At 44.2% G+C, this 143,865-nt stretch overlaps 2 protein-coding genes, 3 non-coding genes and 1 pseudogene across 8 annotated transcripts; 2 read left to right on the top strand and 4 right to left on the bottom strand.

Moving 5' to 3' along the window:
- Positions 1-22,234: 22,234 nt before the first annotated feature.
- On the bottom strand, positions 22,235-22,448 carry LOC149868913 (small nucleolar RNA U3). The gene has a single exon (XR_016441520.1). It is a non-coding gene; the product is annotated as a small nucleolar RNA U3 (small nucleolar RNA).
- A 3,028-nt stretch (positions 22,449-25,476) lies between these two features.
- On the top strand, positions 25,477-25,658 carry LOC149868912 (small nucleolar RNA U3; annotated as a pseudogene).
- A 10,653-nt stretch (positions 25,659-36,311) lies between these two features.
- LOC149868911 (small nucleolar RNA U3) lies at positions 36,312-36,524 on the bottom strand. Its single transcript, XR_016441519.1, has one exon. It is a non-coding gene; the product is annotated as a small nucleolar RNA U3 (small nucleolar RNA).
- Positions 36,525-38,007: 1,483 nt separating this feature from the next.
- Positions 38,008-38,220, bottom strand: LOC149868910 (small nucleolar RNA U3). Its single transcript, XR_016441521.1, has one exon. It is a non-coding gene; the product is annotated as a small nucleolar RNA U3 (small nucleolar RNA).
- Positions 38,221-68,078: 29,858 nt separating this feature from the next.
- Positions 68,079-103,934, top strand: PRP4K (pre-mRNA processing factor kinase PRP4K). 3 transcript variants are annotated; one of them, XR_016441356.1, is made up of 17 exons: positions 68,079-68,208; positions 69,725-69,823; positions 76,386-77,582; positions 82,113-82,283; positions 82,655-82,810; positions 83,611-83,692; positions 85,823-86,033; positions 90,808-90,881; positions 92,921-93,011; positions 93,654-93,801; positions 94,721-94,858; positions 96,234-96,387; positions 100,205-100,319; positions 101,179-101,330; positions 101,816-101,902; positions 102,622-103,370; positions 103,889-103,934. XR_016441356.1 is itself a non-coding variant. In XM_090039353.1 (16 exons), the coding sequence occupies exons 1-16, from the start codon at positions 68,171-68,173 to the stop codon at positions 102,823-102,825; spliced, it is 3,117 nt and encodes a 1,038-aa protein (XP_089895479.1). In that variant the 5' UTR covers positions 68,079-68,170; the 3' UTR covers positions 102,826-103,934. The 3 variants fall into 3 exon arrangements, 2 of the variants coding, with proteins under 2 accessions (XP_089895479.1, XP_089895480.1); XM_090039353.1 differs by having other exon boundaries at positions 102,622-103,934; XM_090039354.1 differs by lacking the exon at positions 69,725-69,823 and having other exon boundaries at positions 68,108-68,208; positions 102,622-103,934.
- On the bottom strand, positions 103,018-140,829 carry FAM217A (family with sequence similarity 217 member A). 2 transcript variants are annotated; one of them, XM_090039357.1, is made up of 6 exons: positions 140,676-140,829; positions 131,897-131,981; positions 131,768-131,793; positions 128,559-128,630; positions 128,386-128,465; positions 103,018-105,380 (listed from the first exon to the last, which is right to left on the bottom strand). In XM_090039357.1, the coding sequence occupies exons 1-6, from the start codon at positions 140,823-140,825 to the stop codon at positions 105,275-105,277; spliced, it is 519 nt and encodes a 172-aa protein (XP_089895483.1). In that variant the 5' UTR covers positions 140,826-140,829; the 3' UTR covers positions 103,018-105,274. The 2 variants fall into 2 exon arrangements, with proteins under 2 accessions (XP_089895483.1, XP_089895482.1); XM_090039356.1 differs by lacking the exon at positions 103,018-105,380 and adding an exon at positions 115,114-119,053.
- Positions 140,830-143,865: the final 3,036 nt, after the last annotated feature.

Genomic DNA, 143,865 nt, shown 5'->3' with positions numbered 1-143,865 from the left:
CCTCTGGGCAATCTGGTGGTTGCGCCAGAGGAGAAAGAAGACCTCTTTAACCAATTCTTCACCTCTGTTTTCTTGGGCAGGGACCGGGACTTCCCCACCGTGATGCAAGACAGACCTGAGGAGAATGCCTCCAGACCTCAGGTTGGGGAGGACCAGGTTAGAGAGCTTCTGGAGGGGCTGGACATGTTCAAATCAGCAGGTCCAGATGCTCTCCACCCCAGGGTGTTAAGGGAGCTAGCAGGGGTTCTTGCAGGGCCTTTGGCATGGCTTTACGAGCACTCGTGGTGCTCGGGCCAGGTGCCAGATGATTGGAAGATAGCCAACGTGGTCCCCACCTTTAAAAAAGGGAGGAGGGAGGACCCAGGCAACTATAGGCCTGTCAGTCTTACCTCAATCCTAGGGAAACTCTTTGAGAAGATCATCATGGAGCACATCTGTGATGGGCCGGCCTCAGAGATGATGCTCAAGGGCAACCAGCATGGTTTCATTAGGGGCACATCATGTCAGACCAACCTCATTGCCTTTTATGATCAGGTCACAAAAGCCTTGGATGCAGGTGTTGCCGTGGATGTAGTCTTTCTGGACTTCAGCAAGGTCTTTGACACAGTCTCCCACCCCATCCTCATTAAAAATCGGGTGACTGTGGCATTGATGCCTACACAGTCAGATGGATTGCAGATTCTGAAGGGTCACACTCAGAGGGTGGTGGTGGATGGGTCATATTCGACCTGGGGAGAAGTGGGCAGCGGAGTCCCCGAGGGCTCGGTCCTTGGGCCCGCGGTGTTCAATTTCTTTATCAGTGATTTGGATGACGGGGTGAAAAGCAACCTGTTTAAATTCTCTGATGATACCAAAATTTGGGGTGAGGTGAGCATGCTAGTAGGGAGGGAAAGACTGCAGCAAGACTTGGATAGGTTACAGGGGTGGGCTAGTAAAAACAGGATGTGCTTTAATACTGACAAGTACAAGGTGCTGCACTTGCGCAGTAGTAACCAGCAGCATGCTTGTAAGATGGGAAACTCCCTTCTTGAGAGCACGGAAGCAGAAAGGGATCTTGGAGTCATTACTGACTCCAAGATGAACATGGGTCGACAATGCAAGGTCACGGTTGGCAGGGCTAACCGCACCTTGTCATGCATCCACAGATGCATCTCTAGCAGGGCCAAGGAGGCGATCCTCCCCCTCTATGCAACACTGGTCAGGCCACAGCTGGAGTACTGTGTCCAGCTCTGTGCGTCCCACTTCAGGAAGGATGTGGACAACATGGAGAGGGTCCAGAGGAGGGCCACCCGCATGATCCAGGAACAACAGGGCAGACCCTACAATGAGAGACTGCGGGACCTGAACCTGTTCAGCCTTCACAAGTGAAGGCTGAGGGGGGACCTGGTGACCATCTATAAACTCACTAGGGGGGACCAGAAGGGTTTGGGAGAGACCTTGTTTCCCATAGTACCCCCTGGCATAACAAGGAATAACAGCCACAAGTTGTTGGAGAGTAGGTTTAGATTAGACATCCGTAAGAACTACTTCACAGTTAGGGTGGCTAGGATCTGGAAACATCTTCCAAGGGAAGTGGTGCTGGCTCCTACCCTGGGGGTCTTTAAGAGGAGGCTTGATGCCTACCTAGCTGGGATCACTTGAGCCCAGTTTTTTCTCCTGCCCAGGCAGCAGGTCGGACTTGAAGATCTACAAGGTCCCTTGCAACCCTACTTCTGTGATTCTATGAGTGTTGGCTTAGGGCTTTTTGGAGCTAATCAGCAGGTAGCTGGTAATGTCCCTCCACTCCTTCCTTGGAAAAAGTTGTCTAAAAAGAGCTTGAAGGCTATTGTTTTGTTTGATGGGCTGATAAATGCTAACAATTCTGTGTGTACCTCCCTTCTGTGCAACTCAATGGTCTGTTATCAACAGTGAGTGGGTGGAACTCCTCCCTAATCAGAGCATCCTGCAGTGGCCTGGTCACATCCCCTTCCCTATCCTCAGCATCCCCTTCCCTACCCTCAGCTCAGCATTGTTGAAGGGAAGGGAGGGCTGCTCTAGCGCGCCCCCCTCCCCAACTTCTAGCCTGAGCCACTACAGGAATGTGCCTACATTTCCTCAGTCCAGTGTTACAAACTGGTTCAGCCTAGCCAGGTTAGACTAACCTACAAAGATTAAATCAATTCAGGCTCAGGATTTTTGAACATCTGTCCCTAGCCTTAAACTTCAGTTTTATGTTATGAAGCTATATGTATGTGGTCACATTATAGGACTACTTGTCTTAAACCACATAGCCAAAAGGTCTGGGTCCTACTGGTATAACTGGCTTTCTCTGTGACCTGAAACCAGTCTCTTAGGATGCTTGTACATGTGATTATGTCGTGATGTACATGTAATGAAAATGCCACTTTGTGTGGCTTGATTGTGTCACACTTTACATGTGCATCAGTTCTGGGGGGTTTAGATGAGTTTGCATTGTTGCAAACTAAACAACATCCTGATGTAGTTTAGTTTGCAATGATGCATTACAGCTATTAGTCAGATTGTCCACTGGCTGTGGGAGAGGTGAGCAGGCTCTGTAAAAAAAAAAAAAAAAAAAAAAAGGATTGGGCCCCTTGCTGCTGCTGAAGGTGTCTGCTAAAGGCAGAAGTGGTAAGGGAGCTAATCCTTTTTTTTTTTGGCGGAGCCTGTCTGCAGCCAGGGGTGAGCTGCTGGCAGGCTGAGCAGCCCCTGAGCTGCAGGAGAGGGGCCCAGTCCTTCTTTGCACACAGTGATGCCCCCTGGGGCCACTTGGGTAGGCTGCTAGCAGGCCAGGTACTGCCCCAGTATGGAGGCACCTGGCACTATCCAACTCTTCCCCATGGGGTGCTGTTACCGTGGAGGGAAGGACCAGGGCCTCCTGCAGCTCAGGTGCTGCTCAGCCCGCTGGCAGCTTGCCCCGCCAACCATGAGAAGGCTCCACCAAAAAAAAAAAAAGGATCGGGCAACCTCACCATAATGTGACCGAAAATTAAAACCCCTCATTTGAAACATTGGGTTTCAATTAAAAACCCACCTTTTCAATTTAGAGGGCATAGAATACTAAACCCCTATCACATGTACAAGTGCCCTTACATCCACAGACTGGAGAAAATAATCCTAATCTACCCCTGAAAAGTTCTTTGAGATATATTGGGGGGAAAGCATTCCTCTTTGTGCTGTCAGCTTTCTCTGTTTCATTTTATTACTGGGAGGAAAGATTATGGAAACATTAGGTTTCAGCATAAAAATTAGGGCTGTGCAAAACAGCACCATTTTGTTTCGACTTCCGTTTCACCATTTCGAATGGACAGAGTTTCATACTGTTGTTTCGAAGCACTGTTCCATTTTGTTTTGTTGAAACTGTTTCACTGTTTTGATGCTGTTTCAACCCGTTTTGACATTTCACCCATATGTTAAATGGGGAATCATGAAAATGCCTATAACGTTGCCATTTCTTGCCCGATTCAGATGAAAATTGCAGGGATGGTAATTCCTTCTGAGGCACAAAGCCTGCTATGTTTCAAGGAGATAGGTGCAGGAGTTTCTGGGAAGCTACACCTCAAACTGTTCAAAGCAAAACTCATATCACTTGCTGGCAACGGCAGCCTGCCGATCCCATGTGCAGATCTGGGGGCCCACACCCCCCAGAAGGGCTGTGGAGCTGTGCTGGACTCTTCCTGGGGAGTGCAAGCCCCTGGATCTGGGTGCAGGGTGATAGCAGGCTGCTGCTCCCACCTGGGGCCAGTGCCAGGGTCTTCCTGGCACTTGGTGAAGGCTGCACTGGGCAGACTCAGGTGTTGGGAAGAGCTGGGGAAAGTTATCAGAGAACTGGGGGAAAATTGGGGAGCTGGAGAATCCAACCGGGAACAGGGGGAATGTTCAGAGACCTGAACATTGCCCCAGCTCCCAGTTCAATTCCCCAGCAACCTGCTGAAACCCTGTGGGTAGACTGGGGGGTCTGTGCCCCCTGGGAAGAGCGGGGGAAATGATCAGAGAGCTAGGGGAAATGATCAGAGAGCTGGGGAATTGAACAAGGAGCTAGATCTCAATATCAGAGCAGTCCTTCCTTTCCCCCCCTTCTTCTTCCGTCTCCTTAGTTTCTGTTTAGCTGCAAGCAAGCCCAGCTTCAAAACTTGAAATGTTTTGAGCACCCTCATTTCATTTTGAAGCTGTTTTGAAGCCTTTTGTTTCATTTCAATTTTGCTGTTTTGAGCTCAAAATGCATTGAAACAGCTTTGAAAAAAAACACCCGTCAAAATTTTGCACAGCCCTAATAAAAATACTTAATGTTAACTTGAACTGGGAAAATACACATGTGAAAGATGGCAAAACTTTAGGCCTGCCAAACTTGATACAGCCTTTTTAATACTATGCCAGAGTGTTCTGGTATTGGTTTGTTTTTTTAAAAAATACATATGCATTTATCCTGTCATCCCAAATTTTGTAGCACCAGCAAGACAATTGCGATTTAACACAAGGCTGTCCAACTTCTAAGCAGCTGGGAAATGCATGCTGCGTGTGCACTAGTGCAAGTCACAGGCCCTCCTGCTGCTCCACCCTAACCCCTGGGGCAGAAACAGGAAGCAACAGCTGAGGGAGGGGGAGCCTAGAGACCCCAGCTGCAACAGCAGCCAGAGCAATAGAGGGAACAGTAGCTGTCAGAAACCTGGGGAGGACCACGCATTAATCCCTTGTGGGCCACATGATGCCCATGGGCAGCCAGCTGGATAGCCCTTTTTTAACATAAAGATCGATCTATTTTTCTAAATAAGCACAAATTACATGTCCCAACAAACAGGGGAAAAGGCATAGGCTTTCAACTCAGTCCTTAGCACTTATTCCTTACAAGACCTTTCATATCAAACCTAACAGATGAGGCAAAAAAACAAATCACTGCTCTGAGCTCAATGAAAAACAAAGGCAGAAATGAGAGAGTTAAGGGAAGAGGTACCTCCTTTGCTGTGAATTCCCTTATGTCAGCTTAAATTGGATCGTTGCCACTGTCATGTGTTTTGTATTTAAGTTTACAGAATGAGCAAGTTAAACAAGTATTTCAAAAGAAAGAACAGCAAAATACTGGCCCTATGCTGCCCTCTTCTGGAAAGAACAAGGAAAACAGTCAAGAAAACAGCTTTTCTGTGGGCCCATCCACACTCATTAGGGGGCAGCAATAAACTGCGGAGCTTATTGCTCCCCAGTTTATTGCTCCCAGGGAGTTCCTGGGTGTGCAGTTTACATGTGCGCCCAGACTGCAGAATATTAAGTGGGGTTACAGAAGTTTCTGCTGGCACAGAGTCTGGGGGGTGGTCAGCCTGCCAGCCTGGGGCTACTGCAACCAGAATCAATGTGCTGCGCTGGGGGTGGCTGAGGCACGAGGGTTTGGGGTTCAGTTTGGTGTTAGCTGGCAGGCAGCTCCTGCACTGAAACACTCTTGTGCCCCAGCCAGCCAGCTCTGCATCTACATGTACACTATTGTGTATTTATTTACATGTGTATTTACAAGTCCTACCCTGCTGCTGAGTTTATTGGTTTTGTGCATCCTAATAGGGTGCACATGTAAAGTCTGCATGTAGACAATGAGACATTTACTGTGCAGTTAATTAGTTAACTGTGCAGTAAATGTCTTGTGTAATAGAAGTGTCCCTTTTGTGTTAAACTGATTTTTAGCTACTTCAGTCAGTATGACAAAGGCTAATTTTAGTGTTTCTATAATTCCTACTAAATAGGAACACATCATACAGTACCATATTTATTCAAATAGAAGGCTATTCTGATTATAAGACAATCCTCACATAATTAGATTCTATATATGGAACATTTATATATTTGTTATAATTTTTCAGGTATAGAATCTAATTATTGGAAGTTTGCCTTGAATCTGTCCCTTTCCCACTGGGACAGGGAAAATAAATCTGAGGCATCAGGAAGCACCTTTGCTCTCTGCTTCCCCTCCAACTTTTCTGCTGGCAGCCCCTTTCCCCTCTCCTTACTGTCAGACCCTGCTCTCCTTGAACACGTGGAAGTGAGGAGCGAATCTGAAAACAATGACCTTGAAATTAAACATGGCTGTAGCAATTTGCATATAGTACCCATACATTTTGTTCATCCAGAGTTGATGCATATTACCTTTTCTTGAAACTGCTCCAAGTTTTAGCACAGGTATTCCATAAACACACTTTTGATCAGCACTTTGGCACCTAGTTATACATAGCACAAACTATGCGGGGGGGCTGTTTTTTATTTATAAAAATATCTAAATTCCATTTAGCTTTTTCCTTTTCCCTCCCCTTCACCTTTTAAAAACACAGTTAAGTATGTATCCTATTCCTGGAAACACTAACTCGTCTTCAACTTACTCTCTCATTTCTTTTATGTATTCTGCCTTTTTCATCCTATCGGTACATGAACCTTTCCCCATTCACTTCATTTATACAATCCAGTTTCCCATGCAATGTTTTTCTTTTTGCATCTTTCTTTCCTTAGGTGCTATCCACAGACATCGGGACCCATTTCTCTTTCATCTGGACTTTGTTCACTTCTTCCTCTCGTCTCTCTTCCTGATCCTTCCATAGCTACATTTTCATCCCACATGGGCCAAGCTTTAAGCACTACGGGTGCCTATACACAACCAGGGAGGCTACTCCGACGTGCTGGAATTCCAGTGTGTCGGAGCAGACTCGATTAACTGAGTCTGCTGGAGCATAGCAATTACCACACTCCAGCAGCCTCCAGCGCCTCGTGTATCAGTGTCCCCATGCTTAAATAGGGCGGCACAGGTGTTTGATCTAAAGCTCATCGAAGTGCCCCCGCCACCATTTTTAAGTGCAGGGATGCTGATACACGAGACATGGTGGTGCTTGAATTAGAGTGGCTCTTCACAAGCCACTTGCCACTTCTCCTTCTGCAGGCACCTGCTGAAAAGAGGTGGCAAGGGTCCAATCCTTTGTTTTCAGTGGAGCCTGCCTGCCTCTCCTGCAACTGGGGAGCAAGCTGCTGGTGGACTGAGCGGCCCCTGAGCTGCAGGGGGCCCCAGTCCTTCCCTCCAAAGTAGCAGCACCCTCTGGGGCTGCCTGCATGGTTCTGCTTGCAGGCCAGGTGCTGCCCCAGCTTGGAGACAGCACCTGTATGTTTACTCTATGCCACTGGGTTCCAGGGCTGGGGTACTCATTCAGACCTCCATACCTTTGGGGTCCTGTCCTTGAGTCACTATTCAGCAGAGACTGGTGGGGTGGTATACTGCTTTATCTTTCTTAGGACCAGGATTCAGCAACTTACGCACTCATAGCTTGCAGGGAGAACAACCCACCACCAACAAAACCACACCCACAAGGCATGAGGGAGAAGAGACTGGGTCGTCCCATTGCTGGCCCCTTAAAGGTACATTTTATATGCCACAACCTGGCCCAATCCAACTTTTCTCTGACCCCAAGCTAGGGCAGCACCTGGCTCGCTAGCAGCTCACCTGGCTGGCCCTGGGGGGTACCGCCACTGTGAAGGCAAGGACTGGCGCCCCCCACAGGTCAGGGGCCACTCAGCCCACCAGCAGACTACCCCCTGGTAGCAGGAAAGACGGACAGGCTCCTCCAGAAAAAAAAAAAACTCAGGCCCCTCACCACTTCTGCCTTCAGCAGGTGCCTGCTGAAGGGAGAAGGGGCAAGGGGCCCAATCCTTTTTTCCTGCAGAGCCTGGCCACCTTTCCCATGGCGAGGGTGCAAGCTGACAGCTGCATCATTGCAATTTGCAAAGTTACAAACTAAACTACATCCAGATTTTAATTTTGCCAGGTTTAGGTTTCTTTCCTTGCAGTATTGCATGGCATCTCTTAGTTGTATAACCCAGGTGGTGGCCCAATAGCTGCCACCCCTGCTCAAGATCAGGGATGATGTGGTGAGAGTGGGGCAGGGCTTCCGGCCAGCACCAATTTACTTTCCAGCCAGCCCCTGCTCCCCACAGAAGGTCTAACACCTAACTGATTTAACTATTTACACTTTTTTTACAAAACAAGGATAATAGGAAAAGTTATTTACAAGTGAACTTCAATGGCAGAACCAGAATCACAAAACAAACCAGAATGCATTGGTCAACCCTTGACTCAAGAACCACAGGTAGGGTAACTGGCAGCTTTCAGCCACTGCTGAGATGCTACCACAAGGAAGCAAGGTGCTCACTACCAGCAGCTCCAAAAGGCTTCCCAATAAGCAACAGACTGCAACAAGTTAAGCTCTTCTGGTCTGCAGCAATCAAATTGTATCAAACCCCAACTCCCCCAAAGAGGCTGAAGGGTGACCCTCCGTGGCAACCAAGAAGGCAAGCAACAAGCAACAAAGTAGGCTCCTGCAGCAATCGGCATGACCCAAGCACAAAGCTCAGGGATTCCATCCGATGACAATCAGCTGCAGAATAAGGGACAGGACTGAGTCCCCTCTGGTCAGTGGCAGAGGGTCACTCCCAGGTGTCACTGCTCTAAACCCCTGCTCCAGATGACTGGCCGGGCGCCCCACACGCCTCACGGCTCACCAATCCCACTCCGAGCGCCGCCCTGCGCCTCGAGCTCCCAGGGACCCTCGTTTGGACGCTCTGCCACTCCTCAGGATCTCAGTGCCTTGCTGCTGTCCTGTCCCCCTGGGGGAGGTAAGGGGTTTCCTCAACTCACAGGCCCAGCTCCCTGCTCTGGATAAGGATGCTGCCTGTGTTCCTGGCCACTGCTTCTTCTCCACAATGGAGTGGGAGCCCGGCTGCCACCCCTAGCCTCTGGGATGCCCGGCACATCCAGCACACCGCGATGGGGCCTCGGGGCACCAGCTCTCTGCCCCAAGTCCTGGCCGTCACTCCCTCTCTGCTGCAGGGCTGGAGGCACAGCCGACTGCCCCTACCTTCTTTTCCCAGGGCTCTTCAGAGGGGTCTCTCCGCTCCCTCCACTGGGTCAGCTCACCCCAGCTCTTCTTAGGCTTCTTGCATCGTTCCCCAGAGTCACTGTCAGCAGCCTCCCATGCCAGTTTGGCTGCTGCTTTTATCCCCTCCGGCAGCCTCTCCCTGGCTTGCAAACCGGCCAACCAGGGCTCAGGGTGGCTGGCGCACAACCCCAGCCAGCCCCCTCCCATGCGAATGAGGGGATCGAAAACCCCTTCTTTCTGCTGGCTTCTCCTTTTCCACAGGGCAGGGCTCCCCTGCTCCACACGTGGGGTTGCTCAGAGTTCACCAGCACTGTTTCTAGCCCAGGGTAAATATCTCAGGCCAATCTGGTGAGCCCACATTGGCAGTCTGCTACAGTTGTATCATAGCCTCATGAATCCTGCTCCCAGGGACTGCACATACTTGATCTTCTCCTAGCATTTGCCCATTTATTTCATTTAGTCTGTTCACTATCACCTTGGCTAGGAGCTCGTAGCTGAAGTTTAACAAAGTTATTGATCTCCAGTTCTTTACCTGGGTTGTGACCCCTTTCTTAATAATCAGGACTACGATTCTTATTTCATGTTTTTCAAGAGTCTTCTGTCTCTCCTTCTCTCACTGTTGACTTCTATCAAGTCTGGTCCTAATTGGTCCCAGAAAGTTGCATAGAATTATTTTGGCAGTCTATCTTTTCCTGGTGTTTTCCCATTTTTATAACTATTCAGGGTGACCCAGACTTCCTGCGCCTTCCAGTCTTCTGGTTGTTGTTGGTCTTCTGTTAGCTTCTTTTGCAGTCCTTCCAGACAGTTAGTTCTGAATGGCCTCTAGCTCTGCCTTTCTCTCTGTACAGTTCCTGGTAGAAATCTTTCGCATTTGCAGTCTGGCTTCTTCTGATGTGCGTTCTTCTCCTTTCTCATCCTGGAGGCACCATATTTCTTTTTTCTCTTCTCTACAGACTTTGTTGAAGTACTCCATACATTCTTCCTTTTCTTCTACCTATTGTGCTTGCTTGTACCAGAAACGCTTTTTCCTTCTTCGCTCTTTAAACCATTGCTCCGATTCCCCTTTTGTTTTTTAGATCTCTTCTTTCACTCCAAATCCTTGCATGTTCTTTTGGTGTAGTTGTTGCAGCTTCTGTTGCAATTGCACCCTGTGTGCTTCTTTCCTTTTTGCTTGTTCTTCTCCTAGTCTTATAAAGTTGATGCATAAACTGCGGTTCGTTTCTCTGGAGGCTCGCAAAAAATCACAGACACACACTCAGCCGCCGGCATAAAAGGTTGTATTTGTTTGCAAACAAAGGTCAGAGCAGAGTCAGGTACTCAGATTACTCTGACCCGCATTGGTATTTGCAAGTGGAATTTATCTTCTCTCTCCTGAGCACGTGTGCAGACACTGGAACTCTTACAGCTCACTTCCGTTTCATACAAGCATACATGTAGTTACATCACTACATACATCGCATGTATAGTATAATTAGCTACTTAAGTATGCAGGGCGGAGAGGTAAATATGCATCAGCTAATTAAGCATGCCCAGAAACTACAACAGGTCACCAAGAGTTCAAATCCCCCCCCTTTCAAGGACACAGATAATTGAATTCCAGCTTCTGTAATCAGCATGAGAAAGACTAGGGAGAAGCTGGGGGGAGGTAAGAAACCTTGAGTAGCATTTCTTCCTATCAAGAGAGAATTGCAGGCTGTGCATTTCTAACAATATTCCCCGCTCAAGATGCTTTCTGCTCCCCATTCTTAACTAGTACTCTTAACATCTGCCTTACTACTCACTAGCCACTTTGGGGCCAGAGGAAAAGCCCTCCAAGGCCACCGGCCTCCGGCCTCTTGGAGTCCCCCACAGGCCCAGCAGTTGGTGAGATTGAAGGTACCTGCAATTTTTTCCATCATGTCAACATACAAATTTGCTTCTGGGGGAGCAATTGGGGGAAACGGGGATATAGGGTGGCCGCTAGGGCGATTCAGTCCTGCTTCTTTTACCACATAGATAACAACAAGGCATATTAAGATTCCCACCATATTCTTCCTCTCTTGAGATCAAATACAGCCTAAACTTTTTCTTTGTTACTTCTTTGTCTGATTTTCTGGACTCTGATTAAGCCGTCTCAGGTGCACTTGGAGATCACCAGTAGGTTCACAGCTCCACCTGCTGGTTTCTTGTTCCGAAGACGGCTCAGCTTCCAGAGTGAGCCCGTCCTGGGAGCTGGTGTCCTCTGACGCTCGTGGATGTCGTTTCACACGGGTATGGTGTATCCAACGGTCATGGCCAGCAATCTTTACAGCGGTGTGGGTTGTTAGAAGTACCTGGAAAGGGCCACTCCACCTCTCAGTCAAAGGTTCCTTTTTCCACCTCTGCACCAAGACCCAGTCTCCCGGGTGGAAGTCATGTACCGGAATGTCTAAAGGCAGACGCTGAAAGGAGGCTGCATACCTGTGAAGAGAAGACAAGACAGACTGCAAAGCAATAATGTACATGTAACTTTTGAATTAGGTAATAGTGAGCTTCACATTTTCTCGCAACCCAGGGGGTAAGACTTGAGGGGGCTTGCCAAACATAATTTCATATGGGGTTAATTTAATGCCTCGTTGGGGAGTGTTTCGAATGCAAGTAAGAGCTAACGGTAATGCTTGAGGCCACTTAAGATGTGCCTCAATACAGATCTTGGTAAGTGGAGTCTTTAAGGGTCTATTCATGCGTTCCACTTGTCCTGAACTCTGTGGTCTCCATGGTCTGTGTAGTTTCCAAGTGATCTTGAGGGCTTGTGCGACTTTTTGAACTACTTTTCCCACAAAGTGTTGTCCTTGATCCAACTCGATGGATTTGGGCAGAGAATACCAGGGAATGATCTCCTGCAACAGATACTTCACTACTGTAGCCGCAGTGGCAGTCCTGGTGGGCCATGCCTTGACCCAACCGGAGAGCTGGTCTACTATGACAAGTAAAAACTTATGATGTCCAGACTGTGGGAGCTCGGCAAAATCAATCTGCCATGCTTGTCCAGGGTACGCTGCCCAGGGTCTACCTCCCATTGGCACAGGGGGTTTCGTTCGAGGGTTTACTTTCTGGCACGTGATGCACCTGGTAGCAATACGCTGAGCTTCTACATATAGCCCTGGGGCTACTGCTTGGCAGATCACTAGATCACCCATAGCCAAGCCTCCCATGTGGGTACTTGCATGGAACTGATGCAGCACCTCCCAAAGCAATGGCCTAGGTATCATGACTTTCCCTCCTGATACTATCCACCACCCCTGGGAGTTCTTTTCTGCACAAGCCTTCTGTGCAAATTTATCCTCTTCAGGGGAATACTGCGGGACTAGATCCCGGACGTTTGGCCATACAGCATGGGACAAGGCCTGCCTGGATACTTCCTCCGCCTCTCCTCCAATAAATGCAGCTTCTTTTGCTGCTGCATCAGCCCTTGCGTTTCCAAGCTTATGCTTTTCCTCAGCAGCCTTCCCATGGGCCCGCACATGAATTACTGCTACCTCTTTAGGCTGGTGGAGTGCCTCTAGCAGCTTGATAATCTGAGGGCCGTTAGCAATTCTATTCCCAGAAGCCGTAATGAAACCCCTTTCTTTCCACAATAGTCCGTGCGCATGAACCGTAGAAAAAGCATAGCGAGAATCAGTGTATACATTAACCCACTGGCCTGTCCCCAGCTGTAACGCTCAGGTGAGCGCAGTGAGTTCCGCGGCCTGTGCCGACCATGAGCTCGGCAATGACTCCCTCCATACTACCTTATCCAAGGTTACCACCGCACATCCTGTTCGTCTTTTTCCATCGATGACAGAGCTGGAGCCGTCTACGAAGTATTCAGCATCTGGGTTTTCAATGGGGTCCTCAGCAAGATCAGGTCGCACCTGTGTGGTTTGATTCAGGACCTCAAGGCAGTCATGCATTGGTTTCCCTGGTTCCGGCAGCAAGGTTGCAGGGTTCAAGGCTGTAGTATGTTTGAAAGTAAGTCCTGGATTAGAGAGCAAAAATATTTCATACCGTGATTGTCTGGAGGGGTTGAGAAACTTTCCTCCCTCAGTCTCTAGAATCTGGGGAACTCCATGTGGGGTGTGTACTTCTATGTCCGCACCCATGACTATCTTCTGGGCTTCTTCGACAACCAGTGCTGTGGCTGCCACAGCCCGAAGACAGGCTGGCCACCCAAGCGCAACCGGATCTAGGACCTTTGAGTAATATCCCACGGGTCTCCAAGTTGGGCCTGATGGCTGCGTCAGCACCCCTGATGCGACCCCTCGATTCTCATGTACATACAGTCGATATGGCTTTTTATTATTTGGGATGGCCAGGGCAGGGGGCTGGGTTAATGCTGCCTTAAGCAAATCAAAGGCATGCTGCATTTCTTTAGTCCATTTCCATTCAGTGAAACTCTCCTTAGTCAGGGAGTCATACAGTGGTCTAGCCTTTCCACCATAATCTGGTATCCATAGTCGACAGAACCCAGTTAGCCCTAGGAATGCCCGCAGCTCCTTGGGTGACTTAGGTGAAGTTAGACCTTGGATTGCCTGTATGCAATCTGCACTCAGGGCTCTGACTCCTTTTGAGAGCTTATATCCCAAAAATGTAACTTGAGGCTGACATATTTGGGCTTTCTCTCTAGAGACTTTATATCCTTTTTCCCCTAGAGTGTTTAGCAGTGACCTGGTGGCTTCCTCGCAGAGTTGCAAATTTGGGCTTGCAATTAGCAGGTCATCCACATACTGGAGGAGAGTCACTGCGGGGTGTGATCCCTTCCACTCCTCCAAGTCCTTCTGAAGGGCAAGTCCGAAAATATGGGGGGCTGCTATGAATCCTTGTGGGAGAACTGTCCACATGAGCTGGGCTTTATGGAAAGTATCTGGGTCCTCCCATTCAAAAGCAAACAATTTTTGACTCTCTCGGTGAAGGGGAATGGAGGAGAAAGCATCTTTCAAATCTAGCACTGAAAATATTTCAGCTTCCCCCGGTACTTGTGTCAAAATCGTGTGTGGGTTCGGGACTACAGGGTGGTCTGAAAGGACCTTCTTATTTACTGCTCGCAGGTCTTGGACCAGTCTGTATGAGACCCCATCTGCCTTCGGCACTCTAAGAATGGGGGTATTATATGGTGAGGACCCTTCCACTAGCCATCTGTACTTCTTGTATTTCTCTATTAATGGCTTGAGTCTAACTCTGGCCGCTCGGCTGAGTGGGTACTGCTTTACCCGAACGGGAGCCTCCCCATCCTTGAGTATAATCCTTACCAGGGAGACCGACTTAGCTCGTGCAGGGGTTCCATCAGCCCATACCGAAGGGTCTACTCCAGTCATGTGATCTTCAGAACTTACTACAGGGCATCAGTCCTCCAGGAGAGCCATCTGATAGTTCGAGTTCTGCTTGACAGGTAACTGGACCACCATCTGGTCGTCTCTGAAAAATATCTCAGCTTGCAGTTTTGTCAGTAGGTCCCGCCCAAGTAGTGCAACCGGGCAGCTTGGAGAATATACAAAGAAGTGCTCAAGCAAATGGTCCCCCACTTTGGTGAGGAGTGGCTTACAAACGGGGAGTCGGGATTGCATTCCCTCAATCCCTTCCACAAGAACATGCTGCTCACTAGCTCCTGCACAGGGTTTTTTTTCTGGAATCATTGAAAACGTAGCCCCAGTATCCACCAAGGCTTCAAAGTTTTTGCCACCAACCCTCAATGGTTACCATGGGATCTTCTCGGGATCCAACCTGAAGGGTAGTGGTCTTAGATCCCCATCCCCTTCATTCTGTGTCCTCACCCTTTTTCTCTGCCCGCATGAGGTGACCTCTTGTTTCACCCTCTCTCTTCTCCTTTAACTTTGGACATTCCCTCTTCCAGTGTCCTTTCTCTTTGCAATAAGCACAAACATCTGCTCCCACTCTTTCTCCTTTCCCTTTCTGTATCCCAGCCTTTCCAGGGTTACTTCCAGTTATAGCAGCTGCCAGCGCTGCCATCTGTCGCTGAGCCTTTTTATCCTCCTTGCGCTCCTGCACTTGCTCACGATTCCCATACACCTTATATGCAATTTCCACCAGCTCTGAAATCAGTTTCCCAGCACCTCCCTCAGTTTTCTGTAGCTTCTTACGAATATCAGCAGCGGATTGACCAATAAACATAAGATTTACCATGCGTTGATTATCTGGGGCTTCTGGATCTAGGTCCGAAAACCTGAGGAACGCCTCATACAGCCTCCCGAGGAAAGCTGAGGGATCCTCTTCTTTTCCCTGTCTCACTTCATACAATTTAGACAGATTAGTAACCCGAGGCACTGCCTTCCCCATTGCTTCCACTATAATCCCCAGATACCGTGCACTCAGCTCTCTTCCTTCTGCAGTATGATTATCCCATCTCGGTTCCTCAACAGGGCAGGTATCACGCAAGGTACGACCAGGAGCTCCCTCTGCTTCTACCCTGGCTGCTGCAATGCGCTCTGCTGTCCCCAACACTAATCTCCTCTCCTCCGGGGTCAGGAGGGTTTGGAGCATCGTCTGGACATCAGCCCAAGTGGGTCGATGGGTTTACCCAATGGATCGAAACAAGTCCCTCATCTTTTCAGGGTCTTCACAAAAAGAGGGGCTCTGATTCTTCCAGTTAAATAAATCTGAAGTACTAAATGGGGTGTAGACAAAAGTTGCATTGCCCCCCTCTCCAATAACCTCTCGCATCGGGCAATTCAGCACCGGCCGTGATTCTACAGTCTTGCGCAAATAATAGCCCTTATTCTCTGATTCAGATGGGGCACTTGGCTGAAGCACACGCTCTGAATCATTAGGTATGCTTTGATACGCTGGTGGTGGTTTTCCTGAGGGAGGGAGCGGTGGTGCAGAGGGACTAGATCCTGAGGAGGTGTCTGATTCATCCTCACTACCTGACAGGGTGACTGGAGAGCAGGTCCGATACTCAGCCAATTCAGAATCCCCACCCCCCACCATTAGACTCAGGGAGTACAGGCGGTCCTCCTCGAGTCTTTCCTTTAACAACCATCACATGAGACTTTACTAAGCATTTCTTAATCCAAGGTGGCTGATTTTTAATCACCCCCAACCAACAATCTATATAAGGAAATTGGTCCCAATGCCTATCTTGCATAACTATTTCATGGATAGCTATCACTTCTTTTACTACAAAGGATCGTTTCGGGGTCCAGTGGACCCTGAATGTTGGCCACTCGAGTTGACAAAACTTAATTAAATCACCCTTTCTCATCTTCACCCCATAATCTGCCTGCTTTGCAAATTTACTAAAGTTCCGTAACATACATCCTAAAGGAATGACTGAGTTTTCTACACGGGAGCGACCCGCACCCATATTAATGCCCACAAGAGTGCGCTCAACGCACACCAAATACCAAAAGATCCTAGTTACAGACGGTTCGCAACCAGGCCAAAGATCCCCTAGTAAATCGAACACATCTTTGTTCCCGGACCCAGACACCAAATTGGGCAAGGGAATTCGTATACTCATTCAGGTATCCCAGAGATCTCGATCAGAATGTTGGAATGTGTGTCTGGCGTCCTCAGAAACCAAAAATTTTGCACAGGTAGCCTTTAACCTCCCGGATACCCTGACTCACGTCTCAAGCCCCCTGGGCGAGCCCAAAAGGCAGCTCGGTGCGCACTCCCAGTGGTGGCAGGGACTATCTTGTCACTGAGTTCCGGGGTGGTCCAGAAAAGGCCCCACGTTGGGTGCCAATTGATGCATAAACTGCAGTTCGTTTCTCTGGAGGCTCGCAAAAAATCACAGACACACTCAGCCGCCGGCATAAAAAGTTGTATTTGTTTGCAAACAAAGGTCAGAGCAGAGTCAGGTACTCAGATTACTCTGACCCCGCATTGGTATTTGCAAGTGGAATTTATCTTCTCTCTCCTGAGCACGTGTGCAGACACTGGAACTCTTACAGCTACTTCCGTTTCATACAAGCATACATGTAGTTACATCACTATATACATCGCATGTATAGTATAATTAGCTACTTAAGTATGCAGGGCGGAGAGGTAAATATGCATCAGCTAATTAAGCGTGCCCAGAAACTACAACAGGTCGCCAAGAGTTCAAATCCCCCCCCTTTCAAGGACACAGATAATTGAATTCCAGCTTCTGTAATCAGCATGAGAAAGACTAGGGAGAAGCTGGGGGGAGGTAAGAAACCTTGAGTAGCATTTCTTCCTATCAAGAGAGAAATGCAGGCTGTGCATTTCTAACAAAGTCATCCTTTGTGCACTCTTTTACCCACTCCCACTAGTCTGTTACTGTTTCAAAGCACCCTTTTATTGCTTTCCATCCTATGAACAGTTTCGCATACTTTTCTCAGGTCTTGTTTTTTTCCTGTAGCTGGGTGTTTAGCTTCCAGATTCCTTTACCTTTGTGCATGCATTTCTCTTCTTTTAGCCCTGCTGTAAGCATGAAGTGATTTGAGAATAAAACTGGTGTTATTTCTGTTTCTCTCTTTGTCCAGTGCTTCAATGGCAGGATAAGGTCAATCCATGAGAAGATGTCCCCTGCTGCATCTCCTTTTGTGAAGGTGAATTTTTCCCTTGGTCCTCCTTCTCCTGTATCCTGCAAATAGTTGTGTGTGATTATTGTTCTGTGTAGGACTTTTAATGACTTGTCCATGGTTCCTGCTTGCCCCTCACCCTTTCTGTCCTATGCTTGGTGTATGCAATTGAAATGACCTACTAATATACAAAGTATTCTGCCAGTCATGCTGATTTTCAGTTTTTCCAGGAATCTGCACCTCTCCTCTCAATCCACTAGTGCATAGATATTTTAATTAGCACTTCTACACTTGTTGCTCTGTTAATATTTGAGCCAGACAGGCTAGATGGCCCCCACTTCCACCATCTCTCAGATTCTATGTCATTTTTTTGCTGTTGATATTGCACATTCTTGTATACAGATAATATTTGCTTTTATCTGAGCTAGATACGCTTCAATCATATTCTATCTGTCCTTATTTAGTACAAACCATACATTTAGAGAAGCTACAATTCCCAGATTCACAGAAGTTATTAATATTTTGGATTTAGATTTTGATTGTTTTCATTTGTCTGATGTTATCTTCTTACTTTATAGGATTTCCTCTGGCTTATCCTCCTCCTGTGCTCCATCTTCATCCATTCTCACATTTGTTGTTTTCTCAAAGCCTTCCACATGTGACACTTCTAGGAACTTGTCCATCCACTCTTCCTGACTGGCAAAAATCTCTTCTGGGTGGTCAGGCCTTTGTAGTCAAGAGAAAACCAAGGAGGGGATGGGGCAGAGGTACTTGGCCAGGGCTTGGTTTCTTTCCCCTCTACTCTTTGGCTCCCTCATTCAGTTTTTCCTTATGTCCAGCCTAAAACAGTCTTCCAAGAGTTTGTGACCATTGGACCTAGTCTTCCCATGGGGTTCCACAGACATTTTCTCAGGTCCTGGTGCATATCTCTTATATATTTATAAGCTGCCACCAAGTCACCCCTAAGGATATGCTTTTCCAGGCTGAAGAGTGCCATGTCTCTCAGCCTGTCCTCATTAGCTTGCACTCTTGTCCTCTAATCATTTGTGTAGCTCTCCTCTGGACTCTCTTGAGCTTCTCCACATCCTTTCTGAATTGTGGAACCCAGAACTAGACACGGTATTCCAGCTGTGGTCTCACCAAGGCCAAGTAAAGTGGGAGGATGATTTCTTGGGTCTTGTTTGAGATGCATCGGAAGATGCAGGCCAGAGTTTTGTTTGTTTTGCTGGCTGTGGCATCGCATTGAAGGCTCATATTCATTTTGTGGTGAATCATGGCCCCCAAGTCTCTTTCAGAGGTGGTGCTACACCACACTGCAGAACCTATAAGTGTGGTGTGGGTTCTTTCTCCCAAGGTGGAGCACCTTGCATTTCTCAGCATCGAATGCCATCGGGTTTTGAGCCAGCCTCCCCAGAAACCTGTCAAGGTTGGCCTGGATTGCCAGCATAACCTTTAGGGTGACTGTACATCCTCATAGTTTGATGTCATTTACAAACTTAGCCAGTCTGCTTATAACACCCGAGTCCAGATCATTTATAAGCACATTGAAGAGTATAGGTCCAAGAACAGGGCCCTAGGGGACGCCATTGGTTACAGTGCACCAAGTTGATTCGGTTCCATCAACTACCACTCTCAAGTCCAGATGTCAAGAGTCCAGTGTTCAAATGGGGTTGTCTGCAGCAAGAGTAGAATTGTCTGTTCAAATTGTGAGTGGCTGGAGGAGCAGCCAGGGTTTGACTGCAGTGTGAGTAGGTTCGAACATTGTATCTGTGTACATTGCAAGTGTGAGCATTGGTTGTATACAGAGAGGGTCTGGGGGACCAAGATCTCTGCTGTGGATTGGTGTTAGCAGTGCTGCATGCAGCTACCACTGCTGCTGCCTTCTTGTGTGAGCCCATCAGTGCTCTCTAGCACCATCTGTTCAGGGTAGCTGAGGTTATTGTTGTTGCTGGTGTATTATTGTTGTATATAGTTGTTTCTGATTGATTATCATGGTTCACTGTTTGTTAACACAGTTTGTTGTTTTTAATACACCTTTACCCATGTGTTTGTGTCATTAAATAATTACTATTTCATTCACTCAAACAAGGTGGTAGGGGTGGATGAACTAGAGTGAGGTGGCCCTGCACCCCTGTGTGTGAGATGGGTGTTTGTTTTTGGTAGAGGCTAGCTGGTCAATTCGGTGATTTCTGAGCTAACCCATTCCCACACGCAACATTCTGATTCTTCCACCTGCTCCTCAGGCTCTGCAGCCACTCTTGCAGGTGCCTCTTGTTCCCTTTCCTCTGGCTCTTTGTTTTCCCCCTTCCTTTGCTGCCTTGCTCTATTTGCAAAGGACTGGAAGGAAGACTGGAACACATGGTTTTCTTCCTCACAGAGGTTGCAGTGCTTTTTCTCTTTAAAATGCTTTGCCATGTGGCCCTTCTTCCTACATACTGACCATATGGTACAGGGACAAACCACAGCTAAATGCCCCTCCTTTACCACATTTCCTGCCCAACTTTGACTGGCCATGGTAAAACACAAATGCCCTGTTTGACCCTAGGGCTACTGCTGATGGGAGATGTCTCGCTCTCTCAGGGTTTTCTGGGTACCCCCATAGCAGGGCACAAGCCCACCGAGCCCCAGTCCAGATCCCATCAGAGTCCCATACCTTTTCGCTCTCACCCGCCTTTTTGCAGGACCTGATGAGCCAGCTCATTATGTCTCTTTCTTTCATTGCCAGGTTAAACATCTTCACAATCACTACACACTCCCAGTTCCCCTCTGGCTCTTCAAAGTCAAAGAAATGAAGTCCTGGGTCTCTCTCTTCCTCTTTCTAAATATAGATAGAGGAAGAGAAAGATATAGGGGTATACATATATCCCTATATCCTTCCAGTTCTGTCTTGTGACCAATCCAGTTCACTTGATGTTCCATGACACACATCTATAATTAAACCATCATCATCCCCTTTACATGGCCACAACTGCACACCCATCACCATCTCCTTTACCCATCACAATCATGCAGAAGACCACCTCAGTGCCCTCTCCCACCTCCCTTCCCCCCACCTCCCAAATCCCCAGCTTGGTTCCCCAGTACTTTCACTTGTCATTGTCATCATTGTTATTGCTCTCTCTGGTCGTCCCACCTATGAACAGTCTGTACCAGTCTTTTCTTTTCCATGTGTCCTCTGTTGTCATCTCCCTATTGTCTTCTTTCATCTTGTAGTACACCCTCAGTTCACTCATTCCCATTCTCATGCAGGCTTCATCTGGGAGGCTCATGTATCTATACATGAGCAGGTTCCTGGTGTTCCACAGGGCACTCGTAAAGTAGATGAGCTGGTTGAAGTGAGTTGCTGGGGCTTCCTGTTACATGGCCAGATGGCTGAACAACACCACCTCCCTAGTGAGGGCCTTGACCCGTCACCATCAAGAGAAGTACAATAACTCTCCTCCACCCCTCCCTGGAGTCCTGCTGCCTGTGGAGGTGTGACAGGGGCAAGCTTTCATGCCTGGTGCAAGCACCATCCTGCCCTGTCTACGGGTCAGCCAACTGCCTCTCTCATCTGCCATACCTTGATGTAACAATATTGATGCAATAATTAGGCAGGAGGCTGCCCATTATAGCCCCCCAATATTGGGGTGTATCTGTGGCTCTGTTCCACTCCTACACTGCAGCCCAAGCCTCACAGATGGCATCTCAGGTAGCCAACTCAACCGTCCCCTTTGCCCATTAGCTATGGCCCTTCTCTGGGACCTTCAGCTTCCATTTAAGCCCTGGCCTCATCTCAGGACAGTCAGGACCCTGAGTTTCTTTGCTGTATATGGACATGCCTTGCAGTGGGCCCCTGGCCCTTTCGAACCCTATCTGGGTCCTGCACCCAGCATTGACTAGTCAGGTCCCTCAGTTAGGTCTAAACCACCTGCCTGCACTCAGGGATTGGGGTCCCCCATTCCTGGCTCAGGTGCTTCACAAAGCATGCCTGGCCCCACAGGGTCACTCACCCCAGCAGGCTCAGGTGCTTCAAGATTACCTGACCTTCCCTGGATTAGATGGATCATATGACCCACCTGAAGGTGAAAGCTGGGATTGAAGCACCCTAACCCACCTTTCACCAGGGTGATTTCCTGGGGGCTCCCATGCCATAGGAGGCCCACCAGACCACCCGCACCTGGCACGGTGCAGTTTTAGGTCATGCCCAGAATGAGAGCCTCCTGCTCCTACCTGCAAGATGCTCCCATGCAGCAGCTCAGCCAGGCAACATTTCTGTTTCTTAACTAGCCCCCAGCAGCAAACTGCTCTTGTTTATGTAGGCGGCCAGAGTTCTAAAATGGCTTCCGTAATCAAACACTGGCTGAGTGTTTGATCTAGCCCTTAAAGTGGCAGGCACCACTGGTGCCCTGCCACAGGAGGGAGCACCTCATTTAGTCACATTTTGACACAGGCCTCCATTGAGAGGTTTGTGTGCCTATACATGAGCAGGTTCTAGGTCTTCCATAGGATGCTTCTGAAACAGAAGATGAATTGGTCAAAGTGAGTCATTTGGGTTTGCTTCTGCTAGGATGAATGCCCAAACAGCACCATCATCATCTTGAGGAGTATAAATACTTTTCTCTATACCCCTTTGGCACTTGGACAAGAGATTATAGACTCTGTTTACCTTACTCAAATTTCCCTGGGGCAGTATAGTTATGGGAATGAAAAACAGAAAGTACCTCCCAAAAAGCTCTAGCTACTAAGTTAGTAAATGCACAAACTGTAAATAAGCTGAAAAGAAAAAAATACATAAAGCTCTTCCTATGAAGAAAACTGAAAACACAATCTGTTCTTAAACATTTGACAACAAGACTAACCACTCAGCATGTGTCCTTTCCCTCTAGCTCCCTAACAGGAATGGAACAATCATCAAGAGAAAAGTAGCAACTGTATACAGGCAGTACTACCAACTTGCTTCATGCTCAGAAGAGAACACTATGACTCCTCACTGTGGCTAGTGAAACCAATCACTTTCAGACATACTTCTCTAGTCACTAACTACAGAAATGATCCCTGAAAGCACAACCTTAATGCTATGCCTGGCCAAACCCAGCCCAGCCCAGCTGCACATGCACCCAAGACATGATGACCTAACACCACCTCACTAAGTACTGGCCCCCACCAGGGACCCCGACCCCCAGTGCTGCTGCAGCCCTGCCCAGCTGTTATTTCACCACATGCCCACAGCCACCACCACCAAATGCCACTGGCACAGCTTTTCCAAACAACCCTGCTCCCTAATTAGCATACAGCCACCCTGCTAGCTAACTGGCAACTTGACTACACTTCTGCAAGCCTTGCCTGAGCTGCTCAATGATTCCCTTTCACTACCTGGTCCTGATGTGGCCTGACAAGGTGGGAACTGTGTCTGGTGGAGTCGGGAGTCCAACAGGGCTACCCACTCTCCCTGATCCTGTTCATTTGTGCCATTGAGCTGCTGGTCCAGTGCCTGGAGCACAACCCGAGGATAAATGGAGTCCACATTCCCAGAAGCAGCAACTAAGAGGCCAAGGTCCTGGTCCACATGGATGATCTGAGCATCCTGTGCTGGAACAGAGGATCGGTCGCCAGAGCCCTGGCACACACACAAGTTTACGAAGCAGCAACGGGGGCCAAGCTGAACATCAGCAAGAGTACCTGTCTGGCTGTGGGCAAGGTCAGGGACCTGGAATCCCTGGGGGTTTCTGTCCCCTGCAAGGGGGTCAGGATCCTGGGGATAGATTTTGACCCAGAGATGAGCAGCAGAACAGCATGGGAGAAGATGGAGGCCAAAGCAAAACAGAAACTGGGACTGTGGCACTTGCATTCCCTCTCCACGGTGAAGGCTGTGTTGTTACCAGGGCTTCTGCACACCACACTGGTCTTCCTCCCTTCCAAGCGCATTGCCTGCAGGATCCAGAGGGCCGTGTGCATTTTCTTCTGGGGCTCCAGATGGGAAAAGGTCACCCGGAAGATGCTGTACAAGGACAAGAGGGCTGGGGCATGCCAGACATCCTCCTGTTCCTGTGGGCCAAGTATGTGAGCACGATTTGTAAGCTGGTGAAAGAGGCAGACACCAAAACGGCATGTCTTGTGAGGTACTTTGCAGAGCACATTCTGAGACACTGGGGGGTTTTCACCCCGACTAACCACAGGTCATGGATCACGGAACTGCCCTGGTTCTACGAGACCTTGAACCGATGCCATGACATGTATGTCCTGCAGAATGCGGCCCCGGCAACCATGAAAAGCCACAGGAAGATCTAGGAGACAGTGAGGAAAAGAGACACCATGTCATCCGTGGACCTGCTGCTGGGCAATGTTCACCTAGCCATGTGGGAGCACATCCACCACAAGGAACTACGCAAAGATCACAGGGACCTACAATGGCTTAAAGCTCACTGAGCTCTCCTAGTGAGGGCCCAGAGACATAGAGAGGGGCAGATGGGGAGACCCAGCTGCCCGTGGCCCAACTGCCACAAGGCCACCAAGACAATAGATCACCTCCTGTGGCTCTGCACCTGCGCCAAGGAGGTATGAAAGAGGGTACAGCAGCTTTGTGAAGTGGTGACAGGCATCATCCAGCTAACCAGGGAGGCTGCACTGTATGGGCACCTCACCAAAAACCAGCAGAGCCCCTTGCTCTGGTTCAACCAGTTTCCATCCTGTGTCAGGAGCACCTTGTGGAAGGCCAGAAACCTGCTCCTCTACAGACAAACAGACATAGAAATAGTGAGCTGTGTGAAGATGGTGCTGAGTGAACTCTGGACCTACCACCAGAAATCGGTAGCAGAGGATGGAGAATACGCAGCAAACACCACCTGGCACAGGGACACGTGGCACAGGACTATACAACCCCTGCCAAGGGAAGAAGAGAGCGACAGCAGCGGAGAAGAGGAGTGGGATGGAGAACAGTGACAACAGCAGCAGCAGCAGCAGGTCCTTCAGCAGAAGCTGGAGTCACAATGACCAGGTGAGCTGAGTACCTGACCCCAGAAGCGGGGCACAGGTAGATGTGAAGGGAAGGCTGGTCGGAGAGACCAGAAAGTACTGAGTGTATTTTGTGTGCTTTGCGGACATTGTAACGGTTATGGGTGGCCAGGTCTTTGTATGGGTACAGTTTTTTTTTTTCTGTAACAGGATCGGTTTAGATATATATATAGAGAGAGAAAAAAGTCTATTTATCTAAAAAAAAGTCTCTGGCTTTTGTAAAGTGACACTGAACCTTGCTGTGAGGAAACACAAGAACCTCTTGTTGTACAGGCAGACAGATACAGAGGTAGTAGGTTGTGTGAAAATGGTTCTGGGTGGCGTTTGCTGCATCTCCTCTGTCCTCTGCTACTGATTTCTGGTAGTAGGTCCAGAGTTCACCCAGCACTATCTTCACACAGCCCACTGCTTCTACATCTGTTTGTCTGTAAAGGAGAGGGTTCCTGGCCTTCCACAAGGCACTCCTGACTGGTCAAAACAGAGAGACAGGCTCCCCTGATGTTTGGTGAGGTGTCCATAAAGCACGGCCTCACCATTTAGCCAGCTGATGCCAGCACCTTTGTGCCCAGACTTAGGGTTTTTCTTACCTTGCTAAGCTCCTTCAGGTTTAGGAAGGCTCCCTTCCCAGGTAGGCAGGGAGCACAGAGTTGCGATTCCTCAAAATGGCCTTCTCCAGTCCTCCTGATCCTTATCTTCTGGCTGAGAGAGGGTTCATCTCAAGCCTATGTGGGCCCCTTCCCTTCCTGACTCTTTTTTCCTTTGGCCTAGGGTTTTTTTCCCTGGCACCCATGTCAGGGTTGGGTGGTGCCTGGGAGCCACTGAGTGGCCTGGGCAAGGCTCCGAGAAGTGCAGGTGAGGCTGGCAGGATGGCTGTATGCTAATTAGGGAGCAGGGTGTCTGGGAAAGCTGCACCAGTGGTATTTGGTGGTGGCAGATGCAGGCACATAGTGAAATGGCAGCCCAGCAGGGCTGTGGCAATGCTGGCAGGTGCCGGGGGGGGCAGCGCTTGGCAGGGTGGGGCCAGGTCACGGTGCCCTTGATGCACATGTGTTTGGGATGGGATGGGGCTGGCAGGGCTACCATTAAAACAGTTTTTTCAGGGATTATTTCTGTAATTGGTTGGTTTTGCTGGTCATAATGGGGAGTCATGCTGCTTTCTCCTGAATATGAAGCAAGTAGGGAGTACTGCTTGTGCGCAACAACTACCTATTCTTGATGGCTAATCAGCTTCCTTTTGGAGACTAGAAGGAGAAAGTGCAAGTTGAGTGGTTAGGTGTTTTTTATTGTTTAATTTTATTTTCATTTTTGCACATAGGAAAAGCTTTATTTTTGTTTTTGCTTAGCTTTCTTAAGTTTTGCTAGTTTTGTTTGTGGAGATAAATTAGCTGGGGCTTAAGGATATATATTTTTTTTTTGGTGTGATTGATTCTTTGCTGTTCATTTACTCACCTTTTGTGTTTAATGCATGGACATCAGTATTGAATGATATCCATGTGTTTTATAAGTTAACCTTTTTTTGTTTAATGGTAGAGTTGTTTGTGTGTTCTCTAGAAGCCTCCTTTAAGGGAGACTGAAAAAATCCAGGGGAATGAGTTGTTAAAGGGCCAAGATCAGGAGTCTTGAAAGTGATGGGAATCTAGTCAGTTTTGTAGCTGCTCTTTTCCCTTATTTTCATGGCCTCCAACAATAGCAGCTGTAAACAACACTCCTTAATAACACCACACTCACAGTGTTTTGTTATTAGAAAGTTTGATTAGCACCTGTTATTTTTGAAGTGTTAAGTAGCAATTTTTGACTCTCAGAAACCTTGAGAGGGTGGGGAGTATGTAGGTGTTGGTGCTGCTAATACCACAGCACTGATGGTCCTGTTTGTAATGAACATGGTTTGCATTTGCAGGCAGTCCTTGACTTACAACTTTTCAAGTTACAATGAACGTCACTTACAATGTTTATAAATTGACACCCTGTTTCAATGTTCCCACGTTGGCTTTGACTTTACAATGGTTGATACAGCTGCGTCCAGCTGGTAAATCTGTTGTGGTGGAAGGGGAGGGGAAAGGGAAGACATGTGGGGGAGCAGACAAGGCCCCTGAGGTGGGGCTGAGGCAAGTGCTGGGGCCAGGCGGGCATGGGACTGAGCTGCAGCATATTGGGGTGAGGTGGGGGAGGGCGGCAGCTCATCTGGCAGCTCATCTGGCTGTTTCCAACACTGCTCTCGCTGATCCTCCGGGAGGGCATGGGGGGATGTGTGCCCCTGGAATCTACATGGGGTGGGGCAGGCAGGGCCAGAGCTGCATCAGGCTGCGCTCCAAGTAGACAGCACGAACTACAGCAAATTTTTGGGTGGCTGCAGCACCACCCCCATAGACCCAACTTTAGTGCCTGTCCTGCCTGATCCAGGGGCACACGCCTCCCCCAGAGGCAGCACAGTGGCTCTGTCCTATGCCTGCCCAAACCTGGCTGGGCAAGTGGTGGGAGGGCATAGTCCCCACTCCCAGCACTGCCGCCACCAATCCAGAGTGCAACCTGGTGCAGCCCTGGCCCCACCCGCCATGCCTCACACAGATCTGGGGGCACCGCCCCCCCCCATGCCCTCCTGGACAAGTGGTGGGAGCAGCAGCGGGAACTGCTGCATGAGCTGCCAGATGAGCAGCACACAGCTCCCCCATCCCCTTCCACCACAACAGACTTACCAGCTGGACACAGCTGTATCAAGCATCATAAAGGAATCAATCCCCCATTTATAACACTGTTCCTATGGGAAAATTGGTTTCAACTTAATATGTTTCAACATAAGACATGATTTTCACAAACCAATTGTATCGTAAGTCTGAGGACTGCCTGTAGTTTGGATAATTGCACAGCTGTGCTCTTAAACATAACACAATGTCCAGTGTATATATCAACTGGAATAAAGTCATCCTGTTTCTCTTTGTGGAGGCAATATAAAGGTATGCCAGGGGCACACTTAGAGAGTGACCTCCATGGGTACAGCAGGTCATAGTGGGCGTCTTGCACAGGCAGGCTGCAGTGTACACACCTCTGACTGCTCCTCTGCATCTACACTCCTGGCCTCCATGTTCTTGCAGGCACCTGGGCTGCCTTCCCTTCTTCTGGCCTGCACTCTGAATGCTCCTCCCCTGTGACTGACTCCCTCCTTGCTTGCAGCAGAACTGGACCCATGTCTGTGGCAGTGCAAAACCCACCAACTATGCAAGGCATCCTCCCACAAGGTGCCTACAGTGTGCGAGACAGACCAGTGGCTGGGAACCACAGGCAGATGAAGGCACTTGCAGGCAGTTGCAGCACTTTGATTTTGTTTTGTATTTTCAGAGACATTCATTTCTAGATACACGAATAACTAAATAAATATATCTATACCTCTACAAATCTCTCATGACAAATACGGTTTACTCAACAGTCCAAAACATTCCTTTACAGTGACACCATTCTCATTCCATTTACTGCATCGTGCACCTACATGGCCACACATCTGCATGCCCATCACCATCACCTTTAACCATCACAATCATGTCAAGGACCATCTCATTGTCCCCTTCTTTCCCCCTCTCCATGCCCTCTGAAATTCCCCACCGATTTCCTCAGTCCTGTCATCAGTTGTTGTAATCCTCATCATCACTGTCCTCATTTCTGTCGATGTCCTCATTCATTATCACCATTCCCTTTGGTGGTGGTCCTGCCTCTGAAAAGTCTGTGCCAGTCCTTTCTCTTCCATATGTTCTCTGCCATCTCCTCCCCATCCTCTTAGCCATCTTTCTTTATTACCCCTGCATCTCACTGAGCTCCATATTGATGCAATTCTCAACTGAGTGACTTGTGTGTGTGTTTATGAACAGGTTCCTGGCCTTCCACAGGGCCATAGGTACTGATTTTGGCTTTTGCCAGTGGGTGCTTGAGGCTGTTAAAAAAAACAACAACAACAAAAAGTGCTTTACCGAAAAATGCAGCATTGTTACTTAAACCTGGCTTTGCAGCATCTGTAAAGATTGGACACTTTAGTGCGGCTTTTTATCTGCTTTTATCTAATTGGTGACTGAATCAGCTTTAGCTAAAAGTGCCAAGAAGCCCCTGTGAAGAGCACAATCTTTATAGACACTGCAGAACCAGGATGAAGTAACGCATTGCTGCTTTTGGTAAAGTGTGGTTTTGGGGTTTTTTTAGCATCTGCAAGCAACCTAAAACCAAAATGGTTATGGCTCATGGATGCTGAGCACCCAGAAGTTTTTTTGGACTGGGTGCTTGAGCCAGGGAGCACCCACAGAGTCAGCACCTATACACAGGGCACTTCTGAAGGAAAAGATAAACTGGTCAAAGTGGGCTGTAGGAGTTCGTGGCTGCTTGTCAAGTGACTGAATAGCACCACCATTTTGGTCAGGGTCATGACCCCTGTCACCATCAGGAGGAGCCCGATTACTCTCCTCCACACCTACCTGGTATATAGGCAGAACCAGAGGAGCTGGTCGATTGTTTGTGCCTTTCACTAACAGGTTTGCCTGGGGCAGTTTGGTAGGCATTTCTGCTCCTCTCTTTACTTCCATGCCAGTTTGGAGAGTGCCCAGTGAGCTACCTTGGTGTAGGTTATAACCATGTTGGTCTAAAGACATAGGCAGACAAGGTTCTTTGGGTAAATCTGATATCTTTTATTAGACCAACTCAAATAGTTGAAAAAATTCTTCTTTTACAAGCTTTTGGGCACAAAAGGTTTTGGAAGAGTGTTTGTGCCCAAAAGCTTGCTAAGAAGAATTTTTCTAACTATTTCAGTTGGTGTAATAAAAGATATCAGATTTACCCAAAGAGCTTCATCTGCCTGGCACTTCAAATCCTGTGCTTCTTCTGCAGGTTCGCAGTTGCATACCCAAGTACTAAATGATTGCTCAGTAACTGGCGTTACTGTGCAGTAGCATCCTCACAGGGCTCCCTGGTGAAGCTGAATGCACAGTAGCTCATGACTACTGTGCAGTAGCGTCACATCACAGTTTGTGTCACATGATGCTACTGCACAGCAGTAACAAGCTACTGTGCAGTAAGTGCCTAGTGTAGATGTGGGTCTTGTGGAAGATTCGCTCCCACATGGCCTGGTAGCTGTGGCCAGTAGTAAGCTCACAGGCTAGTCTGCCCTTTGCCCTTACCATCTCCTGCATCTTACAGCAGTCATAACCGTCATTGGGGTTTCACTCTGCGGTTCATATTTATTTCAGAAGTGTTTCAGGACTTTGTAGGACCATAATAGTTCCACAGTCCATGGGCTTGAGTAGGGTGGTGTGTAAACCCACTAGTGTCACAGCAGATGTCCTGCAAAGTATCTTAGAAAGCAGGCTGTTTTGGATTCTGCCCTGGTCACCAGTTTGCAGATCTGGCTCATATACTTGGGCCAGAGGAACAGCATGACATCTAGCCTTCCTCAGCCCCGATCCATTTTGTTTTGTACAACATGGTCCTTGTTACCTTGTTCCATCTGGAGCCTTTGCAGAAGATACGCATAACTCTTTGGATTCAGTGGATGACTTGCTTTGAGAAAGGGAAGACCAGTGTGGTGTACAGAAACACTAGTAGCAAGACGCACCCACAGAGTAGCTAGAAGGGCCATACAGTACACCTATTTGACAGGACTGACCATTAAGAAGGGTGTGGGCCACAGACAGGTTACTACTGAGAGACATAAAGCGGCATGTTGTAGCTGACAAGCAGGAAGTCGAAACAGGGTGCATCTACATATTCATGAATAAGCCATAGTTACTGGGCATTAAGTTTAATACTTGCATAACCAAATACTAAATTAATGCACAGTAACTGCTGCTACTCCACAGTAACACTGGCGCACAGGATTTTACAGACACTAACTGATCAGTAGCCTAATACTACTGCACTGTAGTGTATTAACACAGGTTATGCCCAGCATGCTACTGTGCAGTATTAGGCTACTGCTCAGTTGACATCTTGTGCAGATGCACCCACAGGCAGAAGAAGAAGCCACACTGCTATTGCCTTTCCCCTACAAAGGAAACCATCAGGAATGTTTCTGATTTCTCTTGTTGTAAAAGCGCCAACATATAATGAGAAACCAATATAACAGCCCCTCATCCTCTGGTGACAGCATAATGTGCAAGCAGCTACGTGAAGGGGCAATAAACAAACTGGCAGAACATTAGAGTGGGGGAAAAGGATCTGCTGGAAGAGTGTAGGGGAGATGTCATGATAATGGTTTCAGCCCAGGTGGTTTTATGTACCTGGCAGGGGGATCCCATTCTTCCCAACCTTGAATGACTTGGTGTAGTTGAGGGTGGAGACCTGTCCATTGCACTGTGGGCAGCCTGCACTGCAAGAATCTACAATAGCCTGCCAACAGAAGGATCTTAGTTACACAATTTGTGGGAATGGGGGATTGCTCCTATGCTTTCCCTCTAGCTTTCTCCTATGGCCTTTTGGCTAGGGGGCAAGCAAGACTGGGGGCATCTGCACTCTAAGGTCTCCAGGCTTGGGGCTGGCATGCAGGATGCCTGATATGGATTTGGGAGTATCTATGAAGCTCCAGGCTGAAGAGTCTTATAGGTAGGATACTTGCTGGTGGCAGCACCACACAGGGCGCAACTACACATGCAATTAGTGGTATTTGAGGGAAGAGAGCAACTACAAAACTGACTAAATCCCCATCACTTTCAAGGCTCCAGATGTTGGCCCTTTAACAGAACCTTCCAGTCAGCTCTTTCAGTTTCCCTTAAAGGACAGCTTCTAGAGCAGACGCATGCAGCATGAAGGACTATGCCATTAAACAAAAAGGGTTTAATTTACAAAGCAAACAAACATCATTCAATACAGCTACTCGGGCACTAAATGCAAAAGATGAGTAGCCTAAGGGCAAAGAATGGACCACACCAAAAACTAATCAGGAATCCAGGTTGTAGTCATAATCGTCTAGGGGCAAAAGGAAACAAAAGTCATGGAAGAAATTACATCTTTTGTTAAACCAAGCAGTTGGTCTAAGGAAATATATCACCCTGTAGCAAAACCCTCAGGCTTTTCTTTTTTTTTGTAACTTAAAAATGCATTCCCTCCCCTTCTTTAACCATTTCTGACCTTCTCTCTGCCCTCTCTATCCCTTGTAAGTGATTACAAGTAGTACTAGGTAAGCTAGATTCTTATACTCCCTTATAATGATGAGCCCTTTTTTATATTGTAAATAATGTTTTGTTATGTATGTATTGATTTTTACTGTTTTATATTGTATTACATTATGTCCCTATTATGTTTGTATTGATTTTTACTGTTATATATTGAATTTATATGACTTAGGCCTATGTCTGTAAAGTAATGTCAAGTAATGTCAAGTTTCCATTTTGTATGTCAAGCCTCCATCTTGTGTCTCCTGTGGGGGTATAACCTATGCTGTAACTGTGACTCAGGTCTAACCAGTCTCATGTAAATTGGTTCCTGAATGAATGGGACTGGATGAGGGTGCTTGAGGTACAATTGTAGCAAGCCTCTACTGAATGATCAACTCAACGGCCAGACCATCAACTCAACAACCCGACCATTGCCTTGCATTGACTAACCCAGGAACCACAGACCTCACCTAGGAACAGAGACAAAAGCTAGCATTTGAAAGATAAAGAACCTACAGGAACCCAACATTTGGAAGACAAAGACCCTACAGAAAGCAGCAACCCCACCAAGCAATGAGCACACCTGGATCTGCAAGTATGCATCTGAACAGGACTGTCCTTGCCTGGACATGTCCTTCCCATAGGAGACACGGGTAGCCCAACCCTATAAAAAGCGTGGTAGAGTGTGAGCTCTTTGGAATGCCCTCTCCATCTGGACCAGCACTGCACCATGCAACCTATCCACCCAGAGGCCCTGCTGGTGACCCCTTCTGGACAACACCTTGCTGGAAAAGGCCCTGACTGGCCATCGAGGATCAACTCACAACCCAGGATAGGTAGCTATCATCCACCTTCCTTCCCCAAGCAAAGGACCTGGACTGTCTTCCCACACACCTTGACTCCATTCCCTCCACCAAGCCTTTCCTCTCCTGGTACCATTGTGTGGGTGTGTGTATAAGAGTGTCTGTGTGCCTGTGGGGAAACCAATAATTTTGTGGGGCTGTATAGTGTGCTGCCTGATAAATAAAACTGTTATTTTGAAACCCTGAGTTCAGTTTTTGTCTTATTGACCTCCCAACCTTCCTCCTTGATTTCCCGGTTTTTCCCTCAGGTCTTTCTGCCTCATTTCCAGCCCTGATCTCCCAGCTTTCTGCCCCTCCTTTTAGCCCCATCTCCCAGTTTTCTGCCTCTCTGTTTCCCAGCTGTCTCCTCCTTGCCACTACTTATCTCCCTCCTGATCTCCCAGCTTTCTTTCCCTTCATTTCCCAGGTGTTTCCTCCTTGCCACTGGGCTTTTCCCCTCCATTCCACCCTGGCACCAGGTGACCCCGAGTAACCCCGGGGCCACTTGATTTTAAATAACTCAAAGCACCAAGCTACCCCAAATGTCCCCTAGTGTTTACACAGCCATGAAAGTGCGCGTTTGTGTGTTTGTGCATGTGTATGTGAACTCATAGTGGTGTTTGTGTAGTATGTGTGTGTGTATATAATTTTGTATCATGCCTTCCTGTCTAACAGTGCAATGTTGGGATCCCGAGTGTTGATCTGGCACGTGTCAAGTCAACAACCATATTGTTGGGGCCCTACCTGGATGATTAATGGCAGGTGCCTCACTCCTCCTTTGTTGAATTCATTGCTCTTGAGGGTTGCCCTCATTCTCCAGGCCCCTATCCATATTCTGTACTTATCTAAGATGCTCTCCACTGTCTCTACTCTTTGTACTCTCTGTTCTATCCATCTTATTCTGTCCTCCTTGTGTATCACCTCTAAATGCATCTTTACTATTATGACTCTCTCCCGAATTTGCTCCACAGCTAGGAACTAGGGTTTAGCTGTGCAAAGCAGGCCCTATTTGATGTGAATTTGGATTCAGCCTGAATCAGGGACAGTGATTCGATTCACTGATTCAGATCACTGTCCCTGATTTGATTCAGCCCAATCTGAAACTGAAGATTCAATGCTGATTTGGAGAATCAGCAATTTGGACATAGACACAGCTTTAAATGAGTTTTCTACATATCTCAAGGTACCAGCGTAAACACTGCGATGCTGGGGTGGAAGGAGCATCCCATAGGAGTTGGGGGTGGGGGATGGTGGTCCTTCACATGCTCAGCAATGAACCTGGAAGTGGACTGGAAGGGGGCCCCCTGCACCCCACTAGCTTGGTGATTGGCAGCGGGGGGACCCCAGCTTCCCCCCCAAACCCAAGAGGCACCAGTCGCTGAGGCAGGGGGACCCCACGTGCTTCCCGGTTGACCCAAAAGTAGACAAGAAGTGCTTCTGGTCCACTTCTGGGTCTGCTGCCGAGCATGCTGGGGAGTCCCCTCTGCCCCCTATACTCCCTTCACTGTCTGCAGTTCCTTTTTCATTACTTTGAGTTTGATTGGGAAGATTTTGCTCCATGTTTCTCCTTCTTCTGTCCATAGGGCTTGAGTTAAGAAGATCTTTTCTTTTGCTCTCTTCCTAAACCATCTGGTGATTCAGCTCTTGTTTTCGGCAATCTATTCTCTCGTTTTCCCCTTGTGCTGTTTGTTTTAGCAGCTTCTCTAGTTCCTTCTGTAGGGTTCTCAGTTCTCATTTGTTTCTTTAAACTGCCTTCTGTCCTGTTTGCTTCTTACTCATTCTGCACCAATCCCAGGGGATCTTAAAACCTCCAGTCCTTCTGATAATAGGACTAGGTCTATTCTTGAGGACGTCCTTCCTCCAGCATCAAATCTTGTTGCTGTTCTGGAGTTCACCCATACATCTACCAATCCTGCATTTCCTTTACTGTTTTCCAGCTTTTATATAGCATTGCGTATTCCTTACACACTTGTTCGTTTCTAACAATCTCATGTTTAGCTTCCACACTCTTTTTCCTTTCCACCACTTCTGGCTTGTTTTTAGTTTGACCTGTAGTGCTCAATGGTCACTCACTGCAAACTTTGTCATGTTCTTTTGCATCACCTCCAGTCCTTCTGATAATAGGACTAGGTCTATTCTTGAAGACCTTCTTCTTTTGGGATCAAATCTTGTTGCTGTTCTGGAGTTCGCCCATACATCTACCAATCCTGCATTATTAATCATTTCCCTCAGGATTTGTGCTGATGTATCCATTGCTTTGCTGGTGCTACTTCCCTCCCTGTCTCCTTCTTCTACCACAAATCTGAAGTCAGCAACAATTGTTTGTTTCCTCCCAATCCACCATGTATAATTCTAATTGCTGGAATAGTTCTGTCCATTGGGCACTTTCTGAGAGCACATAAACATTAAAGATTTCTATCTTTTCTTCTCCCGTTATTACCAGTCTCAGTAATTGCTCGCACACTATCTCCTAGAATTGTTTTATCCATATTCTTCAGTTCTTTATCAGGAATGCCGCTCCTGCTGCCGTATCGCTTTCTGTTCCTGACCACCATGATGGTCCCTCTGTCCATCTCTTCTTTAAGTGTTTGTAATCATTCTCCATTATTTTGCTGCTTTCCTGTCTGCTTCTAATCCTTGTAAAATGGATTCTATCTTTTCCCATTTTTCATTGTCCATATACTTCATGCATTTAAGGATGTTGTTATAACCTCCGCTGCAAACTTTCTCAGAGGTCTTCCATGCTACTGCTCATTGTCGTTATGTTGTGTATTTTTCCTTTCAGCCATTCCATTATCTTTGGCCTGGTTTTCACCTTCCTATTCAGAGATGGATCTTCTTCCTCTGTTTTCTTCTCTCTCTCATTCTCGTCTTCTTTGTCTCTCCACATTCGCTCTCTCTCTGCTGCTTTCTCATCTCCTTTTTCTCCCTTATATTGTCTTCCTCTGCACAGTCGATCATATTCCGCCTCTTTGATTATAACTGCTTCTTCCTTTTCCTTTTTGGTTTCCCACCATCCTCTTCCTGTCCCTTTCCTTCTTCCATTCTCTGTTTCCTCAGCCTCTCCATTTTCCCTTAGCTCCTGTCTTGCTCCACCACCTCCTCTTCCTCTATCACTTCTTGCCCAGCTGCTTCTGTTACGATGTCAGCGCATGGTCTCATCCCCATCTCCATCTCTTGCGGTGTTTCTTCCACTGCGTGGTTTTCCATTTTCATTCTGTCTTCACCCTCCAAGGTTCTTTTTCCTCCTCATTTGCTTCTTCTATGTTTCTTGCCTTGCTGGCATAGGTGGTCGGGCATTTTTTTTATACGTGCCCTTCCTTGTTACGTACTGTACATTTTATTTTCTCCAGACAGCCTGTGGCCTGTCCCATTACATCTGTAGCAGTGGGTTAATATACAACATGCTGCAATGCGCCCTGCTTCCTCACACTGGCTCCATATTTTTGGCTGTCCATAATACATTACTTACCCTCTGTGGGGTGCTAGCTGAATGACTAATTCAGCTCCCCTGTTTTCTCCCCATCTTCCCTCTTTCCACATCTGCATTTTTACCAGCTATTGTTTTCTTCTATCTTCTTCACAGGTTGCTTTGGTCCCTTAGCCCTCTCTCCTTCAATTCTCTGCTTCTCCCTTTGTAGTGATTTCTTTTCATCTCTCCATCTCAGGTCTTCTGAAACTCTGACATCCCACTCTTTCTTCTTTTACTTGTTCTCCACCATTTCCCAGTCTCCCCTGTGTTCTATCTACTTCTTCCATCAGCTCTCTGCTTCTTTATGTTTCCAACGTAGAAGCTTCTACCCCAGCCCCCAGAAGTTTTTCTGCAGGTTTGTCTATAGCACCACACCACCACTCCTGGTCTCTCTCCCCCTGGAAAAGGTACCACATGGGAAAGTAAAGCACTTATCACTAGCAAAAACAAAACTTGTCTTTGAACTGCTGACAGTAATGGCAAGTCTAACCACTCAGTTTGCACCTTCATCCTCTAGCTTCCCAAAGAAAGAAGAGCAGTCATCAAGAGCAAGCAGCAACTGTACACAAACAGCACTACCTACTAGCTTCATGCTCAGGAGAAAATACTACAACTTCTCCTTGTGGCTAGCAAGACCAATCATTTTTGGACACATCCCTCTAGTCACCAACTACAGAAATGATCCCTAAAAGCACAGTCTTAATTCTACATGTAGCTGGCCCTGGTCCAGCCTGGCCACATACACACCCAGGGCACCATGACCCAACACCACCCCACCAAGCACCAGCCCCTGCTACATGCCTGCACCCACAGGACTGCCACAGTCCTACCCAACTGCCATTTCACCATGTGCCCGCAGCTGCTGCCACCAAATGCCACTGGCGCAGCTTTCCCAGGCACCCTGCTCCCTAATTAACATGCAGCCATCCTGCCAACCAACCAGGATCTTGCCCATGCTTTTGGGAGCCTCGCCTGGGGCACTCAGTGGCTCCCTGCCTGCTGGTATCTGGCAGTGGCACAGCCCTCACCCAGCAGTGCCACACAGCCCAGTGCCTTGGAACTTAGAACGTCCCCAGACAGCAAAGCATCTTCCATGTCTTTGGCTCCTTCATGGAGGAAACCTGCTCAGCTAGGTCCCTCCTCCTGCTCAAATGGGTACAGGCTGCACAGAAGAAAAGGAAACAAAGGGAGTGTTCAGGATTTACCTGGATTTGATGGGAACTACATTTTATTTTTTTAATTTGCAAAAACAGATATTCTGGTGACCAGAAATAAATCTACAGAAATATCGGTGACAAAAAAACCTGCACCTTAAAAGGGCAGGGCAGTGCATGTGACCACTGGAAACCAGAGCCTGACTGGCCAGAGCCATGCTCTGGCTGCTGGCCAAAAGACATGCTGCCAGATTGCTGTGGCTGCAGCCCCCACAGGCCCTCGGTGCCTGGGCTAAGGCTGCTGGGGCCAGCTCAGGGGCTGCATATGCATGTGATGCCCCTGCCTCCAATCACTTTCCCCTGCTCACCCCAGCAGAACAGACCAAAATCCCGGAAGTTTGTTCAGACTTCAAAAAACCACCCAGATGGAGATGGGAGAACTCAAAATGAGGACATGTTTGGGAAAACCTGAACGTATGGTAACTCTATGCCTGCAGGTAGTTTCTAGCAGAGGGAAACATGGGGGAAAGTGAAGACATTTGTCTCTGGGGCCCACAAGTAGGATTTGGAACCACTCTGGGGCAATAGGCCTGGGAGATGCCAGCGCAATGACGGCGCAGCTTGGAGCAGGGCTGCAAGCACGGGGAGCCTGGTGGGATCTGGTCCTCACCTCTCTCCCTCCTTCCAAGATGGAGCAAGGCAGCTAGGACAGCTGGATGAAAAGCAGAATGGCTGAAGGAACTGCGCTGGCAGGCTAGTGAGCAAGGATGTGGACAGGAGCCAGGACTCTAGGTCTCCTTTACAGTATTACAATGAGCAAGCATCCTCTGACCTATCATCCCAGGACTTCAGATACTCCTAAACCCATTGACAAGCATCCTACACGCAGGCCCAAGCCCAGCAATCTGTGGGTTCAGCTGACCCTGAGGACAAGCATCCTCATTCCAAATTCTTTAGTTCAAATCTTCAATAAAGCTCCTTCTGTACAACAAGAAAAAATCTAGTATGAAACAGCCAGTAACAAAAACTAGCTACTCAGCCTGTACTGTCTTCTATCAGCTCCCTGTAAGGAGCTGAGCAGTCATCAAGTATAAGCAGCATCTGTGTGCAAACAGCCCTGCCTACTGATTTCACTCTCAGAAAGGAAAACTCTGATTCATCATTGGGGCTAGCAAGACCAATCCCTATTAGACACCCCTCTCTAGATACCAACTACTGAAAAGATCCCAGAAAGTACAGTCTCAGAAGCAGTCCTGCCAGCCCCAGCCCAGCCTAGCTGCACATGCACCCAGGGCACCATGACCCAGCACTGCCCTGCTCTGCCAAGCACTGGCCCCTGCCAGGCACCCGCACCCCACCAGCACTACCACAGCCCTGCCCAGCTGCCATTTCACCGCATGCCCACAGCCGCTGCCACCAAATGCTGCTGCCACAGCTTTCCTAGACACCCTGTTCCCTATTCAGCGTACAGCCATCCTGGCAGCCAACAAGCACCTTGCCCGCAATTCCAGGATCCTCCTCTGGGCCAGGCAATGGCTCCCTGGAACCATTCATCCATGACCCTGACTGACCCTGACCCGGCCTGGCAAGATAGGAACTGTGTCTCTGGCTCCTGCCGGCACCCAGCAGTGCCATGCTAGAATAGCACCTTTGAGCTAAGAGTGACGGGGGAAACACTTACATGCCCCCCTCCCCACCTGTTGACAGGCAGGACAGTTGCCATAGTCCCAGTCTCTCTTTGGTCTTGGCCACCATCTTGTCCCATGCTGTTTGTCCTGTCAGCTCTGAGTGAAAATCCACCCTGAGGATCTTTAGGGGGAGCCGGCAGCCCCATCTGATGCTCAACCATCACTACAGCTGAATGATGTAGTGCCTTGGTGACCTGTGCAACTTCGGAGGTCTGTGGAATGCCATGATGTCATAAGTCTGCGGTATGGTGTGATGTCATGAAATGGCAGCATTTTTACAGCAGTCTCAGGTGAAAGCATCTTGTCATTTTGGACTTGCATGACTGTGGCTTATACCTTATGGGCTGGTGAGTAAGGGAGTGGGCAGGAACCAAGACTCTAGTCCTCCCCTGTGGTGGGAGAGGAGCAGGAAGGAGACATGTAGCCTGGAGGAGACCAAGGTGGCACCTGTGGCTTCCCTCCCTTCACAGCCAGCAGGATCCCAGCCAGGGCAGAGAAGGGAGGGAAGGGGAGGGAAAAATCATGTGAACAATTAATTGACATGAGCTGGGGGGTGAAGAGAAAGGAGTGAAATAAAGGGTTTTTAAAAATACTACTAATAAAGGAGTCTTTGAGTCTTGCTTATGTCTCAGTGATTTGGGATTGGGTCAGAGAAAGAGGTTCTGGAGGTTGGCTTTAGAGGCAGCAGGGGTCATGCTGGATAGTATGGGGGAGCTGTCTTGGGCCCTGAGAACTGGAGGAAGGGAAGAAGAGCCAAGGCAGAAGGCTGAGAACCAATGCATTTGCTGCATAGCACAGAGCACACAGGAGGGTAGAACTGAGAACCAGCACACTCGCTGCATGGAACAGAGCACGGAGCAGGGCAGAGCTGAGAAATGGGGTTTGCAGGGCCAGGGGCACTGAGGCACAAGGAACTGGCTGGCTGGTAGAAGCTGGAGGGTGTCGGGGGGGGGAAGGAGGGATTAGTTCTGCAATTAACAGCTGACAAGGCTGTTCCTGTTGGGCATGAAGACCACTAGAGATTTGGAGGGTGGGAAAAAGTAGAGGGGCTGAGACCTGCATGTCTTGGGATGCAGGAGAAATGGAAGTAAGGGGCCTTTGCGGTTGCTTCCCAGGGAATCCATGCAACAGCCAGGATTGACCTGGACAGAAAGAATCAGTGATAAAGTTCCCGTGTATGGAAAGGGCAAAAAAGCACTTGATACAGCGTTAGTTCTGTAATAGCAAAAATAGTAATTTTAAGATCAGAAAAGCCAGGAAGGTGAAGAACAGTTAATATGTGTTTACTGAAATGGGAATGAGAGCGGTGTCACTGTCCGTGGGTGGTTTGGATGAGTGAACCATATTTGTCATGACACCAATTTGTAGAGGTATGGGTATAAAGATTTATTTATATAGAAATAAATAGTTTTGCGAAAAAGAACCCCAAAACCCAAGTGCTGCAGCTAACTGTGAGCGCCTCCACGTGCCTGCAGTTCCCAGCTGCCAGTCGCAGGGTCTACATGTTGCAGGCATCTCACAAGAGATGCCTGTGCAGCTGCTGGGCTTTGCTTGGCCACAAACACAGGTCTGGCGCTGCCCGGAGCAAGGAGGGAGCTGGTTACCAGAGAGGAGCTCTGACAGCAGGGCCAGAGGTGGGGAAGGCAGCTTGGGAGCATGCAAGAACCTGGAGGATGAGGGTGCAGATGCAGGGAGCAGCTGGAGGGGGTGCACTGCCATTTTCCTGTGCTAGGCCCCAAGGCATGTCCCTGGCAGAGCAGAGGCTGCAATTAGGCAGTGCCTCTGGAGCGACTGTACAATGGGCAGAGCTGCTAGAGCTCAGCAGCACCACTGTTGACACTGCCACAAGCTAGGCCTGCCCTGTGTGGCCACTACTGCCTCCTGTGCCGGGCGGAGCAGCCCCTCACCAGGGTGACAGTGTGGCCCTTCATTAAAACTGTGGTAAGTTACATCAGCTGTGAATATTCTCCTCAGTTTTGGGAAGTGGTTTTCCAGATTTCTGCATATTTCCAGGAATTCTACAAGAAACTAAAGGAAAGATAGTTGGTCTCCACAAATACAGCAGTAGGCCTTTGGTAAGTTCCATTTCAATGGAATCTCTCTTCAGAGGCTGATTTTTTTAAGTTAGAGATCAAAAAGCTTGCATTGTATTCACAGGGGACTTGTACATGCCACAGCATTTAATCCTCATTAATTTAAAGAGGATTAAAATTTTTAATCTTGTTTATTTTGGCATGTCGAGTTTGTGTTTGCATGTACAGGGCTTTTGAACAAATTAAGCCTGGTGTGCAATTTCTTGTAAATTCCAGCAGGGGGCGCCAAATACCAAACTACCCCAGTGCTGTCTTTCCTAATAAATTACAGCAGGAGGCACATGTTTACCAGTAAACCAGGAAGTAATACCCCAGTATTACTAATCCCCTCCCACCACAGTCCCCACCCCACCACTGGCAGCCTTCTGCTAAGTCATACCCCCCACCTCCACCAAGTCATGGTCAACCCAAAACCCTGCCACTTGCACCCCTCTAGGTTCTGTCCAGTCTCCAACAGGTGACCCTGGGGCAGGGATCCCGACAACAAGGCTATGTAGCAAAGGCTGGACAGGGTGGCCAGTTTCATGATGACCATGGCCACCCTCTTGTCTGTCGCGATGGCCTGACACATGTTAGTGTCCTGCCTCACAATCTGTGGCCCCAGTATTGAGATGATATTATTAAATGTCTTCCTGGTCATTCAGAATGTGCCCAGCCACTGCTGATTGTTCCAAGTGGTCAGCATGATTCGCTCCCACCAATCCAAGCTGCTCTCATGAGCCCAGACCCTGCCGTTGCTGCTCCTGAGGTTCATCCACAGAGCCCTGTCAGCTTACACTTCTGCACGTGCCTCTTGGCTATTCCACTCCACTGCATATCTAAGTGTCCTTTTTCACAAGGCACGTCTACATGCGGGCATTTCCTCATTGAAAGTGCTGAGAAGCAGGATGAATGTATACACTGACATCATTAGCTGCACCTGTATCTTTTGCATTAAGTCCAAGACCAACAGCAGGGTAATTAGCAACAATTCCTCCTCTTCCTCCTTCTCCTCCTCCTTACCCATGTCATCCAGATTTTTCATTTCAGAGTCTTCACTCAGTTCTTCACCATTCTCCACATCCCAGTCCTCACACATTTCCTCCTGAATTTCCATTTGGTGCTCTTTTGTCATCCTTGATGGATTCTCCCAAGCAAGGTTGATTGTATGTAAGCATCAGGGCCACTTTTCAGATTATTACAAGTGACCTCTTATCTGCATATCAATAAGTAACCCCAGGGCACTGGGTGTTGGTGCAGCAGAACTTTTCCCCATAACTGTGTTTGGTGGGGCGTGTTGGTGTTTACCATGGTGTTTAGTAGGATGAACAGTGGTGCCCTGGCTTCAGGATAATTGCTTATGTCATATCGATGAAGAGCCACACCCAAGAACAATCTGCCTAAAAAATGGAGCATAGTTGTTGGATGTGCCCCCTCATTCTTTGGTTACTGACCTCATCCAAAAAAGGCCTGACCTGCAATAACACTCCTGGCTAAAAAAACAACATCTTTGCAGAAAAAAACAGTTGTCCTGGCAGGTCAGTCATGGCGTGCAAAGTTAAAAGTGATGTTTTGGATGCACAGGATCTCATCCTTTTGAAACTTGTATTTGCTCTTACTGTATCCTAGTAAGCATAGTGAAAAAAAATATCCAATGAGATAAGGGAAGAGTTCTGATGAATCAAGTCGTTGGTGAAGACAACTGTCATCAAGCTAGGCTTCAAAAGAGTTTTAATTCTGCAATCAGACAGAGACAATTCTGCCATATTGTTCTTGTGTTAATGTAGGACCAGACGAAACCTTGAGAATCCTGAGTACAGAATGCTTATATTTACAGATATGTCCAAATGAGCCAGTATCAGGTGAATACTTTTGCAAGGACAGCAAAAAGAATCTGCTTCTCTAGTTACAGCAAGAACAAACTTGGCTCTACCAGCTTAAAAAGCAAAGCTACAACTGTCTTCTATGATATATCGACAATTGTGAAAGAACCTAAATATTCTAGGTTTAGAAGCATCAGCTGCTGATTTTTATTTAATATCTGAGGAAGCATGTCTATTACGTTAGGTGTATTTGCCATAAAAAAGGAAATTGTTTCTATGAAGGTGAAGCAAGGGAATGTGATCAGGTGGCAAAAGAAATTAACACTACCTACGTACTTCAGCAGTGTTTTTTTAGGAGTGCAGATTTGTCACAGGATTTCAGCATGAACTGTCAGAATGTCCCCACCATATCTGCGCTTTGTTTCTATTTTTTTTTATCTGTTTTCTTCTATTTGTAAATTGAAGATGAGATATAAATTCTGTATGATCAACATGAGGCATCTTGCTGGGTACCAAAAAAAAGACTTGCAAGGCAGTTCTCCCCACAAAATACCCTGCCCCCACAGAAACATGGGTGTGTGATGGACAGAACTACATCTCAATAGCTACCATAATAGTACCACTCAAAGGGAGAGTTAATTGGCCCTGATTCTGCGGGACTGCAAGGCTAGGGGAAGACAGGCACAGACATAAGTGGGTGTGATGAATTTTGGGAATATTATGGAACATTAACCAGCCATCTGAATGGGCATTGAGGCCCTGTTTGGCCCATGCTCAAGCCCATCACCATGTCTTTGTTGGTAAATGAGGAGCTTCATCACATTGCCTGTTCTGAGACACAGGAGGGGGTGGAGGTCATAACCATCCTCTTGAATGGTTGGCATGTCAGGGAAGGAAATGTGACTAAACAGAAACACTTTTTTTCATTTGTTTACCAGCCACCACCCCTGATGCCAGCCAGGCTTGTGCTTCCAAACCTTGGACCCCGGCTTGCACTGTAGCAGAACACTCAAGGAATATGTGCCGCAGGCAATGACAGTCCTGAAAGAGCATGATGGAGGCTTTGGTTGAAGTGGCACAAACCCAAGTGTCAGCTGCAAATGGCTGATGGGACAAAGTCCAGGAGCTGCTTCAGTGTAATGAGGACCGGGAGAAGTTGACAACACAATTGACTTCAGGAAGCAGTTGCCAGACAGTATGGGACAGTTTCTGGACATGGCCACACACTGCTGTGTCAATGTCCAGAAGACTTGATAAAGGATGACCTGCAGTGCATGAAGAAGTGCAGCATCAAAAAGCAGGTACCACCCCAGAAAGAGCAAAGTAGCTCTGCTCATCTTGTCCATGAGATAGCTAGGAGCACTACAGCTGAGCCTGTTCCCCCGAACCACAGTGGAGTCATCTGAGGGGTGCATTAATGCCAGCAGGGCCAGGCAGGCACCACTGTGGTTCAGGGAGCAAAGACCAGTTCTGGATGGGGTGGGATTTAAAGGCAAAGAAGCCCAAGTAACAGACTGCTTCAACACTACTTGTTTTGATGCTCCTTACAATAAAGCCTCATGTTACTCTGTCTCTCTGCATCTGGCTCCCTAATTGTGAAGGACAACAAAAATGCCTGCTCATGCGGAGAGGGGAAAGTGGTAGAAGGATGGAAAAAACAAACCCCAAGCATAGGCTCAGACCAAGTGCAATGGTGGTGTTGGGGAGGTGGGGGGGTGGGGAATAAACTGTTTACAAAGGAAAGGCCCTCTACTTCAGGAAGAACAGAGAGAGCTTGGCCTGAGAAGTTGTTAATTGACCTCTTTCAGATGTAAAACCTTCTCTCCCAGGTGCAGTATTGCCGCTTTTTTGGAGCTGGGTTTTAGATGGGATGCTCTTGGGGCGGAGGGGGCACTCTTTCTTGCAAAGCTACCCTAAGGTGCTGCCCCCTCAGAAGTCTTGCTTGCCAGGATCCCTGTATGCTGGGCATGGGGGTACCACAAGCATTCCATCTCCCACTCCCACATCAGTGAAGCACCTTGCAAAGCTTCCCAAAGATGCTGCCCCCTAAGAAGCCTTTTGGTGCCAAGGGTGACTGGTGCCATCTTAGTCGGGGGGGCACCTCCCCCCCCATGACCAATCAGCGACCAGGGAGGGTCCCCTGTGGACAATCTTGCTGACAAGGGGAGGAGTCCCTTGTGGCCAATCTTGCTGACCTGAGGTGGGGTGGTCCTCCCATGGCAAAACTTACCATCTGGTGAGCAGCCATGCTGCTCCCAGGAGTGGCTGCGGTGCTCCCAGAAGTGGCCGCAGCATACATCCAGCACTCCCATTCCCATATCGGCACTCTCAGAGGGAACACTGGTGCTCCCATCTGCCCCCTCTGCCCATTGCCTAAGCGGGGAGCATGGCCAGTCAGGGGGTGTACCAGCACTCTCAGGGAGTGCACACGCACCCCGTATGCATTGCCGCTGTTTGGTGCATTTTTTTCACAGTGTTTTAGTGCTCTTTTCGGACAGGGTTTTGGTGCTCTTTTCCAGCCTGGCACTTCAGCACATCTGGAGTTTTTTTCTCCAAAATGAGGGTGGAGGGGGGCGGGGGGCTTTTTCTGACCAGCTCAAAGCCTAGAAATTGTGGGAACAGTGGTCAGGGTATGTGTATGCTGTATCATGAGAGATGTCTGAGGTGGATGAGAGACGACAGCACACCAGAAGCAGAAGGACTCAGCCCAGTGGGAAGAGTTGCCCCGGGGGGGGCCACAGGAATGTGAATGCAGTGGTCAAGAAGTGTGCAGGCTGAAGTCAAGTGCTCTGTAGCAGTCAAGTGCAAGAAGAGAGCTGCTTTGCCACATGGAAGCTGCAAGAAGATATCGTGACATCCTCCACAGCTGGCACCTTTACATATTGGTAAGTGACACTTGACACTAGGCTGGGCCCTGGGGAGGAAGAGAGAGGAGGGAAGGCAGGAGTGGCAGATGCGAAAATAGAGACAAGTAACATGATAAAGGGAAGGAGGGGGGCATTGTTTACTTCAACTTTCAGGTAAATAGGGTGGATGGATTTGATTGTGGTAAAGGAAGGTGAAGGGTAATGCAAGCAACAGTGCATACTAAGGAGGTTCAGAGACTGGATGAAGGCCCGCAGTGGCAGCCTGCCCACAGTGGCAACCCACAGATCTGCACATGCCCATTCCCCTTCCTCATCTGGGAGCGCTCGCAGCAGCATGAGCCACTCTTCCCCCATCCCTGTGCCCCCTCCCTCCCCAGTGAGCTGCTGGACAGCTCCATCCCATTTCCACAGCCACTGTGAAGAGAAGCAGACTGATCATGTATGGAGCCTGAGAATGATGCCTGATGCCACTTCCTTGTACACATTTGCATTGCCTCACAAGACTGGCAATGTTCGCAATGTCTCTCTGCCAGGTGCCTATCGCTATTAGTATCCCTCGCTACCTGCCTGTCTACCTGCCTCCGTGGCTTAAATAACTATTATCATTAGATTAATAATTATTAGCATTAGATTAATAATAATGAAAAAAATGAGAATAATGATGATTATAATCATACTGCTGATAATGGTCTTAGACAGTGCATAAAAAAATTAACCCCCTCTCCTTCAAGACAGTTTCTAAACAGAGACAAAAGTGTCTGTAGTGTGTTAATTTAGAAGCAAATGAACATGCACATCAAATAATAATTTTAATTTGTAAATTTTATTTTTTAATATTAATATGCTATTATTTTGTCTCTGGTCAGGGTAAGAACTATCTGTAAAACATGCTGTGTGTATCCTACTTCCAGGGCTATGTGCTCTGCCTCCTGACCTACCTTCCTTGTGTACCTGCCTACACAGCACAAGATTTTGAAATGCTGAAAAATTAAAAATGTTCAGGTAGTTCAAGCATGTACTTACTCAAAAATTCTTTATTAACTCTTTCAAAAAATACTGGATGCAATGGTCCTTTTCTTTTCGGTTTTGTAGATAAGTCATGGGTGCATCAAAGATAGCCAAAAAAATTGGCTTCAGTGTATTTCCTCTAGTATATGACTGTTGTGTACTATCGAGATACAAAACAGCAAAAAGTCATGTCTCAGTGCTGAGCGCCTGCCTCTAGTTCACTACTTGGGCTTAGTGTACTCTCAAGATACAAAAGAGCACAAAGTCATGGTATGGTGCTGGGTGACAATCAGCTGACTGTTGGGCATTCTGTTCATTTTGTCCAGCAGGTACAGCAAGAGAATTAACATGAAGGTTTGGTGTTGGGGTAAAAGATTATTTTTGTATAGAACATAGAGAATTCTCAAGAGATGTCTGATGCATTATGTCGTTTCCTAATGGTAAACAATAATAATAATTATCTCTCTCTCCGCTGCGTCTTGGCCTTCCTTCCTTGGTGTCTGCCTTCTTCTGGTACCTGCCCCAAGCTCTGCAGTCCTGGGCCTACTTGGTGGGTGCCCTGTTGCCTAATGATTGTGCTATTTTGTACCTTGTGAGTACAATGAGCCCAATTAGGTCCATCTACAATAATAAGAATAATGGAGTAAGAATAATAATCTGCCTCTAATGATAATGTGCTGCCTCCAATAATAGTTAATAATCAGTGTCAGGGGGAGGGTGCCCTGCTGTCACGTAACAGTAATGCTTGTGCTCTTTTGTAGTTTGTGAAGCCCAACCTTTGTGGTCTGGTCAGCTGAGTCTGTGTTGCTCAAGTTAAAATATTATTGCTATTCCAACTATTCAATGTAATAATCAGAAATAATCAGAGTAAGCGTAGTCTTTAGAAAAAAAAACTATCAAAAATTCCTGTGAAGCATGCAGTGTGTGTGTCACAATTCCAGGTAGGCCTGCCTGGCTCCATGTGTGCTCTGCCTATCAAGGCTGTGTGGTTGGTGCCTCCCTCTGCTGGGTTACAATACTATATCTATTCCAGCCGAGTTGTACATAAGCTATGAAGTTATCCAAAAGTCAGTGTAGAACGAGCACAAGCTGGTCCCTTAAATATATAAAAAACAATATACCAACAGTCTGGTTCTAGTTGACCCATCTTTTCATACATTCTGATCAAGAGACTATTACTATAAATAAGCATTCCATCCTGACTTCTGTTCTCTATGTTTGTGCCAAATATTAAATACAGCTTCTTTGCTCCCTCTGTTTTCACCACCTTTTAGATGCAGGGGGGAAGAGGAAGCATATTTTTGGAATAAAACACACAAATACAAACACAAAAACCCAGAAAATAAACACACAAAACAAAAACACAAAAAACGCAAACACAAAAACTTAGAAGACACAAATATAAAAATGTAAGGAGAAATACTTGCAGTTTGAAGGTGCTGTTGAAAAAGCCGACTATTGCTTAATCAGAATGTATGAAACAAACACAAAACCACAAACAAAGACAGAAAAATACAACACAACACTTCATAAAAATACTGGTCACTTTCAGAAGTCAAAAGGTAGCTATCACAGACCCCAAACATTTAGCATTTGACTATACATTTTAAATTTTAAATTACAAAAATAAGTCTTTGTTGCTCAAATTAAAATATTATAACTATTCCATGCTAGTTGTGACTAAGCTATGTTAGTCATCTGCATGTCAAATACTGATTGTGCTATTTTGTGAGCGCTTCCTTCCTTAGGTGCCTTAACACAATGGGGTGGCCTGCCTGCTCGGTGTCAGTGCCTGGTGGGTAGGTGTCTGCCCTCTTTCACAGTAATCATTAGAAATAATCAATAAAATAATAAGTAGAAATAATCAGAGTAATTAGTAGAAATAATCTTTCAGAAACGTCTGTGAATCATGCAGTGCTCGCAACACTTCCAGGCCAACATCTGTGCTCTTACCTGTGTGCTGCCTCCCTCCATTGGATGTCTACCTTGCAGGGGGTGTGCCCCAAAATATGGGGTACTGTGGCCCAAATGGGGTTGGGGTCCCCTGTCTTCTAAATGTCCTGCAGTGGGGGAGGGTGGTGCCCTCAATCAACGTAGCTGCTAGTTGTTGAACTACGACTAGCTCTCTGCTTGGATTGCTACAAGTGTAACTGTATCACTTGTGTGTTTACTAATAAAAAAAAATTAAAAGGTAAATAAAACATTAAAGGTTAATTCTATAAAAGAGAATGCATGTCTACCTCCTGTATTTTGTATCCTCATATGAAACAGCAGAGAGGGTCAAACCCCAGGGAATGCCCAAGCTGAGCAGCAACAGTATGGCAGATTGGGGAGCAGCAACAGTATGGCAGATTGGGGTGGGGGTGGGAACAGAAGCAGATTAAGATTTCTTGGCACTCTGGGATCCCCATCTTACTGTGCCTCCCACTCACACTGTGCCCAGACAGATGCCCCCCTCTCACTGGGGACCCTGACCCTCATCTGTCACCAGATGGTAGCTCCATCTGTCCCTCCCCAACACCTGGCAACCCCTACACTGCCCAGCCTGCACGCAGGTATGGGAGCAGGGGAGCTGGGTGGCGGTGCAAGATGGCAGGATGAACAGGGGCAAAAAAAAAAAAAAAAATAGCAGCAGCACTCTGAAGGCATCTAGTAGACAAAGGCCTGAGTTACAACAATAGCACAGCTCCCCCGGTGGAAAAAAAGGGTAATTACACATCTTTGAGTGCCTTTGTGTTTGCAACAAATGCAATAAAATCCATAGAGGCGATGCTTTAATTCACGGGGAGCCAAACTAAACTACTTCCGAAGAGTTTGACTTTAATGCACCACTAAGACTTTTAAAACAACAGGAAATCCTGACTGTGTAAACAGACACACAGTTGCAGCACATGAAAGGGCAAATATCGTGGCATGTACATGTACCCATAGGCAACTGGAAGCTCCAGTATTAAAGGCAGAAAAAAATTCCAAGAAAGAAGCTCTGTTTACTATATTTACTCAATTGCAAGACAAAGGCTTTTCCCCTATTCAATATGGGGAAAACCAAGCCTTGTCTTAGAATTGAGTACCGGACCTCTCCAGCTGGCAGCTATAGGGAGCAGTGGTATGCGGAGCCTGGCTTTGCTAGTAACAGCATCAGCAGCATGCAGATTCCTACAGTTCTCTCCTAGAAAGAGTACTGCACAGAAATTTACTGACAAGGAAACCTAGGCATTACTTGATTATTCTCTTAGGATCAGCCTGAGTCTTTGTGCAAAAAAAAATATTTCTTTTTTATAATAGTGTAGGGGTGGATTCTTTTGCAGTCACAAATATGCTGCTTACATGAATGATTATGGCTGCAAATGCAGCAACACAGTTTTTGCACAGCAATAAAACCACTATGGAAATGTTCAGCGAAAGACGTAAGAACATAGTACGGTCATGTCTAGACTATACACTGGGTGCGTCTACACATGCATTTATTCCAGCCTAGATTTACTGTGCAGTAAGTGTTGTTACCAGATTTGCCCATCACTTTGGGGTGTACTCATTTATTAGGAATACGTGTCTAGGGCCTTTGTAATTCTATCAATGTGCTGCTTGTGTTACTTGTTTTTCTGTACGGAGCTGTACCTCTCCATTCCGTAAGTCCTCACCCCCAATTGAGCTATCTTGCAGGACACAGTTGCAGTGGGGCTGGGTTCCTCCGGCCACCAAATCAGTCAAACACACACACAGATTAACATGACACATCTGACCCAGCCAAGTTGATCAGCATGTACAGGCTGACACGCTTATATGCCAGGAATCAGTTCATTAAGGTAACAATAAAATGCAGTCAGACACAAGCACACAGGTAAACAGAATGCCTCTGAATCCAACTGGGTGTTCAGCTGACACCCTCATGGGCCAGCATTCAGTTCATTAAGGAACGTCTGAACCAAACTGGGACAACCAGCCTATACAAGCTGATCCTCTTACGCGTCTTAAACTCAACAGGTCCCAATCTTTTGCCCTAACTGCCGTAGTAGCGGTAGCCTCTTGATGAGCGGACCCCACAGCATTTTTGAGCTTCACAGGGATCTTTGGCTTAGGTAAAAGAAGTGTTGCTGCAGAGCAAGTGGGGAAGGGGAAGTAGAGAAGGAAAAATATACCTAGTTACCATCAGTTTGACTATAAAAGTTATTTATTGCTAAGTATATGAAATTTATAATGGTACTAGTAGTAATAGATATGCAAGAAAAAACAAACAAAAACCATTACAATATTACCCTGGTTTCATTGAGTATTTGGGGCAACCTAGCTTAAGCTTAACTAATAAAATTAGGTTCAGAAATCTAGGCCTAGAGAGGAAAAGAGAAAGAGAGAGAGAGAGAGCTGGGATCCCACCATTCCAATGCACTTGGATTGTTTGCTGATAGGTAAAGTTCTTAGCACAATTGTTAAAGGTTAAACAGATGATGGAAAGAGATTATCTGTTTCTTCCAGCTTCTCAAGAACAACAGCAGATGGTGTCAGAGAGATTTCTCCCTCTTGAAGCACACTGTTTGCTGCTTTTACAGCGTTTTATACCCTTAGTCCAGCCTCTTCAAAGCATTCTTTGAATTGTGTAAATAATTATCTTTTCTAGTGACAAGGGGTTATCAGGTTTGGAACATCTCAAGAAACTGATTAACAACCAGGAAAAACATAAGGGTTTAAGGAGCAATTAGGACCCAGCTTGAAATTCTTATGAATAGAAGATACACTGGATGGGATACCACATTGTTTCTTCTCAGATGGCCTAGCTAGGCTTGCAGCATCAGGGTTTTGTATTTTACCTGTTGTGGATAAGCCCCAGTTTAGCATGACTTCCAGATCTTACTTAAAGGGATTGATTACTTGGAGTGTTCATAAACTTTGTGGAGAGAACTTCCATCAGTCATCCCCAGAAAAGTATGACAGCATTTATGGTCAGGGCTCCAATGGGCTGGACATTGTGATGAACCCTTAACCATTGTTCAAATGTTGCCCATACCCGCTCTGACTCGGTCTATTGCCTCAGCATTCCCTAACCTGGCAATCAAGTTTTAGTCAATGAAGTTGAAATAGGCCTCCCATAGTGGGACCGGGGAATGTACAGCCCGAGAAGCCTATTAAACTTTTCTTCTGCTTAGTTCTGGTTAGACGAGGTATGTGTGTGGGGGGGAGGGGAATAGAAAAAATTCTTTGTAAGTCCAGCAAGCTGGGTGCCAGGCCTCCCTCAGGAAGACAGAGCTGACAGGTAACAGTGTAGGTGTCTACACATGTAAGGATTAGGGAGAAGATTTCCCAGATCCCTGCAGCCTTGCAACAGGCCCCTGCAACCATCAGGCACAGCTCTAAGCTCCAGCTGCAGCTGGTAGCAGCTGGCAACCTATTTTAAAAGCCAACCCCACGCTCTGTTCCCTGGGCAGCCACTTTCTTATCCAGGAGCAGCTTGCCCAGCACAGGGGCAGCATGTGTAAACTTTCTCTGTGGCCACCCTGCCTCACTGTGCTATGGCTGCTCCAGCCCCTTGCCCTGGCAGCAATGACCAGTACCCTGTGATCTTGCTGGCTGCCATGATCACCCTACTGGCCCATTGCACTGACCACTGCCTGGCTCCCCTATGCTCAGTGACTGCCTGCCTGACCATAGCATGTCATCCTATTACCCCCAGGCTGCCAGTGTTGTGTGCCCCAGGGCAAAAAATGTCTGCAGGCTTTTATAGCCTGCAGACAGGGGCTGCCATAGACGCATTCCAGCCCTGGGGCAGGAGAGGCTCCTAGGCTGCAGCCCCCTAGCAGCTGGGCAGACCTAGGAGCAAATTTGCTCCTGGATCACATCTACATGTGTATTACTGCGCAATAACTAGTCTCGCTTAACTTTGCTACCTGCATTTGCAGGTAGCAAATGTAAGCACAATTAAGCTTTTTACTGCCAAGCAAGAACGCACACATGTAGAAACATGCAATTACTGTGCATTAAAACTAGGCAAGTGCGCAGTAACACATCTCATGTAGATGCACCTACTAATCCTATGGGCCATTGCCTGCTTGAGGCCTAGCAGTGATGGCTTCAAACCATGACGTGGTTCTATGCCAATGATTCTCAACTAGGTGTTGTTGTGCGGGAGTGTTCCTAGCCGGCTTCCTGCCTTCAGTTGCTTTTGACATTCAGACTGTTTGGGTCTGTGTGTTTAAAGACGCCATTGCCTGTAAACAGCCCTTAGATGCAACACAAAATAACTCAAATTTGTATTTGGTGGCAAGAGACAATAAACCTGTCTGAGCTTTTAAGAGAGTATACTAGCTGGTCTGTGTAGCAATCATTCCACTCAGTGAAACTGCCCAGAAATAATGGTGGCAACTGGTTATATGCAGCAGCCATGCTCCTTTTGATTGCTATGAGAGGTGAGTCTTGCAGCCCCCATATTTAAAGACTAGATGCCCCACATCCTATGCTAATTCTTATTTCTCTGTGTTGAGATGTCTCTTTTTGCTTGTCCCTTTGCCAAATACAGACACCAGCAACTCACCCTTTGCTAAGTTCAGGCACTTACTACTTGCCTCTTACCTCTACTTTATTAACAAGTTCTTACTTTCTACTTCTCTAGTTATCCAGCTACCATTTTCTATTCTCTTTGAATCACCATTTTGTTCACTGCCTCCTTTATCAGGTAGTCAGTGAAGCCTGCTACTCCCAAGCTCCTCTATAGCACCTTAGCTTACCCATAGCTTACTAACCCTATGGCTTAGTATAACCAGATCTTCTCATCTAGGGTGCCAGGTTAACCTGGGTGCCTTGAGATCCTTTGAAGGGCATGGCAGGAGATAATCAGATAAGGGCAGGCTCAGACTCTCCCTGCCAGTCTGTTGCCCTGCCCCAAATACCTAGTTCTCCTTCAAGGAGGTAAGCACTGTAATAAACTAGTTTTTGAAATGGGGTGCTGCTTAATTCCCCAAAGTTATGGAGAGGTCCCTTGTGTTGAGAACCATTGCTCTATGCAGTAGTTATGCTGATTCCAGTTAGAAGGCTGCTGCTAAAGGAGCACAGTATATCCAAGGGTGCCATTGCAAGGCACACTAAGTCTATGATATAGACATGACCCAAGTCTCATTGCATCTACTGCAATTATTTCTAGGAAGCAACAGCTAGAATGCCTTTTATGTAACAGCAATTTGGATAACAAGTAAAAGGAAAACTCTTTAAAAACACCACACTTCTATACTAATCTTATGGGCCATTGCCTGCTTGTTTTTTCATGGTAGACCTATGGGGGTGGCTATTGGTCCTGTTTTATACCGGACCATCCTGTTTTTAAACCCTTTATCCCCTGTCCAATTCTAAATGAGGAATGGACTGCAAAAAGTCCTGTTTTCCAGTTAATTGGTGGAAATATATGTCAATCATTTATCCTTGTGATTCTATTGGCTGTGCTTACAGGTAGGATGGTCCACAGCCAGGAGGAGCAGTTTTGAGCCAGAGAAGGAGGGAGGGAGGAAGGAAAGTGGCCTCACCTCTTGCTGCTAATTGGCTAAGAAGGTAGTGGCTCCGCCCCTCATCTCTGATTGACAATGGGAGGCAATGATCCACCCTCCCTCCAACAAAGGGGATGTTCTATATTCTGGGGATGAGCCAGTGGCCACCCCAATTCGTAAGCACAGTAAAACTGTGCCTATTCTTTGCAGGCTAACTATAGGCCCTTTTCTCTGAACTATCCAGTAGTCAATCTCTAGTACTCCAGTACTTTACTATTTATTGTAAAAATGGAATCCTATACAACTACTTGCAAATAACATAAGCAGATTTTGGACCTTTGTTGTAGGATGAGCCATACCCGTTGCAGATGATGTATGCAAATTCACTGTAATTCTTTTGTGTTCTGGTTGCTTTTGTGTTTGAGCACAGAAGGTTATTCTCTGTCTTTTTTCTTTTCTCCTTCTCTTTCATCCTGTGTTTCTGATGGATGTGCTTTTGATGCCTGGTCATTTGACATTTGTATTTGAATGCTTGTCCATACAACAAACACACAAAGGCTGTAGAAACTCTTTCAGCCACATACTCTTTCAGCTCAGCTCTAGATGGACAGTAAATTAGCAGATTAGGTCAAAGAAGAAATTCAAAAAATGGGTATAAATTAGTCAAACTACATTAAATTCAGTGACTTAATACATCTTGTGTTTGGAAAAGATATCTATATGAAGAATGTAAAGTCATAAATGGAATAAGGAAATACAATTAACTTTGTGGATCAGGCGTGCTCAAAAAAGAAAGACTTGCTAGCATTTCATTGTTATATGCCATGTACGTGACAATGACAAACATGCATTAAAAAAGGAAACTCATAACCACCTAGATAAGATGCTCAAACGTTTAATGCTTAGTCATGGAACAGACTGTTTTAGCTTGTTTCCTTAAAACTATACGCACCCAGTAACTGGCATTATCTACCTTTGCAAATAACATAAAAATAATGGAAAAGCAAAGGCCACATATCAGATTACTCTACTCATTACAAACAAAGTGTAAGGTCAGGCTAGCCATTATTGGAAGATGCACTTTCATAATAAATATATACAGTAGTATCATTGAAGGTGCAAAACTATGATGGCAAAAACAAGCCCAGCAATCATTTGGAACAGTTAGTGCAGCTGGTACAGCTAGTAAGAGCCAGAAGTAAGAACTTACAAGGAGTATGCCTCGGGTATTCAGAAATAGCACAGTATACTGTAGAAACCAGAACCTTCCATTCCATTGTGCAATTTTGGGATCTTTTATGTTTACTGGCAAGTCAGTTTTCCAATTAAAACCAATTATTTTTTGCTGGTGTGCAATTACCAATAATATACGTATTTTGATGACCACTTTTGACTTCGTCACTGCTGCGTTAGAGGATTTTGTTAACTCTCAACTCTCTGAAAAAGTAAATTTGTTGATTTTTAAAAAAAAATACAGTAAGTCAGGAAGACATTACCGCCTTTAAAATAAACAAAATGTATACCCTGTTTCAGAACAATCCTGAAGTCTATTCTAGCTGAATAAGCAGGAAAAACAAGAGTAGTGGGGAAGAGGAGTATCCAGCAATTTATTCTGCATGATGTGCTTTTGAATTCCAGACTAAGATGTGATTGCAACTAGGAAAAACACCATTGTGCAAGGGACAGATGGTGATGTACATAGTAGAGGAATACTATGCAGGTGGTCAGTCAATAGACATGTTAGCTTCTCTCTTCAATGGGTTCCTAAAAGCCCCACATAATTCACTAACTATGGATTGGCCTGCTCTACTGAAGGTAGTGATTCTCAAACAGGGTGCCATGATACCTAGGGGTGCCATGGGGTGTTACTCAATATTAGCACTGTTAGGTGTACAAACATGATTCACAAGATAAATCCATAGATTTCAAATAGGAATCCACAGTGCTGAAGATATTCTGACCTGTTGTGGTCTTTCTAAGTTCTTTGCAACAGAAGACTTACTCTATTATTTTTCTATAGTCAAAAAAAAAACACCTGAGTGGAAAAAAAAATAGCGAAAACTATGAACTGATATATTCTGAGGGGTACCTTGAGTTTAAAAAAGGTTGAGAACCACTGACTTAAGGAAAAGAGACCTGTTATGACCCTTTAACGTGACAATGGCAGTCTTAGAACCTGTTGGATTCATGCCAGATTGTGATTTGCTTAAGGAATAAATACATTTTTATTAAAATGTTGTATATTTCAGTAAGGCTGACTACATTAAACAGTCTCTCTTTGCCTCTCTTTTTTCAATTTAATCTTTAATGATAATCAATCATGCATGCAGAGTAACACTACTAGCAACATTTATCTATTCTGTAACCCCATGAAGGTGAAAGATGTGTTAGTCTGAAGTCAAGTGTGTACACACACACAAAGTGAGCTTCACCTCACAAAAGCTTGAGATATATATCTCAATATATATAGTTAAAATGAAAAAGATTGTTTATTTCTAATTCCCTCCCATCATTGTAGAATTTGGGCACTTTTAAAGTATTTAAAAATAGAAATAACTATACAACAAGGCAATAATCTCTCCTCTTCTCTCATACCTTCCTTCCTAGCCTGGAAGAATCTAATTATGTTGTAGAGTAGATATATTGCTCCTTGGTATTTTGTATGAATGAGTGAAGGCATTTTATATTTGTGAAAAGAAATTACTGAGAGAAGAATGTGAGTGAGTTTTGAATTTAGTTCAGGTGACAAAAGTGTGGACATTTTTTTTCCCCTCTAGCTGCAGACCAGATCCATCTTCAAAAGTTCTGTCTCCTTTCATTTAAGCAAGTGCATGAAACCTACTGAAAAAAAAAAATCAGCAACCTCAAAACAGATAACATCAAGATTAAATTGACTGACAGACTAACTATTGCCAACAAGCCATCACATCCAAGATTTCCAACCTGGCCATCATCACAAGAATTTATGGCACATATACAGGAGAGACTAACATTAACTTACCTTATTCCCTCACAAATACCCATTCACAACTATAAATAAAATAATTGTTAACATTACCTGACTGCTGTTATGGATAACATAGTACGTCTGTCAAGTGACAGCAACACATGCAGCAGGTTTTCAGAGAAACTGTGGCAGAAGAGTAGGAAAGAAAAAGTTAAGTGTCAGAAAACACTATTTAATGAAGATAAATCTGGATCAGGGTAGGCAATTTTTTCAGCTGGTGGGACACTTAATGAGTTTCAGTGAGCTGTTGAAGACCACACATATAACGTATTTCAGAAAATATTATGTTAACAAATTATAGAAAAAAAGCAAATCATACTAAGACTCAGACATCTACTATAACATTTTAATTTTATTTTTAAAAAGTCTTGATTTATGTGGGTTTGAGTGTATATAGAAGCAATTGCATAATAGCTCAAAAGAAAATCTTGCCCTTGTATACTGTGTATGTGGGTATATGGGAGGTATGGTGGAGGGGTGTTGGAGGGGGCTTCTTCCTACCTAGCTGATCCCCCACCCCCACTGCCTGGCCCTTCTGCAAGGAGGTAAGCACTGTAATATACACATTAGTGTCACAGGGAGGAATCAAGGGACAAACCCCAAGGGGCCAGGGGGGAACCCTGGGGTCCAGAACGTGCTGGAGAAGGCAAGAGAAGAGAAAACAGAAAATCCCTTACTTGTAGCCGGAGCTGTGGCGAAGCTGGAAATGGCGGCAGGACCCGCACGGCTCATTAGCCGCGTTTTTTTAAAAGCTGCAGCCAGCTGAGGATAGGAGTGGCGGGAACCGGACAGGGGACATAAATGGAGCTGTGAGAGAGAGAGAGAGAGAGAGAGAGACCCGGAAGGCCGCCAGCAGGGAAGGCAACTCACTGAGGCTGGGTATAAGGGCGAGGTACAGGGGGAGGTGGAGCCTTGTGGAAGATCGCTGCCCAGGGGTCCCAGACGCTCGAGAACCCCAGTAGTCGGACCCCACCACTGGAGTAAGATACGAAGTCATGGCATGAGAGATTGGGGAGGAGACTACCCAGGGGAGGGACATTCACTCAGCAGGACCATAGGGACGGATCAATGGACAACCCTATTCATCCAAAGCCTGTGACCGGATGATCAAAGCCCAATGGGTGCAATTAGTTTTTAAATTTGATTGCCATTCAAGTCACAAAAAGTTACCTAGGGGTACCTCAGTATTTCTCACACACTGAAATTCTTGCAGTACTTCTTTATTATGTTCAAACTATGTTATAGTCATAGGAAAGTTGACAGAGAAGGGGTAGCATAAGAAAAAAAAAAACAGTTTCAGACTTACAATAAAACCACAGTGTGTGCATTTAAACAAATCATCACAATGCCAAGCTATATGGAGGTCTCTTGCTCGTTCAGTTTCATAAGAAGATTAATATTTTGTGCACTGAAAGAGATTAGTTAAGTGCCTGGAAAATCCATAAAGACACGAAAACTCTCACAGGTAAGGCACTGGTAGGTTCCTTTTTTCCTGCTTGCGTGTTCTTAAATGATTTTCCATTGAGTTCCACTCGGTCATGTGGCAACCAGGGTAAACTCATTTCAAGCCTTGGTCCCCATCATGACATTTTACATAAATTGTCTAGGCCTGTTTAGACTTCTGTTCAGGGTTACATACATTGTAGAACTGTTAGAAATATTATTAGGAATGCATAATGAATAGAGTGTTGTTAGAACTGCACAGTTTGCATCTCGTACCTGATAAGCAGCAACACTACCAAGGACCCTTTGTGCTAAAGTATCACTCCCTTTCTTTCTTGGCCAGTCTCACTCCCTTTCTTTCTTCAGCCTCTCTCACACTAAATCACACACTCCCCTGACATTCACATGCAGATTACAGAAGCAGTAATTCAATTGACTGTGTGTCCTTGAAAGAGGGGAAATTTCAACTTTTGGTGACCTAGAGAGTTTTCTGAGCGTGCGTAATTAGCTGATGCATATATGCCTATCCGCCCTGCATACTTAAGTAGTTAATTATAATGAACATGCGACGTATGAAGTGACGTATTTACATATATGTTTGTATGAACCGGAAATAAGTTGTAAGAGTTCCTGTTTCGGCACACGTGCCCAGGAGGGGGAGTATATTAGAGCCGACTGCTGGTTTCCTCGGGGGCAGAGTAATCTGAGACTCTCTGTCTCTGCTCTGACCCTATTTGCAAATATACCTTTTGTGTTGCTAATAGTGTGTGCCTGAGGAATTATTATTCGTGAGCCTCCAAAAGAAACGAACCGCAAATTTTTGCATCAGAACTGTTGCATTTTTTCAGAACTTAGCTTTAAGGTGTGAATACGTTTCAAAGGCTGACCTAACACTTTCTTTTCATGACTGGACTTTTTTCAATGATGAAAAGTTTCTTTTCAACTTTAAGAGTTTTCACTTTATACCCTAGGGTTGAAAATGCAATGCAAGTCAAGAGACGAGATGTTCAGGATGGGCTTAGTCATCATCTTTGCCCCTTATAAAAAAGACAGAATGGGCACATCTACGCGAGATGCTTTGCTGTGCAGTCGACTAATCTATTGCACAGTACAGCATCACTATCTACATGTGTGGAACATTTACTGCACAGTAAATTAGTCTACTGCATGGCTCGCTACTCCCTGTAGAAACAAGTAGTAGATTTCACAGTAGCACATGTGTAGACATCTGACCAGGAGCAAATTGTTCCGAGTCAGCCCAGACAACAGGGCACAGGGGAATTGTCCCCTGCCCCAGGCAGCTCTCTCCAAGCCCTGCACCCCAATTAGCAAATCTGAGTAGGGGTTGGGACACTGTCCCCTGCCCAGGGCAGGGGAATGTTTCCCAGCCACTTCCCCTGCCGAATGGGGCACAGGCTCAGAGGCAGCTGCCTTGGAGGTGGGACAGCTCCCCCCACCCCCTGAAGCCCAGGCTTGACCCTGGTGCCCCCTACCAGGAGCTTCCCCTAGCTGCAGTAGTGGGGCAGAGCAAGGGCAGAAGTAGCCCTACACTGAACTGCTCCTGCTGGGAGTAAATTTGCTCCTGACAGGTGCACATGTAGATGTGCTCCTGGGGAAAGCTTACTGTGCCTTATTTTACTGCATATAAGCACATTAATAGCACATGCAAATGCACCCAATCTGATTTAAGGTACGCCAATGCAAGTAACAATCCAAGAAAAGCATGGCACCTTTAAAAAGAATGAGTGTTGCCACTAGAAAAATTAAACACAAATATCTGACACAAACCCCTTGTTACCTCATTGCTTACTTCAATGACATTAAAATAAAAAAAAACAACAACATGTAATTTTAAAATTAAAAAACTCATGTTTTTTGTTTTAAAAAAATCAACCATCTGGTATTCTCTCCTGTGCTGAATTTTTCATTTTGTATTTATTTTGGAACTCATATGCCCTAACAATCATATAACCAAATACTTTTGGTAGAAAATTAGATCATTCAGATACAAATACTCCTGCATTGCATTCATTTGTAAATCTGTGCAAACAGGTTAGTATATTGTTAAAAATAGAAACCCAGAAAAAGATGATAACACTGAAAAAATTCTTCTGAAGTTTGTCAATAATTAAAATGATGGGAAGCAAAACTTATCCAAAATGCACCTGTATATAAGCAGACACATATAAATCTACTTCATCAGCTACATGATTGCATTAAATTAAAATAAATATTTTAAACTTAAATAATACAAGGTACAGCACAAAAGTTGGCCTTTTTTTATCAGGCCATTCCTAGCATATCTTTTGGTATAACTTTCCTTCTGCATCCAAAGACAGCCAGCACACAACTGCTCCTCATACTGTGATCTCCAATGCTTTGAATTTCCATTAGGCAGGGGTAAAAGAAGGAAATGACACCTGCTAGTGAGAGGAGATGCAGGCAGTGATTCAGCAACAACAATGAGGCAGTAGGTAGTGCCAAAGGAAGGTAATCAATGTTGGATGTGGTGCCCATGTCTGTCATTCTAAGAGGCAGCAACAGCTTGTGCTGCTTCTTCTTCGCTCCTGCTGTTGTTGACTTGGAGTACCTCTTAGCAAAGAGCATGTGCTCCTCACAAAGTACATCTATCTATTTCTTCTCTAGGTTTGTAAACCACACAGTAGGTTTATGATACTTCCCACTCTTCTTTCTCCCCACCCTTGCTTCTCCTCCACCTTCTGGCAGCAGCAGTGTCAAGGGGAGTGCTCCAAATACACAACCGGGAGTGCTGCTGGGTGGGCAGCAGGTACAATTCAGCTCCAGAGGCATGTCCTGCTGGCTTGGAAACCCAGGCCCAGAGGGCATGGAGAGGAGCTCAGTTGTCCTTCTGCAAAGATCCCAGCCCCCTGTCCAAACAGAATGTGTGCAAAGTGACAGCCACCCTGATATCCCTGCACACACACAGCTAGTCATGGGTGGGGATCCTGGTTTCCCATGATAAAAAATTTGCAAGTTCTTTGATAAAAGCACCAAAACACACACACACACAAAAAGCTCCAACACACACACACACACACACACACACAGCTCCATTAACAGCACTTTACAAGCCAGCATGCTCTATTAACTGGCATGCTGGCTTGTAAGGTAAAGTGAAACCCGAAGTGCCCACCGCAGCACTTCCAGTTTCTTTGAGCCCCCATGGTCCAAAGCAAAGCAGCCTGTGCTGCCAAGTCCCCATGGCCTGGGGCATCGCAGGCTGTGCAGGGCCTGCCTCCCTGTCCCACAGGGCCTACAGAGCCCACAGAAGGGTCGGTGATACCATGGGAGGGGCGGTGATGCCCCAGATGCGGCAGGAGAAGCAGTGGCCCGAACAGACAAGGACGCCTGTTCAGGCCACTCAGTTAACTGGCATTTTTTGTTATCTGGCATCCCACATTCCCAGGGGATGCCAAATAACAGAGGGGTGTGTGTGTGTGTGTGTGTGTGCGCGTGTGTCAATTGAACATGATGTTTTATTGATGTATTTACAATTTTAAAGCAATTTTGAAGCCTGCCTGTGCCTCAATCACTACTACAAAATGAATAACTATAAATTTTGGTATTTGATTTTGGGTGTTTTATCATGGAAAAATCAGTGCTTCCCTGTCCCCTTAGCTCACCAGGACACAGGTCCAGGCCCCTCACTACCCACCCATAGCCCCCTGGGCCCTGCTGGTGCCCCTTGCCTCCCACCTGAAGCCTCACAACCTGCTGGAGGAAGCCTCCAGCTGCCAGGGCTACAGGGCCAGGCCCCTGGGTCTGCAGCCTTCTGCCTGGTGCAGCAGCACTGAAGTCCTGGCTGGTGCCCGTGGGAGACTGCTGTGGCCCGAGCGGGGAGCACAGTATGGTGGTGTTAGAAATATTATTAAAAATGTATTATCAATAAGTCTTGTTAAAACAGCGCAGCTGTCAGCCCTCCCTGGTGAGAGAGCTGGGAGAGCTACTGAAAGCTCTTTGTATTAAGGTATCACTCTCCCTTTGTTTTGCAAAGTTACTATTTCTTTGTTACAGTAAAGCATATACTCCTCAGCTTTTCTCATGCAGATAAGAGTAAATTGCAATTCTAGCCTTGAAGCAAGGAAAATCTGAACTCTTGTAACCTCAGATACTTTCTAACCATGCGCAATAAGCTAATACATATAAGCCTATCCACCCCGCATACTTAAGTAGTTAATTATAATACACATGCGACGTATGATTTGACGTATTCACATACATGTTTGTATGAATCGGAAATGAGTTGTAAAAGTTCCTCCTTCTGCACACGTGGTCAGGAGAGAGGGGATAAAGCCAGCTGGGCAGTTTCCCTCGGGGGCAGCAGAGTGTTTGATCTTTTGTCTCTCTCTCTGACCCTATTTGCAAATATATACCTTTTGTGTTGCTAATAGAGTGTGTCTGTGGCTGAAGGTTTTTTTTCGCCTCCCGAGAAACGAACCGCGATTTTTACATCAGTGGCATGGCCAGAGAGGAGCCCCTGTGGGGGACAGGCTGTGGGTTGCCCATTGAGGGCTTGGGTCGGGGGGGTGGAGCCGGCTCAACGCAGCTGAGAGCACTCCTGGGGACACACGGGGGACATATGCACCCCAGATCTCTGCGCAGGGTTGGGGCGGGGTGGGTGTGGGCTGCTTGCTGCAGGCTTGGGCTCCCTGCCCTGCTGCCCTCCCCCTGCAGTCTCTGCAGCCTGGCAGGCGAGACCCAGAGCAGCAGGGCAAAGCAGGGAGGGGGTAGGGGGGCACAGGGAAACTCATTGCCACCACTGTGAGCCCCACGCTGCCCTGGTAATGTGCCCCTTGCCCACCCAGTGAGCAATAGGGGGCACAACCCTGCATCACTACCCCCAATGCTCTGAGGTGGGCAGTGAGCATGCAGCAGGCAGCTCACATCCGCCCCTACCCTGAGATCTGGGGAGCGCATACCCACCCTTCCCCCCAGGAATGTGTGCAGTCCCCCTGCCCCCAGATATACTGCCTGCTGCTCCATCCCACCGCTCCCCACTGGGGCCCTGTGGCCATGCATTGCAGCCCCAGGCCCCAAGCCCCACCCACTGCCTGGCCCTGCCCAACTCCCTCCCCACCTCCCATGGGGGCACCAATTCCTACCCTCTCCCAGACTTACCTGTGAGAGCTGGTCTCCAGGCCCCCTGCTTGACCACCCTCCTCCCACTCCCCCCAGCCTCTTGCAGGTGAGAGCTCTGCCAGTCCACTGAGTGCTCTTTGCAAAAGAGCAAAATCCTTGTGTTTCTCTGTTAAAATTAAAAATCCACATTTTTCTCAGGTAAGAGGGGAAATCCATGTTTTTTCACGGGAAACAGAAAACCTGGATCCTTGGTCATGACCAACTGGCTAGAAATCCAATGCGCCATCTCTGCCCTGGTTCAAATCCTGTTGATTGTGAGTACTCTGGCAAGGAGGTTGACAGTGGCCCAGAGGTGAAACCTCTTGTGTCTTGTGGGTTTAAACATGAGTCACATGTTAAGCTCAGTGGACTTGTCAGTGCTGCTCCCTGCTCTGCCAGTGAATCACTGCGTGACTGTGGCCATTTCAGCCTCCTTGGGCTTCAGGGTTTCCATCTTTATACTCAAACCAGTCATTATTATGGGTGAAAAAATATAAACTCCTTGGGAATTTCTGATGGGATTGGCCATTTCAGGATCCATATTCCAAATATGGGAAAACAGCCCTATTTTATGGGATCTTTGGGGGAGACATCTCTGAAATTCAGGATGGTTGGCTGCTTCAGAGCTTTTTCTTGTTCAGCCCCGAGTCATCTAATAATAATTAGGTAGAGATGCTTAGTACCAAGCACTGGCATGATTAACAGCACAAGATATAGATACATTTGAAAAAAGCAATTCATATCTACCATTCCACGTATGTCCTGTTACTCATCAGAGCCCTTCCTACTTTAAAAGCAAAAACAAACTCTTTCCTGTTTTCAGGCTGATCAACATTCTTGTCTTTTCCAGAAACCTTTTGTTATTTTCTTTTGAGGTGACACCTGTCAAATCCCTGTCAAATCTAGCTTGTGCTGATTAAGTAACACTTGACAAGTAACATCATCTTTCACTGCTCAGTGTCAACCAGAAGAAACAGGCAGCTGGAGAAAAAAAAGCATGGCCCTGAATTATGTTGGAGGGCAGGTTGGTGGACAACATGGTTCCCATGAGCCACAGTGGGATCAATGTTCTGGAGGTATTTGTGTTGCAGATGCTGCCAGGGCAGGGGGTGTGGAAGGACATTTACAGCCCACCTGAAGCTGGGGGACAGGGAACCGGTGCTTGACAAGAACCTAGGGTTGGAAAACCACAAACAAGGCACCAGACCTAACCAGGTAAGCACTAAGGGGAACACAAACCATCAAGGCAAAGGGGCACCAAGAGCACCATTGCAGAGGCTAAAATGTCTTTACAGAAATGCCAGGAGTATGGGGAACAAGCAGAAGAAGCTCACACTCTTACTTGCTAGCACACAGTATGACCTAGTCATTTTAAGTGAAACATGGTGGGATTCTACACACGACTGGGCGGTAGGCATTGAGGGGTACAGGTTGTATAGACGTGACAGAGTGGGAAAAAAAGGCAGGGGTGTAACTCTTTATGTTAGGGAGCAGTACACATCTTCTATCATCAAGGCAGAGGTAGAGGAGGGGAATACAGAGGCATTGTGGGTCAGGATCTGGGGGGGCAGGGGAAAAGGACTTGGTAATGGGGGTCTACTACAGACCTTCTCACCAGGATGACGAGCTAGACGAGGTATTCTCCAGGCAGCTCTCAGATGCCATACAGGTGAGAGAAGAAGTCATGGGAGATCTAAATTACCCAGACATCTGCTGGGAGGAGCAGACGGCCAAAGCAAGCCGCTCATGTAGATTCTTACACTGTGTGCAAGACCTCTACCTAACCCAGGTGGTGTCCAGTCTCACCAGGGGTAGCACCTTGCTTGACCTGGTCTTAGCAACAGGGGATGATCTCGTGGGGAATCTGCAAGTACACAGTAACCTGGGAGATAGTGACCATCACTTGGCAGAGTTCACTATCCAGCAGAGTGGGAAAAATATCCAGTAGGCTAAAATGTTAGACTTCAGAAGGGCCAACTTTAGTAAACTTAGAGGGCTAGTTAGTGAGGTGGCAGAACTCAAGAGCATCAAGCAAATGGGGGTCCGGGAGGGTTGGCAGTTTCTCAAGGGAGTAATCCTTGGGGCACAAAAGAAGTCTGTCCCCTTACGCAGGAAAGGCGGTAAGGGGATAAAAAATGCTCCCTTGGCTGAACTCCAGAAAAGACTGGGGGCAAAGAAAGAGATTTATAGGCAGTGGAAGCAGGAGGCAGCCTCCAAGAAGGAATACACCTCCCTGGTGCACTATTGCAGGGAGTCAGTTAGGCAGGCCAAGGCAGGACTGGAGCTTAGGCTGGCTTCAACAACTAAGGACAATAAAAAATCCTTCTACAGATACATAGTGAGCAAAAGGAAAGCACAGAGTAACATAGGGCCCCGGATCAGAACAGTTGGTGGTTGATGCAGAAAAAAAGGCAGAGCTCTTCAATGGGTTCTTTGCTTTAGTATTCCCCCCACCTTAAGCATAGACAGATGTCCAAAAGGCACCAGACTGCCAAAGGTTAGTGTTGACTTAGTTAAGGAGCTCTTGGCAGGGCTGGTGGGTACAAGTCAACCAGCCGGGATGACTACCATCCACAAGTGCTGAAGCAATTGGCCAGTGTCATAGCTGAGCTGCTGGCATGGCTGTTTGAGCTCTCATGGTGCTTCAGCCAGGTCCCTGAGGACTGGAAAAGGGCCAATGTGATGCCCGTTTTTAAGAAGGGGAGAAGGGATGAGCCACGTAACTTTAGATCTGTCAGTCTTACCTCTATCCCTGGGAAAATACTGGAAAAAATCATCAAAGAGCGCATTTGTGAAGGCCCAGCAGGGGAAATGATGCTGAAGGGAAACCAGCATGGATTCGTCACAGGTAGATCCTGCCTGACAAATCTTATAGCCTTTTATGACCATGTCACACACTGCCTTGACACAGGAGCTGAGGCTGATGTCATCTACTTGGATTTTAGGAAGGCCTTTGACACACTTTCGCATCCTATTTTCATAGGGAAGCTAATGGAGTGGATGCCTACACAGTCAGGTGGGTGGCCAAATGGCTTAGGGACCGCACCCAGAGAGTGGTGGTGGACGGGTCATTCTTGGACTGGAAGGAGGTGAGCAGTGGGGTCCCGCAGGGTTCGGTCCTTGGACCGGTGTTATTTAATATCTTCATCAGCGATTTGGACAAGGGTGTGGAGAGAACCCTCTCCAAGTCCGCAGATAACACCAAGTTATGGGGCAAAGTTAACACACCTGAGGGCGGGGAGCAGATACAGGCCGATTTGGACAGGTTGGATCAAGGGGTGGAATAAAATAGGATGCAGTTCAACAAAGATAAACGTAAGGTACTCCTCCTTGGGAGGAGGAATCCCCACCACACCTATAGTTGGGAGATGACCTCCTCAGCAGCTCAGCGGCTGAGAGAGATCTTGGAGTCATAGTTGACTCCAAGACGAACATGAGCCAGCAGTGTAACAAGGCCATCAACAAAGCCAATCGCACCTTGTCGTGTATTAGAAGATGCAAGACCAACAGATCAAGGGAGGTGATGTTCCATCTCTATGCCACATTGGTCAGGCTGTACTTGAAGTACTGTGTCCAGTTTTGGGTGCCGCTTCAAGAGGGACACGGAGAACCTGGAGAGGGTTCAGAGAAGGGCCACTTGCATGATTAGTGGCCTCCATGAAAGACCCTGCGAGGGTACGTTGAGAGGTCTAGATCTCTTCAACCTTCACAAGAGACATCTGAGGGGAGACCTTGTAACCATCTAAAAGTTTATCGAGGGAGGACAACAGATAACTGGAGATGTGGTGTTTACCAGAGCACCCCTGAGTAACTAGGAATAATGGGTGCAAAATAATGGAGAATAGATTTAGGGTAGACATTGGGACGACATTTTTTACAGTAAGGGTGGCCAGAATCTGGAATGGGCTTTAAAGAGAGGTGGTACTATCACCTAACTTGGAGGTCTTCAAGAGGAAGCTTGACAGTTAGCTGTCTGGGGTCATCTGACCTCAATCCTCTTTCCTGCCAGGGGCAGGGGGCTGGAAATGATGATCCTTTGTGGTCCCTTCCAACTCTACAATCTATGAATCTACAAAGCCAAAACAAGGAGTCACCCAAATTGTTCATCGGCAATTACAAAAAGAACAACCCAGGCGAAGAATAGGTCCTTCCACTAGTATATAACATATATGTGCATATATATATATATATATAGGTGTTGTTTTATCTATCTATATCTGTATAGATATATATTTGGGTCTGGCTACAGAGACCAAAAGGCAACGGTAGACATATATAGAGAGAGCTATATAGACAGATACCTACCTATCTATCTATATATAGAGAGAGATATATATATACACACATCTATATAGATATATCTATATCTGTATATATGTGTACTGTTGCCTTTTGATCTCTGTAGCCAGCCCCACGCCCCTGCTCCACCATTGCCCAACAACTTCTCCTCCGTGCGCCGTGTAGGGAGACAGCTTTTTCCATACACCCCCTAGATTAAGCCCCACCCCCTCACCCTCACCGCACGCCACCACCGGAAATGACATTTATCCCCTCCCCCCAGTGTGAGGTTCACTTCCGACCCGGCCGTTCCTCGCGCCGGCGCGGGGGGAGGGGAGGCGCAGTGCGCAGGCGCGGCGGACCTGTCTCACCAGTGGCAGGGAAGGCGTCGGGAAGTTCAAAATGGCGGCCGCGGTGGAGGCCGAGCTGCGGGCGCCCGAGTAAGAGCCGGGGCGGTCTATCGGTTCGCGGGGGGAGGTTGGGACGGGAGGAAGTGGGTGAGCGAGCGGCGGGCGCTTCGCCAGCGGCGGGCGGCGGGCGGGAGCCGTTGGTGGCGGTTGGGCGTGCGGCGGCCCCGCCTGGGCCCGGCCCGGCGCGTGAGGAGACCGCCGCGGGGCCCGGCCTGTCGGGGAGCTCCGTGCCTGCCCTGCTGTGCCCTGGGGGAGACGCCTGAGCGCCCGGACTGTCACGTCTCTCTCTGGGGGAGGGTCTGCCCAGTTGGAACCACTCAAGCTCCCCCCACACCTGCTTTTAATTTTTTTTTTTTTTTTTTAAACAAAGCTGCTACCTGACCAGGCAGCCAAGTTCCCTTGAAGCTAGAAGGGAAACTCTAGGTGATTCTAGCCCTGGATTCAGGAGGGAGGCAGCAGTTGAGACAAAGTTGGGGGGGTCAGTGTAGAAAGAAAGAAGGGTGGGCAGGAGCCAGCTGGTTAAATGCCCCTCAGTCTTGTCTTAATGCTCCCATCGTGGGGATGAAGTCCAATTCCTTATTTTCCAAAAGAAGAGCTCTTCGCACTATTTCTGGGCCTGGTGGGAATAGGGGCCGAACATAGTGGAGTGGCAGTCAGTGTATTAGGGCGTAGGTTTATAGTTTGAGGCATGTTAGCGTACAAGTTCCCAAAGGCAGGGCTGTCCCACTTCTGTGCGCAGGGTCCCTGAGCCCCATGCTGCGTGGCAGTGCAGCCCCTCTGTGCCCCAGGCCCCTTTCCACCTGGCCATCCTGCTCCAGATACCCGGGCCTCTGCAGCAGCATGTATAAAGGGGGCAACGGTGACCTGGCGCCAAGCCCTAGTATATTAACCCTTGCACGCCGGGTGTGGCTCATGGGCCAGTAGTTGGACAGCCAGCTGCCCTAAGGTATTCCTTATAGATGGATATATACCATACCAAATTAAAGCCTTTTAGAGTAGTTTTTTATTAAATGTTTTTGTTTTTATATTTTTAAATTGTACAAAGGCTTTAAATCAAAATTTGTATTGGTGCTTGTTGCTTGATTTTAAACTTTACAGGCCCCCCAGGACAATGCAAAGCTGAGCAGCAAGAGCTCTATTTTTAACTTTTTTTTTGTTGAATTCCATGGGGGGTTTCTGCTTGCTTTGGGGGGTGAGGTTGTCCCGGACTACATCATTCCATGTTAGGAAAGAAAGCTCCTGCCTTCATTAGTTAGCCATGGACTGTGTACACTGGAGAGATTGTCCTGAGAATTAGCATATTATATTTCTGTGAAGCAATCAGTATAGCATAACAAAGCAGGGGCATGGTCTGTAGCTACCTAACTAAATAAATTCCCATCCCGCCTTTGTGAGAGGCTGAGTACGGAAGTACTTAAAAACTTTTGGGGAAAAGGGATTCAGGCTGGGAGAATGCAGGAGCAATGCTCAGGGAGAGGGGAGGGTAAATCCCGAGGCAAAGATCAGGTTGAGGGTTTTTTTCCAGTTTCTTGCCTTTATGTCCTAGGACAACTCCTGCAACTGTTCTGATTCCTTCTATCTCATTGTGGGACCAAGAGTCCACTGCTCTGAGGGTACAACCTGCCCAACTTTCTACTGATCAAAGGTATGAAGTAGAGTTCTAGGCCTTTTTCTATGTCACATTGAGCTACATCAGTATATGGGGAGAGGAGACGGGCAAAAATCCTAAATTATATAGTATGAGTACAATTCAGTGCAGATGTTGACAAATGATATGTTCATGGGGAAGACTGGGGAAAGGGAATGCTTGAAAAATTCTGAGATGGTCTGGTAAGTTTTTATTCCCATGTGTTAGTGTCTTTACAATTTGTAATATTTTTATTGAACTTCCTTCAGAATAAGTGTAAATCCTAACGATGCTGGATAAGTTAGTTACTCTTTCTCTGCATGACATCTCTGCCGGCAGGCCTGTATTGGCTAGGATCTCGTTCTGTAGCTGGTATAGCTCTGCTGACAAAACCCCAATTTGAACCTGGCTGCTTCTAGCAAATATTTGTCATTTAGGAGAGCTGGTGTAGGTTTGCTGGTAGAAAAATCCACCTGGCAGAGCTGCATCTACCCTAATAAAGTGCTGCCACTGTAGTTTTAAAGCACCTGCAGTCCCCATAGTGGAGATACAGTGTTTTGGCTTGCCTGGATTACAAGCTGTCTGCTGGTGCAAGCTCTGTGCAACAGCTGCCATAGGAAGGCCACCAGAGCACATGTGGCTGGGTGAAGCCATACAGCTCCACTAGAGTGGCTGTTGTGGGAGGGTATTCCACATGCCCTATGAGGCAGCAGCAATTAAGTGCTGTGGTAGATGGCAAAAGTATGGTTGCCTCTGTACATGCTTTCTGTTGGCTTCCAGGAGGACTTCTGTCACTTGCTGGCAGAACTGATGCTACTTTACCAGAACAAAGTGGGGAATTCTGTTGCTACAGGGGGCTATGTGTGTAGGGTAGTGGCCACATTGGTGGGGGTTCTGCCCATGATATACTGGGGCTGCCTGCATCCATGCAGAAGCTAAGGGGGAAAGGGGTGGTATGCTGGCTGATGCCGCAGGAAGTCCTGCTGAGTGGGATCTCTGGCCATGGTGGTAGGATTTCCATTCTACAGTGGTGCTGCTGGCATTGCCTGTGCCAGATAACTATAGGGAGGCACTGGCTGCCTGCCACTGGAAGACTCCATCCCAGCCATGGTTTCTGCCTGTGATGCCACTGTGGCTGCCTATGCCCCAGCTCTCGCAAGGAGACAGGCTGCCAGAGCTAGAGGGTGACCCTCAGACATCTGCAAACCAGGGAATGCATCCCTCCAACTCATTTGAGTTTGACACCCCTCTTCTAAAGGAATTAGCAGAAAGTTAACTTTCTTCAGAAACAAACTGTAAAAGCAGAGTTAGACAACTACATTGTCACAAGGTTTGTTAGAAAGTTCCACACTTGTATGCATTTCTATGCAGGTATGGGGAGCTGACTTTCAACTGCAGGTATTTTTAATACAATGTTTCTAGCCATTATTGTTCCAAATATGAACTGTGCAAATGTAGAATCAGGCTGTACAAGTTTCAGAATTACAGTAAAACATGTCTAAGTTGAACTGGAAAAAGTTCTGGCTTAAACTGTTTTCCATATTATATGGGGAGCTTCCTAGCCCCTCTGTTCATGCTCTGTATCGTGTTCCAGCCTCTCTGCTCCATGATTTCTATTTCTTTCTCCCCCATTCCTTTTATACACATGCATGCAAGATGAGCAATTCATTACATTTGTGGAATCCCCTTGTGATATGCAGGGTGATTTTTACAACTGGACTCCAAATTTCCATTTCTGTTCTAGGTAATTTACACCTTATACAGACTAAATGTATGTAATTCATGTAAGGCATACTGGGACCATAGCAGTTTTCTGGCTTTTACAGATTCTGTCTTAGATTTCATATTTTTTGTTTTCTTTTTATATGGCTGATTCAATTCAAAGATGCTTCTGGTATCAAGAAAATTTATGAGAAATTTGTGAACAGCATTCAATGTGAGCAGCTATGTAAACAAATAAACAAGTAGTGCATAAAGAAAATGACAGTCACACCCCCAAAGTAGACGATTGGGAAACTAATTTTGCAGTATATTTTTACTGAATCCTAGCTAGTGTACTACTCATGCAAAGTGTAGGACAAGGTTATTAAATATGAGAACATGAAAACAAGTTGTTAAAAGTTAATCCATAAGTAGTTGTATGACTGATTACATGTCATTATCCTAGCAAAGGAAGAGTATCCTGAACAGCTTGAATTTCTATAGGGTTTTTTATTGTTTTAACTTTATTTTTTATGTTACAAGGTACAATTTAAAATATTAAGTAAAAGATTCTGCAGTTACAGGTAGAAGAATTTTATTACTTATTCCCCATAAAAATGTATTTGGGGCATTTCTCCCTCCATATTAACCAAACCATATAGTTCTCACTTATCTACGCTGCTCAAGAGATGCTACATTAGCAGTGTGTGATTTAGACTGTACATTTTATGGAAACTTCAACTTGGATGATATCAGGAATTGAAAAATAGATATATACCGAATCTTTTTGTCATCTGTTGTAGCTGATGCAGTGTAAAATTTGTTGTTAAAAAATAGTTTTGTGGGGGGGCTTTTGGGGGGTTTTGCACCTCCCTATTATTTTCTTGTCACAAGTAATGACAAGCATCTGGAACAAACCTATAAAAAATAAAGACCTCTGTTGACATACAAGTACCTTAGTAATTAGCAGTGAAGAGAGATGCATAAAAGAGATGAGGCTGCGTGACTACAATCAGAATGCTGACATGGTAGTAGCATGTTTGCAGTTGAACTCATTTGCCTGCTCAAAGATGATGCAGCTTTCAAAACAATAGAGTAGTAATAACTAAAATAAATAAACTTTATAGCTAAAGTGACTTGGAAGCTTTTCTGTCTCATGATTTATAATAACTTTTAAAACTTCTATTTGTAAGGGAGAAGGTAATGATATTTATACCAGGATTTCATTCTTGGACACTGATTTGATACTTGCATCCCCCTTCCACATATAGAAGTGTTCTGCCACTTTATGAGCCTCATCCACTGAAATAAATGGTTTTGGGATAGATCAAGACTGTCTAGCTTCTGAGAATGTAGGGAGTCATGCATCCCATGGGCTGCACTGGTTAAGCTATGGGTCATGCACTGCATGGATGCTCCCTCCTTATTGTTCTGTGCAGGTATCTCCATTTCCAACACTGCAGTGGTCACTCCCCTGCCGTTGCTTTGTCCCTGTGCCAGTGTGATACTTCCCCTACACTGCTGCAGTGCATGCCCTTGTGAGCAGCTCCGGACACTACTGCCTCTTGTGCATTTCCCACTCTCCCCACTGCATGCAGTTTGGACTCTTCCCTCAACTTGCTACACTATGCCGCCCTACATTGCCCAGCACCTTGGGGCAAAGGGAAGGAGTGGTAGCTGGAGGAAGGATGGAGAGCCCAGAGACACTGGCTGTTGGAGCAATGGGAAGCAGCAGCTGAGTGAGAATCTGGGGGCTGGAACTTAAGCATGTGGCCCTTAAAGGGCCAGTTGGACAGCAGTGGGATGAATTTATTTCTGTGCCTTGCCCAGCTCTTGTGTTGTAGAACTTCCAATTAATGTTACATTCTGTAGCTTTTTGAATACCGGCCGTTAAAGGGGATGACATCTTTGTTAAAGTCACTCTGCCGTTGCTTGGTAAAACTAGTCCAGCAGAACCTGGATCACTTGTATCTAGGTGTCTTGCAGCCCACTTAATTTGCAGTACAACTTAAGTATGAGCTGCTCAGCTGTGTGCTGCAGCTTGTGCTTCAAAGTCTGTCCCTTCTGTCACCTGGAGCTCATCAATCCTGTGCAGCTGTTAAGAAAAGACATGCCCTTTGTAATAATAAAAGCTGTTGAAAATAGCAGGAGGATGTCAGCGGTCCTGCACAGCTATTTGATGCATTTCTGTCCGCTCCCACTAACTTTGTAAACCCTCATCTTTGCAAGGGGAAAGAGGGAGTTTGGATCCTGTGAAATATCCAGGCTAATGGCAGTTAAGTAACTAGAGCAGCTTATCCTGCAAAAAGATACTGCTTTGGTTTGTACTTGGCCCCCACTTGTCTATTGTCTAGGCAAACTCCTCCTTTTTTTTCTAAGTTAACCCATTCTAAATCATAATGTAGACAGTGAAAGTTGTGAAAACCCTACCTCAGCCATTTTCAGTATGCTTAAAATGCATAGTTTTCTCTGTGCTATGGGTTTCATAGAGTTAGCTAGTATGCTTTAAAAACAAAATCCACATCTTTTACCCTAACATTGATAAAGATTTACTAATTGTCAGGTCTGGAAATGTCTCTCTTTAAATTTAGGTTCTATAGAATGATTTTCTGGGTTCCTTTACTGGCTAGATACTTGGTATATACCTAAAATGCACCATAATGGCACAGTAACAAAAGATCAGCATGCCGGTGACAGGATGGTAGCTTCAAATTTTAGCAGTTTCATAAATTACCTTGACAATTAGCATTAGGTATTTAATCTGTGGCCGTATTACCAGCATGTAATCAGAATGTAGCAAAAGTCATGTTGAAAATGGTATACTTCCTAATGACTCTTGCAGCTGTGATGTAACTACTGTGATCAATGAAGAGAATATTCCGCAGAATCATATTTTAGTAGTCTCGGGGCTTATTGCCATACAGATTTGCCAGTATAACTGTAATGTTAAAGGTAGAGTTCTTCCGTTAAATTTCTGTGTTACTGAACTGTTATAGAAGTATAGAATCTTGGAGGACTAGAAGAGACCTTGCAAGGTCATCTTGTCCAACCCCCTGCTCAAGATAGGAATATTGTCTAAACCAGGGATGTTCAACTCTCCACCTGTGGGTCAGATCTGGCCTGTGGCAAGCTGTCATCTGGTCTGCAGGGTTCCCTATGATTCTGGAAATTTGACAGTGGGAGAGCAATGCTGCTGCTCCCCTGCTGCCAAATTTCTAGACCCCTGGAAAATCCCAGGCCCTGCATGCTATATCAGGTGCTGAGGGGCAGTGCTGGGCCCCAGGGCCTGAGTCCTACCCAGTCTGGCCTGTGGACTGGCTCCATACTACAGGCATACCTCGTTTTATTGCGCTTCGCAGATATTGCGTTTTTTTCAAATTGAAGGTTTGTGGCAACCCTGCGTCTAGCAAGTCTATCGGTGCCATTTTTCCAACAGCATTTGCTCACTTCGCACTTTTTAGCAATAAAGTATTTTTTAATTAAGGTATGTACATTGTTTTTTTTAGACATAATGCCATTGCACACTTAATAGACTACAGTATAGTGCAAGCATAACTTTTATATGCACTGGGAAACCAAAAAATTCGTGTGACTCACTTTATTGCGATATTTGCTTTATTGCGGTGGTCTGGAACCGAACCCGCATTATCTCCAAGCTATGCCTGTACTCATCTGGCTCATGGGGCCAAAAGCTTGAACACCACTGTTCTGGACAGTTGTTTGTCTAAACTGCTCTTAATAACTTTCAAGGATGAAGATTTTACAACCTCTAGGTATCTTATTCCAGCACTTACCTTACAGTGAGAAAGTTCTTAATATCAGCCTCTCTGATACATAAACAAAAATTCCTTTGTTGCAGTGTTGTTGCATTATTTCTTGTCCTGTCTCCTGTGGCCACAGAGAATAGTCTCGCACCACTTTCTTTATAGTCGTCCTTCAGATATTTGAAAACTGTAAACAAATTACCTCCCCCTCTGTCTTCTCTTTTCCAGGCTAAGTAACCCCAGTTCTTCCAGACTTTATTCTCTTAAGTCATAATTCCTAGGCCTCTAATCATTTTTGTTGCTCTCTGCTGGACTCCTCCAATTTGTCCCCGTCTTTCTTGAAGATTAGTGCCAAAAGCTGAACATGGAGTACCAGGTGATGCCTCACCAGGACCGAATAAAATGAAAGAATTGCTTTCCTTAAGTTGCAAGTGACAGTCATGTTTATGCAGCCCAGTATGCTGTCGGCTTTTTTTTTTTTTAAAGCAAGCACACACTGGCTCATTTACTTTATGGTCCCCTGCAACCCTCTGGGTCTTTTTCTGTAGCACTACAGCCTACACAGTTGTCCCCAGTCTGTATTGGTGCGTGTGATTGTTCCATCCTAAGTGCAGGACTTGTATCCAAGTAACATATTTTGTCATTTAAAAATATGTTATTTAAAAGCTTTAGTACTGAACTGGGCAAAATACTAAATGAGGTTAATAAAGATAAGTATGATAGCACCTAAATACACTCTGTAGCATAGTTGTCTGGCATTAATAGATACTGTCAACATAAAACTTAAAAATTTGACATTGCAGATGTTCACATCATTTATTAAGGTACTTGCTAGATCTTCTGTCAGTACCCTTTCGGATGTTGTAGTAACCTGTTTGGATGCCTGTTTATCTGCTGTTACAACTTGGTTATGTGATGCACCCTGGCACAATTCCACAGACTAAAAATAACATCTCAGTTTCTTCTTGTTTGAGTACAAATTATAGGTTTCTTGGCTTTTTAAAGGATTTGTATTAGTTTGTTTACAATGAAATTATCGAGATGAAAAAAATACCAGAACCATAGTGAGTAGAGATATTTGGCATTTGCTGATGCATGTTTTCATAACTTTGCAGAATTGAAGATGCTGATACTTCTGAAAGAAGTGCAAATGAAGAAAATGGGGAAATATCAGAGGGAGAACAGCCTCAAAACAAGCATAGCCGGCACAAAAAAAAGAAACACAAACACCGAAGCAAGCACAAGAAACACAAACATTCTTCAGAAGAAGACAAGGACAAAAAACATAAACACAGGCATAAGCATAAGAAACATAAACGGAAAGAGGTTGTTGATGCCTCTGATAAAGAAGATGGACCAGCAAAAAGAACTAAAATTGATTTTTTAGCTCCACTAGAAGATTTGGAGAAACAAAGAGCATTATTAAAAGCTGAACTTGAGAACGAGTTAATGGAAGGAAAAGTCCAATCTGGGATGGGGTTAATATTACAAGGTTATGAGTCAGGCTCTGAAGAAGAGGGTGAAATCAATGAGAAAGTGCGAAATGGGAATAGATCTACAACTAAATCATCAAACACAAAGGGGAAATTAGAGCTTGTGGACAATAAAACTAGTTCAAAGAAAGGAAGTAAGAATACAGAAACAAAAGAGCGGACTAGGCACCGATCTGAAAAAAAGAAAAGCAAAGTAGGAGTTGATGGAGTCAAAGAGAAAACAACTAGAAGCAAGTCAAAAGAGAGGAGAAAATCAAAAAGTCCACATAAAAGAAGTAAGTCCCAAGATCAAACAAGGAAATCAAAGTCTCCAACGCTTAGAAGGCGGTCTCAAGAGAAAAATAAAAAGTCAAAATCTCCCCCAGAGGATAGGAATAAAGTGGATGAAAAAAATAAATCTAGAGATCGCAGAAAGTCTCCAGTGGTAAATGAAAGCAAAAACAGAGATCGTGGTAAAAAATCTAAATCTCCAACAGAATTGAGAGACAAATCCAAAGACAGACGATCACGGTCCAAAGATAGGAAATCAAGGAGGTCAGAGGCTGAGAAAGAAAAGAAACCTATTAAATCTCCTTCTAAAGATGCTTCTTCAGGGAAAGAAAACAGGTCTCCTAGAAGACCTGGTCGTAGCCCTAAAGGAAGAAGCTTATCTCCAAAACGTGAAAAATCAAGAAGAAGTAGATCTCCTCTCCTGAATGATCGTAGATCTAAGCAGAGTAAGTCTCCTTCTCGGACTCAGTCTCCAGGTAGAAGAGCAAAGAGCAGATCAGCAGAAAGAAAGCGACGAGAATCAGAAAGGAGGCGTCTTTCTTCTCCCAGGTAAATTTTAATTTAAAAAAGTTGAAAACCTCTAATGAATTGCATTATAATATGACATGTGCAAATAAGTGCTGAAATTAACTGTTTAGAACTTTATAGGTATCTTTAAAAATGTCATTATTAACTTGTTGGTAGTGCCCATTAAGATCACACCCATAGAAAATGTTTTTCTGTTTTCTTGATTGCCACACCTGCAAACCCAGCTTGGGATTTGGGAGTCAGGCAGGGTGGCTCTTATGGTACATGCATCAGAACTGGCAACAAAGATTCTGTAGTTGAGTGCTTTATTAGATTGGGGTTTGTTGTTCTTTTTTTAATATCATTCTCTTGTGCCTCAAATTAGGCTATTCCCTTCTTCCTTGTCTGCGCCTGCCCTAGCTACTTTAGTGGTGCCTGCGACTGCTCCTTTAGGAACTGCTGCTGCTTCTGCTACCTTCCCTGCCCCAGGCAGCCCTTGTACTGGCCTCCGTTAACACTCCCAGCAGCATGTTCTGGTGGAAGTGGGTGGACACACAGGTGGACCCATGCTTTGCAGCCCGACTCATCCTCTCCACCCCTTCTGTATTTATGGGGCTGGCAGAAAGAGATATGGGGGTGGTCACTGCTGTGTGGGACCCTGCAGGAGCAGCCTCAGCAGTGAAAACTGGCCCCCACTTCCCGGTATAGATCAGGGGTTAGGAGGAAGCAGATAGTGGAAAGAAGAGCCCAGCAGAGTGAGGTCCTGCTTCTGCCCTTAAGTGGCACCAGCTACAGCAGTGATTTTCCACTTTTAGCCTCAAAGCTCTCCTCCAGATCTTTCCTGAAATTTGGGTCTATCACAGTGACTTTCATTTGGGGTGCTGTAAATGTCAGGAAAGATATGGAGGGGACCCTTGAGGATAAAAAAAATTGAAAACCACTGGTATAGAGACAAATCCTTTCCTTCAAGAAAGATGCATTTAGTGTCATTTTTAATGGTACATCTCAGCACTGTTATGATTTCCTGTGGTAGGAAAATGGAACATGTTTGTGTTTTGAAAAAATGTATGCTTTTTTAGGTGCAAGAGTGAAATGTGCTGCTGACTTTTAATCCAGATGAAAAAAGGTGTGCTTCAGGTATCAGAAGTTTGGGAAGGCTGGATCTGAAGCTAGCCCAGAATCAGTGGCATTGAAATGTTTAAAAGCTACCTTTTGGGGCCAAGCTGTGTTACAGTAGTAATAAGCTTTAGCTTGATTAATTTTAAGGTCCCTTAAAATTGGCTACTGGTCTAGAGAATAAAAGAATTTCCTTTCACCGAGTACCATTCCTGTTAGTAAGGACACTGATAGGGCAGTATTTCTACTTTATGGCTTCCATGGGTATCTGGCTACAATGGAAAAGTGACAGGAAAAAAAAAGGTTGCCTTTGTTCCCTTTTCTCCCCTTGATTTTGGCTGCTGTGATGAGGTTGACACACTATGCTATATTTACAAAAAGCTCTTACATTTTTTTTATGATCATGTTTCCTCACAAATGAAGTATGCTTCTATTGCTGCCTATAGTTTTCTCAACAGAAGGAAACCACTGGGTCTTAATATTGCCCACAGTGGTGACTTGTATTGCTGCATTTACTAGCCTACCTTACACACTTATTCCCAAAAAATCAGCCCTCCAATATTTGGCTGCAAGTCTTAAATGGGAATGCTGATTTTTTTTTTTCCTTTGGAATAGAAGCATGGAGGAATAAAAGCATGGAGAGGCTGTGCTGCAGTATGGCTGTTAGCTTCTCTCTGGGATAGCAAGCAAGCAGGATGGAGTCCAGTGTTAAGATTTTCACAGCTGCTCTCAATGGCACCAGATTTTGGCTGAGCAGTCAGTTTCTGGAAATATCTTTTTTTTTTCTTTCTTTGTACAGTTTGCCTTCCTTATTTTGGTGAGGGTATGATATATGAGAAAATGCAGTAATTAGCAGTAAGGGAGTACATTTAATTGGAGCTGCACCTAGTGGCTAGTGTTGGTAAGCAAGACTGCTTTTTGTGCCAAATTAATTTATTCCTTTTATAAATAGTAGGTAAGCTCTGCTAGGGTAAATCTTGGATTTTTATGCAGTGCAGATTTGCACTAATATTGGTGCACTGGAGGCTGCCCCCTGATGGTGGTAATTGTTTAAATCCCCAGGGTGCATGTTTACATGAGATGTTTATTGCAGAGTAGACTAATTAGCTCCATAGCAAATGTCTCATGTCTACACTTGCAGCCCAGTTAGGCGGCAGGAAACTAATCAACTCCACAGCAGAATAGTACTTACTAGTAAAAGAAATAGTATCCTGCTGTGGAGTTTTTTACTCTGCAGCATTGCATGTATAGATGCTGGAGGGGCTGTCTGGGGCATGAGGGTGCTTAAGTACGGGGGGCTGCCTGCTAGCTAGTCCCACATTGTAGCATCCTCGTGCCCCAGTCAGGTCCTCCACAGCACATTGAGCTGGGTTGGTGGGTTGGAGATGGCCTGGCTCAACATGTCAGGCGCACATTCAAGTGGTGTGCTTAGAAGCAGTAAACTCTGACAGTTATTGCACCAGAGTTTATTTCTTTGACTTGCATGTAGATGCACCCAGTGTTGACCAGACTTGGTAATTACACTCATGTCATTCCAGATAGTAAAGTATTTAGTACTGCATCATTACCAGCTCTTCTGACTCCCACTTTACCATATGTCTTTTCATTGTTTTCCTTTTAAACCAGTTTCCAGTTCATGTGTGTGCCCTAACGTCTTCCATGCTATGTTTCAAGCAAGTTTTAATACAGTCTGTCAAGTGCATAATTATGCAGCTTTTGACAGGTAGCATAGACACGAGATCTCTGTTGAATTACAAGTTTTATAAGAGTTTATAATGGATTATTTAAACATTATCTTTGACTCTAATGAAAATACACTTAAACATTATTTTAAAATTAAATTTAAACATTAGAAAAGGGGAGTTATTGTTTCATTTTCCATTATATCACCTTACATTAGCATTTCATTACGCCATGATACACAGCTGGGTGGAATCAGTACTTCAGTGGGAGACTTAGAACAAACTCTTTCATGAGAAATGTGTTGGCAATTCTGGAGGAGGTATGTAAATACGGTACTCCATGCAGTGGTACAGTTGACGGTATTAAAGTTCTATCTCCAAATACAGATTGAGGTAACTCTTTTGCCTACCTAAATTTCCACTGGTTCCATTTGGATTAAATATATTCCCCAGCTACCTTTCATCAAGATAATTGCCATGTAAATCTGAATTAGCTGCTACTTTTTACACTATTTCAGAGTTGAATGACATGATTTCTGTATAAGGTTGAATATTACTTTGTAATGTAATGCAACCTCCCTCAATGTACAAGTATGTTCCTGTGTGGCTTGCTTGTGAATATTGCTAAATTTACTTTTTTTGTGTGTAAGCAATGCGTTTCTCTGGACTGTTGAGAAAAGGATTGAAAACCATGTTTTCATAAGTTTGCCCAGCAATTCTGTACACGCATCAGTGATACGTAGCTGAGATCACTGACACTAGATTAGCAGACAAAAGCTGTATCATTACAAAATAAGTTTCTATATCTTTCAGACGCGAAAGATTTTTCTTTAATGATGAAATATAGCAACTAAAACAACCCCCTGACCACAGGCAAAAATGTGTTGAGGAATTAGTAAATCTTCCTTATCTACATTGTGGTAGAGGTGTAAGTATATTTTTCTAAGATTTACTTTTCCTGACCAATTAAAGATTTTGGCAATTACTTCAGACTCTTCTATTCTAGAATTTTGCATTGCATTCCTTACAGTTTGAAACTTCAGTTATTGTTTCAATTCAGTTACTGGCGTCAATTTCTGTTTTTACACAATTGTTAGTTTCAAGTGAATCTATATAAATCAGTGTTAGATAAATGCTGAGTCAGTGTCAGGGTTGGCAATACTTTTTAACAATGCTTTAACATTTCTAGATATTTTCTAAAAATGTATTGTCATCAGTTAACTCATATGATATCTGAGAAAACAACTTTTTGATTACTCATTTTCATTTATTATACAGTCCACATGATGATGATCAAAGCAAGATGAGGGCTGGTCAAGGTGTGTTCTCAAAATGAAAATGGAAGCTAAAGTGGTTGCTCAGGTTCCTCAAGCCTGAATATGAGTTGTTTTAATTTTTCTCCTCTGGATTCTAACATTTTGGTGTTTGTATTTCTATTTTAATACCATTGTTTAAATTTAAAAAATAGATCATTGTTAACTCAAGACCTAAACTCAGATTTAGTAGAGAGCTACTTCTTAGTTCTCTGGTAGTAATTAACAAGCTGTGTTGGCAGAACTGTCCTGTACTTAGACCTGTGTCAGTGCAGGTATTTTCATTCATGAGGGGAGACATACAAGGAGTGCAGCCAGCACAGCAGTGTATTTACCTTCCCTGCGCCAGAAGCCCATTTGCTTTCATCTCACTTGCAGTAAATTTTTCAAGTGAGATTTTAGAGGAAATAATGGTGTCTTCCATTTTTCTGGTTTTACTACTTTTTTTTCTTAATTTCAAGGACACGACCTAGAGATGATATCCTGTCTAGACGCGAGAGATCAAAAGAAACGAGTCTTCCCCGATGGTCCCCATCTAGAAGAAGGTCTAGATCTCCCATCCGAAGGCGATCTCGCTCACCACTGCGACGTAGCCGATCTCCGAGGAGGAGGAGTAGGTCTCCTCGGAGGAGGTAAAAACAATTCTGCCATCTTTCTTGTGCACAGTACATATATCTTTTTCATGTATTCAAATTGAATAACAGAATATTATATGTCTTTATTAGCTTATCTTTAAAACTCTCACAGATTTCCTCCCATCGCCCCAACAAATTATGCAGTAGCACAGTCTTCAACTCACTTTATCCTGCTTTCAGATGTTAAAGAAGGATAAGAGGGTAAAGTGCTTAATGCTTTCTTGCTGAAGCTTACTTTTTAAGAAGGTTGTGTGTTGTATAGACTGAAATCTATAAATACAAATCAAGCATAAGTCAAAACTAGCTAACCCAATCCTGTCATCTGTGTTTCACTGACACTTTTACAATGTTGTTCTTGCATTTAACAGGGACAGAGGACGAAGAAGTCGGTCTCGTCTGAGAAGGAGGTCCAGGTCACGGGGTGGTCGTAGACGTAGGAGTAGAAGCAAAGTTAAAGAAGATAAATTTAAAGGGAGCCTTTCTGAAGGCATGAAAGTTGAGCTGGAATCATCATCAGATGAGAAGTAAGAATATATTTCTTATGTCTGACTTAATGGGAAAATGTAATGATATTCATTTTCATGGCAGCTAGAGTCTCAGACTTGCCTAATTTCAGTACAAGTCTTTATGATTAACTTGTTTGTGCTGATCAGAATCTTTTTTGCAGAAATGAAGAAAATGGGAAAAATGTCTGAAGGGAAGGGGGGGGGATGGGTTCAGTCTTGCTGAAGTCACTTAGTGTCTCCGTACCTCAGTTTACTTGCTTGAGAGAACATTTATCATAGCACAAGTGTAAGGCTCCCTAAATATTTATAAATTGTTTTGGACACCCCAGTTTAACAGTATATATTGTTTTGAATCAACACTATGTATGTAGTTATATTTAGCATGCAAATTTTCTAGGAAAAGAAGCCAAGCTGAAAATCTACAAGCTTTTGATTTATTCTGCTCTTAATATTTTTCATGCCTTTGCCAGTAGTGTTCAGTTTGAATTAAAAAATATAAAACATAGAATGTCTAAATATGATGGCAGAGAATAAACTTCCTTAAGGAGCCTCAGATAACCTGATTCTTTGATTTGACAATTCCTTTGTTTTACCTCACAATTGAACAAGTAATAAGACCAAAGAATGAATTTTTTTAATATCCCACTGTTGCTAAAACAAACAAACCTAGGTACTTACCTTGAGATCTACAGCTGTACAGTAGACTTCATTGTTTCAGTTGTAAACTCTTTAAAGCAGAGAGAACATCGTTTTCTAGGTTCCGTAAAGAGCTACATACATTTATGTTGCTGTATAAATATTAATAATTATCGTCTTAGCCTTGAAGATTTTGATGTAGAAGAAGAAGATGAAGAAGCACTGATTGAACAGAGAAGATTACAGAGGCAAGCAATCGTTCAGGTGTGTGATTGTGTTTAATGCTCAGATTACTGAAATTGGTTGTTTGCCTACATCAGTGGTGGCCATCCCTTTTTGCTGGTATTACACAAGTTACGCCCTGACCCTCCAAGAGTGCCTCTCTGATCCCTGTGCCCCAGAGGTGTACCCAATATGGGTTTGTGCCCTGGGGCACCAGAATGAAGGGTTTTTGTGTTCTGGCTCGGTAGAGTGAGTGCAGGTACTGTTGCAAGAGGGGTCTTGGCACCAAAAGCCAAGTTAACCATTTACTTGGCACCACAACTGCTGCAATTTTAAATGGCAGATTTAAATTCAAAACCCTGAATTCTTAGTGGCTGCCAGACCAGGAAAGGGTTAACCTGGTTTACAGTAGTTACACCCAACACCACTTCTCTGCATCTAGCATTTCAGCCTCTTTATTGAGCTTGCCTGGGGCTTGCCACATCTAGGCAGCTGCCTGTGCCACTTCTGGCATGTGTGCTGCAGATTGGCCACCCTTGGCCTACGTTATAGACTGTTACGTGTTCTTAATTCTTTTAAGTAAGATTTATATAATGGAAAATGTCATGATCTCCACTTACGCTAATGAAATTAAGGTTGTCAGAATCTGACACTTATTTTTTAATTATGGTTGTGAAATACTATTTGGATCAAAGCTTTACATCCGTGTTACAAAAACAACCTAGTCCAAGTGAGTCAGTTTTGTGACACTGGGTTATGCTTTGGCATATGTACACTGTATAGCCATAAAATTCTATAGCAATAGTTGTATCAAAGCACACAAAGCTTTTCCAAAGCTTTTTTCCTTAAAGGAAAATGTTTTCTTAAGGAAAAATGTAAGTATGGTGCTTTATGAGAAAAAACAAACCAACCTCAGAAACTATACCTCAAAACAAAACATTATACCCCAGCAAACAAAAATACCTTAACTGCCTTCAGAAACATTGCTGACCAAAACCCTAAAATCCGGCAAAACCTAATTAAGAAAAAAGTTTGTAGTGTGTTTAAAGGCTCACTAGATTCAGACTTTGGAATCTGAACCCCTCGATGAGCCACCATAGAGCTGAGCCTTGGAAGTGGCTAACAAGTTGTTGCCAAGTTGGTTCAGCTTCCACGAAAGTGTAGAGAGTAGTAGGGAGATCACTTCTGTAGCATCCCTATGCCATTCAAGACACCAAAAATCTTAATATTACAAAAATGTATGCGATGAATGACTAGAGACATCTGATTGCAGTAAACTGAAATCTTCCTGTTCAAATATACTAAAATTGAAATAAAGCCACTTTACCAGTTTTCTGCACTTTCAAACTAATATGGGAAGGTCATATTCATATAAAATGTTGAATATTGCAAGCCTTATTTCATTACATAAGGACCAAATTTATATTACTAACACGCTTAATATTGATATTTTGTCAAACACAGATAAGTAGCTAAGCTTGCTTTTAGCTTCACCATTTATACCAGGCCTTACAAAAATTTGAGTACATCTAAATGCTGAACAGAGATTTCTGAAGGATTAAAGATCAGATTTTAGATTTTTTTTGTTACTGTTGTGTTCTCCAGGGCTGTAAATATCTTTAAAAAATATTTGTTTAACCTCTAATTATATCAGTTAAATGATTAACTGATAACACAGCAGCTTGGACACAGCTGCTGCTGGGAGCTGCTCCTGGCTCCCAGAGCCTTTTGACTGCTAGGAACAGGGGAGGAGGCAAGCCCAAGCCAGACAACAGCCCACTTGAAGCCCTGTGCTGGGAAGGAGAGAGCACCATTCAGCTTCCCTTCCCCCACCAACTCCCCCCTTACCTGCCAGACCTGCACCCATCCCAAGCTAAAAGATAACTGGTAAGCTAACTGGTTATCACTGCACTTATTGGTTAAACAATTAATTGTTTAACCTTTTACATCCCTAGTTTCCTCCTAGATTACATTTTCTTAAAAAAAATTTCTTGCCTCATCCAGCAGACAATATGCTGTTATTAGAATTCAAATTAAGTGTAAATATAACATTTAAATCAAATATGAGCCATTTAAATTACATTTAAGACAATATATTTACCAATATATAGAATATATTGAGGCTGTGTTAAACCAGAATATTGGGAGTAACATGATAACGTTTCTTTGCAGAAATATAAGTACTTGACAGAAGACAGTAACATGTCTGTGCCATCTGAACCAAGCAGTCCTCAGAGCAGCACCCGTAGTCGCTCAAATTCACCAGATGACATCTTGGAACGAGTGGCTGCTGATGTTAAGGAGTATGAACGGGAAAATGTTGATACATTTGAGGCCTCTGTAAAAGCAAAACACAACCTCATGACAGTTGAACAGAATAATGGTAAGAATCTGAAATTGGATACTATAATGTAATATTAGAGGTTTGAAGGGGAGAGCATTGCACCAAACGCAGTGTGCAAAAGTTGTAAATAAGTTACCCTAGAATGCCATAAAACTGAAAACTTGTTAAAGGTTAAAATACTTTTCCAAAGAAGATAGTGTAAATGGGAGAACTGTTTTCAGCATTGTTAACAGTTTAAGCAGTTAGTGTTTTGAACTGTGAGAACATATGTGGATGCCTTTCTATTGTAGTTTAATTTTATATCTTTTAAGTATTTTTAATTTATGTCCTGAAACTTTCTGTTTAGCAAACCTTGAGTCATTTTTGCTTTGTGAATTTTTTAAGGAATAGTTGTCACTGAGGAATGTGCATACATCTCTGAATATTTAATTGTTGCAGCAAAGCCAGAATGGACTTAAGGCAAAGTTGTAAGGGTTTTGCCCCCTGTACAAAATAATTGCTATCATGGCAGAAAGGATTCGTTTCCTCCTTTCCTCCAAAAATAATTATAATAATAATATTATATAAATATAGGCCAAAATCCTGTTGTGTGGTGCAACAAGGGGAATAAAGAGTATGTGTCTGGTGCATTCTGTGCTATTGAAAATTTTCTAATTAGGGCTGTGGAGAACAACTTGCTCGTCTGATCATGAGCACAGTACACCTCAATTTGCTCCAAGTGGTAGTCAAGTAGTTAGACTCAAGGCATACCTCAGAAAATGCCAGCTGTTAGTTTTCACTCATCTTTTGACTATGGAAAAATAATAAGAGCCATTTTTTTCTGCTGCAGAGAACCTAGAAAGACCATAACAGGTCAGATTGTTTTTACATAATGGAGTCCTATTACCTTGTAAATCTTGTAGGTGTTTAAACCCCCTAACAATGTTTCATATTGCTTGGCACCACAGGTGTCACAGAACCCTGGTTGATAATCACTGGTCTGTATTAATGGTAACCTGTATTAACCTCCAGCTCACAGGACCATGTCACCTGGCCGGTGGGGCTCCCCATAGGTCTGGAAATGTGGCAGTCTTAATTGCCATGGTTCTAGAAGCTGTGGCAATTAACACTGCCACTGCTCTCCTACTGTTAAATCCCCAGACCTGTAGGGGAACCCCAAGTGCCAGGCTGCATGGGCCAGAGGTGGAACCACCACTGGTCTAAATCAGAAGGATAGAACTACAGACTGAGATGGTATGAAGGTTAAGTAGCTTACTGATTATACTGTAAGTTGCAGCAGTGGCATGGAGAAGCATGTCATACTTAGCCCTAAAGACCTCTTAAGTCACAGAATACACTGGGGAGGTGGTAAAACTATTTTGTACTGAAACTATAAGCCAGTGTACACCATAGGCCTTCCTAAACGAATCCAGAAAAGATTTTCCCCTTCTGTTAAGCTAGAGAGAAAAGCTTTCTACTTGTTCTTCATCCACTTCAACACACATGTATCAGGGGCTACATAGCAAGATTTTTCCTGTATTTGCTTGCAGTCCAGGCAGGTGTCATTTTTACCATATAGTAGCCATTTTTATAATAGTGCTTCAGAAACTGCTTCAGTGAGTTTTCTAACATCTGATTAAAAGGGTTTGTCTTCGTTTGATTTTGGGGAGGGGAGGGGGAAGTGGCATTTTTTCCCCTCAGAGCTGGATGCACTTGTTTGATTTGCTTATTCACAGAGATTGTTTAGTATGGTGTTCACATTCAGGAGTTTGATCAACTCCGTGAAATAGTCAAACCCAAAAAATCAAAGTTTGCTAAATGTAAAAGCTCAGTAATAGGATTTATTATAGCTCCCCAGTATGGTTATTTTGCGCAGTACACAAATAAATTAAATACTAAATAACAATAAAATATTGTATAGTATTTCACAGTATACAACTAAAAAAAAGATTAGGAAAGGACAGTGTATCTCTATGGTACTCAACCTATTTAAGTTGCACCAAATTGCTGAATCAAGGATAAGCTGGTTAGTTGTTTACTATGATTTTTACTTTGAAGGGTGTTGCTTTTCCACTCAGCTAAAGCTCATCAATGTCTTTGCATAGCTGATCACAGAAATGGTGACTTCTGAAATATAAGCCACAACAAATTGGTGGAACATCTCAGTGGTCCTGTGCAGCTGTTAGCTGTGGCTTTGTTAAGCCTCCAGATACTTTGCAGACACTAATCTTTGCAAGGGAGTTGGATACCTCACCCTGCAAAGAATCCAGGTTCTACTGAAGTGTCTCTTACAATGCAAAGATTAGGAGTATTTCTGTGTTTAAAATTCTAGAAACAAAACTGAAAGCCATCTTAAAAAGACTGTCTTCCTGCATGCAAGAGTTGGTTTTGTTCTGTATTGTTTCCTCTAGTGGTGGCAGCGTGAAGAGCCAGCAGAGGACTAAAAACCTGCCCTGGTCTAAATACGGACTGTAATGTGAAAAATACCAAATTGAGAGATGAATTTAATTTTTTTTCTTTAGGTGGGCATCTAAAGTATTTACTTGTATGTGTATATGTTTTGTATAAACACAATTTTGGTGCAAATAAGGGCTTAACAGGAGCAGGCAAAATAGTGCCTGTGGGTTGAATCTGGGCCACAGCTGCCCCGTAGCACTCCCCATAGGGCTGAGCCCCACCCATTCCCACTGAGACAACTCATGCTGTACTCCCACCTGTGCCTGCTGGCCCAGGCCCCAACCAGTATGCGCTGCGTCCTCCAGGGCTATGCCTGGTGCTGCTCCGCTCCCCTTGCCTCTAGCTGGAGCTGTCCGGCTGAAGCTCCCCCTACTACCCTCACCCAGAGTGGCATAGCAGAGGTAGGGGTTAGGAGGAGGAGCCACTGCTGGAGATGAGGGGAGCAGATGAGCACCCAGCCAGCTGCAGCAGGAACAGTTCTGCCAGAAGCTGTGTGCTGGCTGGGGCCCAAGCCAGCAGGCTATTTTGCTGTTTGCCTTCAGTGGCAGCTCCTGCTTCTGTTTCTGCTGTGCCACTCCAGGCAGGAGGGTGGGAAGCTTCAGTCCTGTGACTCCTGCCTCAACACACAGGGCTCCAGCTCCCAGCTGCCTTGCACCCACTATGCAAGCCCAGTACAATGAGCAGCCCCCAGTGTGTAGGTGGAAGGCAGCCAGGAGCTGGAGCCCTACACACTCAAGGCAGAAGCTGCCCGGCCGAAGCATCCCCCCAGCCTGCTCAGAGTGACACAGCAGGAGCAAAAGAAGGAGCTGTCACTGGAGGCAAGGGGAGCAAGAACAGCCCCACTGACCTGGGCCCTGACCTCTGGAGGCAAAGGGAACAGAGTAATACTTAGCTGGCTGCAGCTGCACTGGGAACAGCCCTGCCAGAAGCTGCTTGCTGGCTGGGGCTGGGGCTGGGCCAGTGGGAGCGGGTCTCAAGCTGCCCCAGGCGGGGCTCAGCTCTGTGGAGTGCCATGGGGGTAGCCGTGGGCTGCACCACCCGGGCAAGCTCTGCTGCACTTACCTTCTGCCTCCTCCTTACTCTCATCCCCAACTGGCTTCCAGGACCTAGCACTCTGGCAGCTCCCCTCTCCCTCCACAGGGCAGAGTGTGCAGGGAGTGGAACACAGCCCAAGCCTGGGTCCCAAGCTGTCACTACCCTGTGACCCAGCCCCATGATCCCATCCTCGCCTGTCCATCCCATACCCGAATGCTGTTCCCTACCTGCCTAAAGCAAGTTGTTGCACAGGAGAGAGAGTGTGCTGACCTGCCCCACAACAGCTCATTAAAACTTCTTATGTGGCTCTCAGGCCCAAATAATTGCCCACCCGTGGTTTAATATTTAAAACTCATTCCGTGCAATGTAGGCAACTTTAGGATTAAAGTGAGGAAACACTACATGAGTTCCTTTTATCTTGGTGTGCGGTGGTGTTTGCTTTACAACCTTTGATATTTTCAGTGGATTCTGATGAGGTCATCTATCTGTAAGAGACAAATGGCTATTACATGAGTTCCTGAAAATGCAGAATTTGGGGATGTGTTGCTAGAGGAAATGAATTCCTTGATGCCCTGAATGGGATGCCTGTGACTTGCTCCAAAAGAGTAAAGCCATGCTACCGTACTACATTACAAAATAGTTCTAATTTTTTGTCTTCATTAACACGTGCACTTAATTTTTATATTTCTTTGTTTTTATGTTATCAACATATAAATTGTCTTTGGGACTTTAAAGATGGTTAAAAGGTGAGAGGGATAATCTTGCCTACCTTGTTAACATTTTTTTAAAAGCATAATGTTATTGCAGGTACCATCAGCTCTCTTACTTTGCCTTGGAGAGTTGCTAGATAAAATAGATATGGAAGAAACTTTCAAAATTACAGTTTGAGGCAGCTTAGGACTTTTTTACTGCACTACTTCAAGTTTGTCCAAAATGTGATTCTAAGATGCATGCTCAGTCAACAGAAACATCTGTAGGAATGTGTAGAATACAGCATTTTCTCTTGATACGTGAATTGTTGAAAAACCATTACATCTCATTTCTCGAGGATGTATTTGCTTTAAAACAAATAAAAAATAAATAAAGGACACAAAAGCTTAAGCTGAGTTTTGTACTTTAAATAAGTTAGTTATGTTAAAACATTGCATAAATCAGGTTTTTTAACTGTGGTAATAAAACTTGGTTATCACATGGTTGCTAGTACCTGAAGTTTTTAATGCTATGTTAAGCAGATTCTTAACACTGGGAAGATAACTATCACACTGGAATATATGGTTTAGTAGTTGTCTGCTTTTTAGTTTGCCTTCATTTTCAAATCAAATAATATAAATTTCCTTTTAAGGTTCAGCTCAGAAGAAACTGTTAGCTCCTGATATGTTCACAGAATCAGATGATATGTTTGCTGCATACTTTGATGTAGGTATTTTTTTTTTTTTTAATCAGAAATAATTTATCCATTCTGTTTACTTTTTGGTGGTAGAGGGTTGCTGTTTAGCAGTTTGTGCCTGAAGCTTGTCCCAGCTAAATTCTGTATGATTTCTTTTGAAGCTTTAATTAACTCATTGACCCTAGATTCTGAAATTCTTACTAAAGGTTTACTCAAACAGAACTTTCATTTTAAGTCAGTCGGACATTTCCCTAAATCATGAGCATCAAACATGCAGCCTGTGAGATCTTCCGGCCTGCAGACATTACTCCACCCATGGTTAGGATGGGGGAGGATCATGGCAGCCAAGTGTCCAGGTGACAGCTCTGGTGCTGGAGCCCCAGTAGCACCTCAGGAACAATCCTGGCACCAGGGCACGTTTCTTCGGCAGCAGCCTGTGATACTAGGATTTTTTCTGCGGTGCTTGTGGGGTTCCAGCACCATAGCTCTCGCACAGGCACTTGTCTGCTATTGTGGGATCAAGCCATAGTGTTTCTGGGACTCCAGTGCCCACTTGGCTGCCAAGCACCTAAGCAAAAGCTGCTGGAACCCAAGCAGTAGTTCAGGAAGACGTCCATACCACAGCTTGTTCTCATGGCAGTAGCCAAGCGCCTGTGATCCTGGGCTTTTTCCTACTGCATCCCCAGCCAGAGTGGGTGTTGCATGTGCTGGATCCAGCATGCAGGGGTTGATGGGCCTGATCCGGCTCACCGACCAGTCCCACACAACTCGTTCAGCCTATGGGGCCAGGTGAATTTGACATCTGTGCCCTAAATAAATATTTGAGGATTTTTCCCATTGTTAGTATAGGATCTACGTAGCTTTTGGGCTTGGCAGAGGAAGTATGAAGTGTGGGGGGAAGAAGAATAATCATCCCAAATGTTATCATGGTGACAGCAGAATTTTTAGTAACAGACACTTTACAATAACAATTGCCCTCTAACTTTCCAATGGCCTTGTTCTCCTCATAGGTTCTTTATCATTTCTTCATTTAAAAATAAATAAATAAACATGACATATTCTGATGGTATTTGGCAATGTACCTCTCAATTTATCGTGCTGTCCTGGTTGAAGAAAATAGGAAGTGCCTGTCCCTCAGTACAGCATTTAGCAGTTGGTCCTTGCAGTACTATCATTTGTTCCATATATTTGTGTGTTTTTTGCTAAATACTTTGCTGTACACTGCATATTTTTGCAGTTTAATAGGCTAGTTAAGATTTGTTTGCATTGTTTGCTTTCACATCTACAACAACACAAGGAAAACTTATTCTGCAAATGATAAAATTAATGGGAAGAATTCTATTTGCAAGTTTTCACAAGCATAATAAACAAATAGAGAAAAGCTTGACTTTTTTAAAGCAACTGGTAAGTGGATGATAGTTTATGGAAAGGAAATAGTTATTTGATTGAACGTGGCTTTCTTTTTTGCATTTAATTTGATGTACTTATGTGGTACATGGCTCTAGCTGTCTTACTAGCTCACAGTAATGATAGTAATATCTGTTCTGAATGACTTATTCTCATCTGTCATGCCTTGGTGTAATTATTCTGGGAGCTGGCAAGTAAATGAACAAAGAAGTTTGTATGCATCGCAGCACAGAATATCCTTTTTAAAAAATAATTCTGCCAATGCAACCTTTTTATTATTTTTCTTTAACTTCCTAATAATTGTTTTACAACATTTTTATGACACGACTGCAGTATTAAAACTTTTTCAAAGACGCAGAGACCTCAAGCCTGTATATTTATTAGACTCATTTGTGTTAGCAATGAAAGCTAAGCACATACAGAAGTTCTGTTAATATTTTTTCTCTTGTCATAATTCTCAAGCATGAATATTTAAAAGATACTTTGTCAAATATATTGATCTTTTAGAATAGATGTAATGTTTGTATTATGGACGGAAAGATATGTCAGAAAGGGGACAATACATAACTGCAGCTCTTCAGTTAATAAGTAAATAATAAGAGTTTATATTCTTTTCCTTGCATTCTATATTTTAATATAGTTTGTGCTTACTTCATTTCAGAGTGCCCGTCTTAGAGCTGCTGGCTTTGGAAAAGACTTTAAAGAAAACCCCAACCTCAGGGATAACTGGACTGATGCAGAAGGCTATTATCGTAAGTATTTATCACTAATAACGTTATTATTGAAATGGGAATGCTCAGTGAAAAGCACCAGATTCAGAAGGTTTGCAAAAATTATTTTGAAATGACACAACATGCCATCATTTAAAGGGCACAGTGCACGTGTATAGCTGCTCACAGGTACGTCACTTAATCTACCACTCAAAGCGCAATGAAGTTATTTGCAACCATGATATTTCCCTCCAGAAGGAAAGGGTATCTCATCATACTTGCTATGATCTCTAACCAAGAAAAACCACGTGCAAAGAACATGCATGCCAGTTATGCTGCAGTTATCACCTGGGACTTGGAATGGAAGCATCTTAGTGAGCATGCTTCTTCACTAGTGAATGTTCAAATTATCAGAATTAATGATCAAATTTATCATTTCTTGGAATGATTAATGGTTATAAAACTTCTATTATTTATAAAAGGACCCCTGATCAAACAAGAGCATAGTTTCAGTTATTTCTGTAGAATACCGTAGACTTGACACAGTAGTTAAATGGCCCCACAATATGTTCTTGTATCTTCTGAGTTACTTGTATGAAAGACTTCTTTTTGTTGATTATTCTAATTGTTGTGTATTCTTAGCCCAGGATTTCTCTCTATAACCATTTTTGTTTTCTCCATCAGGTGTTAACATAGGTGAAGTTCTAGATAAACGTTACAATGTCTATGGTTATACTGGCCAGGGAGTCTTCAGTAATGTAGTGCGAGCCAGAGATATGGCAAGAGCAAATCAAGAAGTGGCAGTTAAAATCATCAGGAACAATGAACTTATGTAAGTTGCATTTAGTTAGATTGAAATGTATAGCCAACTAATAATCTAATTGTGACAGTTGTGTCTAATAATAACTTTTCAGTTATAGATTTTGCTTTTTGCGGAGAAGATTCAAACCAAGTCTGGAAAGACTATCTCTTCTATCCCTAATTAGTACCATTCATTGTGCAAAAACAACTGCATATAAGTAGCAGAAAAAGTAGACCTTGCCTACAGTAAATTATTTGCAGCTCTTGAAAGCTGGTGTCCCTTTGAGTAGTGTAAAATTGTACTAAGTTGTTATCTAGCTTATGGATTAGCATGTCATTTCAGATTTATGTATATGTAGCAATAGTATGATTTTAATACTAATTGCTTTTGTTATTTGCTTTGTTTTCCCTGTGAAGAGGAACTAATATTGTAACTCTTCCATATGCATTTTGACTTGAGGCTTAATTTTAAACTCATTTTATTTCATTATTTAAAGTGAGTTAGTTTGCTAAATCAGAATTCATGAAAATGTCTAATATTAAATAATGCATTGAAATGTTGTCTTTTCCATAGATTATGTGTAAATACAGATGTTGAAGTTAATGTAGGTGAGCTCAGCATGCAGTTAGTTTCAGCTAAATATTTACTCACCCATATAGTATCATTAATTGTTGTTTAAATAGTAATTGGTCATTTAGAGAAGGAACTCTTCTCTCCATTTATGTGCTGGGGGGGTGGGTAGATTAGAATTGTGTGGGTGTTTTTGAAGCACAAAGAATTTTTTTGATTTTTCTAGTGCGTAGTTGCTGAGAATAATACCACGATCTTTTAAATTTCAGAATTATGTTAACCAGAAGAATCCCAGTTTGATAGTTATCCAGTGAATGCTTATGCTGAAATATGTTGTATAGAATTTACTTGGTACCATACTTATGTTTTTGTTTTATAGGCAAAAAACTGGTCTAAAAGAACTGGAATTTTTGAAGAAGCTCAATGATGCAGATCCTGATGACAAGTTTCATTGTCTGCGACTGTTCAGGCATTTCTATCACAAACAGCACCTCTGTCTGGTATTTGAACCACTCAGGTAAAACAACTAAATGTACAAAAATAATTATAAAAATAAAAGTAGAGTTAAGTGCTCTTTAATATTTTTGTACTACTAAATTGAATTCTCCTTTTTAAATATGAAAGCTTTCCCATTCTGGCTTTACTGTGATGGTGAACTTATTTCAGGCCTTTCATTCAGAAACATCTATAGGGACAAAAAAGGTCTGAAGCATTCTCATTTTCTTTGACATGACAGTGCTAACTTGGTATTTGGTCTCTCTCTCTCTCTTGCTCTCTACCCCCCCCCTTTTAAGGTTACAGGAAGTTTATGGTTCTATTTATCCTGAGTTCTTCTGCCAATTAGTGATTTTTACTTATGTTCATAGTTCTTTTTACTTACATTCATAGTTCTGGCAGCTGGGCAGGTTCCAGAAGTTTGGAATGCTTTTGCAGCAGTAGCTTGGCACATCTGGGGCTATTGCCTGGGAGTATACATCTAATAGGACACGTTTAGGGAAAAACATTGGGTATAATAATTTGACCTCTCCCTTTTTTTTCTCTTTCTTATAAAGTGGTGTCGATGTGCAGTGACAGGCAGGATTTTCTGTGTGTTTTATGACAATAGATTTGAGAATGTATACCGAGTAGGCTTTTTGTCCCTTTTTGTCAGTATAACGAATCTTACACATTGTGTGTGTACCATCATTTATTTAACTTTTCCTTGCACTCTTAGGGTAGAAGGAAGATGCTTGCTTAAGCTGTGTGAGGCTTATGGTGATATATTTTAGGCTAATAAACCCTAAGCTCAGATTTTTTTTCCTTTCTCTAATAAATAGAGAGTTGGCTAGTTCTCCATAAAACTGTTCAGGAATGTCTTTCTTTTTCCTCTAATTCCATGCTCTGTTAATCTTCTCAAAGTTCCTGTATGCTGATACTTCTCCAAATATTATCCAGTCTGTTTGCTTATACCTGAAATAAGCATGGCATTTCAACTTAATTTCCTTCACCTCTTTTAATTTGTCATCACAGTAGTTTCCTTTGCCATGTTTTGCTTCTTAAAGCAGTTTGCACAAAGACAGTGGAATTGTTGAGAAATGACTGTGGTTCTTGTGCAAAAAAGATAAACAGTATTAACCTTAGCAAAAGGAATTTTTCAGGATAATCGTGGTCATGTCTCTAATTTACAGCTTCCCTTTGCTCTGATTTGGTCAAGAGCTTTCTCTTTCAGTGTAGTGCCTCATGACAAGGAGTAAATTTCAAGTTGGTCTGGTATGAGTGGTGCTCTTTTTTTCCTAACTGTCCAAGAGAACTTGTTTTTTTGTGTATTGTACTTGATGTTTATAATGCTAGTACGTTGTTCCCTGTTTAATTATCTGTCTTCATCCTCTTTTTTCTTTTGTGTATAAAAAAAGTATGAATTTACGAGAGGTACTGAAAAAGTATGGGAAGGATGTTGGTCTCCACATTAAAGCTGTACGCTCCTACAGCCAACAGTTGTTTCTGGCATTAAAGCTGCTTAAAAGATGTAACATCCTACATGCTGATATTAAGCCAGACAATATTTTGGTAAGTAACATTTAATTAAAACACTAGAAATAACTTTCAGCCAGTATGCAGTGTGCTTCTAAATTCAGAGAATATTAGTTTCAAATTCTAAGTTGTGTCTATACACTGAAAAGCTTTGAATAATATGGAACAGAAATACAATTTTTAAACATAAAAGAAATCTAAGTTTGTCTTTTAAAGCACATCATGCTTTCCTTCATTTGTTTCTCTTTAAAGAAGCAAACTGCAATGTAAGAAGGCATCCTTTTCTAGAAGAAAGATTTTTAATTTTTAGGTATGTTTGAAATTAGTCTGTTTTTGTGGAGGTTGTTGGCCTTGGTTTCCAATGTAACTCAGATTTTCAAATTGTCCCTTGCTTACTTTTGCTTGCATGATGGAAAAGAAAAAGACTGCTTAGTAGCAGAGGAGAATTCAAGTACTTGTTTGAACAGTGTTTGTTCTGGTTCCCTTGATGCATTTGTTTGCTTATATGGCAGCTTTATAGTCTCTCAGTTACTATTAAACACAGATTTCTTGCCTTCATCATTGTAAAAATAACCTTCTAAATATGAAACAAGTGTAAATAGCCTTCCTTAGGGTGCATCAGTTTTAGAGTAATATTCAAAAGCTGTGAAATTTCCTTCTATTCTTTATTAATCTGATTGAGTTGGCAAGTCAAACTGGTGGTATTATTAACTATTCAAAGGCTGATTGGTGTAGTAGTTAAGAGGGTGTGAATGTTAATGTTGCTTAACTGAGGAACATGTGGAAAAGACCTGACAAAGAATTAAAAAGAAAGTGACAAAGAATGGAAATAAGTATCCTTAAAAAGGTTATTTGTCATTGATGCTGGAGATGATTGTAAGGTACCCAACAAATAATAAATTAAAACAATTAAATTCTTAGTTAATAAATAAAGGCTATGTCCTACCCTTGACCACTGCATAAATCAGTGGGGTATGAGGACATTATTTATGTTCCTGAACCTGTCCTTTCACAAGAGAGTCAGATTCATACGCAGCATAACTCTGAGGGCCACCAATGCTGATTTTTGGTCCACTTGTATATTTAAAAAAAAAAAAATCAATCCTGCTAAAACAGTTATTTTTAACAGGGTACCAATTACAGGTAACTTGCATTTAAAAACAAAAAAACCCCACCTGTCCTCCCTCCCCCCAAAAAGTTTATCTGTTTAATTTAACAGCTTTATAGAGAGGAATCCTTTTCTAATCTGCATATGTTATTGATATGTTGTCTCACTACAGCTGAAGTATTAGTAAAGTAATTTTTAGGGTTTGTTTGGTTTTTTTTAATAACCAATTTTTTATTCAGATATACTGGATTAGAATTCCCTGCAATAAATCTCCATTGTTAATGATATTTAAGATGAGAACTCATGGATGATTTCTGTCTATTCTTATAAAAGTGATATCTAAGAGAGAGTTTGAATGTTTAAAAGCATGACTTACAACAATGTCATAAAGAGACTAGTGATAATGAAGAGGATTAAATGCATTCTCAACTCTAGGTCTTCTTACAAGTATTTACGAGCTATTTAAAGATCCTAGATTGACATTGTAGTTTACATTTTAAGGTCTAGTGAGGACATTCCTCTGTTTCCTACAGATTTAGAACTTGATTTTAATTAATTTGTCATCATTTAGCTTTAACAGCAGAATGAAGGTAGACCTTGTTAAATTTTCTTGAATTTATCTAACCTACTTATTTATTTATTCTAAAAGATTTCTACGTAGCAGCATAAGGATCAGCTGTGGATAACATACCTCAGACACTGAATTTATACTAAATAAATGAATAGCCTGTTACAATAAATAGCCTGCATAAGGTTGTCATTTTTCCATCTACACTTGAAATCTTTAGTCATTTGTGCAAAAGAAAAAATCTTTACCTGAGAAATCTCCAAATCATCAGCGAGTCATCAGAGTTTAGAGTTTGGTAGTCACTGAAAAAAGTATTATTTAAAAAAGTGTAATGTATTTTCTTTTATAAGTAATCAGGAAAAATAAAACCCCAGAATTGGAGCTCTCCTACTGTCACTGTTATCCAAGCCATCTGGTCATCTTTGGTAAAAGAATTTTCTCTGGCATCCGAACTATTGTACCCATACAAGACTGTGCTCTAATTCCAGAAGTAAAATTCTTACTCGTATGTCTTCTAGTGTGACATCTTCATTTTATCTAGGGTCATGTCCAGTTTCTGCACACATTTATTTACAACCTCAAAAATTCTGATGCATTTCCTCACTTCTCTTGTCTTCAAATTAGTCATGTTTTTAGTTATGGGTCAGTTTAGAAGTCATGGCTTTCCAGATTGTAGAACTTAGTTTTAAGTCATCCATTCAATCTAGATTTATTTTTGCAGAAAATCCAGCAATAAATTTATCTATTGAGCTTCTGTGAGGCCTTCCACAGTCAGACCTGTGTTTAAAGTACATTGCTTTAAGCTTGTTCAATTCTGAGTGCTCAGTACTTTTTTACTAATGATTCTACATAATATAATATTGCCTACTTCATTAAATTATCCGTCTTGTATATGTCAAAGTATGAATTTTATATCCCTGAAGCTGTAGAATATTTTATTTCTTCTAGGGCAACCATCAATTTACATATTAGGTGTTTTAAGTCTTATTGATAATGTGGTAAACAAACTGAAGAAGGCTGTATGTTTTCAGCTTTTTTAATCCTTATCAGAAAGATGACTTTATCAGTTAGTATTTACTAATCCTGATGGACAAAACTTGTTCTTATTCACACAGAATGTCAGTCAGTGAATACAGTCATCAAAATCTTCTTTTCAAAAAGCAAGAACATTTAAGTTAGCTAACTGGTTCTCAGCGGAGCTAAGTGTTGCTTTTCAGATTATCACTGTGTGAATATGGTCATTAGTTGCTCTTTCATTGTGATAGTTGGAACTTGGCTGCATTTGCAGAGGTGATTCACTTGTCTCCGAGTGGAAAATGCTGTCTTTGTTGCATAAGCACATTTTGGATTGCTCTTCATGCTGGCAGTGTTGCCCACTGCTGAGCAAGTTGCTAACTTGTTTAATTCTCTTGAGAAGAAATACACAAGAACTAAGGAATCCCTGGGATGCTTTTGACCAATTTTTATTGGGTCAGACAGCAATTGTGATGCCAGAATGCAGTGACTGGGCTTCTGCTAACATTTAGCATAATACATATTGATTTTTTTTTTTTGTTTGGGTAAGAAGTATTTCTAGTTTAAGAATTTGCATATATTTCTTCTGAAGAGGGAAGGGATGATGGATTGTAAATTACCCTCACCTCTTTAATTCTGCCCATGTTTTGAGGTTGTGATTAGCAGCAGCTTTGAAAGCAGATTTTAGCCTTCCTCAGCAGATGTCACTGTTACTGTGTGTTAAAGGTATTTTAATTTATTTATTTACTAAAGAAAAGAAAGCTACACATGTTCTTTGACATGTCCCTATGTTTTTAACTTTTTGTCACATTTCATTATTTTTGCTCGGTTAATTGCTGATTAGAATAGGATGAAAAAATTCAGAATCGTTATCAGCCAATTTTCCATGTACAGACAGCCAACTGTTAAATCAATCAAATAGATTTAGTAAAAACTTATATTAATAAACTAAATATTTTAAACTAAATTCACTGTTTCAGTAGTTCATCCACTCTAATACATTCATTGTCATTTCCAGTTTAAGGCTTTATACTTTACTTAGACTACAACAAATCAAAAAAATAATTTGGGCAGAAATATCAGTGTTTAAATATCACATATTTTGATTCTGTCTAACATACTGTATATTCTTACAGTATCAATAAAGTTTCTTTACCTTGTAGGTAAATGAGTCTAAAACCATATTAAAGCTATGTGATTTTGGATCAGCTTCACATGTTGCAGATAATGACATCACTCCATATCTTGTCAGTAGATTTTATCGAGCTCCTGAAATCAGTAAGTTAGCTAATATATTCATTTTTACATGAACAGTACCTAAATAGTGGTGCATAATTATATCCATTTGTAGTAATGATGCTAGAACTTAAATTAAAAATGAAAACCAGAATGTAAATGTTTATTTTAGTGCAACAGTACTACACACAAGCATTGATGATTATGAGTTTGGTTTCTGACAGAGCTTTTGAGATATTATAGAGGCACTACGTGCAGAAGTGCTGGGTATCTGGTCTATGGGCTAGATCTGGACATGGCTTCTATTAACGAAGGAGTTTAACCATCACTGTGGCTAGCCCCTAGGAGTGAATGCTGCCACTGAAATTTAGTATTTTTTTCACCACTGGCAACTAAAATTGGCAATTAGGGATTGAGCGGTGGCAGCTGGTATCCACATAATGGCTCTGGCAGCCCCCAGCAAGAGGCCCCATGGGCCAGATCAAGAGGTAGGTCATCCAGCTGATGAGAAGTCCTACAGGCCAGATTAGCTCTCCAAGTCGAGATTTTGACACCTCTGGGTTAGTGGAACCATGCACACCTCTTCAAAATACTTATGTTCAGTCTAATGAAGGGAAGGAGGACCTTTGATTGTTATAGCTTTCACTGTTGTTGTTTTATCACATTTTTCCATTGTGGTGAAAAGGTCAGATTATAGGTGAAGGCCACTGTTGGTGGAAATGTTTTAAAAAATTAAAATAAAAAAAAAAAGCTTGAATGCTTTCTATTGGTGCTTCTCCATTCCTAGGAATGTAAACTTTATAAGGTAACTCTCAGATCAGGGTTTTCTGTCTTTTTGGTGTTGTGGTTTTGGATCTTTGTGCCTGCCTGTGTGGAATTAACTAACCTATTCTGTTTTTAGTTATAGGTAAAATCTATGATTATGGAATAGATATGTGGTCTGTAGGCTGTACACTGTATGAACTTTATACAGGAAAAATTCTATTTCCTGGCAAAACCAATAACCATATGTTAAAACTTGCCATGGACCTCAAAGGAAAGATGCCAAACAAGGTAAGTGGTATAAATAATTAAGATCTCATATGGAACCATGTAGTAGTAATGAACATAATAAATTGTCTTTATTTTACTAAATTTTGTCTTATGTCTTTATTCCATGCATCTTCTCTTAACAGCAAGTGTATGTTAGACAGTCTTCTAACTGTAGAATTATATTGATTCTAAATGTTATGAAGTGAAAGTGCACCACTGCTTTTTCATAAACTAAGCATTAAGAGAAGCCACTTCTAAAAACTGACCTGAGAAAATAAAATACGTAAGTCAAAGGATGATGCTGTATGTTTTATCAAGCCGTTTTGTCAGGGTTTTTTATTATTGTAGTCATTTTTTGCTGTTCTCTGAAAAAGTTAGAAGTATTAAATGAGTTGTGTGTATTGTCAGCCAGTAGGTAGTTGAGTGTGTCTGTTTTAACATGTTATAAGAAAGTCTGAAGTTCGTAAGATACGCATCTTATAAAACTCCTGCCTTTCACTTTTCAGATGATTCGAAAAGGTGTGTTCAAAGATCAGCACTTTGATCAAAATCTCAACTTCATGTATATAGAAGTAGATAAAGTAACAGAAAGGGTAAGTTTTTTAAATTGCAAGCAGAGCTGCCACTTCTAAACTTCTTCAATACTATACTAATATCAGAACTTTAGACCAAGATGTATATTGTAAAGGCTATTAAAATATTACATTCTCTATAATAGAATTCAGAGTATGTTGTTATAGGGGAATTCTCTTGATAAGTGACCTGGGATCACTCTGAATTTTAGCTTTATGGTAACTAACTTGCAATTACCTTCTTTTAAAATTGGAGAAGATGTGCCTTATGCATAAAATGTTTGTAGAATGCTCATTTAATGTTCGGGTCTATTGTGTGTTTTGTTGTAGCATTGGAATGCATACCAGTAATGCTGGAATGCCTTCTTGCTTGGAATTCTCTGTGTGTGGTTTTTTGGTCTACTAAAATGCAGACAATCAGAAAGCATACCTTTTATATAGATACCCAAGAAAAATAAATGGTAGAAAATTCCTAAAATGACAGGTTGGCATAAATTCCAGTCATTAATGTTTCAATTGTCCTCATGTCCTTAGCTAATTTTCCAGTTTAAATAGTTAGAATATTCTACACTAGAATGTGCAGTAGCAGTAATTTTGGCTTTAAAATGAGGAGGGATAACATAGAGCAGTAATAGCATTAAAGAACAGGATGTTTGCTCATTGTGGTTTTCTGCTAACAGTATAACAGTTAGCTTTAGTAATGATGGAAGTAAATCTTGGTTGCACTTTTCCATTTATAGGAGAAGGTTACTGTCATGAGCACCATTAATCCAACCAAGGACCTCTTAGCAGATTTGATTGGGTGCCAACGACTCCCGGAAGACCAGCGTAAAAAAGTACACCAGCTAAAGGACTTATTGGACCAGATTCTAATGTTAGACCCAGCTAAACGGATTAGCATCAACCAGGCTCTGCAGCACGCCTTCATCCAGGAAAAAATTTAAACCAGATGAAGAAGTTCAAAGGGTTTGAGTAATTAAGATACAAAGACTGAAGAAATTTCCCAGCAGTTTATTAATGTATATAAACATAAATATTTCCCCTGCAAAGTTGAGGAAGAATGATACATTTGAATTAACACCAAGGCTGATATTTCTTTTAGAAATGTTAGAGTAATTCTGTTTGTGTCTTATGTGAAAATTTTCACTGTAGAATTGTTTTAATTGCCAAGACTGCACAAAAGTACAATGCTAATGTATATGGTTGCAGTTCATATATTATAAAAAGAAAAAAAGCCTCTGTTATAAAAGAAAAGTAATACTGGGTGGTTGATTTGTTTTTTAGCAGACTTGGCTTCATTTTTGTCTTTAAAAAATGGCCAGCATAAATGCTGTTTATATTCACATTTTCCTAGGTGTGTGTGTGCAGGCCACAGCAGCATGCCCTTGGTGTAGTCAGTGCCGAAGGGGGTCTGTTCCTTCTTGAGCCTGCCTGCAGGGATGGTCTCCTCTTTTAAAGCAGGTTGTGTACAACTTTCAGTACACTGAAGGTAAGCTAAACCATCAACATCATCAGTGTTTAAAATGTTATTTTACTGGAACGACTGACAAATGAGGGACGATAGCTTTGTGGCAGAATTCCCTGCATGTTTGATAAATTAATTTGTTTTATTTTCTGGCATTGCAACTGTGGCATAGTTACAACTTTGTTCTTTTCATCACATATTTAAAACTTTTGAGAGTGCGCGCTTGATGGATAGAGCGCCTTCAGTGTACTGTTTCTTATTACTTTAATTTTTTTAATCAACTTGCTAGAGACTTTGTATACATTTTGTTAAATACAGTTCGCTATGACATAGAACCAATACTTACTGAAGAGTTTTCTTTTACTAATTACATATGTTGGGATTTGATTCTGAAAGACCTTATATCTAAAGCAGTTAGTAGACAACATAATGAAAATTTTTAACTATTTGTATGTCATTTTGAAAGTGTACTGCTTTATGCTAAAAGTGTTTCATTTGTTCATTGTTTTCATTATTTGTGATCATGTTGTCTTTCAATACAGGCATAAACCTTCCACTCTTGAACAAAGCAGCTGCTTTTTAAAAGCGGTAATTGCTTCTTTACCTTTTATTTCTTTTGTAAATGAAGCTTTTCTTTAAGAAATGTGACTTTAAAGTGTTGTCTCTTGCATAAAACAGTTGACACTTACTTATTGTAAAGTGAAGATTGTTCTCCTGCATGTAAAGTGGACCATGCAGATTTCTGTATGTTTTCAGTATGCATCATTAGATAATAAAGTCTTTTGTGAACAAGGCATTTGTAGCCATTTTTAAAAGATTTTTTTCTTCAGTGCTGGTAAATCAGGTAATCTGTAAGAAATCCTTCATATTTCCATAAATCCTTTAATTGAAGGGATTATTAAAAGTTATGAACTTTGAAAGAGATATTAAACTACATTAATTAGATCTATGATTATCTACATTAAAAAACCTACAGATACTGTCTATCTGCTTTCATTGTTATGAAATTATTCCTGTAGGATGTGGGATTGATTCAGGCTTTAACTAATGTTTGTGCTGTTTCTCTCACTTTTCCTTTTGATGGTGCTGAAAGAGAAAAAGGGAAGCGAGGCACAGGCCACTCAACGCCTACTCCATGAGTCTGGTTTGCTGAGACACCAACTTCACCTTCCTAACAAGGTTATTTCTGACAGCATGTGTAGATAAACATTTAGCAACAAAAGTTAAAATAGTTTGAAACATTTGAGTTAGTTATGCAACATGAGAGAAACAGGATCAAGCTTTTCCAATCCATACTTCTGCCTTAATAAAACAAATGAGAATGTTAACAATTCATTTTTTATTTCTGTTTATCAAAATATACCTAAAGTGTGAAAAAACACTGGGTTCAATTATTTTGTAAAACCGTCCTAAAATTGTAAATAGAATCTTTTATCCATATAGGCATATAATTGCAGCAAACATGCATGCTTAGTGCAATCAAGGATGGAAAAGGAAACGAAGCAGTCATTCTGCTGGTGGGGTGTTCCCCACCAAGGAGTTTATTAAACTACAAAAGCAGGTGATGGTTGGTTGTTTTTCTTTGTTTTTTTTACATGCCTTCCAATTTTTTATTTCCATTTTTCGTAAAGTAAATCTATTCCTGTTTCAACATATTAAGTTTCTTGATCATGCAGGAGAGAGAATGCAACCTTCTCCTTTACTGAAATGAACAGATAGATACTTTATAGTTAAATCCACACAAAGTAATTTGCATTGCTTTGCTGACAACTTTGGCAAATACAGCACTTCTGGTGGCAATTTTACATAGATGAAGTGAAACCCAATATGTTTTTTAAAAAGAATCCCTATTTAAGAATAATGGAATAAGTTGGTGTTGTCAAATCCAATAGAAACTATACTTCTTATGCCTACAGAATTGTTTTAAATTATTCTGAAGAAGCATAAAGTTGCTCGTTTACTTGTTCTTTGTGTTGTAGGTGCAGCTCAAAAGAAGATGATGACTGCCAGAAGACATGAACAAAGGTTTCTGACCTATAAAAGATATAAAAAAAAAAAAAAGATATTATTTATGTAGTTTTCTGCCTAATCTTTCTGTTTGCAGCATCTGAGTCAAGGTTTCATTACCACTATTGCAGTGTTGGTAATTCTTAGAATAGTCCTATTGTGCTCATCCATATATGTAAGATAATGTTTTTTGTTTCATTTTTGGTTGATGTGATTTTGTTGTGATGAAATGTAGGAGGATATGCAGGTTAAGTTTAATTTCTTTCTTTTAAAAAGAAAATGTCTACTACCAAATCGGTTAAAATAAATTTTTAGGATTCTTAATACACATAAAAAGCTACAAGCATATAAAGTGAGAGTGCTTGTCCCTATTTTATTTCAGTACATGCATTATTTATGCTACTGCTGTTAACTTTTATCATTGCTACAGAGTGGCTGTGAGAGGTTGTTTAAAGACAAAGGAATCCCAGTTCTTGACTCTACTGCAACTTAGGTTGCTGTACCTCTGCTGTGAACAGCCAGCTGATGGCTGTTCTACTATGCAAAACTGAGTGGTATCAAAAACCAGCTGTAGGCCAGCCCCTCTCCTTGGCTCACGATGTAGGAGGAATAGTAAAAACCACATCTGTAGTGCTTGTGAAAGTACTGATACTATTGTAGTTTGACAAAAATTTGAGCAGCTGTGAAGTGGCTTTAACTTGAAGGGGCTGTTCTTCTCGGCTGTCTCAAGAATAATAGTCCTGTCTTGCCTCGGCTCCTGTTTCATGAAGCTCTGTGCTGTGGGTTGAGCCCATGTTCTGTCTCATGGTGACTGAGAACTTCAGTTGTGTAACCTACTTGACTTACTAAGAACCCAGAAAGACCAAAGTCTGCTTTTGAACCTGCACCACCAGATGACCACAAAATTAATTTTCTTCAGTACTAAGTCAGATTATTTGAAACATATATTTGGAATCCTTTCTATATTTTTCGTTTGTATTGCTGTGCTAGTCACTGCTGTATAAATTGATGTAACTGAAGACTGTTTAAGTAATTTTGATAGAAGCTTTTTTATAATAACTGCATTTTTTTTTAATAATGTTTTTCCTTCCATACATAGGGTAAGTGGCAGTAAACTTCTGAGGAACCTTTGCATGTACTGATCTATACACGGGAGGCTGCTGAATCTTTGAGAATGCTGGAGATGATAACTTAATCTTCCACAGTGCATCATGTTGTGATCTATAACTTCAAAGAAGAAGATGTTCGAAGTGGTAGTTACTAGAAAGTAATAAATAAGAGTGTTGCATCTATTTGTGTTTCGTCTTTTTTGTTTTGTTTTTACTTTGGCTCTGAACAAAGCTGATATTGCAACGCTTCTAAATACTTTCTTCAAATACTTATGCAGACTTCAGGACAGCTCCTGTATAGTTATGGCAAGTGCTACCTGCCCTGTTTCTGTCTCTTGAGCTCCTGTAGCCCTTTGTTTCCTTCCCCCCTTTGGCTCCACGGAGCAGCAAGGAGGCCTTCTGTGCTGTGGGTTTTGGTTTGTCCTTGATGTCTGCTGCAACTGTATGTAAGCTCCATTAAATAGGGGGAGCATATTAGGGGCTGTGCAAAACTTTGGTCCCTGATTCGTTTCGGCCTGATTTGGTGGCTGAATCTCAATAGACTCAGGAGACCCTTTAATAGCTGAATCGAATCAGGAGAGATTCATTAATTCAGACATAGGCACACTCCTGTGGGATGCTCCATCTCCCCAGCATCACAGCATTTATGGCCGAATCACTGATTTTCTGAATTGGCATTGAATCTTCAGGTTCGGATTCAGCTGAATTGAATCGGGGACAGCGATCTGAATCAGCTAATCTAATCACTGTCCCCGATTTCAGGCTGAATCCAAATCAAATATGACCTGCTTTACACACCAACATATGAGAATAGCATAACCTCCAGATGACCATCACTGCCCCGGCGGCTATGCTGCATGCTACAGAAAGGAGCAGCTACCTGCTCCATCTTTTTCTATATGGTATGGGAGTCTATAAAGATGCTCAGAGGAGCTGCTGCAGCATTCCTGAAAATATTTTGATTCGTTGGAATCTTCTGGAACATGAGCAGAAGCAGAACAGAGTAAGGAAATGATACATTAATAAGTTGTGAAGGCTTACATGAAGCCAAAAAAAAAAGGCAAAGAGAGGTTTGACTAGATCATTGAAAAAACTGTCAAGAGCTATGAGCATGTTCTCAGAGGTGTAAGTGGACAGAATGGCAAAACCAAGAATTCAACAAATGTAGGTGCCTAGCTACCATCAGAGGGAAATTAGTGCAGGCAAACAGCAAGAAGGGGAACTCGCCTCAAACCACTTTTCTTTGTCTTCTAATAAGAACTTTGTAACTGCCTGTGCATCAAAACCCCTACGCCTAAAAAGTCTTCAGATTATTATGATAGTGTTGAAGAAATGTTACTGCAATGATGGTCCAGGAAAAATGCCAAGAGGAAAGAATTCTTGTGGGTGATATCTTTTATTGGACCAGCTGCATAGTTGGCATAGATATAGACAAGACTGAGAAGAACAGGACATGCTGGTCTGTCTGTCCCAACTGTAGTTGACAAATGAAAATTAGTGTCTTTCAACTGTTCACCAATTCAGTGTGAGGAGGTTTTAAATGGAATGTGCAGTGATCAAAAATATGAACCTGACCATAGGTTAGAGGTATTTATGCTTGCAAAATAACATTTCATATAATTGATTTTTTTTCTATATTAGCACTTATTGTTACGAAGTTTTAAGTAGGAAGGGGCTTACAGGAAATTTTGCTGAAGTTCAGTGAAGTGGAAGATGGTGGGGTAGGTGGAAAAGTTTGTGTTCTTTTTGTGCAAGCTACTCATGGGCTGCACCCAGATGTCCCTGGGAACCAAACATCCATGCTCAAGTAGTGGTGGTGCACCTGGCACTGCCTCTGCTTGTCCCCGGGGATCACCCATGCCATGTGTGCTTTGGTGCCTGGCAAGTTACTTCAGGTTGAGTAGGGGAGGCTGGGGCCAGCACTGAGCTGGCCCCAGCAGCCTTACTTGAGGGTCTCCCAGGGCTGCAGCGGTGGTGATTCTGCCGCACAGAGCCTGGCCAGCAGCCAGGATACCCAGGGGTCAAAAAAACCTGTGGGGGGGAAAACGGAGTAGTGCACATATGAGCAAGCGCACTTTTGCAGCGCAGTGAATAAATGTGCAGTATGTGGTGCCACATACTTCACGGCCATGCTTGTCTGGACGTGGCCACGTGTGCTTTTTGTATCTGAGGAGACACTATTCACAACAAGGGTGTCATCAGCTTTGGTAACAACTCTCAAAGGAGCATTTTAGTCATTCTAATGCACAAGTGAACATCTCTACAGAACCCAATATATTAATGATCACTCTAAAATGCAGTCAATGAATTGGTAAATGGGTGCATCCCCACAAGTGCACACGTGTAGCTTGCAGCTCTTCAGAGCAGTTTGAGGCACTGCACATGCAAGTGTTTGTTATGCTGCTAATTAGCACTAGTGGTTTTCTGGAGTTTTTTTGTTTTGGTTTGGGGCTTTTTTGGACACCTGGAGATTCCAGTGTCCAAAACCACCCCCAAACCACCATTTAAAAAAAACGCAGTGCAGCACAGTACATGGCAGAAGCATATACTGCCAGAAACCAGAGCCTGGCCAGCCAGAGCCACACTGGCTGCCAGCCAGGCTCCAAGCAGCCACCACTGCTGTCCTGGGAGGCCCCCAGGACTCCAAGTAAGGCTGCTGGGATTAGCACCTATGCTTGCCTCAGCCTCCCCTACTCTACCCAAGACAATTTGTCCCACACCAGCCCCACATGCAAGGGGCATGTGGTGCAGCAAAAAGCAGTAGCACAAATGTGTGCTGCTGCTATTTCTGCTGTGCCACTGCACACCCCTGCATGTGGGGTCACGCGCCAGAAGGTTATTTTGGTGACTACAGATAATTTGGTTTTGCTTTCGCTGAAAAATGAGGATCCATATTTTATGGATGTGCTGCCCATATAATGCGGTTCTTTATTCATAATTTGAAGATTTGTGATTATTCTTATGTCAAAATGAAAAGCACTAAGTTTTTCAAAAACAATCTAGTTTCAGAAGCAATATATTTCAGTGTTATTCTTTAAGCATTCCAATGCATTCTGTAGCCCTGCTATACTTAATAGATATTTTTAAAGTTTTCAAAAGCTTCAAATTTGCAAGAAGGTAGTTCAGTTAGCTGCTGCTAAAAAAAGGGGGCAAGAGGGTGTAGGGGTAACTGGTGATGCCTCAGAGTAATCTGCACTGTCATGTTTGATGTATTTCAGAGGACTTCAGCACTTGGGTGTGGGCTCTAGGCAGCTGCAACAGAGGGGGAGGGGTGCGCACAGACATGTAGCCACAGCCTGCAGGCAGCCAGGAACACGGCCCAGTCATGTGTGGAGTAGTGCCCAGCAGGCAAGTCTGTGAAGGGAAAGGGGAGTGGGAAGAGAATGGGCATAGGGAGAGGCAGATCAAGACCCCCAGCGGGGGGGTGGGAGTGGGGCCCTGGAACTGGGATGGGTTGTGGGACAGAGCCATGGGCAGCTTGTCTATGAGCATGGGGGAGCTCCTGCTGCTGTGGGCACCCTGGAGGAGGCATGGGGGACGCAAGACCCCAAATTTGTGCACAGGGCAGAGGCAGGCTGCAGCTGTGGGCTGGGGCTCTGCACCCCACTGCCTTTGCCCTGGGAGCTGTATGTTGGCAGTACTGCATCCCCTGCTTATCCAGCAGTGGGAGGCACAGCATCACGTCATGTGGCTCCCAGGGCAGTGGCAGCAGGGTGCACAGCCCAACATATAGCAGCATCCCACCTCTGCCCTGCACACACATCCGGGGGGTATATGCCCTGCATGCCTCCCCCAGAGGTGCTCACAGCAGTGGGAGTGGCCCCCTGAGCCTCTGGATGAGCTGCCCACAGCTCCATCCTGCAACCTACTGTGGCCCCAAGGCCCCATCTGCCCTTGCCCCACTCCCTCCCTTACAGTGGGGGTCTTGATCTCATGCTGCTTGCCCTCTCACACATTTACCTGCTGGGCGGTGTCTGTCTGCCCCTCCCAAGCTACAGCGCCCCTCCCCCCCCCGCTCTGCTGCTGCCCCTCACTTCTGACCCACAGTACCCCACATCCTGCCAGGGTATGTAGGAACCTCCCCTCCCCAGGCTCCAACTCCCCCCCCCACACACCTACAGCTGCCCACAGCTTCACAAATTTTCCCCCCAACACACGAACACCCTATGTGCATCTCCCAACCATACAAAGTACCTGAATATTTTTGTGTAACTTCTGAGTTTTTTAGCTGCGCAATTAAAATTGCGATTAACTGTGATTAATTTTTTTAACTGAGCCACAGTTGAGTCCAGAACAGTCAGATCAACTTTCATCTTCTTTCCTGGAAAAGGAAGCACTCTGACTTTTAAGTCTTGAGCATTTTATAGAATGAACTATTATATAGGCGAATGGCTACACTGGTTCTTGATGGTCTTGAAAGAAGACTGTCTCCTTAGACCACTTCAGAAAACATTTTTGTTCTGAAGTTCCTAAATCCAAGTGCAATTAATAGGAAAAATGGAAAACTTCTACCATAATGTCTGAAACGTTATCAGAAAGAGGAGCTGATTGTGCAAAAAAAAGGGAGACAGATCCAGAAAGTGACAACCAGACATTCCCTAGTTAAAATACAAGAGTGGCTCTTAAATCCCCCCCTCCTTTGTCCTATCTGAAGTTGTAATTGTTTTCTACAAATCAGCAGAAAGAACAACTATTCAAATGATTTGTGGCAGAAACTTGGAATCCTTCCTTTTGACACTCTCTCTTCCTATTCTTTTAATGTGTCATTGCCTGAGATTAGCTTTTGCCACTTGCAAAACCCATCTGGTTCAAATTCCAGTATTTCTCCAGGTAAAGTTTAAAAAGCTAAATTACATCAACTACCACAAGAGCAGTTGACAGATTTCTGCACAAATCCAGCCACTAAGTCCCTGCTGATAGGGGTTGTCATGAGAGTCTAAAGATGTTTAAGTGCATTTTGTTCCTTCAGATGAGGATTGATTAAAATTCTTTTGGGAATAAAAGTGCTCTCCTCCTCTACATTTGCATGACAGATTATTAAGGTGCCGTGACAAGAGCAAGTACAGTTTTTGAGACAACATATTGGAGATTGCTAACTCTCTTTCAGATGTCCTGCAAGTACTTGAGATGCCCTAGCTGCTAAAGGTCAACAGATAATGAAACGTATTCTAGGCATCCCTTGATTCTTTTCATGCTTCTGTGTTTGGCTTAGGTTTTTGGGGCTCCCTCCAGGAGCTGAACCAGGATTGAGAATATCTTTGAGGGAGAATGATTCTTCAAGATTACTTTTTAAGTACCAGAGCCAAACTAAAAATACATTTCTAGATCCTTTGGTGTATATTAACAATACAATAGATGTGAATTATTTGAAAAGAGCTACTGGAGAAGCAAAAAGCAATACCATAAGCAACAATGATTCTCCTCAACAATTTTTTTTCAGGGAGACTAAGACATTTCAAACCTTGAACAAGAAGCAAAACAATCTTCAATATTTTCTAAGCCAGGCTTTACATCCCAAGTTCAATACATTTCCCCAGATGTGTGATCTAATTTTAAACCCATTTTCCTCACACATTTTTTTTAAGACTGAATATGCCACTTCTTGGAGAACTTGACATCTGTAACAGAAGACAAATTGATTTTTAGAAATAAATCACAGTAAGTATCCAGTAGAATTCAAAACTGTTTCTGTCTCCCAGTTCCCTGTCCTATCCTTCATTCAGAGACTTACAGCCTGTTGTGGCGAAATGCCGGGCCAGCGGCTCCGGCACCGCTTAGGGGAGCCGCGGGCTTTGCGGAGTTGTGCGAGCGCACGGCTTGTGGGGCGGAATTGAGGTAGCTTTTAGCCGCCCTCGGGGTTCGCCGAGTTGGCACAAGTAGACGACTTAGAGTAAGTAGTTAGTGTCTCTTAATCTATAGGGTGTCCGTTGGTTCACGAGGTTCCAGAGCCAGCCCTTGCGTTCCAACAGTGGAGCTAGTCCAAAGCTAGGTGCGGCTGCCCGCTCCTTAAGTCCCAGAACTGGTCAACGGCTCATGAATGGGAAATACAAAGCAATACTGTAACACGGTGAATCGTTGTCAGTTGTCGGATTTCTGAGGCCTTTGTTTTCGCTGGGATACGCCCAGGCGGGGAGGCTGAGAACCGGTCTGCAGGGTGATCAGGCCCACAGAGTTTTCCAGTTGTCGTCTCTACTGCTTCCTGCTTTTTTGCCTCTTTTATAGATGTTTGTTGGACTGCCTCTACGACACTAACTATCATATATAGAGATAGGATAATTTTCTTTTACATAATTATTGCTAGGCAGACTTTCTATATAAGTTTCATTTCTGCAGAAATGACACTTCTAGATAAGAAATGAAATTTACAGAATGCACATGTGTAGCTTAATGTCAGTGGAGAAAAGTACAAGGCGTTCATTTTGATTAACAGTCTACTTCAAGGTTACATAAATGTGAGAGTGCCGCACGGCAGTTATACAGAAAAGGAAAAATAATATAAAGTCTTTGCTAAAAACTATAAGGTAGTTACACCTGTCAGGAGATTCCTTCCTTTCTGAAGATACAGGCTTTAGAGGAGGTGCAAAGAATTTGGAAACATTTAATTCCAAGTACTTTTGAATCCCAGAGAAGGATGGAGGTCTGTGCTGCGCAGTGAACTTTTATTAGATGATTTACAGTATTTACTCAAATCCAAGATGAGGTCCCCCTACTCCCAGTCAACACAGGAGGGGGAGAAGGGGAAAGCTTAGTCTTAGATTTGAGTACTAGCTTTTCCTTCTTCAAGGGTATTGCTGCTTGTCAATTCATCACGTGTAGCAGTACACTCAAAGGAGAAATGCAGGTTACTTATTTGTACCAAATTCATCCCTTCTTGTTTAGAATACTACTAAAACTTTACTCTTGAGAACACGGGAGAAGAAACCAAGGCAGCAGAGGGCACCATGTTGCCTTTAGCTGCCTTAATATGTTCAAAAGCATGCGAAGTAGAAAGGGCTTGCAGGCATTCTAATAAGCACTGCTTTCTGAAATACAGTGAATGTGATGATATGAGTGTGAGGATGTGAATTCCAAGGACAGTTACAAATAACCGATCTCCAGTTACTGATGTTTCCAAAGGTTTAAAAGGCAGGACCCCTTGCCCTTTCTACTGTTAATATAAGAAGGATAATACATTAAAGAATACAGAAATGGGGCATACATCTATGTATTCGTATTTGCATATTTTTTATTTTGTTTTTCTCTCTCCCAATTGCCTTTTGAGAGAGGCACTCCCCTACCAGACTGCAAGCTGGTAACATTTTTGGTTTACAGTTCAACTAAGTTGCCAGTTACAGGGGGTACATGGGCAACTGTTGCCTCTATAGTGTGGGGGGGGCACCAGATTGTCAATGGAGGGGGTGGGGGAGCACCTCAGCGGCAGATCACTGGACGGGGGGAGGGGGCTCCCCCTGTGGCCGATTGCCAAGCCAGTGGTGAAACCAGGAGTGCACTTCTGGTTTTGTGGCTGGTGCTTCCAGGGGGTGCATGGCTAATCTCAAGGGGCCTATGTGCACCCATGGGCACCCCCTATGCATCGCCAATGGGGCAGGGGGTATTTATTTGTTTTGCAACAACAGCATTAAGCAAGACTTACCTTTTTTTGCTGTTACACCACTTTGAATGTGAATATACATGCCTTTCTCTTTGTTGTACATGTAGTTATGCACCAGTTGTTATATCTCTGATAGAATTTTTTATAACCTACTTTTGATTCCTCCCCCTCCCCACCATTGCAATCTGAGGATTTTCTGGTTTTATGTATGAAATGATTCATGTCATCAAATGATGTGCATTTATAGCAAATTAGGGCTGTGAGGGATCTTAGGAAACCACCCAGTCTGACCTCTTTCTCAAGGCAGAATCATCCCTGACTAAATCATCCCGGGCAGGTGTTTATCTAAACTATTCATAAAGAAGCCCAGGGATGGAGATTCCATACCCTCTCTGGCTAGCCTGTTCTAGTGCCTAAACATCCCCAGAGTAAGCAAGTTCTTCCTAATATCCAACCCTCAATTTAAGACTGTTATTCCTTGTCATGTCCTCTGTCGCCAGAGGCCTCTTTCATATATATATACTGCCTCATATGTAGGCACTGTATATTAATGAAAACTAGCTAATATAGATTAGATTGGTCCTGGCCCTTGATGGTAATGTATCAGTGACCAGTCTCAACCCTGTCAATAAGCCAAGGAAAATTTGTGCCCAGTTTTGAAAAGTGTAGGAACTATTTTCTTCAATGTACTCCTGGGAGCACAAAGTAGGTCAGAATGTTTTTAACATTATTTGAAAACTCTAGGTTTAACCTTGTGAATCATATTTGTACACCTTACACTGATAACACTAAGACAATCCACAGCATCCCTAAAAGGATTTCAAGATACCCCAGAGTACCACAGCACCTTGGTCGAGACTTACTGAGCTATATTCTAGCTTCTGCTGCTGCTATGGGAGTTGCACTGCTAACATAGCGTGGACACCCTTCTGTGCCAGTAGAGAGAGAGAGTGCTATGGAGTTGTGGGTACTCCATTAGTTGTCCAAATCAACTCTCTAATGATTTTAACAAATGGTTCTTTCATGAATAGCATATAAAACAAGACATTCATTTTCAGACTGTTGTACTACAGGATGTTTATTGAGGCAGAAGAGTATATATTGTGTCTGTTACAACTGAATTACCTATATTTGGGATTTTTAAGTTTATACAAACAAACATACAAATGGATACTCTATTTCTTAAAGAATAGACCAATTTAATTACAGTGGGTGCATCTACATGAGATGCTTTACTGTGCGGCGGAGCAAATTATTGAGTAGTGAGCATCTACATCTACACGTGCAGACCCTTACTGTGCTGCAATTTGCTCTACTTAGCAGTTAATTTGTTACCTGCAAGTAGCAAATTAACTGCCAAGTAATTACTGCATAGTTATACAAGTGTAGATGGCAAATTTGCTCCCGGGTGGTAAGAGGCGGGAAACAAAGAAAATGGACTGGAGCCTGGACAGGGACAATGTCCCCCTTTCTGGGCACCGGGGAGGTCCCAGCCCCCACTCTGCAATCATGGACTGTTGGCTGGGAGATCCCTGCATGAGGGCAGTTCCCCACCCAGCCTGAAGCTGGCTGGGACCTGCCCCTAACCAAGACAGTTTCCAGCCAGCCCCAGGCTGAATGGGGAAGTCTACATGAGCAGCCTGCAGGTGGCTAGGGACTGGCCTGTTTTAGACGGTCTGCTCTCAAATGATGCACATGTAGACTCCTGCCCAGGGTGGGTACTAGTGTAAATTACTCTAGAGTAAAACCATCCAGCATTTGCATGTGAAGACATGCCCAGTGTAAAGGAAAAGTGCATCTCAGCCTTAGTGTAATGTAAGTAAATGCCAAGGACAGTGAGAGGTTGCCTGGCTAAACCAGTTTGACAGTAGTGATGATGGAAGTTTTGCTAAGGAATGAAAGTCAAGTCTAGTTCATGAATAAAGGGTTTCAAAATACAATGACCAAATCACAAACTGGAGTGGGTCATAGGAGAGACCTGTGGTAATTTAGCACAAGGTTTAGCAGTAGCTGTGTATTAAGAAAAACAGCTAATAGATTCAGTCTTTGGAGCAAAAATCTTCCAGTGTAGATACCAGTATTTGTTAACCTCAGGAGGCCTGATTCATTCAATCTGTTCTCTTCCTTCTGTGATGTTGTTTACCTAAATCCCTAGGGTACTGTGAAAAAGTTGTGTGTAAATTGCTTTGCTTTGAGATCCTGAGATAAGTGCTTCTACGAGTGCACTGTATTATAGATTGTTCCATACTGTGTTCCCCAGGTGAAAAACCCAGCCCTTGCTGTACAATTGTGTTGCATTACGATTTCACACTTTAAAAGACCACAATTCATCCTAAAACTTTAAAACATCTTTTAAACTGTTTTAGTCCTCTTTGTGGGAAAAACTGTCCTTGAATATATGAACAAGAGTGAACTGATATAGTGCTTTTTTGCTGAGTTAATTCTGTGGGATGTCAAGGACTGGGGACCCTAAAACCTTAAACATGATTTAAATGTCAACATTTAGTAATTTCATGACAGATTTGTTTTAGCAAAGATGTCTAGCTAATGGCATACCTTACTTATGGGGCCAGACCTTCCCTTCACACCTCTGATAAAATACAATTATTTGTTGATGAAAAAACTATAGTGACATACTGAAAACATGAGAACAGTGTAAAAAAAGGAATTTAATTTTACTATAGATAATTAGAAACTACTATATATTTATGTAAAACAATACTAAGAATTTAAATGGATGTTCTGCAGAATTTCTGCTTTGTTTCACAGCACTCATTGAAGGTACAGCCAGCTGCTTGAGGAGCACATAATGGCTTGATGGTATTTAGCTCAGAAGTACAGTGATGATTTTGCTAACATAAAACAATATTGTCAAGTTGTAGTCTCCCTCCTTGTGCATATTTATGTATGTGCACAATTTGAGGATAAACTATGGTCACAATAAGAACCATTAATCTAAATCTTCTGACTGCTAGGTGTATCAAGCTGACACACAACACCAATCAGTATACCCACTGCATAGGTACTTGCACAGCTAGGTATAGAGATTCTACATGTGACTGCATTTCTGCATACATCTATGCTGCAACCAGGAGACATAACAGCAGCCTAGGGAAACATATTTGTGGGAACAATTGTGCTTGAAGGAAATAGCAGCACAGGTTGTACAAGCACACCAAGGATACTCAGATAGCTGGCCTGCAGTACAGCCTGTCTTCTTTGTTGAAATACCACTCCCCCCTTTACATTGCACTTAAATAGTGTTCTTTAGGGGTTCTGGCAGGTTTTATTTTTGTAGTACGTTATGGGTGGGCACATGTGCACAGCCCCTTGGCAGGAATGTAGCAAAGATACCAGAAAGGCAGCCTCCCCAGCTGGTGGAGGTGAAGAACGGGAGGGAATCGGTAGTTAGTTGCTCCTTAGCTCCCCCATAACCCAAGGCTCAGTGACCTGCTTTCCTGATCAGATGTTGCAACTGTGGCAACAGCTGACTGAAACTGAAGACTTCAGCAGCAGCTGCAGGGGCTAATCCAATGGTCTGTCCTACAGGGCTGCCTGCCAGCTGACAATTTTAATGAGCTCTTATTGCTTGAGTACCAAGAGCCCTTTCAAGCTAAAGGTGCAACTGAGGGAATGGCTTGTGTAACACTATTTTTTTAAGTCGTACAAAGGATGTCATGGATGCCGGCAAGCGGGAGGTGGGGGACGAATAACTTTTTCATACAGTGCACTTGGCGTAAATTTTCAAGTGCTATTTCAGATTACCTTCATCTCATACCTTTAAACATACTTGATGATTTCACTATGAACAATGCAAGAGTTGCTCATGGTAAGTGTGAATTCAAAAGATTACCATTTGTCGCTTTGACTACACTTCTGCTTTGGCAAAGTAGATAGAGCTTTTACCTTTTTGACAATGGAAAAGTTTACCCGTCCCCACATTTTTTTTGTAGAGTTTTTTTTTGTTCTTTGGCTTTTTATATTTTGAACAGTCTTTTTCAGGAAATGAGCAGGCTATAGCTGTACTTGGAGGCAGTAACTTTGAAGTCATTTGAACAGCTGATTGAGTTTTTGGTGCACATGAGGAAGACCTCCGTGACAGCATGTGATTTGAGTTCAAAATTGTAGACACTTTAGAGCGTTTAAAGGTATCACCAGATGCTCTATGCTGCTTTATGCTTTTTGAGCTGGTCCATTCAAGTGTGCAGAAAGCAGAAGGGCGGGATCTACTTTTTTCTTGATAATCTCCATTACAAACTGTCTGAGGACACACAGATTCGGATGGCCTTGGCTGCTTCAACTGAAGCATGGGTTTTAAGGAACTGGGTCGACCGCCAACTGGAACAGGGGAAGAGACAGTTAGGTCTTTTACTCTCTCTTTCAATACAGTTAGATGTTGCATTCTTTCCATTTCCAAGAGACGAGATATTAGTTTCACCATAGAGTCTTCTGGAGGTGGATCAAAGAGAGCCTTCCAGTTAGCCTTATCGAAATGGGATAACTTTTGTAAATCCAATTTATTGAAAGGTGATGGAAGAAAATCAGGGTATGAGAATTCTTCATTTTGGTGCTTGTAGAAAGCTTCTTTAATGTTTTCTGCAGTTTTTGGTCTTAAGTTCAGAGTCATGTTTTTAGCATATGTTGGAAAAACATCATCTGCCTTTTCACTTTTAGATTCATTACTTTCCTCTGTCAAAAGCTTGTCCTTTGAACTACTTTTTCCTGATGTCAAATTCCGCCTGGATACAAATCGTGTATTGTTACTATTACTTTCTGCAGCAGAGTAAGAGCTAGAGGCAATGGCTTCATTTCTGGCCTTGCAAAAATCCCCATTTCCATTTGTCCAGTAGATTCCTAACGCTGCCTGCTCCACTCCTGGATAAGATGCAGTTTGATATTTGTTCATGTGAACCCCCGCCAATGTACAATTAAAAGTAAAGAAATTTAAAGAAATATCTTTTGAGCCGGAGACAGTTTTCACTTGAAGTTTACTGATGTCTCTGGGAGGGAGAAAAGAGAGAGAAAAGGTAGGGTACTTTTTCATTTGGGGAGTTATAGGAGAAAATGTACCATGTTTAGAAATCTAATGCTACTGAAGTCCCTAGGAATTTTGACATTGCTTGGCTACCTATAGGTTGAGGAAGTAGATGTTCAATTGCTGTTCAATTGAAATTAAAAGACTAAATTACATCATTGGCTCAATCGTACACAATATATCTGACAGTGAAATAACCCACTTACATGGGAATTTTAATGCCTTCTACAAACTAAGGGTCAACTTCTGCTTGCCTAATAAGGAAAGTAGCCTTATTTTTGCAATGAAACAATCAAAATTTGCCATTAAAGTATCAAAAGTGGATTTTATTCTTGCTCACTTGAGTCCCATCCCTTCTACTTTTCTTTCCCCAACACTGACTTTAAGGCCAAACATTCAGTCTATGACTTGCCTGTTCTATTGTCACTGAAACGTAATATGAGTTTTATCTTATTCCAGGTTCTTTAACATGTATATCCGAAAGGGAAGTTTAACCCTTAAATTAACAGGAGTTATATAGTTAGATAGATCCTTTAGGGCTGGAAACTGGCCCTAAAGAAAGATTCTTTTAAGTGTCTCAAGATCCTTTCCCTACATAGCAGGGAAGTTTTACCTATTGGTACACTATGAATGGGGGAAAAACTCTCATCTAAGTCTATCCCAACCATGCAGCTGGTCCAATAAAAGGTATCACCCACAAAAATCCTTGCCTCTTCACCACTGTTCTTCATAGGATCCAAAGCTAGTGCATAGGTTGTTTTTCCAAATAGACTAACTGTGTAAACAGATACTAGTGACAAAAATACAGTAAGATTCTCCTCAGAACTCATGGTATGCAACTGCTGATGCTTATAAGTCAACTGTTAGTCTAGTACTGTTTTATTACGTAACACAGAAGAAAATGTAATGTCACAAACTACTGTTATAGTCAAAATATTAATCTCAGAGGAATGAGTTAAATATACAAGGTATTTAGAGTGAACTAATGATGCAACAATTGTGTAGGAAAAAGGAATAGCCACTAAGTGTATATATAACACTGCCCAAGGCTCAGACTTCTAACCATCGTCCTGATATGGCAGGGTTGGGCAATTATTTTGGGCAGAGGGCTGCTTGATGACTTCTGACGGATGGGACAGGGCTGGCCGGGGCTGCCCCAGCTAGCAGAAGCGGCAGCGGAGCCGTGTGCCGCTCGGGACTGACCGGTGCAGGCAGGGGAAAGTGCAGCTGAGCCCCTGCTGCTCCGGCCGGGCTCGTCCCATCCCGAGCGGCACACGGCTCTGCCGCCGCTTCTGGCTGGTCCAGACCCGGCCCGGCTCGTCCCGTCCCCAGCAGCACGTGAGGAGCTGGATTCAGCCGCATGCCACCTTTCCTGGCCGGGTCAGTCCCATCCGGAGCAACGTGGGGCTGAAGCCAGCTTCCCACGTGCTGCTGGGGACGGTGCGAGCCCGGCCGGGTTTGCACCAGCCACCAGCAAGCAGTGCGGAGCCATGTGCCGCTCGGGACTGACCGACACGGGTAGGGGGAAAATGCAGCTGAGCCCCTGCCACTCCGGTTGGGCTCATCCTGTCCCCGGCGGCACAGCTCCGCCGCCACCTCTCCTACCTGGTGCTGACTGGGTCGGAGCTGCGGCCCAGCTGCTGCTTCTCCTCCTCAGTGCCGGCCTGGCCCGGCCCGAGCGGCACAGCACGGGGAAAGCCTGCCCAGCAGCCGCTTTCTTGGGCTTCCCTGCACGGCAGGGCTCTTCCCAGTCCCGCGCAGGAGGCCAGACACTGTTTCCCCTCACCAGCGCCACGGGTTCCGGCCCAGCCCCGCCCCTCTCGAGCTGCAAACCTGGCCTAAGCCGGGGATGGAGCGAGGCCAGCTGGGGCAGGCCGAGGTCGGCGCTGGTTGCCTCGCAACCAGAACTCAAGGAAACAGCCTGAGCTGCTGCAGCCCACGGCTCGTGCAGCTGGAGGCGTTTAGAGAGGCAGCCGCCATTACCTGGGTTTTGAAGGGGCTCGGCGGGCCGGATCTGGCCCCCGGGCTGTATTTTGCCCACCACTGTGATATGGGATAATAAAATAAAGTTGGTGTGATTCCTGCGAGTAAATGACCCACCATGAACACTGATTTCCTGCAGCTCCCTGGGGCGTGTCTTAAAAATGATAATGTTTTTGAAAGCTGTAACTCAGCTGAGAGAGAAACTGAGAACTGTTGAACCCAACAGATATGAGATAACCCTGATCTGACATTCCTTCCTCTGAACTTTTTTTGTTTTGTCCTCTGGACACCTGGTCAGCTGTTTAGACCTATTTTTAATGGGACTGAATATCCCTGGAAAAATACAGAGTTGGATTTTAAGTTTGTAACTCAGGGTAATTTCTAGCGGTCAATAACGTGTTGTCAGTATTTTAACAATGTTTCCTTAGCATGCCATAAATCTTATACTCTGGTGTGGTGTGTGCGTAGAGAGGGGCCTTTGACAGACATTGCATTTATTGTGTAATGAATTGCAACATGCCACACACTTGAGCAATTCATCGCATGTTTAAAATAGCAAACAAGTCATAAAGACTGTGACATAGCCTCAAAGATACTTGTTAAATGTAGAACATCTTTGTGGCTGGTTTGTATTGCTCTTTAATTTGAATGTGTGGTATGTTAAACAGTCTTGGATGGGTCCCTCAGCATCTCAGGGTTCACTCCTCTCTGCCCCCTGTGGATGAACTAGCTCATAGGCCCAGTAGTTGTGCTGGTGACCCTGACTGGTTCCAGAGTACAAACCAGGCTATCAAACAGCCTGCAGCTGCTTGCAGGGAGCACAGAGCATGACCCTGCCTCTTCACCTCTGCAGGTGAACCTTGGCTGTGCTTACAGCCCTGACTGACGCTGAGTCTTTGACCAGTCGTTCATCCCATTTCTGTGAAATGGGAATTTCCTCCCTCCCCACCTTGCACAGAAGGGTGACAGCTGTACAAGGAGTGGGGGATACCCCCATCACTTAAGCCATCCCAGGACCAGGGATGGATCAAGCCATGGTAGCTCTCTCCCACCATTCAAGCTATTCCAGGAACCCAGGATGGGTTGAATGGCACCAGCTCTCCCCCTATCCTTTGCATACCTGGCCAGGGAATGGGAAGGAACTGCTGTGGATTGAGCCATTCCAAGATGAGTCAAGCTGCAGAGGAATATCTCCCCCCTTTGCAAAGCTTTGGGTTACCTTGGTTCTGTGCAAGGAATTCGGGGGACAGAGTGAGGACTGACCCTATGTATTAAATTGCATGCATCCACATAAATTTAAGATTTAAAAACTGGGAGTAGGAGTAACAAGAGGAAACCAGAGGACCTTGTTTATTCTAGACAAAATAATTAACTGGAACACTGAAATTAGTTGACTACTATTTATAACAGAAAAGAAAATGAATGTAACTTTAGGCATGTAATTTGGGACCAGCATGAAAACCATCATTCATCCCTGTTCATGCTGCAACAGCAAGAAAAGGGAAGACAAACATGATTAATGTACAACCTGACTGATAGTTTGACCATAACTCTTGGGAACCCTAATAGATGAATTAAGGCCTTTTCTTTTTTTTTAACTGAAAACATGTGATAAATATTCTGGAAGTGACAGTTTGTGACAGGATTACTACGCACCTCAGAATTGTGACAAATGGCAAGTAAGAACCAATGTCTGAGCAGCAGGATCTTAGACAGCCGACTTACTTTAAGCACTTCATTAAGTAGAAGTGGGGAATGAAAAATAAGGACAGTTACGCAATGCTTAAAAATTTGCCTCAAAACAAAGTTCTTTAAGGAAAAAAAGGTTTGAGGCTTTTGAAAAAACAAAGACAGATGAAAATATATTGTGTGTGCTGGCCTCAAGCAATGGGGAAAAGCAGTCTAATGGGGCCTTCTGAAGAGCTGTAGCCCTGAGCTCCTTGATTCAAATATTGAGAAAGAGATAAATTTGGAAAATATGTTACAGCATACCTATAAGCAGAGTTGGCCAGGAGATGAATTAAGGTAAAACCAAGGCTTTATTTTAGCTGGTAGGAGAGGCAGAGAGAGACAGCTTCAAGACAGTAGATCAACTTTTGAGCTGATCTTGAGCTTTAAAAGCTTCAAGACAGTAGATCAACTTTTGAGCTGTCTTACATCCAGTAGACATCACAAAAGTTAAATAAGGGTATAAGTTGTCTCAGGAATTATCCTTAACCTACCAGGGAAATAAAACCTCATCATGAATCAGTGATTTTCCAATAGCATGTCCTGCAGTGTGGAGAGACTGTGGAGCAGTTGATGAGGGCTGTACTTGTTTCTAGGCTATTAAACTTCATTAAAGCCACATTCAGTACCTTCCTAACATTACTTTTCCACTGGAACAAATGCAGCAGATACTAAACGGGGAACAAAAGTGTCAATAAAACTATTACAATGTAACCTATACAGTGAAAATAGCTGAAAAGCCCTGATAATGTTTATCATCAGGTATCTTCTACTAGGTGACTGAGAAGCCCTCACAGTATCTTTCTGAGGATCCTTGCCCTAGGGCTTTCCAAAAAGTATGGAAAGATTAGGGGTTTAAAGGATTTATTAAATGAAAAGGCAATAGAGGCACAGACAAAGGGAAATACTTGGCAGAAGCATTTTCTTCAGACGGTGCTTTCAGACTCTTCCTACAGATAACAAGACATGTTCTTCCTCAGTGATGAGTGGATTAATGAAAATTAAATTTCATACTTATTTGTCCGCAAGCCTATACATGTCTTTAGTTTTTACTAAATGAAGATAACTGGTAATAAAATACTTTCTGGGTAATTTTTCAAATATAGCAAAAATATTTATAGCAATTACAGGTTCCCCTCAGAAGTATTAAGTTCAGCTAAACACTACTAGAAAATAACTAAAAGAATCTTTCTGAGTCCTCACTGGGTGCATCTACATGAGGCACTTTACTGCACATTAGACTACTACACAGAAAAGCGTCACCATCTACATGTGTGCAGGACCTGCTGAGCAGTAAATTAGGCTAATGCGCCTAGGTTTGCTAGTACCAAAAAAAATACAGGAACTAGATTAACCATGCATTACATACTATGCAGTAGTGCATGTGTAATACTGACCAGGAACAATTTACTCCTGGTCAGCCTAGGCAGCAAGGAGGCACAGGAGGCAGGGGAGAGAGAGGAGGGGTTATTGTCTGCAGCTCCAGTGTGGAGCTTGGGAATCACAGCCTTGCTCAGTGGTGCTGGCTTGGGGCAATGCCCCAGGGCTGAGTGGCAGCAGCGCCCTGAGCGCTCCCCTCCCTTTGCTTTGCTTGCTCTGTCTCCAGTCCCAGCACTGCTTAGCTCCCAGCTCCCTGCAGGCACAGGCAGGTAGCAGGAGCTAACTGGGGGGTGTGCTGTGTGGGTAGTGGCTAGGTTGAGGGAACAAGGAAGCTGTCTGTCCCTGGTGACAGAGCTCCTCCATCCTGGTGCTGCTCAGTTCCCAGCTCCTGGGGGAGCCAGAAGCTGAGCAGTGCTGGAACCACGGGCAGAGAGCTCCTCCAACCCCTGAGCAAGCAAAGTGAAGGGGGAGCTCAAGGCACTGCTCCCGTTTGGCCATGGAGCATCACCCCAAGCCAGCACCGCCAAGCCAGGCTGCAATCCTGAGCACCAAGAGGCTGGGAGCTGTCCCCTGCTCCAGGACAGCTACCGCCCTGCTTCCCAGAGCCCAGGCCTGACCCCTGTACCCCCGCCTGCCTGGGGCTGGTACCAAAGGAGCCTGGAGCTCCCCCCGGTAAGGCAGGGCAGAGGGCCAGAAGCAGTCCTGGACTCAACTGGCCCTGTTAGGAGTAAATTTGCTCCCAATGCAGGGATACGTGTAGATGCGTTCCCAGGTGCAGTTTACTGGGCCTTACTTTAATGCACGGTAACTTTAAGGTACATTAAATGCATATGTAGATGTGCCCACTAGTGCTGAAATTCAGAGTCAATTTATTTGGTATACCCAAAACTACATTGCAACAAAACAAGGAAGCCTAATTAGGTGGTCAGTTCTACCTATTAAGAAGCACATTTTTCAGGTTTTCTGTTTTTTCTTTACTTTTTCAGCTGTTCACAATCTGGCACTTCTGCTATCTCCTCTGCCCCAGAAAATAGAGAATTGACCAGTTTAACAATGGTCATCTTATCAGCTAGGAAAAGAAGAGATGATAAGCTACTGTCATTTATAGTCTGTCCTGCAACAACTGTGCACTGGACCCCATTCATTGATGTTTGGGAATGGTTCAATTGTTACATGTGGCTGCACCTGAAAATACAACTGAGCAAAAACAAGTTTCATGGACATTATTACCATGAAGAGACTAGATCAGTCAGTCTAACCTCCCATATACCACAAATCATTAGTTTTCACCCACTTAGCTTGAGATTGAACCCAATACAATGCCCAGAACCCCTGGAACTGTGATGTGATGAGAAATGCACAGATGATTCTTATGAAGAGATCCATCCTGTGTCAGAAGGTTAAAAAAAAACCCTCTGGCAATATGAGCTGAGGAAAAACTCTTTCTGGACCACAAACCCGGAAATCAGTTTGACCTTGAGTATGCAGGCAGACCCATCAGTCCAGACCTCTACCTGACTCAGGAAGTCTACAGGCCAATGACAGGCTATTCTAATTATTCCCCTTTTTGTATTTGTGCATTTGATTTGTCTTTCTTAAATGTTATACTTTGTACTTGCCTTTACTGAATTTCATCTGGTTGATTTTGAACATTTTTCCCCAACTTTTCACGATAATTTTCAAGTCTGATCTTGCCCTCCAAAGTCCTTGAAACTCCACCCAGCTTAGTGTCATCTGCACTTTAAGGGCAGAATTACATTTCCCTGCTGTGTGCCTACATGACAGTATTCTAGTCATGTAAGTGGTGTTTTTGGCACTTAAACACCTGCAACTGTGGTCACATAAGCATGTGTGAGGAGACTGACTGTGAGCAGTAGGCCACATACTGGCCAGGCAGGTATGCAGCTACATATGCTTGGCTATTCTGGACATGCAAGTGTGCATCAGTCACAAAAGGGCAGCCAGACAGAAATGCATGACTAACAGTGTGGGTGGAGTATAACAGGGTTGTCTGTCCTGTTAAGGAATATGTCAGCCCTGAGGGAGCGTTCTTCAGTGAAATGGCTCTGGAGGAAAGGGGGCCTTTCTTCTGGCATATTCCTTTGCGTGTAATGGGACAAAAGCTTTGAATTGCTCTTCATCTATTTTATCCAACGACTAGTAAATGCAAGGGACAGTGGCTCAGCTTTAAAAGGAGGACTGGAGAAGGAACTGGAAAAATGCTTAATGTGTGATGTGATGGTTTGACCACCATACTGGAAAGTCAGAAAGACAAGTTAAAACACACTGTGGGCCTAGGTCTGCTTCCTAGTCAATTTTCTTAACCACTCAGTTACTGGGGCTAAAACATAAGAGGTTCTGCCTGTTCCCCATGCTTACACTCACAAATGTATAGCTAGCTACATTCCTGCCCAACCAGTCTTGAGAGTACCCGTGTTCAGTCTACATGCACATATTTATGTGTTTATAGCGCTGGCATAAATGCTCCAAATGCCTAGGTATGTGGCTAGAAAACTGTAATTCATCAACTTCATAGTTTTTTTTTTTCCATTACTGAGAACATACTGCGTTCTGCAGCAGTTTAATTGTAACTTATTTAGTGAGGTTTTGTATGCAAGTGTAAAATGAGGAGCTTTTTTCACATGATGATTGGGAGGGAGTGGGGGGATTCTTATGTTTGAATAAATATGGTATATGTCCCTAGTTGCTTATGGCAATGGCAGTGGGGCAGTGTCTAAAGCCTTACTAAACTGAAGGTATCACATCAACATTTCTCTCTTTTCCATTAAGCCAGTTATCCTGGCAAAAAAAGGAGATTAGACTAGCTTGATCCAATTGGTTCTTGATAAAGCCAGGTTGGCTGTACCTTAATAAAACAAAATAGTCACAAGAGGAAGATACTCCAAGAAACTTCTCTAAATCACCAGATATGCCTCTAAGTACAGCTGCTGCTCCTTCTAGAATATCATTAGGTCTTAATCCTACAAAGAGTTAGATTTATGCATAACTTTATACACCTGTCTTTACGTACATTGGGTGCATCTATACATGCACTTTACTGCAATTAGCTCTGCAGTAAAGTGTCACTGTCTACTTGTGTGCCAGTATTAGGTTGCAGTAAATATTAACTCCACCATAAGATAATACTGTCAGGGATAGTACTATCTTATGGCGGAGTAATTAAGTGTGATGAAATGCACATGCAGACAGTGTCAGGGACTGGCTGGGGCACGAAAGTGATAAAGTATGGGAGCTGCCTGCTGCACGGTTCTGTACTTTGGCTCTCCAATGCCCCAGCTAGCCCCTCTGCCACTCAACACTGCACCCTGGAGCTCAAAGCTGACCTCCCAACCTGCTGTCAGCCCGGAACTGCTCTACCCTGCTCAAACTGCTGCTGTCCCAGGTGCATGTGTAGACACTGTGCAAGGCAGCAGGTGACCCTGGCTCAAACTGCTCCAGAGTTTATCGTGTTGTGTTAATTTCACAGATAGCTGCACCCATTGCCTTGGACAATTAAATTATCCATGTTCTTGTCTCTTTGTAGGATCAGGACTTAATTTTACAGCAACTTAAGCAACTTCTGTCCTTTTCTTGTTCAAACATAATAAGTTAAATATAAAGTTAAAACAGTCAAATGTTAGAAGTGAAAATAACCAATGTCATTCACACCTAGCTGATCCTAAGAAACAGGGTGACTAAAGGAATGGTGTTCTTTAAGGTGGAAAGGAAAGAGTAGGTCTTAGATAGATGGGAAGGAGGAATTCTAGTATGGAGAAAAAATTAAATTTCCTCTTGTATATTCTTATTTCATGGAATTGGCAGAGTATATACAGGATTAATTGGAAAAAATAATGTTAATAACATTAATAAATTACATCCCAAGATGGCAAAAAACATGCTTTGGATATAACAAAAGAGAAAACAATTGTGTTCCAGAAGAGATTAAAAACACTTCCCTGAACATCATACTTTCCAAGTTCTCAAAGTTACTTTATTTTAATTAAATTATCTATATATTAATCCATAAATCCCCTTTGAACTTGGATGTTAGAAATCATATAAGATGATAATTAACCAGTAGTATAAAATTCCACAGTGTGCTAAATGCTTGTCTTAGCAAGCAGTCCTTTCACTTGTTCAGCTTGCTTGGACATGGGCGAACAAATTCTGTTCTAATTAAATTGTTTGAAGAATTAAATGTGTTACCTGTTCACAGTAGCATTGACTTGATTATGTGTATATCCCCAGGAATTAAATGTCCCTTCCTTGTTATTATTTTGATTGAGCTGCAAAAAAGAAAAAACATTTCTATAAAAATACTATTAATGTAAGTTTTATAATGTGCTAAGATGGAAAATAAAAAAACAAACAAATCCCACCTGCGTTCTTCTACTTGTATTCTTTGACAATCTAAGATCTGCCAGTAGTTCCACTGGGCTTTTGTAAGAGTCCTGTAAAACAGATCAACCATAGTATTTACTCCGTGTAAAAGTACTTTTTCCAGACATGATCATCTATTTCTCTTGGGTATTTTGATCTAAGTTTTCCTTGGTTGCAACCATGCAACCCCACTGACTTCACTGGGCTGAATTCGGTTTTTATCAAAGTATTAAAAATGCTTTGTGTGAAGAATTTGTACATGTTAAAAATGCTGGCTAGAGAAGTGGTTCTCAACCTTTTTTGTACCAGGACCCATCTGTAAACATCAATGGCCAGTCCCAACCCAGTGCCCCTCACTCCTGACCTGCGACCCTTTCATATATTCTTGTGACCCACCAGTTGAGAAATGCACACTGGCAGTCCTGTTCAGAAGGAAATGCTCCTCTCTGGGTGTGTCTACATGAGCCACTTTACTGCACAGTAAACTAATCTACTGCACAGTAAAGTGTTACTATCTATACACACACACCATTTACTACACAGTAAATTAGTCTACTGAGAGAACTGCCGTGCTTCTGGGTCAGCTCCCAATCAGCCCCAGGCTGGGCAGGGATTTCCACTTGGGACAGGTCCAGGCCATACCCCAGCTGCTCAGGGAAATCCCTGTCCAGCAGGAGGCTGGCTAGGAGCTGCCCCAGAAACAGGACAACTCCTAGCCAGCCACTGGCTGAACAGAGAAGCCCCACTGGACTTGTTCCCATGTTCAGGGGCTGGAAGAGCAGTGCAGTGGCAGCTGTCTCCCCTGCACATCAGGACCCCTCCCAATGTATATGGGCCAAAGAGATAGCTGCTCCTGCAGCTGGCAGAGCTCTCCTGGCTGTGTGAGCCTGGGACTGGCTCTGTACTCCCTGCCAGCTCCTGGGCTAGCGCCTTAGAGAAGCCTGGAGTTCCCCCTAGCTACTGCAGGGGACCAGAGCAGGGTAGGAGCAACTCTGTCCTGGGCTGCTCCCACTGGGAGCAGATTTGCTCCCAACAGGATGCCGGTATAGACATGCTCCCAAGTAAGGCTTACCACACAGTGGGCGTATCTACACATGTACCGTTACTGCGCAGTAACTTAGGTTACTGCGCAGTACAGGCTTGTGTCTACATGTGTGCAAACATACTGCACAGTAACTATGGAGACTTAGGCCGACTTGATGCTACACCTACATGATGCAAGTAGCAAATTTATGTTTGAGTAGTTACTGTGCAGTAAGGCATGTGTAGACACCTTATTGTGCAGTAAACTGTTTGTGTGGACTGACTTGGGACTAATTTTAGTCCCGAGACAGTCCACACACAGCGTTACTGTGCTTTAACACTTGCATGTGTGGACACCAGTATAAAAGCTGCTTACTGTGCAGTAAATACATGTGTAGACATGCTTAGTATGTTACTGTACAGTAACACTTTATAGCATTAATAGCATGTGCAGACATGCCTTCTGAGTAGCAGAGCTAAAATTGCTTCATCCTAGAAGTTTCCGTCTTCATCCAGTTTTAGACTCCGAGGTCTTGTGAAACTTGTGGGTAGACAGATCCCTGACTTGGTGTGTCCGGCACCCCGCGCTGCAGCCACCTGGCAGTGGGGCTGGGTTACAAGCTGGTACTGAGTGCCGGTAGGGGGAGGGGAGAAAGCAGCCCCTCCCCGCCCCATGCCTGGTGCCCTGTGCTGCAGCTGCTTGCAGCCTGCCTGGGGCTGCCTGTGTCTGCTCTAGACAGCCCTGCGTGGGCTGCAAGCACCTGTAGTGGAGGGTGCCAGCCATGGGGCGGGGAGGGGCCACTTTTCTTCATGCAGGGAAGGAGCCCAGGGAAAAGATGAGCACGGAGGGTGAAGCGGCCCCTCCCATGCCCCACACCCAGTTCTCCGCATTGCACGTGCTTGCAGCCCTCATGGGGCTGTCCAGAGCAGGCACAGGCAGCCCCATGTGGGCTGCGAGCAGCTGCAGCGTGGGGCACTGGCCATGGGTGGGGAGGGGCCACTTCCCCCCACCTGTGCTCCTTCCCTGCCTGGGGTCTCCCCCCTGCCTTACCTGAGCTTCCTGCAGCCACGTGCTCCCAGCCCAGAAACTGTGGCTGGGGCTTCCAGCTGGGGGTCGGGGCCGCGCAGGCCCCACTGTTGTTGAAGCCCACCGGAACTTCCCCTGGGTCCTACTGCCCTTGGTTCCTGTCACTTTTGACAGGAACCAAGGGCAGAGAAATATCAATTTTCTACATTTTTTAGGGGCCCCACGGGCAGAATAGAATGGCCTCCAGCCTGCGGGCTGTATTTTGTCCACCTCTGCTCTACTTATAGGCAGCAGACAGAAGAAGTGAGATGCAGAAAGGTCAGAAGTCAGAAACAGGGAGTTGTGTGGTTGCTGCTAGTGAACTTCCTGTGCTTGAGACCTACATGCCAGGTAAGTTCCAAATGCTCCTCAGGTACAGGATGGCTACAAGACAAGTTGCACCAGGGTCAGCCTTACTCTTTAAGTTCAGCAGAGTTTTCAGGGTTTGCCTGGACTGCTACCAGGTGTAGAGCTAAGAGGCTGGTAAGGGCTGTAATGCAATATGAAATGCTCTAACAGTGTAGAGAGAAAGCATAGTTGCTAATGGTGGTAGCATTTTTTTTGTGATGTGTGCAATTACCAGATTTCATCATTCTATTACAGAAAAAAGTGTTAATACAACATAGGGTCTATTCTTACTTGCCTACAAACGTTACTCCCAGCTAAGGTTGTTCCCATTTCCTGAGGCCTAAAGTGAATTAAATTGGAGTTTCACTTTTTAAAACAAGTGGAACATTTTTTAATTCGACCTAGGACAAATCCAAGAGGCAACTATAATCCACAAAGAAAACTTCTGGAATCAGTAAGTTGTTAGAAAGCTATTAAAAATACATACATGCATACATATTAAATATTAAATATGAAATATAAATAAATGTTAAACATAAATATACACACAGGCAAATTCGCACATAGAAACTATTTAAAAAAATCTTTTTGTTGGTAGACTTCACTTCCTTTATCGTTTTTAAGAAGAAAAATTATGGTGTAGACCTTTTCAACACTGCTATCTACTTTTGCTTGAAGAAGACTAAAACCAGCAGTCAGTTCTGACATTTATTAAATTACATTCAGGTAAATTGGATTGAAATTATTAAGATTTCTTTCTTTTGCCCTTACCTTGTGCAACTTGCTTGACAGAGCACCTGTAAAAGACCAACAATAAAAAAACCAACAGTTGATATATGTTTATAATAGTCCTTTAGAAATTTTCTCCATGCAGAAGCACAAATGCCTGGGTTTTCTTACCTCCTGTGCCAATGACATCCCCTGAGGGGCAGTATTTATTTTCACAAAGGTGGACATCAGGTTCTGAGTCACAGGTTTGTAAGTTCTGCAACAACACAGAGTTTGTTATAATAAGTGCAAAAATATGGACACTTTAAAACACACTGCAATTACAACAATTACAACAATTTAAAACAGTGAATCTATGAGCCTTCTTATTTGCTCATTGCAAATTAGCCCCCTTGAATGGAATGTAAATTATAAATATTTGGGGTGAGGCAAAGCAACTTTTGCAGTTTGGTTATGGCATGAAGAACCATTTTTGTGGGCATTTCCCAGCAGCCCCACCCCTCACTGCTGACTGGTGGAGAGGCACTGGTATTACATTTAACTTCTTAGAAGATGGCACTGAAACGTTTTCACTTTACTGACTGGCACCTTCATTTAGTCTATGTCACTAACAGACTGGGCACGCCTACACATGTGCTTTAATATGCCTTAGCCTATTTTAATGCACTTTAAAGCATCACAGAAAAAACCATTCTCTTTAGCAAACGCACATTAAAATAAGCAGATGAGCCTTTTTCTAGTACCTCACAACAGAGGGCATTTATACACATACTTTTTTATCCCATAATTGCCGCAGATCCGCCACTTTGGAGCAGACTCAATTAATTGAGTCTGATCTGCACGCAAGCTGGCTCACACCAGGCTGTACTGCATGTAGTTGTATCAGTGGTTAAATGCTTCAGGACGCAGAAAATGGCGATGGTGAGCTTTTGAACTAAAGCACTTTCTGTGTGTTTTAGTCCAAAAGCGCACTGCCGCCATTTTCTCAGCACTGATGCACATTTCACCATTTATACAACTGCAAGCAATGCAGTGCCTGGTGCTTGTCAAAGCACCTGGCGCTGCAGCAGTTGCATGTGTAAAAATGTCCTGAGGTACTAAAATTGATGCACATTATTTAAAACGTTTTAATGAAAGTGTAGATGTGCCCACCCTCAACATGTGATCTATGGCTGAAGTGATTGTCACATTACCTTTGTATTGAGGTAAGCACTGGGACATTCTAAAACAGCGTATTATATGAATAATGCACTTTTTTTTTTTAGGTTGATTTCATGGGACATCACAGCCAGTGCAATATTTCCTAGCAACTGCAAACATGGCCGTTTTTCGCAGTTTCCACAAAACCCATAAAACTGCAAATTAGGTAGACCCCTACACATATGTAACAAAGGGAGCAGAGCTGACAAAACACAAACGATTGTAGGTTAGATTCTGACTTTTCACATTTAGAATTTCCTCTTGCAGGCTTAGATTTTCCCAGGACAATGTGGGAAACAAATGAGGTTTTAGTTCAAGATTTTTTAAATCTTGTCTTAGAGCAGACAAATGCTGTTTGGCTGTAATCCACCTGCTGCAGACAAGTTGCTCCACCAAGTACCATGATGTTATCAACACTTTGTGCCCAGAAGCCAGTATGTTTTAGGGCTCGTCAGCTAAAAAATGAACAGTTAAAAAAGTGCGTCACAACTCAGCGTCACATATGATGACTTATTTACATATTAAATTCTCTTAAAGGCACATCCAGAATTCCTTGGGGCTAGGGATATAGGAACCAAGCCAAGGATGTCTACACATTCCCAAGGAAACAGCAATCTTTTGTTTGTCTCAGCAACAAGTTAAAGAGCTCTTTAACATTTAGAAAAAAAATCATAGAACTTATAACCATATTGCCTGCAAGGTTTATTACAAGTGGTGAATACATGTTATCATTGTGAAGTACATTGTGAATCAAACCAAGCAATCTGAATCTGAAGAAGCACATACTGGCCACGTACAGGCAGTGTGGTTCTACCAGAAGAATCACTGCTCTCCTGGTAGAAGCTAGGAATGTATAAGCATTCATTCAATTCTTCCTGGGAGAAATGCCCCTCTGTGAGAGAAATTTCAGGCTGAAACTTGGAAGACCTCCTTTGTTGCTGCTCCCCATGCCTTATGAACACTGGGATCAACCAAATTTGGGGAAGGTGGCATGGAAAGCAGTAGCAAGTAAATGAGGACAGTTGCAGTACAGGCTCTGAAGTACATTTATCATAAATTTCCACTGGTAAAAATGAATGGCTGTTTGTAGCCGTTGTGCTATTTCTGCAATACAAGATGCTAAACAGAAATAAGGTTTCAATTGTACTACTGTATGGACAGTCCATAACAGTGGAATAGTTCTTGGCATTCGTAGCATGGGAAAGAACTTCTAATTTGTTAATAATAAAGGTTGTGACTTCAATCCCTGCCTCCAGCAGTCTTACTTCTGCTTTCACTTTCCTGAAGGCTTTTCCTGTTGTTTCTTGTGTCCCTTTTACCATTCAACCTCAAGCCCTAGGTCCTGAGTGTTTCCAATGTTCTGTGTAAAAGTTAAACTACTATTTTGTTCTTTGTAGGAAGAAGTAAAAAATGCTATTGACACATGGAATATACTGTATTTATTCATATATGAGTTTCACCCCCCCTCCAGTTAACATGGGGAAAGAAGCCCTTTGTTTTACACTCACATACAAGGAAACCCTATTAGATATACTGCCTATCTTTGAACAATTGCTAAAAGCAGCATGCACTCAGTAATGGAATCCAACTATGACTCTGATTAAATGTAGGTAACGTTGAGCATGACTATAAAACACGACCCACATGGGGCAGATCACTTCTCGGCCTTTTGGTTAAGATCAAGTGAGACTATGCATCTGAACCCCAATGCCCCCAGGCCAGGGGCTTGCACACAGGATACCTACCTGGATCTGGGGAGTAACTCAAGCCCCAGACCAACAGGTCTGGGAGAAAGAGTACTTGCCCAGTGGTAGAACCACAGACTTGATGATTGAGTCAAATTTTGGAACTTAACTATTGGGCTTTGCCTAACTGAATTTAGAATAAATTTAGCCTTGCTAAAGAATAATTACAAAAACTAAATATGCTGATAGAACCCTACCACAAAAATAGTTTAATATAACCTATCGGAATAAAATATATGGTACTACACATTGTGCTCAGTCCACCTCAGTGTTGACTCTTTTTCAAATCATGGTGAGCCACCACACTGAATACATTTCGACTTCCTCTTCACTCCCACAGCTCAGCTGTGTCTTTCTTTCCCATTTCCAAAGAGTCCTGTTTCTTCACCAGCCTTAAAGCTAGGGAGAGAAATTACACATAAACCGGTATAAGTGATTGGAAACCGGTTCAAATCTGTAACACAACAGAGGTTCAGAGTACATAAACCATTTTCAAAATGGCCAAAACCAGTTTAAGATAAACCTGGGTGGATATAGACTCAAACTTAACTGATTTAGGTTAAATTGGTTTATTGAACTTCTGCCCCAAATTCCTTCCAAGTTCAGGTTGACTCTCAGTCCCTGGCATCCCAGGATGCTTTACACCTTCCCTGTAAGGGTAGATAGCTTTAGTACAAGCAGGGAGGCATACTCTAGCATCCTTTGGCTTCTGAGCTGAGCCACTGCAGGCATGTGGCTGCATTTGCAGAATCAAAGTGAATGTCTGTTTACTTGCTGATCGATCCAATCTATACAGCTTAGACTAACCTGTGAAGATCAAATCAATTCAGCCTCGGGCTTTTTGGCTGTCTGTACTTAGCCCAAATGTCTGGCAAACATCACCAAATATGGTCTCAAACAGTTCAGCAAGAATCCCTGTCACCCCCTCTCTCAACCTGATCCATATGATTAATGTGGCCCTGTCCTCCATGAGTTAGAGCCAGACCAAGTTGCTCTGCATCCTATCTGCATATAAATTTTTGGAGGTTCCCAGGACTCATAACAAGAACACCTTGTTCCAGTCATGAGTGGGGGGCTACTTAGCCTACCAATCCTTTGTTGAGGGTATTTGGATGCATACTTAAACACTTGCTGAACTGTGGGGTCACAATAGCTTGAAATGCTATTGACCCTGTTGGGGCCCAGCCCATTGAACTATATAGTATACAACGGGCCTTTTGACTTTGGACTAGTATCATGTATAGTTTGCAATGATGAGTCCCCAACAACCCTGGTGAATCACCGGAAGATCCAAGAGGTAATAAGGGCAAGGAGACGTCATATCACCTGTGAATCTATTTCCTGGTGATAGTTCCCAGGCCGTGATGGAGAGAATCTTCCACCAAGACCTATAGAAGGAGCACCGAGACTTGCACTGGCAAGTAACCCGCTGGGAACGCCTTGTGAAGGCATGGAAAAACAGCACAGGGGAGAGAGGCCCATCCAACTGCCCCAGGCAATCCTGCTGGTAGGAGGCAGAAACAATAGATCACCTCTTCCAGAACTGCCCACTTGCCAGAGAGGTGTGGAAAAAAGTTTACATACTCCTCCTGGTGGTAACAGGTTTTAAAACCCTGATCAGAGAGGTGCTGCTGTACAGGCACTTGACTAAGCAGCACAGGGGCCTGACAGCCCACTTCATCCAAATCATCTCCTGCTTCAGAAATGCCCTGTGAAAGACCAGGAACTTGCTCATAAACAAGCACACAAACCAGTTGAGGATTGTATTACAGTGGGCCTGAGTGAGATGTACTGGGATTACAAAAAGATGGTACAAGAGGATAAGAAAGAGACGGTGGACAGCATATGAAAGAGAGAGAACTAGCATACACTTTTAAGAGGCAAACTCTCTGAAGAGAGCAATGAGGATAATGACAATGATGATGACAACAAATCCAATGATGAGTGAAAGAGCTAAACAAACAGAAGCATTTGGGAAGGAAAAAGGGAGGGGACTGAGGTAGTCCTTTGCGTATTTGGGACGGTTTCAAGGAGACAGTGATGGGAGCGTGGGCATGCAGGAGTGTGGGTACACTATGGAGAATGATGTAACTATAAAATTGTGCTTTGGGAATGTCAAGTGAACCATAGTGGTCACAAGACAAGTTGTTAGAGGTACAGTTATATATATATATAGTAATAAATATTTTTGCAAAAGAAAAAGTATAGTTTACAGGTCACTTGCAAAAATGAAAGTGAAAGAAAAGGACAAGGAAGAAAGGATGCAGAAAATACTGGTATAGGCTGTTCAGAGGCAGGACCACCTAAGAGAACCATGATGACAATGAGTGGAAGGACCAGGGAAACAGATGGGGGAATTGGGTGGGAGGAAAGAAGCAATTAAGTGGTCAGATCGTGACAGTTAAAGGTGATGGTGACAGGCACGTGGACATGTCTGAGCACAGGTGCACAGTGCGGTCATTGTAACTGGAATGGGAATAAGGTAACTAAAGGTGTGTTCTGGATGGTTGAGTGAACCATATCAGTCAGAAGACAAGTTTGTAGAGATTAGGTGTCTGTCTGTCTATGTGTGTGTTACATTATATGTACTATTACATATTAATATCGTATATTTATATATTAATATATAATTACATCTATATCTATATCTATATATATATATGCAAAATCCAAAAAGAGTTTGCAGGTCACCTGCTATGACACTAGGCAGTGTACACACCACCCAGCATGTGCCCATACACCTGCAAACCAATGTAGTTCTACAAGGTCCTAGAGCAGCTCTGGAACAGGTATGAGCTACAAAAAGAAGGCCCAATGACCCAGAAAAACTATTGTGAAATATAGGAGATAGCAAAAGCAAGAAACAGACTGTCACCAGTGGACACAGTCCCCAGTGACTTGAACTGGCAAGCGACCCATCAAGTACTTCACGTGGAGGCTCCCCGACCTGTACCAGAGAAACCCGTCAGTGGAAAGAGAAAACAATCAACCACCTCCTCTGGAACTGCCCATATGCCAGAGAGATGTGGAGGAAAGTAATTTTACTTCTCATGATGGTGACAGGACCCTGTCCAGAGGTGGACACTGTACAGACATCTAACCAAGCAGCAAGGAAACATGACAGCTTGCTTTGACCAGTTCACTTCCTGCTTCAGAAATGCCCTATAGAAGGACAGGAACCTGCTTGTATACAGACACACAAATCTCTCAGTTGAGGACTGTGTCAAAATGGGACTGAGTAAGCTTCAGGGGTACTACAGGAAGACAGTAGAAGATGATCAGGAGGAAACAGCAGAGATCACATGGAAGAGAAGAGATTGGGACAGTGTTCAGGAGTGGGGTTCCCAGAGAAAACAACAATAATGAGGAAGAGGATGATGACAGTGATGAAGTGGGGGTGAGAGAAGAGGATGACAGGGAAGAAGAGAGCAATGAAGACAACATGGAATAAGGACTCAGAGGAAAAACAAAAGGGTATTGGGGAGCATGAAAAGGGGAGGGGAGTGTGTGTGTATGCAAAAAACCCCAAAAGTTTGTATTACATATAAGCAGGTGCTAAAATTCTCCTTTAAAGTGTGTTTATGGAGTACCTGTGTTAAACTTGCAGCAGTTTAAAAAAAAAGAAGGTAAAATTAATTATTTCTGGATGAACTGTCCATGGGTACTATATGCAAATTACTACAGCTACTTTTTTCAAGTTCAGTGTTTTCAAATGTATCTCTTGCTTCCATGTGCTCAGAGCAAGCAGGGTGTGACAGTAAGAAGGGGAGAAAGGTGCTGCAAGGGGAAAAAGTTGGCAGAGGGCAAAAGGGCTACCTTACCCCCAATTTGTTTTTCCTGCTGCAGCGCTGGGAGGTTGACAAATTCAAGGCAAACCTCCAATAATTAGATCCTATGCCTGGAAAATTATAGAAAATGTATAAATTTCCTTTATATAGAATCTATTACTAGGGGGTTGTCTTTATCGAGTTATTTTCTATTTGAGTAAATATGGTTTTTGATGACATCCTGGGTGCATGTCTAAATCTAATGAACAAGACGCATGTAGTTGCTGATTAAGACTTTAAAAAAAAGTTTGATTTTTTTCAATCTCCAACTGTGGGATGTCATAAATGTACATGTTGCCAAACGGGGGTTCTTTGTACATAAAAAAGAACAGAAAGCGTTGCACCTGCTGCAGCATGTTTACTGAGCAGCCTTATAGGCTCACCATTGGTAGCAAACATTCTCAAAAAAGATAATCAAATCCAACATCATAAGGAAGGCAACTGGCAGCCTGTATGGGGATGTGTGTGTTGGGGGGGGAGGGCAAAATATGGCCTGCAGGCCAGATCCAGCCTGAAAATTAATTTTATCTGGCCCATGGGTGGGCAGCACAGGTGTCAGCAGCTCATAGCAGGCCCTGGGCAACCTGTACTTGGGCCCTGCCTCTGCTGGCAGGCAGCACCGGCAATGGCTCTAGCCTCTTAAGGTGTCATGGGGGACACTGGGAAGAAGCAGCTCCACCCACCCACTGCCAGCAGATGTACAAAGCTGCCAGCAGATGCCAAAGCTGGAGCTGTCACCCACACTTTTTGCCAGCAGTGGGGGCCCAAGCACGGCTCACCTAGGGCCTGTCGCACGGTGCTGGGCGGGTGGGTGAGGCTGCTTCCGTCCAGTGTTCCTCACACCACTTGAGAGATGCAGTCCAGCCCTGCAGGCCCTAGGGAAGCCATGCTTGGTTCCTGACCTCTGCTGAAAAGTGGTACCCAGGGCCTGCAGGGCTGGACTGCATCTCCCAGGTGCTGCGGGGGACACTGGGCAAAAATACCCTGGCCCACCCAGCACTGTGAAGTAGGCCCTGGATGAGCCATGCTGCACAGTGCTGGGAGGGCAGGGGTGATTCCACCCAGCAGCTGCCAGGGCTCTGAGCCAGGGACAGAGCCTGGCTGTGGGCCTCTGCGCTGTCCCATCCTGCCTTGCCATCAGGGCTCCTGGGAGCTGTGGGGCAGCGATGGCGGGGTGTCTGCACATGTGCCAGGAGGCCTGATGGTGGGGCAGGACAGTGCAGAGGCCCTCGGCCAGGCTCCAACCCTCTTGCCTCACCCCAAGCACCAGATGGTGATGGCTCCAGGCAAGGAGTGGAAGGGCAGGCTGTGGCCAGGAAGCGTGTGTGTGCATGTGTGCGTGCACAGCCCTCAACAGCTCACCACAACTTGTTAAATGGCTCTCCAGCCCAATTAATTAATTTTCCTGCTGCAGCAGTGGGAGGGCCCTTTCTTGTGGCCAACCCTTGTGAAAGTAGCTGATGCTGCTGCCCAACAAAGTTGCAAACTATAGAAATCATTCAAGTGTCGAAAGCTTTATCTGCTCTGTCCTGCCCTGTCATTGTTGTGGTGAATGAATCAAGCGCGCAGCCCTCAGGGATACATGGTAAGCACCACGGGCAACGGTCCAGATGGGCACAAGGTGACACTGCACCAGCTTCACAAACTTGATCCCTACAGGAATAATTATGGCACACAGAAGCTAATTGTTCAGGCCCAGCGCCTCGTACAGTTCACAATAAAATCGCCCCTGTCCCTTGGCCGCCGCCTGGATCTGTGTGCAGGATAAAAAGACAGCTGCAAAACAGCAGCATCCAGTGGTTACCGCAGCCTTCAAACCGTGGATGGATTAGGCTGCCAACGGATGCCACCTTTGCAGTTCTGTGGCGGCACAAAGGGAAAGCAGAGGTCCAGGCCGTTTGTGGCACTGCATATGCAGCAGCAACAAGGCAGCATAAATACGCTCTGCTATTTTGCTGGGGTGCAGGAGGCGGGGTGTTTTTTTTTTAAGGCAGGAGAGGGTGGGCAGCCTGGCGCTGCCCATGCTCTCCCCAGGCCCCTGCTCCTGCACGCCCTGAGCTCTCCCCTATGGGGACTGAACGCCTGTGGGTGCCTGCACGGGGTTCCCTGCTTGCAAAGGCAGCCAGCGCTTGCTAGCGGGGCGGTGCCTGCGCCGGGACACCCCGATCCCGCTGGTACCTGGCGGGAGAAGCCGGTGCCGTAGACGCCGTCAGCGAAGGAGGCTCCCTGGGCCTCGCCGCGTCGCCCCCCGCTGCGCCCCCGCCGGGCCCCGCGGAGGGCGCCGAAGCCCAGTGGTACGCGCCTGCCGCCCGCCGCCGCCCGCGGCATGGGATGCGCGCGCACTCCGCCCCGCCCCGCCCACCGCGTCACAGGGGTCGCCGTGGCAACCGCCCGGGCCCGGGTTCCGCCCCGCCGCTGCCGCGCGCTCCGCTGAGCTGCCTCGACCTGCTTGTTGCGTGTCTTCTTCCCCTCATGGTTTCTCCCAGCCCGCTGGTCCCTGAGCAGCTCTCCATCACACAGGGGCAGAGCAGTGCCAGGGGAAGCAGCGTGACCACGTAGGCGAGCTCCCCAGGGTAATTGTCTCTGATATGTCCTCCATAGGAGGTCTATATTGAGCAGATTCTTTTTGGTATTGGCCGGTGGAACCGGAGCGTGCTCCATCCACTCCATGCATTGACCTGGTATTGCAGTGCTTCCAGGACCGGTGCAAAAAAACAGAGAAAAAAAAAAATTCATGCCCATGCCAAAGCCTCCCCCTTACACTTGACCCATTTGTAAAGGGGACTCTGTAGAAGGCAGGGTAGACTCGCCCCTTCTGGATAGGGTTGCCAACCCTCCAGGATTGCCCTGGAGTCTCCAGGAATTCGATAGGTATTGCTGAGAGTCATCCAGGGGTCAAAAAAAAAACCCCTCTGCACTGCTCCCGTGCAGCGCAGAAAACAACTGGGCATGCGGCCTAGTGCGTTGCAGATGCGTCTACTGTAAATCTTGTTTACTGTTACTTGCAATGTTGCAAGAAATCATTTCAGTTACATTAATGGGGATTACAGTACCTGTGAGGGCTGCGTGAAGAGGGAGAAGAGGGTTATGTGTGTGGATGAACAAAGTAATGTTGTTAGAGGATGATGGGTGCTAAAGGTGAGTGGGATTATCAACAGGGGGATGAAGATGGCATGTGTTTGATAAAAGATGGACAATATTGAGAATTGTAAAACTGTGTTTGAAATTATACTTCCAAGAGTAGAACCTTGAATTAATATTGCACTCAACAATTTAACGTCTGAGGAGATGTACATATTGGCCCTTTTCTAATAGTATGTCTCTCTGGAGTATCCTCATGTTGTCATTTTTTATTGAAGTTACCCTGGACAGGATTGTACATCTTATATTTCATTGTATGAATATTTTCTTATTATCCTTTCAAGTATATTTCTGAATTTTTAGACATCAGTTTGCATATTTTTGTCTGTTTCTTAGCTCAAGGCTAACTTATTACAAAGGGTTGTTAAAGGTTTTTATAAATGTGTTCGTTTTACTTGACCACAGCTAGTTGATTTTAGCTCTTTGATTTTATTCAGCTATTACTAAACAGAACAGTGGTTTTATGGTGGGAAAACTGGTTCTGACCCATTTGGTTGAAAACATGAATATAGAAACAAATTTCACTTGCTTTGTTGTTGATTAATTTTAAATCTGTAGGCCATGTATAAGGATGTACATCCAGCCTCTTCAAATATCCTTTTCTTATAGGTCTTCATCAGATGTAAAACGTAACAGAAGAAAAAGTCACAGAGGTTAGCAGTCAGCACTTCCAAACTGCAAGGTCAGCCTCTGAAATCCACTTGTGATGTTCTGGGTGCAGTTACTCCTAGAGTGTAAAGCAGCGGACCAAAGGAGCATTCAGCTCTGGTCAGTTCACCATCTACTACGTTGGGGTACAGGTCCTCCACTTTCCTTTGTTTGCTTGTGATGTCACAGAACTTTTGTGACTTGGTACAATGCAAAGTAGTAAGGCCCAGGGAGGGAGAGCCTGATTACCATGAGCCAGGCACCTAATTCATCCAGCTTGGGAAGTGTGGTTCACTGGGTCTTACAAGACTGTTTGGGGCTTACCTTGTTCCATGAGGAAGAAAAAAAGCTGTGTTGCTCCAGGGATGGTGTCTGGAGAGCAAGATTTTTTGAAGCTGCCCCCACTAGCTGAGAATCAGACAGTGAGCTCTCATGAGGAGGAGGATGTCTGTGGAATATTTGTGAAACTCTCCAAACTTCACTCCAAACTGAAGGATCCTCTGAAAGACCTGTTTTATCAATGTGCTTGTGAGGATGAAGGGGAATGTATGTGCATATAATCTGGATATACAGGGTCTGAGGGTGGCTTCAAAACTTTTTTCTGCTTTTGGGAGAGAGATGGAAAATTATAGGCTGTGACAAGCTCAGGGGATCCACCTCTCAGCATCTTATGCCTCCTTGTGGTCAGACTTATCTGCCCATGCCACCTGGCCTCCTTCACCTTCTGCCTCTTTCCTGCCATGACTTGATCTTAAGGTATTTAATTGGGGAGGCTGCCTGCATGTCTTTCTTTTCTGTCCAGCCCTTAGGGCTTCTCTGCTCCCAAGCCCCAATCCTCAGGACTCCTGTCCCCAAACTCTGTGGGAGGTATTTCTCCTTTAAAACAGCCTCAGTTGTGAGGCTATAGTCATAGCCTCCATCTGCCCCCATAGCCACACTCCTGCCTTATAGTGGTTACTCAGTTTCAATTCAGACGGGTCCCCTGATTTCAACCCTGAACTTGGCCTCTCAGACCTCAAGTCTTTGTCTGGGCCTCAGCTTCCTGACTTGAGCCCTTTGTCTCCAGCTGCACCCTTCAGCCATGGACCTCTGCCTTAGACCCTGGGCCCCAGCCCTGTCTTGCTCTCTATACCAGCCCCTAGGGGCCCTAGAACCAGGTAAGGCTGTTCTTGCTCTGCACCACCCTGGGGTCCCAGACCCTTATCAGGCTCTATGCTGGGTGCCTCTCCAGCTGTCCCACGGCTTCCACACCTCCACATTGCCACAACCCAGTCCTCCAGTGTTAAAATTAAAAACAGAAAAAATAACTAGAACACAAAGTGTTAGCCATCTGGTTGCAACTCATCGAAAATCCCTCAGTGCAGTCCCACAAGCCTCCCATAAGGATACTTCATTTTCCCCTGGCAGCCAGCTCTATCCTCAGCTCCTTCCCCTGCAGCTTACAGACATAGACTGCCAGCCCTAGCCCAGAGGGTTGGTTTATATACAACCAAGCCCTGTCCCTTCTGGTCACCCGACTGCCACCTTTGAAATTGGGCCTAGGAGTTTCTGCTCAGGCTAAGCTGTTTGGACTTCCGTG

The sequence above is a fragment of the Crocodylus siamensis genome, chromosome 3 (genome assembly GCF_052110815.1).
Source record: "Crocodylus siamensis isolate JL-2025a chromosome 3, ASM5211081v1, whole genome shotgun sequence".
Classification (NCBI taxonomy): domain Eukaryota; kingdom Metazoa; phylum Chordata; order Crocodylia; family Crocodylidae; genus Crocodylus; species Crocodylus siamensis.
The sequence above is the reverse complement of the archived record's forward strand: the minus strand, read 5'-3'. Positions and strand labels throughout refer to the sequence as shown.

Excerpts from the sequence above, each read along its gene's own strand:
- FAM217A (XM_090039356.1), bottom strand. The coding sequence starts at position 140,825 with ATGCCGCGGGCGGCGGCGGGCGGCAGGCGCGTACCACTGGGCTTCGGC. Across the intron at positions 131,982-140,675 it reads GCACCGGCTTCTCCCGCCAG|AACTTACAAACCTGTGACTC; the intron begins GTACCAGCGGGA and ends GTGTTGTTGCAG. Across the intron at positions 128,466-128,558 it reads ATACAAGTAGAAGAACGCAG|CTCAATCAAAATAATAACAA; the intron begins GTGGGATTTGTT and ends TCTTTTTTGCAG.
- PRP4K (XM_090039353.1), top strand. The coding sequence starts at position 68,171 with ATGGCGGCCGCGGTGGAGGCCGAGCTGCGGGCGCCCGA. Across the intron at positions 69,824-76,385 it reads CAACTTTCTACTGATCAAAG|AATTGAAGATGCTGATACTT; the intron begins GTATGAAGTAGA and ends ATAACTTTGCAG. Across the intron at positions 101,903-102,621 it reads TAGATAAAGTAACAGAAAGG|GAGAAGGTTACTGTCATGAG; the intron begins GTAAGTTTTTTA and ends TTCCATTTATAG.